The sequence below is a fragment of the Hyla sarda genome, chromosome 4 (assembly GCF_029499605.1).
Source record: "Hyla sarda isolate aHylSar1 chromosome 4, aHylSar1.hap1, whole genome shotgun sequence".
In the NCBI taxonomy this organism is placed as follows: Eukaryota; Metazoa; Chordata; class Amphibia; order Anura; family Hylidae; genus Hyla; species Hyla sarda.
Window position 1 is genome coordinate 52,654,138 of NC_079192.1, and position 105,495 is coordinate 52,759,632.

General features: G+C 43.9%; 2 protein-coding genes across 9 annotated transcripts; one reads left to right on the forward strand and one right to left on the reverse strand.

The window, feature by feature from the left end:
• Positions 1-13,937: 13,937 nt before the first annotated feature.
• LOC130367924 (olfactory receptor 1468-like) lies at positions 13,938-17,571 on the forward strand. Its single transcript, XM_056570931.1, has 2 exons — positions 13,938-14,011; positions 16,175-17,571. Exon 2 carries the CDS (start codon positions 16,197-16,199, stop codon positions 17,136-17,138), a length of 942 nt encoding a protein of 313 aa, XP_056426906.1. The 5' UTR covers positions 13,938-14,011; positions 16,175-16,196; the 3' UTR covers positions 17,139-17,571.
• Positions 17,572-24,600: 7,029 nt separating this feature from the next.
• Positions 24,601-96,848, reverse strand: DDHD2 (DDHD domain containing 2). 8 transcript variants are annotated; one of them, XM_056570924.1, is made up of 21 exons: positions 96,721-96,821; positions 93,968-94,143; positions 82,215-82,583; positions 74,007-74,202; positions 71,031-71,221; positions 69,353-69,442; positions 68,835-68,955; positions 66,434-66,523; positions 66,206-66,347; positions 56,235-56,443; positions 51,745-51,815; positions 50,215-50,337; positions 49,801-49,902; positions 48,393-48,512; positions 42,212-42,367; positions 42,001-42,103; positions 36,485-36,649; positions 35,757-35,913; positions 34,583-34,637; positions 24,738-24,801; positions 24,601-24,661 (listed from the first exon to the last, which is right to left on the reverse strand). In XM_056570924.1, the coding sequence occupies exons 2-20, from the start codon at positions 94,022-94,024 to the stop codon at positions 24,778-24,780; spliced, it is 2,541 nt and encodes an 846-aa protein (XP_056426899.1). In that variant the 5' UTR covers positions 94,025-94,143; positions 96,721-96,821; the 3' UTR covers positions 24,601-24,661; positions 24,738-24,777. The 8 variants fall into 8 exon arrangements, with proteins under 8 accessions (XP_056426899.1, XP_056426902.1, XP_056426900.1 ...); XM_056570927.1 differs by lacking the exons at positions 24,601-24,661; positions 24,738-24,801 and having other exon boundaries at positions 33,680-34,637; positions 35,757-35,910; positions 49,807-49,902; XM_056570925.1 differs by lacking the exons at positions 24,601-24,661; positions 24,738-24,801 and having other exon boundaries at positions 33,680-34,637; positions 35,757-35,910.
• Positions 96,849-105,495: the final 8,647 nt, after the last annotated feature.

Genomic DNA, 105,495 nt, shown 5'->3' on the forward strand with positions numbered 1-105,495 from the left:
ATATGTATATATATATATATATATATATATATATGTGTGTGTATATACGTGTATATATATGTATATATAGCCACAGGAAAATACAGCAGCACAATGCTAGCACAAAGATATAGATGAAACATGAGTATATAGATAAAACATGAGTATATAGATAAAACATGAAAAGCTATACGGCTATAATGCAATAAATGAAGATATGAAACTATGAAATTATGAGGTACTTAGCTTGCAAATTTGGCGCCAAATAGTGCTGGCCAATTTATTCTTTGGTTGTATTATATGTATATATACCTATATATATGTATATATATGTACGTATATATACATGTAATATATATATACACGTGTATATATATATATATATATATATATATATATATATAATATATAAGTGTGTATATATATATATATATATATATATATATATATATATTATATATATACATATTGTGGCAGTGTCGCACGGAAAGGGTGTATTTCCCTTTCTAACTCTAAAAAAAATGCTCCACCTGTGGCCTGATAAATGAGGTATCAGGAAAGGAAAGTGTGCTTAAAAAGAAAAGGAACAGAATAGTTGGGGCTCTCCCTGGGAAACAGCACATCGCTGAAGGGGGAAACACTCGGACCCTGTTGAGGAAGCACACAGCTGGAATCTGTTAGTGGTCTAAGAAGTGGTGTGAACTGTGAGTAACAGGTTGCAGGAGTCACATGTTTAACTGGCTGAGGATAGCTCACCAGCTAGTAGTCAGGGCATGCTCATATGTGTAGTCAGTGACCAGACGGTCTAGGATTTTATTTTGTTCCTGTGTTATGTTTGTTTTTCCCCCTGCAACCTGTCTAAATAAAGCTGGCAAGGTGCCAGGCTTGCATGAATAACCGCTGTCTGCAGGTTTATTGAGTGGAAACGTGTCGCGTGGCAGTGTCCAGGACGATCCCGGAGCTAATCCCCAAGGAGGAATCCTTACAATATATATTCAAAATTTGATTTTGAACTTTTGTAGAAAAATTTTAAAAATGCTTATAATAATATAAGCCTTCAAATGTCATAAACAAGTAAAAGAATGTTTAACAAATTATGCCAGCATAAAGTAGACATGTTGTGGATGTGAATTAATAACTAAATTTATTTGGCATGACTATTTCTCTTAAAAGTAGAGAGTTTCAAACATATTCAGAGTGGGTTCCTAACCTAACACTGGCATAGCGTTAGGCGACAACCACTGCCTCTGCGACACCATGCTAACAGGGGGAATGACCCAGTGGCCAGGCAGCCCCACTGCTGCCCGACTAAGACCCAACTCTGGGCCACTCCACCCCACAGACAAAGCATTACAGCAACAATGGCCGCCACGGAGCACCACACAAGTGTGAACAGCTACCTATTAAGAACCTGTTGTCAATCCTCAAAAAGAAGGTGAACCAACAAAAACACAGAAACTGTGATATGCTTCAAGAAACAAATAGACAAGAATCGGTTGTCACCGGTCACGATTTGGCCCAGAAGCTGATATCCAGCACACTAGGGTAAAGTGAAGAATACTTGAAAAAGAAGAAGTGTCAACACTGTAAATATTGATAATAAAAAGAAGAGTGCTGGTAGACGGCACTCACGGTAAAAAACTAGACGAGGAGGGATAAACAAGACTAGGAGGGATAAAGAGAAAACAGGTCACCTGGCAACAATAGGTGATCCTGCTTCTCCAGATCCTACAGGTCAGTCAAATATAATTAATTTAACAAACCATATATTATCTGAAGAATGCATATCATTGCTAAATAAGGGGTTAAACTTCTGTATCCATGCAGAGTTTGATTTTGCACAATTCATGATAGACTTACATAAGGCAGTAAGAAAAATAAATTTGCATCGTTTTTTCCTTACAAATCATTGTAGTAGGGGTGGTTGTATTCAGTTAGAGGGACAAGAACCAGTACAGATAGGCCCTTTAGGATTCATGGTTAACCCTTTATGGACAGAACAGGATAGATATGTGGTTAATGTGTTAATGCAATTGTCGGGAGAGGTGACCAGTGATGGTAGTAATACGGAGAGACCATTTATGGGAGGAGTACCCTCCACATTTTGCCCAACCTAGCCCGCGGGTTCCACTATCCATAATCTTATGGAAAACGTCATTCGGGACGAAACCCGCGGACAAGGAGGGCAACATAGTATTGTTGTCACGTGAATATTATTTGGAAGAGGCCTCCCGTCAATTGCAGGATATTACTACTTACACTGTATTGACTAAAGACCCCACTACACATTATCAAAATCAAGTTAGAACATTGCTAAGAAAGGGAGTAAAAAACAACATTTTTTCAGAAAGTTTTGCCAATAAATTATTTGTTGAACATCCCAAAAAAAAACTACTGGTATTGGACGCCCAAGGTCCACAAAAATTCTAGGTTGCCACCAGGCCGACCGATTGTTGCGGGCAGGTGCTCCATTACTGAGCCCCTGTCCCAATACTTGGATTGGGATTTGCGACCATTACTGTCTACTATTTTTACATTTGTATTCTATTTATATTATATCATTATTGTATGTTTTTAATTGAATATGTTTCTCTTAATGTATTATTTGCCTCCTTTTTGTAAACATGTCCGTAGGATAGGCGTTTTTGGTTCTTTAACAATTTATCCATAGTTATTTCAGTGCGTTCCACTCTGGAACGCATCGGGTCACCGATACATCTGGTACGCAGGCGTCGAGTATTCTATCTATCTCCGCTTGCGCATTGGTGCGCTCCATTGTGGAACGCATCTTTCCGGAAGGCCGGCGGATTATCCTCGATCACGTGGTGATTTTCATCACGTGGTCGCGGGTCCCATTGCCGAAACTTCCGGCTTTCCTCCCCTTAGGAGGAAACCATTATACCTCTGGGTATCACATGATCTATGATCACGTGACCCGGGAACACGTGACCTGCAGAACCGGATCTGCAGGCCCTCAAACTATCATTTCATTAGAACAAAAGAACCAATTAACACGCCTCTACCCCGGACATGGTATGTATATAAGGGGGCTATTATTACTTTGTTTTGTTATATGCCTGAGGAAGGAGGCGATCCTGTAAGCCCTCCGAAACGCGTCGCAATAAATCCTACCCTATCTATCCACGGACTTCCGGGCCTTTTTGTCATACTCTCCTGGAAGGGGATGATGTGAAAGGTAACTGTACCTACACATCTCCCCTAGTGAAGTAAGTTTATCTCAATGACAATCTACTATACTATGGTTTGACTGAGATCATGTTTTGTACTGCCTCCGAGCGCTGGTTTTTCTATTTGTTCTTTTCTTATACACGGACCACGGCACTGTGATTCCGGCTCACCCTGCGCCCTCCCTAAGGGATGTCTATATGACGGAGATTGTTTCAGTGTACAAGTGACAAGAGGACTCTAGGTGTTAGTGGGGGATCACTGCCCTGTGACCTCCCACATACACCGGGTGAGTACAAACCTCTTCTACTTCCAATTGCTTTTGGGATCCGAGCGCCGCCTTTTTCAGTTTTATCTATTATATTGTCTACTATACCTGCATTTTTAAAAGATACACAGCATTTATTACATATCTTTGAGGACTTTGGGTGGCAAGATGGTTGGATGCTTGCCAGCATTGACGTGGAGAGCCTCTACACACGCATCCCGCAGGATGCGGGTGTGGAGGCAGTCCGACGTCGACTAGTACACAACAACATAGTGAGAACTTTGTTAATTAAATTGGTGAAATGTTAAAATTCGTGCTGGATCATAATTCATTTCAATTTAATAATTCCTGGTACAACCAGAGGGCGGGGACTGCGATGGGGACTCCAGTGGCCCCCACTTTCGCAAATATTTTTCTAGGAGTCCTAGAGGATGAATTGATATATTCTGAAAACAATCCTTTTGTGCAATACCTGGCACTTTATGTACGTTATGTGGATGACGTTCTGGTCATCTGGTCTGGGGATCCAGACCAGTTCCACCAGTTCGTCGCCTACATGAATGGTAATTGCTATAATATGCACTTTACCAGTACACTAGGTGGGGACAGTATAGAATTTCTTAACACCAAACTAACTATCAATAATAACCAGTTAAAAATAGAGGGCCATCGAAAATCTACTGCAACTAATGCCCTGCTAAGATACGATAGTTTCCACTCTAATCACGTTAAAAAATCCCTACCCTATGGACAATTCGTTAGGTTAAAACGTATAAACACGGATAATGACATGCTTGAAGCCCAAGCGAGGGAGCTAGGGGATAGGTTAAAGGAGCAGGGTTACCCGATACCCTTAATTAATGAAGCTTTAGAACAAGTCAGAAAACAACCGAGAAAAAAACTATTACCGTATTTATCGGCGTATAACACGCACTTTTAAAACTTAAATTCAAGGCAAAAAGTCTGCCTGCGTGTTATACACCGATAAATCTTTTTGTCACTGATTTAAAGTGGCCGCAGCAGCGTCTGCTTGTTAAGGATTAGCAGCCTGGCCGCGGCCACTTTAAATCAGTGACCAGCGCGCGGTTCCCCCTTTGTTTTTTTTTACATTTTCCTTCTTTTCCCCTCTGCTTTTTATTGTATTGTTTTTGTTATCTTCGTTACCTAGCCGCGCTCGGCAGGCCAGGTCCGGTGTCGGCTGCGGTCAGTGAAGCCGGATGAGTGATGTCCTCTGCTAGCTCCGCTGCACAAGATCAGGGACGTCCCTCATTCAATGCTACTGCCGCTGTGACTATTCTAAGGTGGCTGCGGTTAGGCTGCCAGCGGCGACCACACTGACCAGCGGCGGATGCAGCGAATGATGAGTGACGTCCCTGATGCTGTGCAGCCGGCAGAGTACGTCACTCATCCAGCTTCACTGACCGCAGCCCGCAAGACCAGACACCGGACCTGGTCTGCCGAGCGCGGCTAAGTAAGGAAGATGGGAAAAATGTATATATCAAAAACGGAGGGAAAGGGGATGATGAAAAGGGGGCATGATGTAAAGGGGCATGGTGAAAAGGGGGCATGATGAGAAGGGGGCATGATGAGAAAGGGGCAAGATGAGAAAGGGGCAAGATGAGAGGGGGGCATGGTGAGAGGGGGGCATGGTGAGAGGGGGCATGGTGAGAGGGGGGCATGGTGAGAGGGGGGCATGGTGAGAGGGGGCATGGTGAGAGGGGGGCATGGTGAGAGGGGGGCATGGTGAGAGGGGGGCATGGTGAGAGGGGGCATGGTGAGAAGGGGGCATGATGAGAGGGGGCATGGTGAGAGGGGGCATGGTGAGAAGGGGGCATGGTGAGAGGGGGCATGTTGAGAAGGGGGCATGGTGAGAAGGGGGCATGTTGAGAAGGGGGCATGGTGAGAAGGGGGCATGGTGAGAAGGGGGCATGGTGAGAAGGGGGCATGGTGAGAGGGGGGCATGATGAGAGGGGGGCATGATAAGAGAGGGGTGGGGGAATGATAAGACAGTGGGGAATGATGAGAGGGTAAGGGGGGGGGTGTAAATGTGGCATACGGGCTGATAAAAGGGGAGGAATTATGTGGCACTGGAAGGGGGGGACCAAACTGAAGTTCAGGCAAAATCAAAGTTAGAGGGATGATATGGCATTTAGTCTTTCATTTATCTTATATGTATTTTTTTTTTTACTTAAATTTCCCTATTAAAAAGGGGGTGCGTGTTATACGCCAGTGCGTGTTATACGCCGATAAATACGGTATATAAAAACCGTGACATATCCAATAGAGTAGGGACAGTAAAAACTCAAACACAACCGGTAGAAAAAGAAAAAAACTTTGCCTTTTCATTTATGTATAGCCCCATGGAGGCTAAAATCAGATCCGCAATACATAAACATTGGCATATTCTACAACAGGGCAAGATTCTAAATAAATCTACTCTTAATAAACCTCTAATTTCTTTTCGCAGAACGAAAAACTTACGTGATCACATAGTGAAGGGACGACTACAAACCATCAGATCACCTAATTGGATAGAGAAAACAAAACCTCAGGGATGTTATAGATGTGGACAATGCAATTTATGCCGACATATGGTACAAACTAAATCTATACAATTGGGTATGCATAATGTGAAAATTCAGGACTTTCTAACATGTAAAACATCCTATGTGGTATATGCCCTACTATGTACGTGTGGGCTACACTACATAGGAAAAACAATTAGACCACTACATAAAAGAATACGGGAACACTTTCGTTCACTTACAACAGGAAAGGGCTGCCCGAAAATCATAAATCATATGAAAAATATACATAATAATAAAATTGAGGACCTTAGTTTCCTAGGACTTACTGTTGTTGCTCCTTTTAGTCAGGGAGGGGATCGCCATAAATATCTCCTACAAAAAGAAACAGAACTGATAATCCGCACAGACGCACAAGGACCGCTTGGTCTGAATCAGCACGAAGATTTAAATGTGTTCCCGTAAGAACACCGAGTGTGCACAGCGTCTGTTTATAGTAGGCTAAATAAATGAAGGCTATTTGAGATACATTGTAACCATTATGCATTGGCAGTACCTCTTATATATATGTTAGCAATTTGTGTTTTTAACCTCTTTTCTACCATTTTGTAACATTATACTCACTAGAGTAGTTGTGTCTTATGGTAGGTGTGAAAATACCACATGACGTCACTATATGTTTGTTGTATTTAAGGGGGAGGGGAGTTCTGAGGTCAGAGGTCACATCTAAGCGCTCTGTGAAGCGCGAAACCGGCCGCTTGACCAGACGTTGCATGTATCCAGCTTGTCCCAATAAAGAATAAGCAAGTTTTTTACCATGAGTGCCGTCTACCAGCTTCCTTCTTTCTATTATGGATACGTCTGCATTTTATGAGGACTGAGAATTATAAATATAGCAGTGAATCCACACTCCACTAAAGGTACCAGCTCGAAGTGCCGACTGATGATTTCTCCTACTGTAAATATTGAATCCATAGAGAAAGTGAATATGGCCCTGCCGCGTACCTAAAATCGCAGGAGGTAGTGTGAACACAGTCCTATACCTGAGCACACTAAGTTTGTTCTTTTCAGTGCTCAAGCCTGAACTTGAGCAAACATTAACTCGGAAAGAAGAGATTAGGAGGCACTTGCAGTTCAGCTAAGGCACTTTAACCCCTTAAGGACCCTTGACGTACGCCATGACACCCTGGTACTTAAGGACCCATGAAGTACGCGTACATCATCGAGAATTCAGGCCCCTGCCGCGCGCCGGGAGAGGATCGGACCGGGATGCCTGCTGAAATCATTCAGCAGGCATCTCATGCAAACGCCCAGGGGGGTCATCAGACCCCCCCCCCCCCCATGTCGGCGATCATGGCAAATCGCAAGTGAATTCACACTTGCGATTTGCGAGATTCTGGGTCATTACGGGTCAATGGTGACCCGGAATATAAGGGGGATTGGAGTGAGGTGGCAGGGGTGCCACCCCTCCTATCCCTGCTATTGGTCGTCAGAAGCGACGACCAATAGCAGATCAGGAGCGGTTAACTTTAGTTTTCCCCGTCCTGCCCACCCACAATAGGCGGGCAAGAACTGGGAAACGACAGAGGAGAGGACCGGGCGCCGAAGATCCACTAACCCGTCCGAAGGCAGCAGGCGACGGAGATCTGCAGGCGACAATGTCGTGCGGCTGGATCCTACGGAAGCCGGTGAATTGCCTAGCAACATCTGGAGGGTACAGTTTGAGACCACTATACAGTGGTCTCTAAACGGTATCCCTCCAGATCTTGCAAAACTACAACTCCTAGCATGCTCAAACAGCTGTTTGCTGTCTGGGCATGCTGGGATTTGTAGTTTAGCAACTTCTGGAGGACCGCAATTTGGAGATCACTGTGGCCCTTCAGATGTTGCAAAACTGCAAATCCCAGCATGCCCAAACAGCAAACAGCTGTCTTGGCATGCTGGGAGTTGTAGTTGCGTACCTCCAGTTGTTGCATAACTACATCTCCCACTGGACCCACTGTCCTCTTGATAAAGCTAGGTTGCCTAGCGAAACGTCGAGGCAGGATGTGTTGATTTTAGACAGGAGTGTGGATTGTGACACCAAAACTGGCTCGGATAAGCAATATTTAGCTACTGTATCACTGACGATAATCAGCAATACAAGCTGAAAGCAGTACAACAGCACCACCTAGGGGCTAAAACCTGAAGTGTCCCACCACACTACCTGATAATTTTAACGTTTTTTTCTTTTTGGTGTGTAATAATACATTTTAGGAAGGTTAATAAAAGTTATATTTTAGGTGGGCCTTTAGTTTAAGGGTATTTTTTCCCTGGAGGGGCAACCCACTCACTGGGACTCACTGGGACTTTTTTTTGTGATTTTACAAATTTTAGGGGGCATTTTTTCCTATTTTCCCTTTTAAAAATTTTAAATTTGAGGCAAAACTAGCATTTTAGTGAAAAAAAAAATCATTTACACATCCAACTTTAATGAAAAGTTGTCAAACACCTGTGGGGTGTTAAGGCTCACTGTACCCCTAGTTACGTTCCTTGAGGGGTGTAGTTTCCAAAATAGTATGCCATGTGTTTTTTTTTTGTTTTTTCTGCTGTCCTGGCACCATAGGGGCTTCCTAAATGGGGCATGCCCCCCAAAAACCATTTCAGCAAAGTTTGATTTGCAAAAGCCAAATGTGACTCCTTCTCTTCTGAGCATTGTAGTGCGCCAGCAGTGCACTTAATGTCCACACATGGGGTATTTCCATACTCGTAAGAGATGGGGTTACAAATTTTGGGGGGCATTTTCTTCTATTACCCCTTGTAAAAATGTAAAATTTGGGGGAAAACTAGCATTTTTGTGGAAAAAAAAATCCTTTACACATCCAACTTTATCGAAAAGTCGTGAAACACCTGTGGGGTGTTAAGGCTCACTGTACCCCTTGTTACGTTCCTTGAGGGGTGTAGTTTCCAAAATAGTATGCCATGTGTTTTTTTTTTTTGCTGTCCTGGCACCATAAGGGCTTCCTAAATTGGACATGCCCCCCGAAAACCATTTCAGCAAAATTTGCTTTGCAAAAGCCAAATGTGACTCCTTCTCTTCTGAGAATTGTAGTTGACGTCCACACATGGGGTATTTCCATACTCGAAAGAGATGGGGTTACAAATTTTGGGGGGGCATTTTCTCCTATTACCCATTGTAAAAATTTAAAATTTGGCGGAAAACTAGCATTTTAGTGAAAAAAAAAAAAATCATTTACACATCCAACTTTAATAAAAAGTCGTGAAACACCTGTGGGGTGTTAAGGCTCACTTGACCCCTTGTTACGTGCCTTGAGGGGCGTAGATTCCAAAATAGTATGCCATGTGTTGTTTTTTTTTTTGTTTTTTTTTGCTGTTCTGGCACCATAGGGGCTTCCTAAATGTTACATGCCCCCCAAAAAACATTTCAGAAAAACTCACTCTCCAAAATCCTACTGTCGCTCCTTCCCTTCTGAGCCTTCTACTGCGCCCGCCGAACACTTGACATCCACATATGAGGTATTTCCTTAATTGAGAGAAATTGGGTTACACATTTTAGGAAGATTTCGCTCCTTTTACCCCTTGTAAAAATTCAAAAACTGGGTCTACAAGAACATGCCAGTGTAAAAAATGAAGATTTTGAATTTTCTCCTTCAATTTGCTGCTATTCCTGAGAAACACCTAAAGGGTTAACAAACCTTTTCAATGTTATTTTGAATACTTTGAGGGGTGCAGTTTTTATAATGGGATCATTTGTAGGGTATTTCTAATATGAAGGCCCTTCAAATCCACTTCAAAATAGAACTGGTCCCTGAAAAATTTCGATTTAGAAAATTTTGTGAAAAATTGGAAAATTGCTGCTGAACTTTGAAGCTCTCCGGTGTCTTCCAAAAGTAAAAACATGCAAACTTTATGATGCAATCATAAAGTAGACATATTGTATATGTGAATCAATATATAATTTATTTGGAATATTCATTTTTCTTATAAGCAGAGAGCTTCAAAGTAAAAAAAAAAATGCAAAATGTTAAATTTTTTCATAAAATTTTGGAATTTGCAAGTATCGACAAAATTTTACCACTAACATAAAGTAGAATATGTCACGAAATCTCGGAATCAGAATGAAAGGTAAAAGCATCCCAGAGTTATTAATGCTTAAAGTGAAAGTGCTCAGATGTGCAAACAATGGCTGGGTCCTACAGTGACAATTGGCTGGGTCCTTAAGGGGTTAATCCGATATGGTCTATGATGCAACACTGGCCGACAGGCCGTTTCTCGCTCACATGTGCTTAATCATGGCCATTGCAATGGCATGTGAGCAAGAAACGGCCCTCGACCAGTGTTGCATCATTGACCATATCAGATTAAAGTGCATCGGCTGAACTGCAAGTGCCTCGTCGTCTCTTCTTTCCGAGTTAACTGTAAATATTGAGTCTTTGCATAAACTTGATGTATTTGCCAATATTAATTTAAAAAACTGCTAAAATGCTTAACCCCTTAAGGACCCAGCCCAAATATACCTTATGTACCCGGCCATTTTTTTAACATCTGACCACTGTCACTTCAAGCATTAATAACTCTGGGATGCTTTTACCTTTCATTCTGATTCCGAGATTGTTTTTTCGTGACATATTCTACTTTATGTTAGCGGTAAAATTTTGTCAATACTTCTATAATTTCTTGGTGAAAAATTCAAAAATTTGATGAAAAAATTGAAAATTTTGCATTTTTTTTACTTTGAAGCTCTCTGCTTATAAGGAAAATGAATATTCCAAATAAATTATACATTGATTCACATATGCAATATGTCTACATTATGTTTGCATCATAAAGTTGGCATGTTTTTACTTTTGAAAGTCATCAGAGGGCTTCAAATTTCAGCAGCAATTTTCAAAATTTTTCACAAAATTTTCAAAATCGGATTTTTTCAGGGACCAGTTAGGTTTTGAAGTGGATTTGAGGGGCCTTCTTATTAGAAATACCCCATACATGACACCATTATAAAAACTGCACCCCTCAAAGTATTCAAAATGACATTCAAAAGGTTTGTTAACCCTTTTGGTGTTTCACAGGAATAGCAGCAAGTTGAAGGAGAAAATTCAAAATCTTCATTTTTTACACTCGCATGTTCTTGCAAACCCAGTTTTTGCATTTTTACAAGGGGTAAAAAGAGAGGAATTTTTTTAAATGTGTAACCCAATTTCTCTCGAGTAAGGAAATACCTCATATGTGTATGTCAAGTGTTCGGTGGGCGCATTAGAGGGCTCATAAGGGAAGGAGCGACAGTGGGATTTTGGAGAGTGAGCTTTTCTGAAATGGTTTTTCGGGGGCATGTCAAATTTAGGAAGCCCCTATGGTGCCAGGACAGCAACAAAAAAAAAAAAAAACACATGGCATACTATTTTGGAAACTACACCCCTCAAGGAACGTAACAAGGGGTCCAGTGAGCCTTAACACCCCACAGGTGTTTGACGACTTTACGTCAAAGTTGGATGTGTAAATTATTATTATTTTTTCACTAAAACACTAGTTTTCCCCCAAATTTAAAATTTTTACAAGGAGTAATAGGAGAAAATGCCCCCCAAAATTTCTAACCCCATCTTTTCTGAGTATGAAGGTACCCCATAAGTTGACCTGAAGTGCACTAAGGGCGAACTACAATGCTCAGAAGAGAAGGAATCATATTTGGCTTTTTGAGAGCAAATTTTGCTCGGGGAGCATGTCGCATTTAGGAAGCCCCTATGGTGCCAGAACAGCAAAAAAAAAACACATGGCATTCCATTTTGGAAACTAGACCCCTTGAGGAACGTAACAAGGAATAAAGTGAGCCTTAATACCCCACAGGGGTTTCACGACTTTTGCATATGTAAAAAAAAAAAAAAGAATTCACTAAAATGTGTGTTTCCCCCCAAATTTCACATTTTTGCAAGGGTTAATAGCAGAAAATACCCCCCAAAATTTGTAAACCCATCTCTTCTGAGTATGGCGGTACCCCATAAGTGGACGTCAAATGCACTGCAGGAGCGCTACAATGCTCAGAAGAGAAGGAGTCACATTTGCATGTCGCATTTACTGCCAGAAAAGCAAAAAAAATTACATTTGTAAATACATTTCTTTGGAAAAAGGACATACCTCATATCTGGGCGTAAAACGGATCTCCGGGTGCACACTGGTCACGGAGGAACAGGAGGGCAGTCAGGGGCCTTGAGCTTCTGCCTATGGATGCCTCCCCTGCTGCCCTATAAAAAGGCTTGCAGAGGCTCCTTTGGGGTGGTGTACCTCATTGTGAGAGATTGTTGACAGCTAAACATGTATCTACAATGAACTGAAATAAAATTTGCCAGGATGACAGACTTTGAGAGAGGGCGCATCATTGGACTGAGAGAAGCAGGATGGTTGTTTTGATGACTTGCCCACCCTCTAGGCTGTTCTGCCCACGCTGTTATGAGGTGTAGGGGGCAGTGATTACGTGAAGTTCCTCTCACACTGCAAACAGATTTTGGACAACCCAGTCAGACCATCAGTACAAGCAGCTTGAACAGTTTCCTTGTCCACTATCCAGACACAGGTAGCACCTTCATTACCCTTATCTCTGGCCGCACTATTCCAAGGAGCTTAGCAGAAATTAGACCACAAAAAAGAATTTCACACCCCTCCATGGGTCTCCAGGGTTCCCCCAAATAATCAACCAGCAATCCACAGTCCCACAAAAACCTACAAGGTTCCGAGGTGCCTCACACCACTAACAATCACCCCACAAACACCCATAGGCCGCTCCACAGCACAAACAACACACCATTGGCCTTAAAGGGGTATTCTAATAAGGAACATTTATAGCATATACGCAAGATGCGGATCCCACCTGTACAGTGTCCATTTTAGGACATCATCAGTCGTCAGCCGTACCTCTGTCCTCCGTCAGGTGAAACGGGGTCCCACCTCCTCCCTCGGACCTATCGCCGCCAGTCGTCAGCCACAACTCCATCCTCCATCAGGGGAAACGGCATCCCGCCTCCTCCCTCACACCAATCGCAGTCATCCTTCAGCCACAACTCCCTCATCCGAAAGTCCCTCATCCAAAAAGCCGTCATGCCTCAGACGATTCTCCCACAGACGCAAAGCAGAGCCAATGCTGCACAGCACTGTATAGCAGAGCCGACATTGAATAGTGTGTACAGCAGAACCCGTAGAGCAGAGAGCCGACACTGACTCGGCTCTGCTACACGGCAGGAAGGTTTTTCCTGAGGGATGACAGAGTTTTGGATGAGAGACTTTAGGATGACAAAGGAGGGAGTTGCGGCTGGCGGCTGACGCCTGGCGGAGATTGGTCCGAGGGAGGAAGCGGGACGCTGTTTTGCCTGACGAAGGACGGAGGTGCGGCTGACGACTGACGATGTCCTAAAATGGACACAGTACACCTGCATTTCAGATACAGATCCTTAGTCATATGTTATAGCCTAAATGTTATTATAAAAATCTTACATCTGTCAGAATGTGGGAAGCTGAAAAAAGACACATTTCTGACCTTCCTTACAAGAAAAAAATTGTAAAAATTATTTTATTTAAAAATTGGCAACAAGCTTTATTAAAATATTTACGTTATATATTAAACAACATTTACACATGGCTGGAACCATCGAAGAAAGTCCACCAGAAAAATGTATGCAAAATATTTTCAGATATTGTAAACCATATTCAGGTGGGAAAAAAAGAGTTTATTAAAAAAATATATATATATATATTTTATTGTAAGTTTCTTATAATTTTTTTTAACTCAATTATCTCATCTATTAAAGTTAATTAAAATATTTTCTGCATTAAATATTAACAATATAATAATAATTAAATCTATCGAAAAATAATGGTAAACTAAAATCCATGAAACTTCTCTGGGGATTTCAGAATGTTATATTCTTGTATATGTAATTGCAGTCCCAGGGCTGGACTTCTGTTCCCTGCAGATAAGACTGAGAATATAAACACGGAAAATTTTCTATAAATCCCTCTCAATGTTATTCACAAGCTCCAGAACTTGAAAGTTTCATCCCAACTTAAGGTAATATTTTTTCTGTTTCTATTTCTTTTCTGGGTTTATTTTCAATGAGGAAGAAAAAAAAAATGTAACTTTTGTTTTACTTTATTAAAAAATAAATTTTTATTAAGGTACAATACAATAATAACCTAACCCCTTTCCCCCTTTCATATCTTACAACTGCAATGTTTTTTTCCCCCCAAAATATTTTTTATTGAGTTTTACAGTAGATATTGCTTTGTGCAATAAAGTAATACATCATAGAATGAGTAATTATAGTAAAAGATGAAAAATGTGATGAGTTCCAGAAGAAACTATGATGTATAATATCAATGAGTAAAGATTAAAAATAAAACAGATAACTAAATAAAATTCTATGCTGACAGAGTATATAAGTATAGTGATAAATAACAACAAAATAACTATAACAAATTATAGTAATTGCAGCGTGAGATATTAGTTAAGATCAAAATAAAGGTATAATAGGCATTTACTTTAATGTTAGGACTGCTTCCACACTCCTCCCCATATATTAAGAATAAAGGGATATCAGCTTATTATGATACAGTATCTAAAAGGGATTCAGTTGTTTCTTTTCTTTGTACCATAACTATTCTGTTGTTCTAGTTTAATTTCATATTTACAATTGGTAGTTACATTTTCTACGACTTCCTGAATTAATGGGACGTCAGAAATGTTCCATCTTCTTGTAAGTAATTGGTGGACGTTAAAAATTATGTGACAACTGGATATACGGAATCTGTCTGGAAACTCATGGATGCCCAGTAATAATAGATCAAATTCTTACGTAAGAGAGTTACGGGTTCCGGCTAAATCTTTGATAAACTTTTCAACATCTAACCAAAATGGTGCAATAAGAGAGCAATTCCATAGACGATGCTTCAATGTTCCCGTTTCATTGCAATGTCTCCAGCGTTTATTAGAAATGGTTTGGTAAAATCTTTCTAATTTATCTGGTTTTTAATACCAATTGGTTCAAATTTTCATATATTGTTCCCAATGGTTAATACACATTAAAGATTTTTTGTCCCAAATAAAGTTTTTTTTCCCATGTAGTTATAGGTATGGTATTGTTTAAAGGGGTATTCCAGGGGGGGAAAAAATTATATCAATTAGCTCCAGAAAGTTGAACAGATTTGTAAATTAATTCTATTAAAAAATCTTAATCCTTCCAATAATTATCAGCTGTTGAAGTTGAGTTGTTCTTTTCTGTCTGTCAACAGTGCTCTCTGCTGACACCTCTGTCTGTCTCGGGAACTGCACAGAGTAGAAGAGGTTTGCTATGGGTATTTGCTTCTACTCCGGACAGTTCCCGAGACAGGTGTCATCAGAGAGCAAAGAAAAGAACTACTCAACTTCAGCAGCTCATAAGTACTGGAAGGATTACTATTTTTTAATAGAAGTAATTTACAAATCTGTTTAACTTTCTGGAGCCAGTTAATATATATAAAAGTTTTTTTTTCCTGGATAACCCCTTTAATTCAGATTCCCTCTTTTTTTATGGAAAAGTGATTGTCTAGGATATTGGGATAGATTAAAGTGAGGACAAAAATGTTTAATATCACTTTTATGAAAGATTTCCGGGTCTCCCAAAACATCTCCCAAGAACCAAGGTAAAGTAACCGTTTTGTTTTGAAATTTATGAAAATAGTGTATAATTTGGTTATTTGTAGATATAGAAGTATGAGGTAAGCAATATGTTGTAGCAAGTTCTTGAAAGGACAATAATCTATTACCCATAAACATGTTAGCTAAATATTTAATTCCTTTAGCATACCATGTATTTAGCTTAATATTAGGGGAATGGATGTTAATTGAATAAAGAGGAATGCGATAGGATGAAGCATCTATGTCTAGATTGTCTTTATTACCAAAAAGAGGCCATGTCCTTAGTGTTTCTTTAACAGAAGGGGATATAGAAAAACCTTTTAAGGTAGTGATTCTACTTGCAATGTTAATGGGATGTTCATGTGATGAAGGAAACTGTGGGTTCTATATCATTTTAGACGCTATTTTAAAATAAAGCATGAAAGCTTCTATGAGGACCGCAAATGTAAAAAAGGTTTTAAAAAAAAGCTTTTAAAAAAGTGATCCGATTATCTGTTTTGTCTAAATTTTATTTTTAAAAATCAAACCAATAACCATATTTTTTTCTCTGCTTTACAGAAAGAAAGCAAATCCTAACTTCATGGATAGTAACTGGACACTTATTAGACATTTCCAAATTGCAGCATTTCCAAACATTACAGAGAACAATAATGTATTTTTCCTGTTATTTTTCTGCATCTATATGTCGGGTTTACTGGGTAATTTAATCATAATTTCGGCAGTGATCATTGATGTCCGTCTACACAAGCCTATGTATATTTTCCTCTGTAACTTGTCTTCTGTAGATATCATCTTTATATCATCTACTCTTCCAAAACTGATGGATATTTTAGTATCAGGAAACTTCTCCATACCCTTCATACAATGCTTCACCCAATTGTACTTTTTCATGTTTGCGGCAGGTACGGAGGACATCTTATTGTCTCTGATGGCCTATGACCGGTATGTGGCCATCTGTAAACCCTTACATTACCACCTGATCATGGATAAAAAGAAGTATGTTGTCCTCTTATTGGGCACCTGGATTTGTGGGTCAGTAAATTCCTTATTTATGACCATTTCCATCTACCAGATGGACTTTTGTAGTTCTAATAAAATCCAGAATTTCTTTTGTGATATCAAAGCATTGGTGAAGATCTCTTGTAACAACACCGGCTTCAACATCATACTCTATGTAGAAACAATGCTACTCGCCCTCTGTCCATTCCTCCTTAGTGTAACATCCTATATAAAGATAATAAGAAGTATTCTCATGATCAAGTCCAACAAAGGGAGGAAGAAAGCCTTCTCCACCTGCACGTCCCACCTCACTGTCCTCATTATCTTCTATGGCACTGGTCTATGTATGTATATGAATCCTCCTTCAGACCACTTAGAGGAGCAGGACGTGGTCTTTGCTGTGTTATACACAGCTGTAACCCCCATGTTGAATCCTCTAATATATAGTTTAAGAAATAAAGAGGTGAAAGTGACATTGAGGAGAATTGTTGGTAATAAAAGAAGTGTCTTTGGATCATTATAAATTATTTACATTACAAATTTTGTTTTAAGAATGACAAGATTTCTATTATATCTTCCACCCAGTTCTCCAAAACCTTTGAACAGCAAATCTGTCAATTTGTGCAGTAATTTATTCTCAATTAACTCCCACTTTTATATTGGGCATCTATACAGTTTATTTGGGCCATTTAGGACATGGTGGCCATTTCAGTTTCACCTAATAGCTAAATAGGATTTGTATTAAACCTTCAATGCAACTTCCCAAAGTGTAAGACAAGTACAAACTATTGCAAAAATAGCATCACTTTATTGAAAAATATATGCAATTTTATGTGCATTGTGTTATTGGTGACTGTTAGGGCTCTTATTTGATTCTATCTCGCATGGTCTTTTGTGCAACTATTACCATCTAATATATGTATATGTGGGATTTTCTTCTGTTCCTTTTGGGGATATATTTTAGGGTTGGGGTGAGCCTTTGTCTAGTCTTACTCTTTGAGAGGTAGATTTAGTAGTTGTATGTTTTTGTTGCCTACACCCTGTTCCAAATTATTATGCAAATTCTATTTAAGTGTCACAAAGATTAAACATTTTGTTTTTCAGTGTAACTCACGGATGGCATTGTGTCTCATGGCTCTTTTGATCACTGAAAACAATCTCGGACACCTGTGATAATTATATTGCCAGGTGAGTCCAATTTAAGGAAAAACTACTAAAGGAGGGTGTTCCACATTATTAAGCAGACACCATTTTCAAGCAATATGGGGAAGAAAAAGGATCTCTCTGCTACCGAAAAGAGTGAAATATTTCAATGCCTTGGATGAGGTATGAAAAGATTAGATATTTCACGAAAACTTAAGCGTGATCATCACACTATTAAGAGATTTGTGGCTGATTCAGAGCACAGACGGGTTTGTGCAGATAAAGGCACATTGAGGAAGATTTCTGCCAGATCCATGTATCGGATCAAGAGAGCAGCTGCTAAAATACCATTACAGAGCAGCAAACAGATATTTGAAGCTGCTGGTGCCTCTGGAGTCCCATGGACATCAAGGTGTAGAGTCCTCCAGCTGTCTTGCAACTGTGCATAAACCTTCTATTCGGCCACCACTAACCAATGCTCACAAGCAGAAATGGCTGCATTGAGCAGAAAAATACATGAAGACTAATTTTCAAACAGTCCTGTTCACTGATGAGTGGCTTGCAACTCTGGATGGTCCAGATGGATGGAGTAGTGGATGGTTGGTGGATGGCCACCCTGTTCCAACAAGGCTGCGACATCAGCAAGGTGGTGATGGTCATGTTTTGGGCCAGAATCACGTGAAGAAAGCTAGTCGGCCCCTTTAGGGTCCCCCACGGTGTAAAGATGTCCTCTATAAAGTATGTGGAGTTTCTGACTGACCACTTTCTTCCCTGGTACAGAAGGAAGAACTATGCTTTCCGTAATAAAATCATCTTCATACATGACAATCCCCCATCTCATGCTGGAAAGAATACCTCTGCATCAATGGCTGCTATGGGAATAAAAGGAGAGAAAGTCATGATGTGGCCTTCATCCTCCCCTGACCTCAATCCTATTGAGAACCTTTGTAGCATGCTCAAGCAAAATATCTATGAGGGTGGGAGGCAGTTTACATCCAAACAGCAGCTCTGGGAGGCTATTCTGACATCTTTCAAACAAATTCAAGCAGAAACTGTCGAAAAAACTCACAAGTTCAATGGATCCAAGACTTGTGAAGCTGCTATCAAAAAAGGGGTCCTATGTTAAAAGGTAACGTGACCTGTTAAAATGTATAAAAAGTTAAAATGTTGTTAAAAGTTTGATTGAAATAGCTTTTGATTTCAGTAAATATGCTGCAAACACAACAAATGACAATTTTCAGTCCTTTACAACCTATAAAGTGTTTTGAAACTTACTGTGTATAATAATTTGGAACAGTGCATTGTAACTGTTATTAGTAGTGTTGAGCGCAAATATTCGAAATGCAAATTTTTACCGCAAATATTGTCACTTTGCAATTTCCCGAATATTTAGAATATATTGATATATATTCGTAATGACGAATATTCATTTTTTGTTTTTTTTTCTTCACAGTACACATCACAACAATGATATGTACTGTGTAAAAAAAAATGATCATCCCTCCCTGCTTCCAGCTTGTGGTCCAAAGAAAGCTCCAATATTACTGTGTGAGTCAGTGTGGAGCGCAAATATTTGCGAATATCGGCACTTCCAGAGGACACTGATCCCTCTCTTCTTTTAGGTGAAAGATATAATCGCGCATGGGCACTATGCGAATTTCATTACGAATTTTCGCATGGAAAAAAAAGAACGAACATAGCGAATGTGAATTTTGTAAACATAGGACGAATATTCGTCCATATATTTGCAAAATATCGCAAATTCGAATATGACACCTGCCGCTCATCACTAAAATTTAGGAGGTTTGTTCAATAATAATTGAATTGTCCTCTTAGGGTGCGTTCCCACGGAGTAAATGAAGAGTAATTCACGCTGAAAAATTTACAGGCGTAAAAAATAAAAACATTTTGCGCGAAATTCTTGTGCAATTTGCAGGTAATTGCGTGCATAATTGCGCGCGGACATGGGGGAGAAAGAAGTGAAGGGTTTTTCAGCCATTTCTGCGTAAATTGCGCGCAAATTCAGCGCAAATTGCCCGCGAAAACGATGTCGGGTGGAATTTTTTTTTACGATTGACTTCAATTGATTTCTGCGGATTCAGCTTGAAGAATGAACATGCTCTTTCTTCAAGCGGAACGGAATTCAGCGTCGGAATTCTGCTAGCAGAATTTCCGCAGTGTGAACAGGCCAGCAGAAATAACATTAAAGTCAATGGGCAGAGGAGATGTGCATTAATTTGGAGCGGAGAATTCAAGAGGAATTACTCAAGTAAATTCCTCTTGAATTACTCCGTGTGAACGCACCCTTAATAGTTGATAACATGAGAGTTATGCTGACTGGTATTTACATCAATTATTTAGTTAAATGAGAAAAATATCATTTGCATAATAATTTGGAACAGGATGTATATTGTGCACAATAGTCTAATAAAAGAAGTGTAGGTTTTGATTTAATAGAATTTGTAACCACATTACATGCAATGTTAAATATTTTTTTTTGTAAAAAAAAAAATCTAAAAAGTGACGTCACGAGCCTCCGCATCGCCAGTCATCTGGCACAGAGCGGAGTGGATAGGGGATAAGATGTCTAGGGGCAGAGTACCCCTTTAAGATACTCTAAGCCAAAGCTATAGAACTGAGGTTTTTATTACAGATGGAAGGGCAATAGTGTAAGAGGGTATATTCAGATCGTTAAAAAAAGGCAAAATGTATGCTGCAGAAGAATATAGAATTGCTTACCTGTTTGAAACAGTTCTGAAACCATCAAAAATCCATTTGTTTTGTGTGTCTGTGATTGAGGGGTTGCTCAGTACTACAATTTCCAGAATGCAATGGTTTCCCTCAGCTCTTCATCACAGCCCACCCACCCTGCCTACTTCTCACCCACAGCACTCCTGCCCGCTCCCCACGCAAAAGCTTCTACAGAACATTGCTCTACACAGTAGACTCTGTCTCCACACAGCAGGTCTGCAAAAACTGCTGCATTCATTACCTGCCTGCTCCTCTGTCCCAATAAAAAAATTAAAAAAAAGTATGTATATGTATGTATATGGCAGGGAGATGATAGCGTAGGCTATAGAGGCTAGTCAGAGGTGATAACATCACTCATTGGGCAGGGCTTGAGCTCAAAGGCAAGATTCAGCCACACCTCCTGAGACAGGAAAGGATGATGTGTTGTATCTGGAGAGCCGAGAAGATGCTCAGACAACACAACTTCCTAACAGGCAAAAATTAATATTTGAGTCCCTTTTTAGTGTGTTGGGTGAACAAGTCAACAAGTCTCTGATGGTGTTGGGTATATAGACTATGTTTTTTTGGTAGAGGTTCTGCATTTTTTAGCTAAAAGATTCCTTTACTCATCTTCTGATTTTGATGCATTTTGATATTTCGCTAACGTTTTTGCGATGCGATATAATAAAAAAAAATCATATGAAGAAGCAGCAAGAAAAGTGCCACTCACCCCAAGAATGACTTTTGTGAACACAGGAACAAAGCTTTATTCCAAGTAGCAGCGTGCAGTTACAGGGAAAAAAAAGTCCTTATGAGGGGAGGAACAAGACCGCAGACACGGTCAGAAACGGGGGCACACTACGGAGCAACCAGTTGTTTCTGACCGTGTCTGCGGTCTTGTTCCTCCCCGCATAAGGACTTTCTTTTCCCTGTAACTGCACGCTGCTACTTGGAATAAAGCTTTGTTCCTATGTTCACAAAAGTCATTCTTGGGGTGAGTGGCACTTTTTCTTGCTTCTTCTGCATATGGTTGTCCTTCACTTATGTTTCCTAGTGTGCACCCCCAGCTACAAGAGACTTGTCAGCAGCGGTCCACATATCACAGGTGTGAACTCCGCCCGTAAGCGCTGTCATTGGCAGTGCCGCAGTGCCTGGTGGTCTTTTTTTCTTTTTACATTGTATTAAAAAAAATGGTGAAATCCCCCCATTTCATGTCCAATTGCCTCCATTTCACATCTATCCACCCATTTTATGCCCACCGCCCATTTCACATCTCCCCCTTGTCACATTCTCCTCCCCCGTCACATTCTCCTCCCGTCACATCCCCCCCTTGTCACACACCCCCTTGTCACATTCTCCTCCCCTTGTCACACACCCATCACATTCTCCTCCCCCTTGTCACATTCCCCCCCCCTTGTCACATTCTCCTCCCATTTCACATCCCCCCTTGTCACATTCCCCCCCTTGTCACATTCACCCCCCCTTGTCACATTCACCCCCCCTTGTCACAGTTCCCCTCCTTGTCACATTTCCCCCCCTATCACATTTCCCCCCTTGTCACATTTCCCCCCCTGTCACATTTCCCCCCATCTTGTCACATTCCCCCCCCTTGTCACATTTCGCCCCATCTTGACACATTTCAACCTTTCTTGTATTCTTGTACTGCAGCAAAATACACTGGGTTTCCCAGGCGGATTTCAAATCCTCCGCGGGACCCGGGAAACCTAGTTTATTACTGCAGTACAAGACCTTTCCCCATCAGCCAATCACTGGCTTGACACGTGACACCACTGCAACCAGTGATTGGCTGAAAAGGGAAAGGTCCTACAGTACTAAGAGAGGACACTTCGGAGCGCACGGAGACGAATCTACAGGGACCGGGACTAAGTGAGCAGAATTTTTATTTTTTTTCTCCCTGTGCCCTTAGCTCAGTGTTTTTCTAGCAGGGTGCCTCCAGCTGTTGTGAAACTACTACTCCCAGTATGCCCGGACAGCCTTTGCCGGTCTGGGCATGCTAAGAGTTGTAGTTTTGCAACAACTGGAGGCCCCCTGTTTGGGAAACACTGACTTTTAGTATTTAAATTAGTTTTTACCTGCTCTGGCCGTATCGCCATATCGTAAAAAGCAAAAATCCCTATTTGTTTGCTTTTGCGATATATCGTGCAGCCCTACTATATACATAAATTATCTTACAGCCAGCCGGCCGGTGCTGCCAGTGATGGCAGATTAGTGGAGGAGGCACAGGCAACCAGGCACTGGGGCCGAGTGGCGTGCCAAACACAGGGACCGCACCATCTAGAACAACAGGCAGACGGAGCCACACGGAGCATGCTGGTCGCAGGAGGTGGGAGGCAGAGGCCATGAGGCGGCGACTGTGCTCTTCTTAGCCATTAAGTCTCCTGCGCTCCTCTCTGGTGCCTATGAGCAGAAGGGGGTGGGGCCCAGCAGGGACATTAGAGACGTGTTTGCACGCACCACGCGAACAGCTACTTTTCTTAAAGTTGCAGAGGCAGCAGGGGCAGGTAGGATGCAGCGGCTAGGCACTGTTGAACTTGCGTTGAAGGCCAGAGCGAGGCCCCCAGCAGCGCGAGGCCTTAGACGACGGCCTATGTGGCCTAATGCTAGAGCCGCCTCTGCATCCTGACCACTGTCAAAAGCACCTACAATGAGACCATGAGCATCCAAACTGGCCCAAGGACCAATGGAAGAAGGTGGCCTGGTCTTAAGAATCTTTCTTTTAGACGGTGGCTCTGGGCAATGTCCTCTGGAAACCTTTGGTCCTAGCATCCATGTGGATGTTGCTGAGAAATGTACCACCTACCTTTCATTGTACAGACCCCTAAAGGGGTATTCCAGGATTTTTTTTTTTATTTGACTGTGCTACAGGGGCTGTAAAGTTAGTGTAGTTTATCATATAGTGTCTGTACCTATGCTTATTGGCTGGTCTCGCAATTCTTATGTGATCTTTGTCCCGATGTTCATTATCAGCATGCAAAATTAGTGTTGTCTTGGGCTTTACCCTGGTTGCAGTGCGACCCAAGACATTACATAACTAGTCAGGTGTGAAAGGGAGCTTGTCTCTGCTTCAATGGGTGGAGCAACTGCTCAGTGGGAGGGAGATCATTCTCCACAGGGCTGCAGGATATTGTAGTTTCAAGCACAGAACATATGAAGGGAGCTCAGCTGTGCTGTAATGAGTGGAGTAATTATTTAATGTGTGGATGGGAGATAAGTGACCTCACACTTACAAACAAGGGATCCTGGGAGGGAGGGAACTCCAACAGGAAATAGCCATTTAAAAAAAAAAAAAAAAAAAAAAGCACCTACAATGGACCAATGAGCATCCAATCTGGCCCTAGGAGCAATGGAAGGAGGCCTGATCTGAGGAATCTTGCTTTCTTTGGCATCATGTAGACGGTGGGTTGCATGTGTGGTGGTCTGGGCAATGTCCTGCTGGAAACCTTTGGTCCTAGCATCCATGTGGATGTTGCTGAGACATGTCCACCTAGCTATCATTGTACAGACCAAGTGCCCCCCCCCCCCCCCCACTCCTTACAGGAGTATTCCATTTTTTTTATTTGACTATGCTACAGGGGCTGTAAAGTTAGTGTAGTTCATCATAGTGTCTGTACCTGTGTTTGATGCCTGGTCTCGCAATTCTTATGTGATCTTTGCCCCGATGTTTATGAGCAGCATACAAAATGAGTGTTGTCTCAGGCTTTTCCTTGGTTGCAGTGCGGCCCGAGACATAACATCACTAGTCAGGTGTTGAAAGGGAGCCCATCTGTGCTTCAATGGACGGAGTGACCGCTGGGTGGGAGGGTGATCATTCTGCCCGGGGCTTCAGGGAATTGTAGTTTCAAGAGCAGCACGCATGGAAGGAAGCTCAGCTGTGCTGCAATGGGTGGGATGACTAATGGGAGGGAGATAAGTAACATCACACTTACAAACAATGGATCATGGGACTTGTAGTTGGAGGGAGGAAACACCATTTCACAAAAAGCCACTCACAACACATCCATTGAGCCCCAAGACAAGCACAGGTCCTTCCTAAGCATGTCCATTACTGTCTAGCAAATAAGTACTAAAGTCCCCTTATGTTGGATAACCCCTTTAATATCATTGGTAATCCCAGGTTGTCTAATGGCAGTGGTGTCTTCTAACAGGAGCGGTCTGAGGAACATGACAAAGAGTTCACTACATATAGCAGTAATCTATCTATGGCAGCATAAAGAAGGTTATAATTTACCTGGATGATTTCTCCATCTATAATACGGATAAGGATTCGATCAGTATCCCAGAATAAGTGATAGCTAAACAATGAGTGAGACAAGACACAAATAAGTAAAAACACATTTCCTTTAATTACAAAATACTACTTCTATCTGCTATCACATGCTGGACTGACCGAGTGTTCAGGATTTATTTTATAATATATACAATTAAAAAAACAAAAAAGGGAAAAAAAGTGCAAAAACCGCAACATAAGGCAAACAAGTAACTCTGCTATTGATCAATATACTGGGCTTTAGGAAGCGGTTACATAGGCTATTGCGGTACTTTGTGCTTGTATGGGATACATAGATGATGTAAAAGACGGTATACGGCACAACATCACATGGTGACTGGTACTAGTAAAGAGCAAAGAAAGGAATAGCAATAGCACAGGTGACAGTGCTCATGCATATACAACAGTGTTTCCTGACCATTTTGCCTCCAGCTATTGCAAAACTACAATTCCCAGCATGCCCGGACAGCCTTCGGCTGTCCGGGCATGCTGGGAGTTGTAGTTTTGCAACAGCTGGAGGCACACTGGTTGGAAAACACTGGTCTATAGCATATAACAGTGGTCTCTTTCATTCAGTTGAATTTAAAGAGGTGTAAAGAAGTCATCCATTGAAGTGCATGTAAGTGGTCCATAATGTTACATTTTATTTCCCCCTGCTAACCCCTTTCAGTCGCACTAGTTCCTGATCACTTTTTAAGTGAAAATTGCGCACAGGAAACATCCTTTTAATAAGTCCCCGTCCAAATATAATGTCATCAAAGGTTTTTTTTTTTAGAATAGGAAAAACAAAACGGCTGCCTGCTTCCAAAAAGAGCACCACTACTGTCTACAGGTTGTGTGTGGTACTGCAGCTCAGCCCTATTCACTTCAATGGAGCTGAGCTGCAATACCCCCACACACCCTGTGGACAGATTTGTGTCATTTTTTGGAGTAATGCAGCCATATGGTGTACCTGTCATATCACAGCAAAAACAATAAAGCCTATATATGTTACTCACTAGGTCATGCAGATGCTTTACATGTCTTTTATGGGTCTAGCTTCTGTATTTGGCTCACAAATATCTCAGTTCTGCTGCTCACTCACTCTGACACCCACTGCTCAGGAAGGGACGTGTCCAAGGCAAGCACTCTGCCCGCCCTCATGCACCATGCATTCTTGTCCTCCCTAAGTCTGCTGTGCTGGGTCTCCCCCACCACCGCGCCTCACCGCACCGCCCTGGCCGCTGCCCCATTGCCTCCCCCATCCCCGGTTTTATAATTACCTGTTCCCGGGACCCGGGTCCACGCTAATTCTGGCTCCTGCGCCAACCTGTGTTACGCTATGTGCTGCGCAATGACGAGCTACGTCCTCAACGCGACGTCACCATCAGTGCACACAGTGACAGCTCAGGAGGATGGCGCCGGAGCCAGAAGTAACGCAGACCCTGGGAACAGGTAATTATAAAACAGGGAATGGGGGAGGCGATGGGGCAGCGGCGGTGATCTCTGGCCGGGGCGGTGCGGTGGCGGTGATAGGACTCAGGACCCCAGGACAGGAAGGGGAGAGAAGCGGGCGGTGGAGGTGGTCTCTGGCACCGCTGCAGTTCATTGATTTAAAGCGCCCGCTTTAAATCAATGATCTGGAGTGGTGTCGCTGGGGGGGGGGGGGGGGAACAAATAGCCGTTAATTTATACCGGAATATCGGTATAAGTTATCGGCTATCAGCCCTAACCTCCACAGAGTATCAGTATCGGCCCTAAAAAAAACGATATCGGTCGATCCCTAATATATACCATGATTTTAAAAAAAAATAAACTTTAACATTTTTTTATTAAATATATTAGAAAGGTTAACGTTTCGCCAAGATGGTACAACATCTAAAACGTTTTTGATTCTGGCAGTGACCATTTAAATTGGATATATCATGGCTTAATATCTCATATAAAGCAGGATAATAAAAACTCTCATACACGTAACAGCAAAGTCAAGCAAATCCACCAATTTATTTGAGAACAGCTATATTATGTGTATGGGGGTGTGCTGACCCTACAAAAGATGATGCTGGGTAAAGGCGGATCTGAAATGTCGAATTTCAAAGCCCAATCCTTTTGTTTCCAAGAGCGATAAAGCCACTGCCAGATGTTACCCTAATCAGAACACATGCACTCTCATCTGAAGTGAGAGTACACTTACATGGGAAGAATACTCACTGAGCACTTATGCAGATAAAGCTCTGTATAGAGTTCCTACGTCACTACTTGATCTGGGTAATGACGGGTACTTTAGAGACTTTTCTAGAGACTGTGTTAGTCTAGGGACTCTTTCCTCTTCATTAAACTCCTGGGAACTGAACTTCTCAGACACTTATCCACAGGATTTGGAATAAGTGTGTGATCGCAGGGGGTTCAACTGTTGGGACCCTACACGATCTCCAGAATGGGGCCCCGTCTCTCCTTGCGCATAAAACAACTTGTTACCATGCGTTTCAAGCATTCTCTATGGGAGCACCAAAGATACACGAGCGCTGTAGTCAGGTATCTATCTCCAGTGCTCCCACAAGCCCACATACCGCTCCATGCACAAGGAAAGACTGGGCCCCTTTCTGGAGATCGGGGTTAAGTTTTAAAGTAGTGGAGTATCTGATAAGTTCAGTTTCCCGGACTACCCCTTTAAATCCCATACACTGCGGATGCCATGAAGCACACACACTGTACTGTTTCTGTAGTCAATCCCAGAAAGGTGTGCCTCCAATATGACTGTCCCCAGGGAAGTTTGTTTTTTATTTTTAAATAAATATCGATAACATAAAAAAAAAATATATATATATAAACAATAATACATACTAGGTAACATAAAATTAAATACATGATACTTCCCTTTAAAACATGTGAAGGAAGAGCAATGTAAGGTATAAAGCAAGGGGGCTTTAGATGTGAAAAGAAAAATGTTAGGATGGAAACAGGTCATGGTCCTAGATATAAACATTGAAACCTCTGTATATAAGGTCCATAGAACATTAACTTAAGCACACCATATTGGGAAAATAAATGCATACAGGTTTTTGTAAAATATATCTATTTTATATTTTATCTTGCATCCCAATCTGATCTACATATATGCAGTAACTTTAGAATGCTTCCCTTTACATCCGTTCTACTGACCTTGAACAGCGTGTATTAGGCTTGAAGGGGTACTCCTGTGCCCCAGCCTTCTGAACTTCCGATTCAGAAGACTTGGAGCAATGGTAGCAACGTCATGGCCACGCCCCCTCGTGATGTCATACCATGCCCCCTCCATTGATGTCTATTTAAGAGTTGTACTTTAGCAACAGTTGGAGGCGCACTGGATGGGGAACACTGCTCCAAAGAGGACCTGTCCTGACAACCTACTAGTTTAATTTGGCATATTGTAATGCTTTATTTTCCCCTGTGGTGGCGCTGCATGGAAATTAAGGGGGACATTTCCCCCCCCCCCTATATACGGGTGAAACTCGAAAAAATAGAATATTGCGCAAAAGTTCATTTATTTCAGAAATGCAACTCGTCTGCAGAAGGAAGCATGAAGTGCTCCAAAATCTCCTGGTAGACGGATGTGCTGACCCTGGAATTAATGAAGCACAGTGACCAACACCAGCAGATGACATGGCTCCCCAAATCCTATACTGTAATATATTGGGGATTTGGGGTTTTCCTGAGCTTTAAGCCATAATCTTAACAATTACGACAAATCCCAGCTTGAACTATTTTGCTTTGCATGTAAATGAGTCTCTCGCATATATTAGTTTCACCTTTTTTAAGTTGCATTACTGAAATAAATGAACTTTTGCAAGATATTCAAATTTTTTTAGTTTCACCCGTAACAGCTGATCATTGGGGGTTCCAGGACATTTTGTAATCAGGGGATTGCTAGTGAACATAGTGGCAGAGAACACCATTAAATGACATCTGCAGTGTATAGACACTGATCCCCTATGCACAAGATAGGGGATAAGTGTCTGATTGCGGGGGTCCAAATGCTGGGATCCCCCGCGATCTCCTGCACAGTGCCCCGGCACTGCCGCACCTCTCCAGTAGATGAGGCTTGTCGGATGCCGCATGACATTGTAGCCGACACGTCCCCTCCATGTATCTCTATGGGAGAGGCGAGGATGCAGTGTTCGTGCCTCCCCACCTCTCCCATAGAGCTGTAAGGGCAGGGGGCGTGCTGCTGACCTCAGGGAGGTTGACGACATGTGCATTAGCTCGCGCACAGAACAGCAATGCCAGGGCCCCGTTCTGGAGATTGCGGGGGATCCAAGCGGTTGGACTCCCATGGATCGGGCACTTATTCCCTATCCTGTGGATAGGGGATATGTGTCTTTACACTGCAGATGTCCTATAAATGGGTAGTCCAGGGAAATTCACTTTTTAGACACTTATCCCCTATTGACAGGATAGGGGATAAGTGTCTGAACATGGGGTGTCCAACCACTGGGACCCACCTGCCATATCCTGTACCGGACCCTTCCTTGGAGAAGCATGTCCCCCCACCTTCCTGGATGAATGCAAGTAATAGCCAATCAGCATCTAAGGTGGGGCCACTCTGCGGCCAGTGATTGGCTGAGCAGGTCGTCAGTTGCGTTTGTCCAGGAAGGAAGGGGCTGCTCCGCTCCAAGTACAGTAGATCATGGAGGGTCCCCCCAATTAAACAAGTATCCCCTATCCTGTAGTACAGCCATTGTGGTGATCCTTATCGCACACGGACAATAGCTGTGCCCGCATGATCGACATGACAAGTGTACTCCACATGATCGACACAACAAGTGTGTTCCACATGATCGACACAACAAGTGTGCTGTACAAGATCGACACAAGTGTGTGGCACATGATCGACACAACAAGTGTGCGGCACATGATCGACACAACAAGTATGTTCCACATGATCGACACGATAAGTGTGTTCCACATGATCGACACAAGTCTGTTCCACATGATCAACACAAGTGTGCGGCACATGATCAACACAACAAGTATGTTCCACATAATCGACACGATAAGTGTGTTCCACATGATCGACGCAAGTCTGTTCCACATGATCAACACAAGTGTGCTCCACATGATCGACACAACAAGTATGTTCCACATGATCGACACAACAAGTGTGCTCCACATGATCGACACAACAAGTATGTTCCACATGATCGACACAACAAGTATGTTCCACATGATCGACACAACAAGTATGTTCCACATGATCGACACAACAAGTATGTTCCGCATGATCGACACAACAAGTATGTTCCACATGATCGACACAACAAGTGTGTTCCACATGACTGACACGGCAAGTGTGTACCACATGATGCGGCAAATTTCCGGGGTATAAGATTACTGCAGCCAGTGACCCTCCATAAGACTCTCCAGAAAAATGAGATAATACAGTGGTCCCTCAAGTTACAATATTAATTGGTTCCAGGACGACCATTGTATGTTGAAACCATTGTATGTTGAGGCCATAACTCTATGGAAACCTGGCAATTGGTTCTGAAGCCACCAAAATGTCATCCAAAAATAGAAAAAAGTGAGGATTAAACAAAAATAAGTTGATAACTAATATAGATAAACCAAGTCCTTACATATAAAAGTAATAAAGATCTGCTGGGAGCTGTAATCACTGTCTATGTAGAGGACAGGAGCTTCTTCAGGGTCCTGTACAGTACACAGTGTCCTAAAAAAGTAACATGGAGCCGCCCTCACCTGGTGTCCAAAGGAGCAGCTAACCCTGGCACAGGTAAAGAGGACAGAACATGTAATACCTCCCTGTACTATAGGGAAATGCTACCCGCCAGCACATGCATTCGAGTAATGCAGAAGTTTTACCAGTGAATGCCCATTCTGATTGGTCAGTTCTTCCGGCCATTGACACGTTTCACAGATCTGGACTGTCTGTACATTGTATGTTGAGTCTGGTTTCAATTTACAATAGTCCAGAAAAGACCACTGTATGTTGAAAATATTGTATGTTGAGGCCATTGTAACTTGAGGGACCACTGTAGTTTGGTTTTATACAAATACAGTTCATGTAGAAAGAAGAATTTAGAGGTTCCGTCTTCTGTTAAGTGATCATTTTGAACCAAGCTAAAAATCTGAGACAGACTAGTTGCTATGGAAACAGTGACTGGCAACCTCCATAAAAACTGTAGTTGTTCAGAGCATCCCTAGTAACCAGACTGTCAATTGGGTTTTACCAGTTGTCTGGTACTGTCAGCTTTGATTGTATAGTCTCACCCCCCCCCCCTGCCTACTGGTAACACCCACTTGACAATTTAGTCATACATTTTTTAGCAAGAACAGAGAAACGATTCAACATAGTTCTTAGAAAAGATGTTCTAGAATTGGTATTTCATGTAGAATACAAGTATTTAGACAGGTCAGGAGAGGTAACACCCTGGACAACCCCATTAATTGCTGCAATATGATTTGATTTTTATGGTTTAACCCTGTATACCAACACTACTAGAACCCGTGAAATGCTGACTGGAATATTAGTGTACGTATAAGTGCCTTTAAGGCTCTTGAGGTTGCATCAAGAATGTGATTTGTTTAGGGCAGTGTTTCCCAACCAGGGTGCCTCCGGCTGTTGCAATACTACAACTCCCAGCATGCTGGGAGTTATAGTTTTGCAACAGCTGGAGGCACCTTGGTTGGGAAACACTGTTTAAAAAGAACTGAAAGAACGATATATGTATATTATACCCATATGCACCTGTAACACTTCATACAAAGAAACAATAAGCCAGTTATATATCCTGAGACATAGACAGATTGAGCAGAGCTGAATTTGTCATTTGGGTTAGCTCACTGTGATTCAATGCAATATGCATTATCATGATGGATAATGTTGAAAATCTGAACAACTGCACATTTGCTAATACATATATATATATATATATATATATATATATATATATATATATAAAGAAGTATGCAAAGTAAGTTTCTCATCACACCACCATATAAGGTAGCGTGCCCTCTGATCAGCTCTGGCTCTGGTTACAAAGTCTCAGAAGCTGATTGGGATTAATGCCAAGTAAGAATTCTCCCCAGAAGGGAAGAGAACCCATCTTCAGACAGCTGTTTCGGGGTGCTTGCCCCTCGTCAGTACAATGGGTTCTCTTACAGTACAGTACAATGATGGGTTCTCTTCCCTTCTGGGGAGAATTCTGACTTGGCATTAATCCCAATCAGCTTCTGAGACTTTGTAACCAGAGCCAGAGCTGATCAGAGGGCACGCTACCTTATATGGTGGTGTGATGAGAAACTTACTTTGCATACTTCTTACCCAGAAAGCCCGCGGAGTGCTAAAGGCCTTCTTGAATCTCCGTTTTACACCAGAAGCGGTGCCTCTCCCTTAGGAAAATACTCGTCCCTTTTAGCTATATATACACATATATATAATTTTTTATTTATTTACTGAGCATCAGACCATAAATATTATTTAGTAATAGAATATGCAGATGGTGAAGATCTGGTGTTGACACTTATACCAAGTTTAAGCGATGGTCATGTCTAGTCATATCCACCACCAAAACCTCCTAGGTTATAAAAGATGGTGTCCAAGAGAGGGTTAGGCGGGAGAATGTGTGCTTCCCTTTATAATTACTTTATATGGTACCATGGTATCATTTATAAAAACTTTTCATATGTCAAACAGACATATCAAAAGTTTTTTTTATCAGTCAGGGTCTGTTGAGTGTTCAGACCCAGACCAATCACGAGAACGAGCCAGGAGAAATACGCGCTTAGTGCCTTCTCTCCTGGCTCTGTGTCATGTGACCTGGACGGACTTGCAATGGATGTCTATGAGGCCGCCCAGGTCTCATATAGACAAAGCAGGGAGAGGAGCCCGCAGCAGTGCTTCTCTCTCCGACCTCGTACTTGTCATCAGTCAGGGTCTAAACACTTCAACAGATTAAAACTTTTGTCATGACACCAGGACAAGTCTAAAGGGTTGTTTTTTTTCCTCAGGTATGCATTAACTTAAGTTTCATTACACAGGCAGCCCCAAAATGAAATGCCAAATTCAGCTCTGCTACTTCTTAGTTCTAAAGTTTTAGCGTTCTGCTGTTTAACTATGGAAAATTTGGTTATCCTGGGATAACGTCTTATATCTATCATCAGTTTCACCTGCACTAACCTTTCGGTACAGAAATGGAGGGGTGCAGGCGACACTGATGATCACCATACTTATCTGATCCCCGTTCTGTGCTCCAGTCCTCCCACATTCTTGTTCTGTATGTTCCGTTCCGGGGATGACTTAGGGCATGAGCGGAGCTTTGTGTTGTCACTGCTCCTGCTTCCCTGCTAGGTCCCGCTGTTAGCAAACAGGAGCGGTAAAGTCACAAAGCTCCACCCATACTCCATGTCAGCCCCGGAACAGAACATACATAATAAGAAAGTGGGAGAACTGAGGCATGGAACAGGATCTGGTAAGCATTGTTGTCATCAGTGTCACCTGCACTACCTATCTGTACCAACAGGTTAGTGCAGATGAAACTGATGACAGATTTCCTTTAAAGGGTTACTCAGCTCATTTAAAACTTATAAGTATCGGATCATGGTGGGGAGGGGAAAGGGCCAAACTCCTATAATCTCTGGAACGGGGTATGAGGTGCAAACTTGCACCACGTGTAAAATTGCTTCTGCTCCTCCCCTCAGCTCTCCGAAGATTTCCGAAACTAGAGCTGGGGGAGAGCAGAGCGAAGAGAGATCAGGGGGGAGAGTACGTACACGCCTTCCTCATCTCCCCTCCCTCTGCTCCACCTTCTTTTGGAGAATGCAGGTTTGCACAGGCAGAGCTAAGGCAGAGCAGGGGGAGCGAGTAGGTAGTCATATGTACCTGCTATCTCCCCCTGCTCTGCCTTAGCTATGCCCGTGCAAACCTGCGTTTTCCCCAAAAACACTTATGGAAATCATCCCCAGTTCTGCACCTCCCTCCCCCGATCCAGGCAGTAGATTTTGACAGCTGTGAAAATCTATGTCCAGGGGGCTGTGGGAATCCCTCTCCTCCTGAGGGAGGTGCACAGCCCCACTCACACAGTTCCCTGGAAGTAGATTTTCACAGCTGTCAAAATCTACGTCAAGGAGCGGGGAGGGAGGTGCAGAACTGCGTCCTGGGAGGCTCCGCCTTCCCTCCACTCGCTGTATGTTCGGAAATCTCAGGACAGCTAAGGGGAGGGGCCGAGGCAGAAATGCATGGGGTGCAGTTTTGCACCTCACAGGGGCCCCTGTCACTCCTTGTGCAAGCACTGTCTATGGGAGCACTGAAGATACCAGAGTACGGGATTCATTTAGCTCCTGGCTCCCGTAAAGAATGCATGAAGTGCGTGCCAACATGTTGCTTAATGTTTAGGGAGAGACAGGGCCCCGTTCCGGAGATTTATCCTATTGGATAGGGGATACGTTTTAAAGTAGTGGAGTACCCCTTTTAATAAAAAATATATAAGTGCCTCATTTTCTTGAGGAAAATTGAATTCAAGGCGTGCGTATGGATTTTAAACATATCAGCCCCCTCCAGAACAGGGAGCCACAGTTTTTTGATAATGTCATTAGACCATCCCTTTCATACCCCAGTAGTGTAAGCTTTGAGCTGGAGATCTCAAACAACAGAAACCTTTGACTATCTATAAAGCACCACAGCTCAATATATTTAGGTTAAGGTGGAAGCCCAGGCTCATAGATACCCCTCCGATAACATCTTCCCACTACACAGGTTCAGTTCACCCAGAGTCTTTGTGAGGCCTCCTGTGCCAGTTGTACTATTACTGAAGAGGTTGATCCATGCTCACTCCCATTGTTTGATATATCTCTTTGAGAAACAGCAAGGCAGTGTCTTCTGAAGTCCTACAAGAAGAAATACAATGTAAGTATCAGAGACCACCCTGCTTACAACATACCTCAAAACTAAAAATCCAAACCATAGACTGCGATGGGAAATTATAGAGAGTACTTATATATATGTGAAAGCCAGATGACAATGTGAGAAACACTTGTGGGGATTTGGCCTCCATAAAACTGAAAAGGAGATTGTCTGGCACCTTAGACTTTGCCTATTAACCCCTCAAGGGCCAAGCTATTTTAGCCTTTAGGACCACACCAAGTTTGTGCATTCCAAAACACATTTTTTCATTACAAAAAACAAGCAGTTCCTGTTTTTTTGCATTTGTAGGTTCTATTATTTTGGGGTATGTTAGGGTAACTTTTAATATTTTTAATTTAACCCATTCCCCTCTAATCACATACATATATGCGATTGGGAGGCTGGAAAATATGGAGCAGTTGCAGAAACTGAAACAACTCCATATGTGCTGGGTGTTGGCTGTAGTATTACAGCCAACACTTGCCAGCAACTACCCAAATCGGACTTCTGTATTATTACAGCTAACACATGCTGGCAATTGGCATCATCAGACTTCTGTTCAACCCTCTATAGTGACAGCGTCATTCTAGACTGTTATATGACAGGTACAGAACCTGCCAGGGCTTCAATCAGCATCCCCGCAACACAACCGCGGGCTGCTGATAGGCTGCCATGGCAGATTTTCTAGTACAGCCTGTACTAGAAGCACCAATTTAACTGATCAATGCAATAGCATTCGACTGATTACTATAAGCATTATATAAGTTAAAAAAAAAAAAAAAAAACATTATAAAAATATAATCATCTACCCACCCAACAAGTTTGGAATTCCCACATGTTGAAATGTCAAAACAATTTAAATACAATGTTATTGATCCTTCACCGAATGGTGTAAAGTTTTTTATATTTATATATGTTTTCAGCACATCACATTCGAGAAACAAATGGAGTGATCTAAAAGTCCCATCAACCCCAAAATGGTACCATTAAAACTAATATTGCAAAAAAACAAAACGCCATTCAATTCTTTTTTTCCTATAAATAAACATGTTCCCTGATGAGGTGCTGTGAAATCAGTTCAGGGTAGTGACTGTGCTGCTTACCAGTAACATAAGTGACTCTGTAGTGCAAATAGATATTCGTTGAAGCTCTCGATTGGTTTCTCCTGGAGAACATAGTCAAATCGCTGACCGCCATTTAACATCCCCACGTCGAGCTGTATCGGATCCTCTTTCACCGAAACCTCGTCTTCTGACGCTACTGGGATAACAAAATTTGATAATATCCCCATGAAATTTCTATCAATATGAACCTGTGTCCAATGGTGGACATTCTGAGATCGAACCTTAAAGGAGTACTCCGCCCCTATACATCTTATTTGGATAGGGGATAAGATCGCGAGGTTCCTGCCGCTGGGGACCCCCGCAATCTCTGTACTGCACCCGGCGTTCATTTAGAGCGTCAGGTGCATCTCTGGAGGCTAGTGATGTCACGGCCGCACCCCGCTCGTGACGTCACGCCCACTCAATGCAAGTCTATGGGAGGGGGCATGACGGCCGCCACGCCCCCTCCCATAGACTTGCATTTAAGGGGCATGGCCATGACATCACGGCCACGCCCTGTTCGTGACATCACGGCCGCCCCGCATCGCCAGTCATCCAGCATGGAGCAAAGTTCGCTCTGTGCACTGGATGTCTGTGGTGCCGCAGCCGAGATAAGCGGGGTTCCCCAGCTGCGGGACCCCCACGATCAGACATTTTATCCCCTATCCAGTCTCCACATGTTTGCTTATTTGCATTCTCAGCACAACATAAGAAAGTTTTATTTTTACCAGGTGAGGCTTCTGCGACAGGCGGGATGTCAGAAACAGGCAACTCAGCAACTTCTGCAGTCGGCGGTGGTAAGGTAGGCACCGGGGGACGGGTGAATGTCTGCCAGGCTACCCGAAGAGACCCCAGAAGGTCTGTACCCATACGTGTTAGTCCTTCTTTCAATTCTGTAAAAGAAAAAAAAAGACTAGAGACTAGATTACATTAGAAATAAATTCCAAATATTATCTTTTAAAAGGGACTTTCCCAGAAAATACCTAAAAAAATCTTTTGCTATAGTCAGTCAAAAATAGCATATTCTAATCAAGAAAAGGCAGGAGTCTGGCACAGCTAATACTGTTCATAGAGAATATCCCCCCGAGTATATAGTATACAGCAAAAGTACCTGTTTGTGCAATGAATCAAAAATAAGGTGGGGCTCTCATCCCAAAAATAAGTAAACGGGAAATAGTGTAACACAGAAGAGGTAGATGGACGATGCGCTCAATGCTGGCTCTGTAGAAACCTACAATCTTTATTCAGCATAAAAAAGATTCAAGGATACAACATGTTTCACGCACTACAGACATGTTTCACACACTAGCGCCGTAGTGCGTGAAGCATGTTGCCACCCCTGTAAACGCCCCCAAGCCTAATCTGTTCCACCTACAGCTCCCTGCGTACCTGTATCATTGGATCTTTTTTATGATGAATAAAGATTGAAGATTTCTACAGAGCCAGCGGTGAGCGCGTCATCCATCTACCTCTTATATGTTACACTAAAAATACACGACAAAGGACATATATTTACATCCTCGGGGTATACAGTGCACGCTCAGATGCTGAGTGTGCTTTATGCCTGGTGAGCTATTATCCCTTTAGATGCCGTAATCAATGCCGATCAAGGTATCTAAAGGATAAAATGACAGTTGCCGGCAGGTTCAGGGGACTTATCGGGATTACCACAGTGCAATGCTGTGGTCCTGATAAGTTAAAATGGCAGCCAGAGTGCTTCTCTTTACCTTCATGCCCCAGATCGTTGATCCTCTTATACAGTCTGCTTCAGGCACACTGCACTGGCACTCTCACAGTAGTAATGTTCAGTGTCATGCTATGGCATAACACTGAACAGTATAAGCAATCAAATGATTGCTTATAGTAGTCCTCTATAGGGTCTTAATCACTTAACGACCAAGGACATAAATGTACGTCCTGGTGTGGCGGTACTTTGCGCACCAGGACGTACATTTACGTTCTGTACATGACCGTGAGCATCGAAGCGATGATCGGGTCATGAGTGGCAGGTCACGGTTGGCTGCTGAAAGCAGCCAACGACCCGCCGGTAATGGGCGACATCCGCAATCTCGCGGATGTCTGCCATTAACCCCTCAGATGCCGTGATCAATACAGACAACAGTTTCTGCGGCAGCGCGGCTACATTTTATGCTGATCTGATCCCCTCAACTGCCTCCGCTGCCTTCCCGGCTTGTTCATCTCTGGTCTGAGATCAAGCAGACCAGAGCAGAAGATCGACGATAACATTGATCAGTGCTATGCCCTATGCATAGCACTGAACAGTATTATCAATCAAATGATTGCTATAAGTAGTCCCCTATGGGAACATAAAAAGTGTAAAAAAAGAAGTAAAAAAAAGGGGGAAAAAAAGTGAAATCCCCTCCCCCAATAAAAATGTAAAATGTCCCTTTTTCCCATTTTACCCCCAAAAAGTGTAAAAAAAAAAAAAAAAAAAAAGTCTAAACTATTAAAATATAATGTAAATGATCCCGTACGGTGAACGTAAAAAAATAAAATAAAATATATATAAAAATTGCTGTTTTTAATTTTAAAAAAAATTTATAAAAATGTTTTTTAAAAGTTTTATATACATAAATGTGGTATCAATAAAAAGTAGAGATCATGGCGCAAAAAAATGAGCCCTCATACCGCCACTCATACAGAAAAATGAAAAAGTTATAGGTCGTCAAAATAGAGGGATTTTAAATGACTCATTTGGTTAAAAAGTTTGCGATTTTTTTAAAGCGCAACAATAATAGAAAAGTATGTAATCATTGGTATCATTTTAATTGTATTGACCCACAAAATAAAGAACACATCATTTTTACTGTAAATTGTACGGCGTGAAAACTAAACCTTCCAAAATTTGCAAGATTGCGGATTTCTTTTTAATTTCCCCACACAAATAGTATTTTTTTGGTTGCGCCATATATTTTATGGTAAAATGAGTGACGTCATTACAAAGGACAACTGGTTGCGCAAAAAAATGCCCTCATACTAGTCTGTGGATGAAAATATAAAAAAGAGTTACGATTTTTAGAAGGCGAGGAGGAAAAAACTAAAATGCAAAAATTAAATTGGCCTGATCCTTAAAGGACATCTGTGGATAGGGGATGAGTGTTTGATCGCGGGGGGGCCGACCGCTGGGACCCCCTGTGATCTTCTGTACGGGGCCGCGGCTGTCCCATGCAGGGGGCGTGCCGGCCGCAGCATGACGTTGCGGCCAGCACGCCTCCTCTATACATCTCTATGGGAGAGGCGGGGAGGCAGCGTTCGTGCCTCCCCCATAAAACTGTATGGGGGCCGGGAGGAGACGGGGCGTCACCGTCAACCTCTAGGTCGACGCTACGCGCCTTAGCGCTCACCATGAGCGCTAATGGCGGCGCCCCGTACAGGAGATCACAGGGGGTCCCAGCGGTCGGACCCCCGCAATCAAACACTTCCCCTATCCTGTGGACGCTGCAGTGGTCCTTTAAGGTCAAAATGGGCCTGGTCCTTAAGGGGTTAAAAGGTGTATCTAAAAAAATTTTTTTTAAATTTAATAAATATTTTAATATAAATAAATACCCTTACCTATTAAACATTAAAATCACCCCCCATTTTTCTAATTACAAAAATGTAAACGAAAATAAAGAAACATATTTGGAATGGCCGCATGCAGAAATATCGGAAATATTAAAATATTAAGTAAATAAACGTAAGTAATTGCTCGGTAAATCGTGTAAACGTAAAAGAAAAAAAAAAAAAAAAGTCAAGAATTGATGATTTTTAGTCACTTCATATATCAGAAAAAAATTAGGTGATACGAAAGTCCCATGTAAACAAAATTGTTACCAATTAAAACTTAATATCACAGTGCAAAAAATAAGCCATCATACAGCCGTATAGAGAAAAATTTATTCGTTATTGGGGACAGAATAGGGCAATTTTAAGCACACATTTTTTTTTTCTTTTAAAAAAAAAGTAGTAAAATAAAACAAAACCTATAAAACGAACCCCCCTCCCCCCCAAAAGTTGCAAAATCCTTTTCCCCCCAATTTCATCCTAATTTGTTTTGCCGTAGATTTTACGGTAAAATAAGTGATGTCCAGCATAAAACAAGCCTCATATGGCTCTGTGGATGGAAAAATAAAAAAGTTGTGGCTCTTAGAAGACGAAGAGGAAAAAACTAAAATGCAAAAGTCAAAACTGGCTACCCCATGAAAGTGAATTATACCAAAAATAACTTTTAAAGGGGTTATCCAGCATAAGGTGATTTTAGTACGTACCTGGCAGACAGTAATGGACATGCTTAGGAAGGATCTGCGCTTGTCTTGGTGTTGTGAGATTACCATAACACTGTGGCTAGCTTTTTGTGAACTTGTATTTTCTGTTTGAGTTTCCTTCTTTGCCTACAAATCCCATAATTCCATTTTCCTAACTCCCACACATCAGCCACCCCACCCATTGAAACATAAATGAGCTGCATCCATTGAAAAGACCTGTGTTTTTCAATCAGGGTGCCTACAGCTGTTGCAAAAATACAATTAGTTGCCAACTGATCTCTCTCCCACCATTGAAGCAGACAGGATCCGCTCATCAGCTGACTAGTGATGTCAGGTGTTACAACCTGGGAAAAATCTGAGACAACAGTCATTTTGTATGCTGTTAAAAATAAATATTGGGATGAAAAACACATAAGAATTGTGAGAAAACCGTCACACACAGGTACAGACACTATATTATGAACTACACTAACTTTACAGCCCCTGTAGCATAGTCAAATAAAATAAAAAATTCTGGAATATCCCTTTAACGGCATCTTAAACACATTGTAAGAACATATTACACTGCTCAAAAAAATAAAGGGAACACTTGAACAACACAATGTAACTTCAAGTCAATGACACTTCTGTGAAATCACATTGTCCACTCAGGAAGCAACACTGATTGACAATCAATTTCACATGCTGTTGTGCAAATGGAACAGACAACAGGTGAAAATTATAGGCAATTAGCAAGACAACCCCAATAAAGGAGTGGTTCTGCAGGTGGTGACCACAGACCACTTCTCAGTTCCTATGCTCCCTGGCTGATGTTTTGGTCACTTTTGAATGCTGCCGATGCTTTCACTCTAGTTCGCCACTGGCACCCTGTGCTCTTCACAGATGAAAGCAGGTTCACACTGAGCACATGTGACAGAGTCTGGAGACACTGTGGAGAATGTTCTGCTGCCTGCAACATCCTAAAGGATGACCGGTTTGGCGGTGGGTCAGTAATGGTGTGGGGTGGCATTTCTTTGGGGGGGGCCGCACAGCCCTCCATGTGCTTGCCAGAGGTAGCCTGACTGCCATTAGGTACCGAGATGAGATCCTCAGACCCCTTGTGAGACCATATGCTGGTGCGGTTGGCCCTGGGTTCTTCATAATACAAGACAATACTAGACCTCATGTGGATGGAGTGTGTCAGCAGTTCCTGCAAGAGGAAGGCATTGATGCTATGGACTGGCCCGCCCGCTCCCCAGACCTGAATTCGATTGAGCACATCTGGGAAATAATGTCTCGCTCCATCCACCAATGCCACGTTGCACCACAGACTGTCCAGGAGTTGGCGGCTGCTTTAGTCCAGGTCTGGGAGGACATCCCTCGGGAGACCATCCTCTACCTCATCAGGATCATGCCCAGGCATTGTAGGAAGGTCATATGGGCACGTGGAGGCCACACACACTACTGAGCCTCATTGTGACTTGTTTTAAGGACATTACATAAAGTTGGATCAGCCTGTAGTGGGGTTTTCCACTGTGATTTTGAGTGTGACTCCATATCCAGACCTCCATGGGTTGATAAATTTGATTTCCATTGATAATTTTTGTGTGATTTTGTTGTCAGCGCATTCAACTATGTAAAGACGAAAGTATTTCATACGATTAGTTCATTCATTCAGATCCAGGATGTGTTATCTTAGTGTTCCCTTTATTTTTTTGAGCAGTGAAAAAAGGAACCTAATAATTAGGGATCGACCGATTATCGGTTTGGCCGATAATCACGATTTTGGGCATTATCGGTATCGGCAATTATCGGCAATCAATGATCTGCAGCGGTGTCGCAGGGGGATAAATAGCCGATAACTTATACCGGAATATCGGTATAAGTTATCGGCTATCGGCCCTAACCTCCACCGATTATCGGTATCGGCCCTAAAAAAACGATATCGGTCGATCCCTACTAATAGTCCTCGAAACGGGACCATAACAATGAAGAAATACCTAGATGCATTCTCTTCCTGCCCTTATGGTGAGGGATCAGCATTGGTTCGAACTCCTCGTCCCTCAGAACCATGGGTTCAATCCTGTACGCCACTGGATCAAACTGCAGATATTAATAAGAACACAGATTAGATTATTTGTAACAATATAATTTTTTTTTTTACTTCTGTACTTTCACGGTGAAAACAGCAAAAAACAGGGTTATACTTACAGGATGGTAGATATTAAAGAAACGTTTACATGTAGGGAACTGGTATTTGGGGTCAATCCTCTTCAAACCCCGTACGGTAAGAAACATCCCAATGGGGGAGCCCCAGGCAAAGAAAATCTCTGGGTGGAAACTGAACTGTGGGTAATTGATCCGGACCTGAAAAAGGTAAAGAATAGTTATCGGTTTCTACTAGGGCTGCACGATATATTGCAAGAGCAATCGAATTACGATTTTTGCGAATTGCGATATAGCGATACGGCCCCCAGGGGACACTTGTAATTATCTTCTCTGTCCGCTCCCTTGTGCGGCTGCAGGCGGGGGCCAGCCAGAGCAGGAAAAAACAAATTCAAATACTAAAAGTCAGTGTTTCCCAATCAGGGTGCCTCCAGCTGTTGCAAAACTACAACTCCCAGCATGCCCAGACAGCCTTTGGCTGTCTGGGCATGCTGGGAGTTGTAGTCTTGCAACAGCTGGAGGCAGCCTGGTAAAGAAGCACTGTGCTAAGTAAGAAGTGCAGGGAGAAATCTTATGCTCACCTACCTGTGACAGGGGGTAAGATGTGATGGGGGGGGGAATGTGACCGGGGGGGGGGGGGGGGGGGGGGATAGAAATTAAATGGGGGAGATGTGAAATGGGCTGTGGACATGAAATGGGTGGATATATGTGAAATGGAGGAGATTGGACATGAAATGGGGGGGATTTCACAATTTGTTTATTATATCGCATCGCATGTTGAAAATCATAATACTTAGGCCCATAATCGCAATCGCACAGTTTCCCCATATTGTGCAGCCCTAGTTTCTACATATCTTTATTTCTGAATAAAAGGGTTCTCTGCTTTAGACTATTCCCATATGTTAGGAAAAAGTTGATCACCAAGTGCTCCCCTGCTGTGACCCTCTGCGATAAAATAAAGAATATTTTGGGAAATCACACAAGTATGGCTGGTTCACATCTTTACCACAGCAGTATGACAGGGATGCATTTAAAGGGGTACACCCGTGGAAAACTTTTTTTTTTTCAAACCAACTGATGCCAGAAAGTTAAACAGATTTGTAAATGACTTCTATTAAAAAATCTTAATCCTTCCAATACTTATTAGCCACTGTATACTACAGAAGATATTCTTTTCTTTTTAGATTTTTTTTTCAGTCTGACCACAGCGCTCTCTGCTGTCACCTCTGTCCATGTCAGGAACTGTCCAGACCAGGAGCATATGCCCATAGCAAACATATGCTGCTGGACAGTTCCTAAAATGGACAGAGGTGTCAGCAGAGAGCAATGTGGTCATGACAGAAGAGAAATCCAAAAAGAAAAGCATTTCCTCTGTAGTATACAGCCCCTAAAAAGTACTGGAAGGATTAAGATTTTTATTTTTTATTTTTTTCGAATTCAAAAAGAAGTTTATTAAGGACCAATAGTGATACAAAAACATTAGAAACGTCATCCGCCAAGATATACATTTTCTGACAGGAAAGCATATGTAAGCAATTCTGCATTAGATGGCAGCAATACATTGACAATGAGGAGATACAAATAAAGGCAGCAAATAGGCATATGAGGAGTCCCGGGAGCTACGCCTCCCAGTCATCCCGTATACAAGAAAGGGACGTGTAGCAGCCAATGCAAAAATGACAATAAGAAACATGAGAGCAAGTAAACCAGCATAATCAAGCCGGGTAAACAATAAATGATCAGTAGGCGGAATATGGGCAAGGAAAGACACTATAAGCCCGTAACATATCATCTAAATCAAACAAAAACAACACCGAGAAGGGAAGACTAAACAACACAAACCGAAGAAAAGAGAGACGGAGAGGGGAAAAAAAGGAAGAGGGGGGACAAAGAAGGACACACTGGGGGAAAGAGGGAGGGGGAACCCGGGAAAGGGAGGGAAACTCCACCGTGGAGAGGGACCACCAGGGCCAGGGGCGTCCAACCAGTTCCCAAAAAGTGCGTCCTCAGGACCCCACCTCAGGGGGACAGGTTCAGGGCACCGCAGGCGGGGGAGTCCAAAAACGCAGACCACGGCATCCAGCGCAGCAAAAACCGCTCAGATTTGGATGCCGTCTCCGCCATGCACTCCTCCATCCCATGTATATAGATTACTTCACAGACCCAGTCAGAGATTGTCGGGGGTTGGGCAGATTTCCACTTTCTAGGTATGACCCTACGTGCAGCGGAGAGAAGAATACACACCAAGCCCGCCTTCATGGATTTGATCGAGCCCGGGAGCATCGATAGCAATAGAGCCTGTGGGGAACGGGGAACAGCAATGTCCGTCACCCTCTTAATGATCTCCAGAACCCCCGACCAAAATGGGAGAAGAAGGGGGCAGTCCAGCCAAACATGAGACATGGTCCCGGGAGAAGCGCCACATCTCCAGCATACATCTGAGATGGAGGGATAAAAGCGGTGCAACAATGCAGGTACACGATACCATCTAGACAACACTTTAAAGTTGGTCTCTTGTAATTTCACCGAGACCGAGGCACCATGACAAAGGGCATAAGCCTTGGTCCAATCCTGCCGGGCAAGAGTGCAGCCCAACTCCCGAGACCATCCCCCCTGATGAGCCAAAGGTTTAGAACAGGTATGATCACGTAAGAGGGCATAGAGAACAGAGACCAAACGACCAGGGGGGTCAGTACTAAAACAAAGGGACTCAAAGGGGAGCGGGGATCTATGAAGGTCCAGTACCTGCTTCCAATTAGAGTAAAAATGGGCAAGTTGCATATATTGCCATAAGTGAGTGGGAGCTGGGGAACCACCTGGAACTATCTCCGCCAATGATTTAATGGAGCCCGAGTGTAAAACGTGGGCGCAAACAAAGACCGTCCCCCTGACCTTACCCAGAAAGGGACCTGCTACCGCACCTGGGGTGAAATCGGGGTTACCATGAAGAGGCGTGAGGGGGCCGTTGGGGCGCAGGAGACCCATCTTGTCAAAAAAGCGATGGCACACCCGGAGCACAGACCGCGCCACAAACGGGAGGCTCGCCATACGAGAGGATGTCCAATACGATACTCGCAGCCAGGGGAGCGAAGTGAGCGGGACAGGTGTCAAGAGGGTCTCCAAGCGCACCCAAAGTTTCCCCATAGAGTGGTGGAACCAATTCAGTATTCTCGTGGCTACCGCGGACAAGTAATAGAGAAAGGGGTCGGGGAGAGCCAGACCCCCCTCAGATTTAGGACGCACCAGAGCACTCCGAGCCATACGGTGGCCCACCGGACCCCACACATATTTAGTCCACATTCTATCCAGGGCAGTGAAGAATGTGCGGGGGAGGAGGGCAGGGATAGTTTGAAAGAGATAGAGAAGACGAGGCAAAAGATTCATTTTGATAATGTTGACCCTCCCAATCCAGGAAAAGTCACGTCTGTCCCATTTAGTCAGGTCAGAGGAGAAAGAGGAGAGTAAGGGGCTAAAGTTCAAGTCATATGTGCGGGTGAGATCGTTGGGGACCCGAACCCCTAGGTATGTGATAGAGGAAGTAGCCCATCTAAACTGATATCTACTTTTAAGGGCCGAGACCCCTATCGGGCCAAGGGAGACATCCAAGACTACACTTTTCGTCAGGTTCAACTTGAAGTTACTAAACCGACCATAATCAGAGATAAGCGATAGGAGGGCCGGGAGACTGGACTCAGGGGACGAGAGGTATATTAAGAGGTCATCCGCGAAAGCTGCACATTTAACCTCCTCGCCACAGACCTTGACACCCCTCACCTCCGTGCTCTGTCTAATTGCCTGGAGTAAATGTTCCATAGAGGATTAAGATTTTTTATTAGAAGTGATTTACAAATCTGTTTAACTTTCTGGCACCGAATTGATTTTAAAAAAGAAAAAGAAAAAGTTTTCCACCGGAGTACCCCTTTAAACGGTACCTAAAAACATATGCTGTGGTATACCCATAGACTTCTATTATGCCAATGTAGTCAAAAGTTATGTCCCCTGTATGATTGTCTACAATTTTTTTGTGGAATAGAAGAGTTCTGCACAATACACCTTTCTGTACAACAAAGAAATAGTATACAAACGTGTATGTTTTTCCCTATAGAATTGTATTGGTGACGTACTGTGTGGTACTGGTCTCTTTGGGTATACGTTGAGGGGTAAATTAACATCTTTACCACAGCAGTACACTGGGAGATATGTTTAGATCAGTGTCTCTGAACCAGGGTGCCTCCAGCTGTTGCAAAACTACAATTCCCAGCATGCCCGGACAGCCGTTGGCTGTCCGGGCATGCTGGGAGTTGTAGTTTTGCAACAGCTGGAGGCACCCTGATTGGGAGACACTGGTTTAGATGGTACCTAAACCTATGCTGTGGTATATACCCATAGACTTCGATTATGTAAAAGTTTCCAGAAGTCTGTCAGTTTGGACCGGTCTTTGTCCCCTGTATGTCTGTGCAGGATTTTTGTTGTGGGGTACTGCTGTTTTGTACCACACAAATTGTATGCTGAGGTATTTATTTTTCTCCATTGAAGTATAAGTGACATATGGTATATGTTTTTTATGCTTGTTTTACATAGTTTTAACATGTTAACAAAAAGTATATGGGGTAGATTTATCAAAACCAGTTGCCCATAGCAACCAATCAGATGGCTTCTTTCATTTTGCAGAGGCCTTGTTTAAAATGAAAGAAGCAAGCTGATTGGTTGCTATGGGCAACAGGGCAACTTTTCCTCTGCACAGGTTTTGATAAATCTCCCCCCTATATGTGCAAGCGAATACACACATAGGGGGAAGAGTTCTCAAAACCTGCTCAGAGGAAAAGTTGCCCAGTTGCCCATAGCAACCAATCAGATCGCTTCTTTCATTTATGACCAGGAAGAGGAGAGCAAAAAAAGGGGGTACTGGACGAGCGCTACTGCTGAAATAAAATGGATGCGGAACACCAATAAAGCACAGGACAGTTTATTATGGTTTAGAACAAACGGACAACGCGTTTCAGCACCAGCATGTGCCTTCCTCAGGTCCATAAAATGAATACTAAAAGGGTAGCACAATGGGTACAAGGATACATATCAATACCTTATCCATGGAATATATGTCAATATCTTGCACACAAACTACATGTCGATACCTTACACATGAAAGTGAGGACATTTAAGAGATTGTAATAAAATTGAGTATATACATGTGTATGCGTATTTATGTAAAAAAACGTCTACAGGGTAGTGGAAACCACAGAGGTAAATATACGGCGGCTAAAAAATAGTAAAAAATATGTGTACATATCTTATTAAAAGTGTATATGTCTATATATATGAACATACCGAAATTAAATATATAGTGTAGCATACGCCCATTATCATGGGAGTCTATGTATATGTCCAAGGGGCCCCTTGGACATATACATAGACTCCCATGATAATGGGCGTATGCTACACTATATATTTAATGATATGTATCCTTGTACCCATTGTGCTACCCTTTTAGTATTCATTTTATGGACCTGAGGAAGGCACATGCTGGTGCTGAAACGCGTTGTCCGTTTGTTCTAAACCATAATGAACTGTCCTGTGCTTTATTGGCGTTCCGCATCCATTTTATTTCAGCAGTAGCGCTCGTCCAGTACCCCCTTTTTTTACTCTCCTCTTCCTGGTCATAAATGAAAGAAGCGATCTGATTGGTTGCTATGGGCAACTGGGCAACTTTTTCCCTGGACAGGTTTTGATAAATCTTCCCCATTATACCACAAACATACCACAAAAACATATGCAAAACTGAGCAAAAACTGGTCTGGTTTTTGCACATCCGTTTGGGATATACCACTGTGTGTGTGATATAGATGTGAACCTACTCTAAACGATACCTAAAAGTATGTAGAAGTATAGTAATAGAGTTTAAAAAAAAAAAAGTGTTTACAATAAAAACGTATGCAACATTAAGCCATATTGATCTTTTTTCCCCCATAGAAGTATACTACAAACGTATGTGTGATACAGATTTTTTACAAAAAATATGCAATTGTACTAAAATGTATACAATGTTCTACAAATGTGAACATAGCGTAAGGGCAATCAATCAGCCAACGAACAAGCAAATACTCGTTCGGCCATTTTGACTTCACATGTTGCAGTAGCCAGCAGTCGCCTCACCAGGGAAACTCCTGTTCTGGAGATCAGTGTGGGTGCGGCATCTATCAGACATATATAGAAGACAGTATCTTACCTGTCCAATTCCTACATCAAAGTATTCGTAATTGACCATACTGAAAGTGGTGCCAGAGGTGAGCGGAGGTGGAGTGAGGTCATTGTTATGGGAGGATTCCGGAGCTGTGCTGTTGGTGTCCTAGAAATAGGAAATTAAAATGTATTCTACTTTTTTTGAGATGTGAGGGCAAGTGTAAAGCTTGCCCAAGAGAACAGCCCCTCCTCCTCAGTGAACTGCATGCATTAGGAGCCATAAAAAATGAAAACTAGGATTTAAGGGACAGGATCAGCACTAGTTAAAGAGTAAGCCTGGAGATTTTAATTTTTTTACCTTGTGACTGGCACACTTTAAGTTTGCCATGCATATTAGACATGCATTTGCCAAAACTACTAATTTTGGCGGGACTGGGCTACCCTGAAATGTGTATATGGGTGCCTCTCAACTCTTGCCAATGGAGATGTAGAGAGAGAGAGGGATCGGGCCTGTTGTTTTTTAACTGCCGGATCCTTTTATTTTCAGAGAGATAATTCTGGCAGGGTTTGTTTTCTAATCTAGTTATATTTTCGATTGTAATTTAAAAAATGTGTGTACATTATTGTTAGAGAGATGCTGATATGTTTACAGCAAGCCTCATTGGCCATAGACAACAACAGACAGGACATGTCCCATTCAGACGAATGGCAGATGGCACTGAGCATTCTCTGTGACCTTTTCAGAGGTCATTCTAAAGGGGGTGGGGTGATGATCTCTGCTGTCAATGGTGGAGGATCCAGTGTTATCTATATGCTCGTGTCACCTTTTACAGTACTCCTGGGAAGAAACACATTACTGGGAAATGATCTGTACAGAGCATGAAGCCTAAGCTTAGCTTTACACCTAGTGGCCAGAATGAAAACTGCAAGATTCCCGGATTATTGTAAAATACAGATAGCAATATGAACAAACAGACAAAAAAAAAAAAAAAACTATTCCCAAAAACACATGTCCCGCTTTTGAATGAAAATTTCTGTCTCTGCACCATTTTCTTGCATAGCTGGGATAAGCGAGGCTGATCATAGGCATCCGCAGGGTAGGGGGGTGGTGGAATTGGAAGAATCTGGAAGCCTGAGGGCACAGGACACTGAATGTACCACTGTCATCACATTTGTTTTTTGCTTTAATCGGTGACCAGGACCTGCTCTGTATCTGCTAGATCAGGGTTTCCAAACCAAGGTGCCTCCAGCTGTTGCAAAACTACAACTCCCAGCATGCCTGGACAGCCAAAGGCTGTCCGGGCATGCTGGGAGTTGTAGTTTTCAAACCGATGTGTGCCGAAGGGGAAGCTGCAGCCATCCAGCAATACAGAGCCGGGAGCTTCAGAAGTGACTCTACTGACTTACATGACCAAGAAAACAAAAACAACATCAAAATGACAAAAACAACTTACAGTTACCTTGCGATCTCTCCTGCATTTTATATAGTTAAGAATTTTTTTCCTTGGTCCCAAAGGAACGTCCAGATTCTTTAAGTCTTGCTCAGAGCACAAAACCTGTAGACAAATGCAGCGCACATAAGGAATCAGATATCAAATGAACAGGACGGCTCACCTCCACTGCAATCCCCACACTCCGCACGGACTGGCCGGCAGTGCCTCCGGCTTATTACTGGGAGCAAAAAGACTTGATGTCCAGCGAGGTAGGATGCAAAACAGGATTTATTTATTTAGGACACATGGTCAGCACATAAAACCAACGCGTTTCGGGTCAGGCAGGACCCTTAATCATGGCATCACATGAGGAATAAACCCAAATATAGAAAGCAGCACCTCCAATACAGTAATATAATAAATGGCTGGACTCACCAAGGCATCTATGTCCATCATTTCCCGCTCAAACACACTGATCAGCTCCTCCAGCTCCAGCTCCTTCAAGACGTCTTTCAGTGTCTGCTTGTTGGTCTGTGGTTCTGATCTCTGTACAGAAGTCTGCACAAAAAAAAATAAAAGCGTCTTAATAAATAGTATCTCCCTATACTGCCAACTGATCACCAATAACTATATAGCTAAATAGTTACCATTAACGTAAACAGAATTTGGCAAATGCCTTTAAACTGTGCTTTGACTATAAGATAAGATTATAGGATGACCATAAGATAAATCTGCATACTACTTAATCAATGTATTGGATCCTACCATTAAAGGGGTACTCCGGTGTTTAGACATCTTACCCCCTATCCAAAGGATAGGGGATAAGATGCCTGATCGCAGGAGTCCTGCCGCTGGGGACCCCCCGTGATCTTGCACGCGGCACCCCGTTTGTAATCAGTCCCCGGAGCGTGTTCGCTCCGGGTCTGATTACCGGCGACTACAGGGTGGGCGGCGTGTGACGTCACGCCTCCGCCCCCATGTGATGTCACACTCCGCCCCTCAATGCAAGTCTATGGGAGGGGGCGTGACATAGGCTTGCATTGAGGGGCGGAGCGTGACGTCACAAGGGGGCGAAGGCGTGACGTCACACTGTGGTCGCCGGTAATCAGACCCGGAGTGAACACGCTCCGGGGACTGATTATAAACGGGGTGCCGCGTGCAAGATCATGGGGGTCCCAAGCGGCGGGACTCCCGCGATCAGGCATCTTATCCCCTATCCTTTGGATAGGGGATACGATGTCTATGCACCGGAGAACCCCTTTAATGATAATGCAATCTCATATTTTGGGGGTTGGCCACAGGTCCTCTTTGAGAAGCTACCCAAATCTTACTGAACTGGGTTACCTTAAAGTAATAAATTCCCTAGCAGAACGTGAAACATTGAAATCAGTCATCTTCATAGTGTCCCCCCGTAATAACACACGGGTCAATGCTAATTTCCATTGACACAAATAGGTGCGGTTCTCAGCCCATGATGGCTGTGTCTGAATATAATCTACATCTGTAAACAGGCAACGGCAGTCAGGACATGCTGGGAGTTGTAGTTGTGCAACAGCTGAAGGTCCACAGTTTAGAGTTCACTGCCCTCCATCATAGGTCCCTTTGTGTCCGTCTTTGCTTTACAGGGAATTGTACCACAGCCCATTATCAGGATCCCATTCTTAGGAACTCCCTCAATAACAAAAAGTCATCTCTTTCTCTAAGTCAGTGTTTCCCAACCGGGTTGCTTCTAGATGTTGCAAAACTACAACTCCCAGTATGCCTGGACAGCCTTTGGCTGTCCAGGCATGCTGGGAGTTGTAGTTTTGCAAACCCTGGAGGCACCCTGGTTGGGAAACACTGCTCTAAGTAACCTTCAGACTTTATCTATCTTTACAACACAAGCCCAATCTGATGTTATTATGAAAAAAAATGTACTATCTCCAATCCATCCTTTGGTACATGGGAGAGAACGCCAAAGCTTACCTTAGTTTTGACCGGGGTGTTTCCTGTGGGATCAACCTGATTGGTGAGTAGATCAAACAGAATGAGAGATCCTAAAGAGGAGACACAACAGGACAGGGTTAATATGTGCTAATCTATTGGCCTTTGCATTTATTTATAGTCATATTCCAGTAGTAGCTTCCATTACATATTATCCTGAGCATATATGTAAACATAAAAATATATGTGAGCTTTCCAAAATCGCAGCATGTTTTTGGTTAATAAATCTTAGCGTTTTTCTCCCATAAAAGTCTATAAGGGGGTAAGAAAAAAAATCGATTTTTATGATTACTGTAAAATCTCTTTCTCAGAGGATCCATTGGGGGACACAGAGACGGTGGGTATATGCTGCTGCCACTAGGAGGCTGCCACTAGGCAACAAAAAGAAAAAGTCAGACCCTCCTAGCAGGATATACCAGCCTACAGGCTCTGAGTTATCAGTTTAGTCCCAAAGCAGTAGGAGAGGACGGACAGAGGAAGGAAAAACAGCAACTGTCCGAGGAAACCACAGACAAAAAAATTACCGAACCAACCCTCGGACAGGCAACCGAACCAAGGACACCAGCAGAACAAATGGGTGGGTGCTGTGTCCCCCAATGGCTCCTCCGAGAAAGAGATTTTACAGTAAGCATAAAAATCTACTTCTCTCGGTCGGCTCCATTGGGGGACACAGACCGTGGAACGTACCAAAGCAGTCCCCGGGGTGGGAGAGAACCCAAGCAACTCAGGTGGAAGGCTGGGCCCCAGCCACCTGCAACACCTTGCGACCCAAACCAGTGTCAGCGGATGCAAAGTTGTGCACCTGGTATAATTTTTTAAAAGTGTGCAAGGACGACCAGGTTGCCGCCTTACAGACTTGCAAGGCCGAAGCCCTGTTGCGGAGAGTCCAGGAGGCCCCAACGGAACGAGAGGAATGAGCTGAGACCCGGAAAGGTGGAGTCTTCCCTTTGCAGCGGTAAGCTTCAGAGAGGCAGAACGGATCCACCGCGAAATGGTCGCCTTCGAAGCAGGATATCCCTTACGACAACCCTCCGTAAGCACAAAGAATGAGTCCCACTGGTGAAAGGATGAAGTGACTGAAAGGCCCGCATCACGTCAAGACCATGAAGCAACCGTTCCCTGGGATTGGACGGAGCTGGGCAAAAGGACGGGAGGACGATATCCTCATTTAGGTGAAAGGCGGAGACCACCTTAGGCAAAAATGATGGGAACGGACGAAAAACAACTTTGTCCTGGTGAAAGACCAGGTAGGGGGAATTGCAGTAGAGAATCAAAAGCTCCGAAACTCTCCTAATGGAGGTGAACACAATGAGGAAGGCCACCTTCCAGGAAAGGACATGAAGAGAAATGTCCCGGAGAGGTTCGAAGGGAGTACCCTGCAAAACACTGAGAACCGGATTCAGATCCCACGAGGGAGTAGGGGATCTGTACGGCGGAGCCGCATGAGCTGCAGAAAAGTGCGGATGTGAGAATTAGACGCCAGGGGGTGCTGAAAGACAATGGAGAGAGCCCACACCTGACCCTTAAGGGAACTCAGAGCCAAGCGTTGTTCCAGCCCAGACTGCAAAAAGGAAAAAAGGTGTGGAAGGGAGAAAACAACTGGGGAGAAGGATTGAGACTCACACCATCGAAAGTAGGACCGCCAAGTAAGGTAATAAATCTTTGCAGAGGAAGGCTTGCACGCCCTGATCATTGTGTGGATCACCTGAGGAGAGAACCCTCTGACCCTTAGAACCGCGGTTTCAACCCCACACCATCAAATGCAGCAACAGTAAATTGGGGTGGCAAAGGCGAACCTGAGAGAGCAGGTCGGGATGAACTGGGAGGCGCAGTGGTATGTCGGCCACTAGGCGAACAACGACGGCGTACCACGTGTGCCTGGGCCAGTCCTGAGCCATGAGAATGGCAGGGACGCAGAGAGGGCAACGTCCGGAGTGCACCAGAGGTTGCAGATCTCCGCAAATACCTCTGGATGAAGAGACCACTCACCGAGGATGGCAGAGGAGTGACTGAGGAAGTCCGCCTCTTAATTGTCCACTCCCAGGATGTGAACTGCCAAAATGGAGGGAACTCTGAGTTTCGCCCAGAGGAAGATCCTGGAGACCTCGGTCATCACTGCAGGGCTGCAAGTGCCGCCCTGGCGATTGACATATGCCACAGCTGGACACAAACAGGATGGCCCTGGAGAAGGCGCTCCCAATAGAGGAAGCAATGGTAAACTGCCTGAAGTTCCAGGATGTTGATGGGGAGAAGAGCTTCCTGGGAGGACCAACGGCCCTGGACCATCCGATCCCTGAAAAAAAAAAAACAACCACTGAGACTGGCATCTGTCGTGATGACCTGCCAGTGGAGGGGCAGGAAAGATCGCCCCTGTCGAAGAAGAAGAGACCAAAGCCACCACAGGAGGGACTGGCGAGCCCTGGGGGGAAGAAAATCCTGCAATCGAGGGAAAGCGGAGACTTGTCTCACCGGGACAGAAGAGAAAGTTGAAGAGGGCGACAATGAAACTGGGAAAAGGGAATGGCCTTCATGGCCGCCATCATCCGACCCAGGACTTCCATGCAGAAACGAATGAAAACTGGAACAGGACAACGGAGAAGACGAAATCCTGTTGACAGAGCGGGGCGCCTGTCCGGCGGGAGCCGAACCCGGGCGGCTGCCGTGTCGAACTGGAGTCCCAAGAAGATCAGAGACTGGTTGGGAATCAGGTTGGAGCCTTGATCAGGAGGTTGACCATGTAGGGGATAATGGACACACCTCTGGCTCGCAGGATTGGAGGGAGGCACCGCACTGATAGGAGATTAGTGACCCCCCCCGTGCACGCGCTGAAAGTCAACAGGCCCCCTTCTCACCTAAAAAGAGAGAAATAAAAGGGAGCAAAAAATCTACATACACGTCCCTAAACTAAAAAAATAAGAAAGTAAAAGACCAGGTCTGGAGAACTCCAGACCTGTGTCTGCCTCCTACGGACACTAAGCTAAAACTGATAGCTCAGAGTCTCTACGCGGGTATATCATGCCAGGAGGGGCCTCCTGCCTAGTGCCAGCCTCCTAGTAGCAGCAAGATATACCCACGGTCTCTGTGTCCCCCAATGGAGCCGACCGAGAAAATGCCATTAAAAACCCTTTGTGGGCTTAGCACTGGCGTATTTTTCTGCCATTTGCCCCATTTCTTCAATAGAAATCCTTGAGTCCTGTGATGAAAGTATCACAGGATAAAAACACTGGAAGAAAAAAAGCCTTAAGGAAAAAAAAAAAAAAAAAAAGACTAAGGCTAAGGCTATGTTTGCACAACAGAATTTCTGCATGAATTTATAGCCAATACATAGCAGAATTTCTACTGCAGGAATTCCATTGAAGTGAATGGGCAATCCATTTCTGTGGAATTTACTGCAGAATTTTTATGCAGAATTCCATGCAGAAATTTTGCCATGAGACCATAGCCTTTTTTTTTTTTAAGGGGGGGGAAGAAAAACGCTACAAAAGCTGCATCTTAGGAGTGCAAATTGAAAAGGCAGTTTTTTATGTTTTTTTGGCAACCTAGGCTAGTAATGTTACCAAGAGAAGGGGGAGGTCTCTCTCCTAAAAGGTTTTCCTGACTTTTTCTGTTTGCCTGGCGTTCACATACTTCTAAGGCTATGGTCACACGGCAGAATTTCCAGGTGGAAATCAGCACTGGAATTCTGCATGAAGATTATGCAGCAGCAGAAGGGGAGGGAGTCCAAAGAGTCTCTTACTAAATATGGTCCAGTTGTTTCGGTGGTATCGCCTGGCGAAGTTACTTTTCTGTATTTAGTTAATTGTGCGCTGAAGGCGGGGCCTCGCCAGCTGACTGCCCCTGCCTCGGTCCGTCTCCTTCTACTGCCCCTCAATATACATAATCATCTTCTGTGCCCTCACATCCCAGTAACGTGGAGTTGTCGGTCACGTGAGTGCTCTGCTCTGTAGCTGGAGCGGACTATACAGCTCTCAGGTCCTAATGACGTAAAAGCTGTGCTTCCTGACAGCGCTCTGATAATCGAGCAGTGGGCATGTGCTTCAGATACAGAGCGGAACGCTTACTTGAACAGCGACTACACGTCACTTGGACATAGAGTCGCAGAAGAGGATTATGCAAATTGAGGGTCAGGCAGTTAAAGGGGACAGACAGAGGCAGGGGCGGTCAGCTGGTGGGGCCCCGCCTCCAGCGCACAATTAACTGAATACAGCAACGGAACTTCACCAGGCATTAACCACAAGAACAACTGGACCAAATTTAGTAAGTAACACCTCTTTGGACTCCTGGTCACCCAGTGTATTGGGTTTAGTGTGGGTGATCAGGGTGACAGTTTTTCTTTAAAATAATATTGTAAGCAGGAAATATCTATCAATAATTCTTTGACAACAACATTTTGATGTGAAAGTCATCAGGTCCTGCGATGTCCTCATCTACTGTACAATAAAGGTTCATATTGCAAACGTGTCTGAACCTACCCAGACTGTGACCGGTGAACGAGATCCGCCCTTTGAATGTAGGGTTCCTCTCCAGGAAAAGCCTGTGGATGCGATTCATCTCCCCGCAGACAGTATTCACTATGGTTTGGCAATAAGTTGGGCTGTTGTAGAAAAACAGGTCCAGTAACGTCTCATTGGTGAATTGACGAAGGCGACAAATACTGGGCAGTGTAATCCTCTGGATGTCACTAAGAAGAAATAGTAGAAAAGAAATTGTAACCCAATTAAATAGTTTTTCCCCCATTGCTCCGGCAGCAAAATACATTTAATCGTCCCCGGCAATCCTGTAGCTTAAAACGTACCTGACATATCACAGAAAAACAATAATGCTTATATAGGTTACTTACTAGGTCTTGCAGATTCTTTACATGTCTCTTTTATGTGTCTAGCTTCTGTATTTTGCTCTCAAATCCCTCTGTTCTGCTGCTCACTCATTCTGACATCCACTGCTCAGGAAGGGTCATATCTGAGGCAAGCACTAAGCCCACCCTCACTCACCATGCATTTACTTCCTCCCTAAGTCTGCTGTGCTGTGTCTCTTCATCCAATCCCTGCAGGCTGCTCTGTAACCCATTCCTCTCTGTTTTCATGCTGCAGTCTGATAGACAGGACAGGAGTGAGCACAGAGGAGTTCTAGTCTCACCCTCACTTTGTCCTTGACCGTGGTTAAGCTGGGACAAAGATAATGCTGCAGTCGGACAGGATTATGTTCTGGATGGTATGGGGACCCCTAGTGGTCTTTTTTTGAAAAGGTTAATGTTTGCCAAGATGTATGACATAGAAATAGTTTTTGATTCTGACAGTATCCATTTAAAGGAGTACTATGGTGCAGACTACTCCTGCTCCGTCCTGCCCGGGCTACAAAAAAATGAAAATAAACCATCACTCACCTTCCTGGGTTCCCGCAGAGCGCCACTACAGCTGATCGGTCCTCCGGTCCATCATCTTCATACTTCCGTGTGAACAAAGCATCACATGGCACTTAGCATATCACAGGCTGCCGAAATGTTCTGCCTCGGCCCATAATAGGCTGAGCGCCATGTGACGCTTCGTTCACACTGCAGTATGAAGATGATGGACCGGAGGACCAATCAGCTGTAGTGGCGCTCTGCTAGAACCCAGGAAGGTGAGTGATGGTTTATTTTCATTTTTTTTTTTTTGCAGCCCGGGCAGGACGGAGCAGGAGTATTCTGCACCAGAGTACTACTTTAAGAATCATGCAAGTATGTGTGCAGCTCACAAACCAAAAATCTGAGGATGTAATTGGTTATATGCCGAAACCCCAACGGCCGGGAATAAAATATAGGAAAAGAATATATAACCAATCCTTCTAGGATTTTACTCCGAAGGGTACACAATGAATTCCAAATTATTATTAATTGAAGCATCTCTATATTAAAGAAATATTGTGTCCTTTTTTGGTACAGCTGACGCAGAAAAGTCTTTGCAGTAACGCTTTGCAAAGACTTTCTGTATCGGCTGTACCAAAAAAGGACACAATATTTATTTCCAGACTGGAACTTCCAGTACTACTTATTATACATCATATGGTTGCCAGAATAGAAAGTCTTCCATTAAATTATTACTTTTTGGCGATTAACACCACTAGGGGCAAGTGGACTTTCACCTTTAATACATCTGTGCCAGGATTATAGTAATTTTATATAATTGTTTTATATATGTTTAATAAAAATGTTTTATTATTAATTGAAGCATCTCTATATTAATTTGGAATTCATTGTGTACCCTTCGGGGTAAAATCCTAGAAGGATTGGTTATTTTATTCTTTTCCTATACTTTAAGAATCACTCAAAGACTCACGTGATCAGATGGATTCCGGGAAGTCTGAAGCCAAAGGTCCAATGCAAGTCTATGAGACTTCCAGGAATTTGTATGATTACGCGAGTCTCAGAGCCATTCTTGGGCTACCAGATTGTTAGGGAAGTGAATCTTCCAACGAACTTTGATAATAAGTAAGATGGAATTCCTTGGGCCATGTTACATATTGGGGGCATTAATTTTATCTTCTGGCCTCTTAAAGGGGTACTCTGGTGGAAAAAAATAAAAAATTATCAACTGGTGCCAGAAAGTAAACAGATTTGTAAATGACTTCTATAAAAAAAAATCTTAATCCTTCCAGTACTTATCAGCTGCTGTATACTACAGGGGAAGTTCTTTTCTTTTTGAATTTCTTTTCTGTCTGACCACAGTGCTCTCTGCTGACACCTCTGTCCATGTCAGGAACTGTCCTGAACAGGAACAAATCCCCATAGCAAATAAATACTGGAAGGATTACAATTTTTGAATAGAAGTAATTTACAAATCTGTTTAACCTTCTGGCAACAGCTGATTTAAAAAAAAAAAACTGATCAAAAAAAACTGATGTTAGACCTGATCACCTCCTGGAATGCACAAAAGGTGTAAACCCCCACCCCTCTTACATTACTTTCTGCTCTGCAACTATTTCCTGAATAATAACAACTACACAACCAATATCACCCCAAAGTAAATCATGACAATAAATTATCAAAAATAAAAATATACATTTTATTTCATAGTATTTTATTAAAAGAAATATATATAATAATAATAAATTATTATACATATAATTACAACTAACTGAGCTGGTGGAATGTCAGTGTACCTTAGGTTTTCATTGGTTATAAATATAATAATAATAATAATAATAATAATATATATATTCCTATTCCAGGATACAGCACCAATCACAAGGTCTGGTTAAATGCAGGCTTTAAAACGTTATTGTATCAGAGCACACAATATGCGATGTTTCGGCTGGTAAGCCTTTCTCAAGCATATATATATATATATATATATATATATATATATATATATATATATATATATATATACAGTGACCCCCCGACCTATGATGGCCCCGACATATGATCAAATCGACATACGATGGCCTCTCAGAGGCCATTGCATGTCGATATCAGCATCGACATACGATGCTTTTTTATGTCGGGGCCATCGCATTAACTGCTATCCGGCAGCGCCAAATGCTTAAGCTGCTGCCGGATAGCAGCTTAATGTTCCCCTTGTGGTGCGGTAAGTATTACTTACCCCTCTACGATGCTCCGGGGTGCCCTCCGGGTCCAGCGCTGGTCTTCCGGTGTTTTCTCGGCCCTCTCCGATAACGTCAATACGCTGCTGCGCACGCCATCCAATAGGAATGGCGTACGCAGCGGCGTAATGACGTCGCTACGCAGGCCCAGTAAGGCCTTGCGGAAGACAGAAGAGGACCGGAGAAGACAGCGGAGGACCGGAGAAGACCAGGAGAGCCCAGCGGAGGCCCGGGATCACCATCGGGAGCGGCGGGGACACCATCTCGAGCGGGGACAGGGTACAGGTGAGTACAGCTTCCTATACTTTACATTGCACAAATCCCTCAACATACGATGGATTCGACAAACGATGGCTCGTTTGGAACAAATTACCATCGTATGTTGAGGGACCACTGTATAGTTATATATATATATATATATATATATATATATATATATATATACACACACACACACACACACACATAGAGTTGCAAGAAAAGCATGTGAACACTTTGGAATTGTACGGATTTCTGCACAAATTGGTCATAAAATGTGATCTGATCTTCACCTAAGTCACAACAATAGACAATCACAGTCAGCTTAAACTAATACACACAAAGAATTAAATGTTACCATGTATTTATTGAACACACCATGTAAACATTAAAAGTGCAGGTGGAAAAAGTATGTGAACCCCTAGACTTATGACATCTTCAAGAGCTAATTGGAGTGAGGTGTCATCCAACTTGAGTCCAATCAATGAGATGAGATTGGAGGTGTTGGTTACAGCTTCCCTGCCCTATAAAAAACACCCACCAGTTCTGGGTTTGCTTTTCACAAGAAGCATTGCCTGATGTGAGTGATGCCTCGCACAAAGCACAAAAGAGCTCTTAGAAGACTTAAGATTAAGAATTGTTGACTTGCATAAAGCTGGAAAGGGTTATAAAAGTATCTCCAAAAGCCTTACTGTTCATCAGTCCACGGTAAGACAAATTGTCTATAAATGGAGAAAGTTCAGCACTGCTGCTACTCTCCCTGGGAGTGGCCGTCCTGTAAAGATGACTGCAAGAGCACAGCGCAGACTGCTCAATGAAGTGAAGAAGAATCCTAGAGTGTCTGCTAAAGACTTACAAAAGTCTCTGGCAGATGCTAACATCCCTGTTAGCGAATCTACGATGCGTAAAACACGCAGAATGGATTTCATGGAAGGATATCACAGAGGAAGCCACTGCTGTCCAAAATAAACATTGCTGCACATTTACAGGTTGTACAAGAGCACCTGAATGTTCCACAACAGTACTGGCAAAATATTCTGTGGACAGATGAAACCAAAGTTGAGTTGTTTGGAAGAAAACACACAACACTTTGTGTGGAGAAAAAGAGGCACAGCACACCAACATCAAAACCTCATCCCATCTGTGAAGTATGGGGTGAGGGCATCATGGTTTGGGGCTGCTTTGCTGCGTCAGGGCCTGGACGGATTGCTATCATCGAAGGAAAAATTTATTCCCAAGTTTATCAAGACATTTTGCAGGAGAACATAAGGCCATCTGTCCACCAGCTGAAGCTCAACAGAAGATGGGTGTTACAACAGGAGAACGACCGAAAGCATAGAAGTAAATCAACAACAGAATGGCTTAAACAGAAGAAAATACGCCTTCTGGATTGGCCCAGTCAGAGTCCTGACCTCAACCCGATTGAGATGCTGTGGCACGACCTCAAGAAAGCGATTCACACCAGACATCCCAAGAATATTGCTGAACTGAAACTGTTCTGTAAAGACTAATGGTCAAAAATTACTCCTGAACGTTGTGCACATCTGATCTGCAATTACAGGAAATGTTTGGTTGAAGTTATTGCTGACAAAGGAGGTTCAACCAGTTATTAAATCCAAGGGTTCATATACTTTTTCCACCTGCACTGTGAATGTTTACATGGTGTGTTCAATAAAAACACGGTAACATTTAATTCTTTGAGTGTTATTAGTTTAATCCCTTAAGGACCAGGCCATTTTACACCTTAGGACCAGAGCGTTTTTTGCACATCTGACCACTGTCACTTTAAACATTAATAACTCTGGAATGCTTTTAGTTATCATTCTGATTCCGAGATTGTTTTTTCGTGACATATTCTACTTTAACGTAGTGGTAAAATTTTGTGGTAACTTGCATCCTTTCTTGGTGAAAAATCCCAAAATTTGATAAAAAATTTGAAAATTTTGCATTTTTCTAACTTTGAAGCTCTCTGCTTGTAAGGAAAATGGATATTCAAAAAATGTTTTTATTTTATTCACATTTCCAATATGTCTACTTTATGTTTGCATCATAAAATTGACGTGTTTTTACTTTTGGAAGACACCAGAGGGCTTCAAAGTTCAGCAGCACTTTTCCAATTTTTCACAAAATTTTGAACCTCGCTTTTTTTCAGAGACCAGTTCAGGTTTGAAGTGGATTTAAAGGGTCTTCCCATTAGAAATACCCCACAAATGACCCCATTATAAAAACTACACCCCCCAAAGTATTCAAAATTACAATCAGTAAGTGTTTTAACCCTTTAGGTGTTTCACAGGAATAGCAGCAAAGTGAAGGAGAAAATTCACAATCTTTATTTTTTACACTCGCATGTTCTTGTAAACCCAATTTTTGAATTTTTACAAGGGGTAAAAGGAGAAACTGTATACTTGTATTTGTAGCCCAATTTCTCTCGAGTAAGGACATACCTCATATGTCTATGTAAAGTGTTCGGCGGGCGCAGTAGAGGGCTCAGAAGCGAAGGAGCGACAAGGGGATTTTGGAGAGTACGTTTTTCAGAAATGGTTTTTGGGGGGCATGTTGCATTTAGGAAGCCCCTATGGTGCCAGAACAGCAAAAATAACCCACATGGCATACCATTTTGGAAACTAGACCCCTTGGGGAACGTAACAAGGAATAAAGTGAGCCTTAATACCCCACAGGTGTTTCACGACTTTTGCATATGTAAAAAAAAAAATTTTTTTTTTCACTAAAATGTGTGTTTCCCCCCAAATTTCGCATTTTTGCAAGGGTTAATAGCAGAAAATACCCCCCAAAATTTGTAACCCCATCTCTTCTGAGTATGGAGGCACCCCATAAGTTGGCATGAAGTGCATTACGGGCGAACTACAATGCTCCGAAGAGAAGGAGTGATATTTGACTTTTTGAGAGCAAATTTTGCTCGGGGGGCATGTCGCATTTAGGAAGCCCCTATGGTGCCAGAACAGCAAAAAAAAAAAACACATGTCATACCATTTTGGAAACTAGACCCCTTGAGGAGCGTAACAAGGAATAAAGTGAGCCTTAATACCCCACACGGGTTTCACGACTTTTGCATATGTAAAAAAATATATATATTTTTTTCACTAAGATGTGTGTTTCCCCCCAAATTTCAATTTTTGCAAGGGTTAATAGCAGAAAATACCCCCCAAAATTTGTAACCCCTTATCTTCTGAATATGGAGGTACCCCATAAGTGGACCTGAAGTGCACTACGGGCGAACTACAATGCTCAGAAGAGGAGGAGCACCATTGAGCTTTTGGAAAGAGAATTCGTTTGGAATGGTAGTCAGGGGCCATGTGCATTTACAAAGCCCCCCGTGGTGCCAGAACAGTGGACCCCCCCCCCCACATGTGACCCCATTTTGGAAACTACACCCCTCACAGAATTTAATAAGTGGTGCAGTGAGCATTTACACCCCACTGGCGTTTGACAGATCTTTGGGACAGTGGGCTGTGCAAATGGAAAATTACATTTTTTATTTTCACGGATCACTGTTCCAAAAATCTGTCAGACACCTGTGGGGCGTAAATGCTCACTGCGCCCCTTATTACATTACATGAGGGGTGTAGTTTCCAAAATGGGGTCACATATGGGGGGGTCCATTGTTCTGGTACCATGGGGGCTTTGTAAACACAAGTGGCCTTCAATTCCGGACAAATTTTATCTTCAAAATCCCAATGGCGCTCCCTCTCTTCTGAGCATTGTAGTGCACCCATAGAGCACTTTACATCCACATATGGGGTATGCTCTTACTCAGAAGAAATTGAGTTACAAATTTTGGGGGGCTTTTTTTTATTTTCCCTTGTGAAAATAAAAAATTTAGGGTGACACCAGCATTTTAGTGAAAAAAAAAATTTTTTTTCATTTTCCCATCCAACTTTAATGAAAATTTGTCAAACACCTGTGGGGTGTTCAGGCTCACTATACCCCTTGTTACGTTCCGTTAGGGGTGTCGTTTCCAAAATGGGGTCACATGTCTGTATTTATTGTTTTGCGCTTATGTCAGAACCGCTGTAAAATCAGCCACCCCTGTGCAAATCACCAATTTAGGCCTCAAATGTACATGGTGCGCTCTCACTCCTGAGCCTTGTTGTGCGTCCGCAGAGCATTTTACGCCCACATATGGGGTATCTCCGTACTCAGGAGAAATTGCGTTACAAATTTTGGGGGTCTTTTTTTCCTTTTACCTCCCGTGAAAATAAAAAGTAAAGGACAACGCCAGCATGTTAATGTAAAAAAAAATTTTTTTTTACACTAACAGGCTGGTGTAGACCCAACTTTTCTTTTTCATAAGGGGTAAAAGGAAAAAAAGCCCCCAAAATTAGTAACGCAATTTCTCCCGAGTACGGAAATATCCCATATGTGGCACTAAACTGTTTCCTTGAAATACGACAGGGCTCCGAAGTGAGAGAGCGCCATGCGCATTTGAGGACTAAATTAGGGATTGCACAGGGGTGGACATAGGGGTATTCTACGCCAGTGATTCCCAAACAGGGTGCCTCCAGCTGTTGCTAAACTCCCAGCATGCCTGGACAGTCAGTGGCTGTCCGGAAATGCTGGGAGTTGTTGTTTTGCAACAGCTGGAGGCTCTGTTTTGGAAACACTGCCGTACAATACATTTTTTATTTTTTATTAGGGGGACAGTGTAAGGGGGTGTATATGTTGTGTTTTACTCTTCATTATGTGTAAGTGTAGTGTAGTGTTTTTAGGGTACGTTCACACTGGCGGGTTTACAGTGAATTTACCGCTAGGAGTTTGCGCTGCGGTGAAAAATTTGCCACAGCCCAAACTTGAAGCAGAAAACTTACTGTAAACCCGCCAGTGTGAATGTACCCTGTACGTTCACATGGGGGGGCAAACCTCCAGCTGTTTCAAAACTACAACTCCCAGCATGTACTGACAGACCGTGCATGCTGGGAGTTGTACTTTTGCAACAGCTGGAGGCACACTGGTTGGAAAACCTTCAGTTAGGTTCTGTTACCTAACTCAGTATTTTCCAACCAGTGTGCCTCCAGCTGTTGCAAAACTTCAACTCCCAGCATGTACTGATCGCCGAAAGGCATGCTGGGAGATGTAGTTATGCAACAGCTGGAGGGATCGCAACTACAACTCCCAGCATGCCCAGAGAGCTGTTTAGGCTTGCTGGGAGTTGCAGTTTTGCAACATCTGTAGAGCTATAGTTTAGAGACCACTGCATAGTGGTCTCCAAACTGTGGACCTCCAGATGTTGCAAAACTACAACTCCCAGCATGTCCAGACAGCAAACTGCTGTCTGGGCATGCTGGGAGTTGTAGTTTTGCAAGATCTGGAGGTGCACAGTATAGAGATCACTTTGCAGTGGTCTCAAACTGTAGACCTCCAGCTGTTGCAAAACTGCAACTCCCAGCAAGCCTAAACAGCTCTCTGGGCATGCTGGGAGTTGTAGTTTTGCAACATCTGGAGGGTTACAGTTTAGAGACCACTATAGTGGTCTCAGACTGTAGCCCTCCAGATGTTGCTAAGTAACTCACCGGCTTCCGTTGGATCCAGGGAACTGTGTCGCGGTCCTCTTCTTCCGCCGATCGTCGCCCGCTGCCGCCGCTGATCGTCGCCCGCTGCCGTCGCCGATGGGTAAGTGGATCTTCGGCGCCGGTCCCTGTCGGTTTCCCCGTTCTGCCCCGCCTATTGTGGGAGGGCAGGACGGGGAAACCGAAAGTAAACCCCTCCGCCCCGGATCTGCTATTGGTGGTCGCGTCTAGACCACCAATAGCAGAGATAGAAGGGGTGGCAACTCTGCCACCTCACTCCTATCGCTACAGGGGGATCGTGGGTGTCTAGGACACCCGCGATCCCCCTTCTATTCCGGGTCACCGGGTCACCATAGACCCGTATGACCCGGAATCGGCGCAAATCGCAAGTGTGAATTCACTTGCGATTTGCGCCGATCGCCGACATGGGGGGGTCTAATGACCCCCCTGGGCATTTGCGCGGGGTGTCTGCTGATAGATATCAGCATTCACCCCGGCGCGATCCCCGCCCGGCGCGCGGCGGGGACCGAAATTCCCACGGGCGTACAGGTACGCCCTTGGTCCTTAAGTACCAGGGAGCAAAGGCGTACCTGTACGCCCTTGGTCCTTAAAGGGTTAAGCAGACTATGATTGTCTATTGTTGTGACTTAGATGAAGATCAGATCACATTTTATGACCAATTTGTGCAGAAATCCTTATAATTCCAAAGGGTTCACATACTTTTTCTTGCAACTGTATATATACACACATATTGGGCCGAATGGTTCTTATCTAGATGGGCCAAATACTTCTTATCTGCCAACACATTCTTTGTTCTATGTTTAGATCAGTATTTCCTAACCAGTGTGCCTTGAGCTGTTGCAAAGCTACAACTCCCAGCATGCCCGGACAGCCTTTGGCTGTCCGGGCATGCTAGAAGTTGTAGTTTTGCAACAGCAGGAGGCACACTGGTTGGGAAACACTGGTGTAAATAGATCTTTATGCTTTTAGTAAGTTTTATTTTATCCTCTCAAAGCTTATACTGTCATTGGCTTTCGAGATGACGCCCCAGTGACCATGAACTTCAGCTATACACATACTTGTCTACTCCAGTGGCATCGGCATGCAGAGCGTTGTGCCAATTCACAGGGAGGAATTCGACCCGTCCGATCTGTCCTTGTTCTAAGGATTTCTTAAAGTGTGCGTGCAGCAGATTCAAAGACACTAGACGGAAATCATTCACTGAAGAAAAGAAGAACGTTGTGGTCAGATACACAGACAACCCTTGATGCCTCCGGCACTCAGCGTACAGTAGGGTCTGCACTCACCACACTGCACAATGCTGCGAAACTGCAAGTCACAGGCAGGTCCGATACCGTGAACCATGAAGACCAAGTGGTCAATCTGGGTTGGCTCACCTAGAGCAAAAAGGGAACATGGATAAAAGACAGAGACACAGGTTACATATAGCAGAAGCTGCTGACTGTTGCTTGGTAGCCTGCTGGAAGACAAGGAGATAAAGCTGGTGAATTCATTGCCTGGATACTGAGCTGTTTATATGACTTAAAGGGGTACTCCGGTGAAAACCTTTTTTCTTTTAAATCAGCTGGTGCCAGAAAGTTAAACAGATTTGTAAATTACTTCTATTAAAAAAAATCTTAATCTTTCCAGTACTTATTAGCTGCTGAATACTACAGAGGAAATTATTTTCTTTTTGGAACACAGAGCTCTCTGCTGACATCATGACCACAGTGCTCTCTGCTGACATCTCTGACCATTTTAGGAACTGTCCAGAGCAGCATATGTTTGCTATGGGCATTTTCTCCTACTCTGGACAGTTCTTAAAATGGACAGAGGTGTCAGCAGAGAGCACTGTGCTCGTGATGTAAGCAGAGAGCTCTGTGTTCCAAAAAGAAAATAATTCCCTCTGTAGTACTCAGCAACTAATAAGTACTGGAAGAATTAAGATTTTTTAATAAAAGTAATTTACACATCTGTTTAACTTTCTCGCATCATTTAATAAAAAAAAAAAAAAGTTTTCCACCGGTGTTCCCCTTTAACCCCTTAAGGACGCAGGACGTAAATGTACGTCCTGGTGCGGTGGTACTTAACGCACCAGGACGTACATTTACATCCTATGCATAACCGCGGGCATCGGAGCGATGCCCGTGTCATGCGCGGCTGATCCCGGCTGCTAATCGCAGCCAGGGACCCGCCGGCAATGGCCGACGCCCGCGATCTCGCGGGCGTCCACCATTAACCCCTCAGGTGCCGGGATCAATACAGATCCCGGCATCTGCGGCAGTGTGCGATTCGAATGAATGATCGGATCGCCCGCAGCGCTGCTGCGGGGATCCGATCATTCATAACGCCGCACGGAGGTCCCCTCACCTTCCTCCGTCCGGCTCCCGGCGTCTCCTGCTCTGGTCTGTGATCGAGCAGACTAGAGCAGAATATCACCGAAAACACTGATCTGTTCTATGTCCTATACATAGAACAGATCAGTATTAGCAATCATGGTATTGCTATGAATAGTCCCCTATGGGGACTATTCAAGTGTAAAAAAAAATGTAAAAGTAAAAGTAAAAAAAAAGTGAAAAATCCCCTCCCCCAATAAAAAAGTAAAACGTCCGTTTTTTCCTATTTTACCCCCAAAAAGCGTAAAAAATTAATTTTATAGACATATTTGGTATCGCCGCGTGCGTAAATGTCCGAACTATTAAAATAAAATGTTAATGATCCCATACGGTGAACGGCGTGAACGAAAAAAAAAAAAGTCCAAAATTGCTACTTTTTTAATACATTTTATAAAAAAAAAATTATAAAAAATTTATTAAAAGTTTTTTTATATGCAAATGTGGTATCAAAAAAAAGTACAGATCATGGCGCAAAAAATGAGCCCCCATACCGCCATTTATACGGAAAAATAAAAAGTTAGAGGTCATCAAAATAAAGGGATTATAAACGCACTAATTTGGTTAAAAAGTTTGTGATTTTTTTTAAGCGCAACAATACTATAAAAGTATGTAATAATGGGTATCATTTTAATCGTATTGACCCTCAGAATAAAGAACACGTCATTTTTACCATAAATTGTACGGCGTGAAAACGAAACCTTCCAAAATTAGCAAAATTGCGTTTTTCGTTTTAATTTCCCCACAAAAATAGTGTTTTTTGGTTGCGCCATACATTTTATGATATAATGAGTGATGTCATTACAAAGGACAACTGGTCGCGCAAAAAACAAGCCCTCATACTAGTCTGTGGATGAAAATATAAAAGAGTTATGATTTTTAGAAGGCGAGGAGGAAAAAATGAAAACGTAAAAATTTAATTGTCCGAGTCCTTAAGGCCAAAATGGGCTGAGTCCTTAAGGGGTTAAAGGGGTATTCCAGTAATAAAAAAAACAGGCCTTTTTTCTTTCAAAGACAGCGCCCTCCAGTTAGGGTGTGGTTCTACAGCTCAGCTCCATTGAAGTGATTGGAGCCAAGTTGTAATACCGCACCCAAAGTGTAGACAAGGAGGGCGCTGTCTTTGAAAGAAAAAAGGCCTGTTTTTTTATTCCTGGAATACCCCTTTAAGCTGGGACTTCGGGGCTTCATTCACTAGTTTTACATCCAGATGCTGTGGCGCATCCAAAAAGCTGGACAATGTGGCTGCCAGGTGTCAGCACCCCCGTGGATCAGCTACTGATGGTCGCCAGCCCATAATTTGTATGTGAACTCTCACCTTGAGGTATTTCCACGGAGATATTTTCTACTCCTCTCTTTACAGTTCGAGGCCGACCCTGCTCGCTCGGTGTGGCCCCCCATTCATCTGTTATTCCTGATGGCTGGTAGTGAACCATTAGCTGGGAAAACGACAAAAGGGACTGTGAGAACACAAGGAGTTTCCTCTTTTTACATGGGTGATGGCACCATAATGCTTCAAACTATATTCTAACAGTATAAAGTCTGGAAATCTATCTATAATGATCTATGGCAGTGTTTCCCAACCAGGGTGCCTCCAGCTGTTGCAAAACTACAACTCCCAGCATGCCCGGACAGCCGAAGGCTGTCCGGGCATGCTGGGAGTTGTAGTTTTGCAACAGCTGGAGGCACCCTGGTTGGGAAACACTGCCATAAATAAAGGGGGAAAAAAATGAAATAAAAAATCTCCAGCGTAGCTTAGGTGTTAATGGTAACTGCATACACACATTTACAGCACTGAGTGGTTCGGACAGCATACAAATTCTCTTCTCCATTCACCTTGGGATTATGTAAGATAATAAGGTCTCTAGTCGGGGATTCCAGTCTCTTCTTCCACTCATTTTGTGTAACCGCCTGCATGTAGGTATCCTGGGGGGGGGGGGGGGGGGGGGAAGAAAGGAAAGAAAAGAGTTTGAATATAAAACACAAAAATACGTTTTCTAGCCTCATGAATAATTTGCCCAGAATTAAGGGATGGTAGTAAAAATAGAAGAAAAAAAAATACTCACCCTCCACTTGCTCCTGGTCCAGTGCAGCCACTGCAGAAGGCAACTGGTGACGTCACCGTGCCCCAGACTCTGCAGCCAATTATATGCGAGAGGAAGTGCGCATTACACCTGAGGCCAGTGACTGGCTGCAGTGCCCTGTGCACAGTGCAGGGTGGCCTCATAGAGGAACTTCCATTAAGGAATAAAAAGTGGTGGCAGCATTGGACTGGACTTGGAGTGAATGGAGGGTGAGTATAACACTTTATTTTATATACTTCTATTAAAAGAGGTAGGAATAGAAAAACTAAGCCAATTTCTTCCAAAAACAGCACCACACCTGTCCTTCGTAACGACCTTTACGTCTTTACATAGTTGAATGTGCTGACAACAAAATCACACAAAAATTATCAATGGAAATCAAATTTATCAACCCATGGAGGTCTGGATATGGAGTCACACTCAAAATCACAGTGGAAAACCCCACTACAGGCTGATCCAACTTTGATGTAATGTCCTTAATACAAGTCACAATGAGGCTCAGTAGTGTGTGTGGCCTCCATGTGCCCGTATGACCTCCCTACAATGCCTGGGCATGCTCCTGATGAGGTGGCGGATGGTCTCCTGAGGGATGTCCTCCCAGACCTGGACTAAAGCATCCGCCAACTCCTGGACAGTCTGTGGTGCAACGTGGCGTTGCTGGATGGAGCGAGACATGATGTCCCAGATGTGCTCAATCGGATTCAGGTCTGGGGAACGGGTGGGCCAGTCCATAGCATCAATGCCTTCCTGTAGCAGGAACTGCTGACACACTCCAGCCACATGAGGTCTAGCATTGTCTTGTATTAGGATGAACCCAGGGCCAACCGCACCAGCATATGGTCTCACAAGCGGTCTGAGGATCTCATCTCGGTACCTAATGGCATCAGGCTACCTCTGGCAAGCACATGGAGGGCTGTGCGGCCCCCCAAAGAAATGCCACCCCACACCATTACTGACCCACTGCCAAACCGGTCATGCTGGAGAATGTTGGAGGCAGCAGAACGTTCTCCATGGCGTCTCCAGACTCTGTCACGTCTCTCACATATGCTCAGTGTGAACCTGCTTTCATCTGTGAAGAGCACAGGGTGCCAGTGGTGAATTTGCCAATCTTGGTGTTCTCTGGCAAATGACAAACGTCCTGCACAGTGTTTGGCTGTAAGCCCAACCCCCACCTGTGGATGTTGGGCCCTCGTACCACCCTCATGGAGTCTGTTTCTGACCGTTTGAGTGGACACATGCACATTTGTGGCCTGCTGGAGGTCATTTTGCAGGGCTCTGGCAGTGCTCCTCCATGCAACATTGGCTGTCCGGGCATGCTGGAAATTATAGTTTTGCAACAGCTGGAGGCACAATAGTTGGGAAACACTGCTTTAAGAAATATCAGGTTATGGTGGGAAACTTAATGATTACTAATAATTATAGGAAATGACCTCTAATATTTCACTGAAGTTCTCCGGATAGGGAACATATCTACTGTCCTTGTCCCCTTTGTAGAACCAGGTGCATCTCTGGACTATGGAGTCCTCCTCATCCCAGTAGACAGACAGGCGCCTGCGACTTCCCAGATAAACGTCATACCGCCCGCCACAAACGGGTACAACAATGCTGTTTGGATTGGTACCTGAAAAATGAGAGAACAAAACAAAAACATTTTTATAAAACTACGGATGATCTAAATTATGACAGCAAAGAGCGTCAAGCCGACAGGTTCTGAAGATGGCTACTCAGAGATGACAGGATGCCCCAAAAAGTCTGACAAAGCTGCTTTATATTGTTGGCAAATTTCTGCTTTGTATCTTTTATAGAGTACCTGTCACCAAACTAAACTTTTAATATATTGTTCCTTATGTAATTATAAGACACTTTGCTATTTACTTGCTGTTAAAATTCTCAACCTTTGTATGTTTTTAATGTGATTAAAAAAACGGCCACTAGGTGGCTCTGTTCTGTTCCCTGCCACAAGTCAATCAGTTAGTTTGGTCTCCTCCCGGCCTGGCAGGAGACCAAACTCAGGAAGTGTGTGTGGGGCATGGTGAGGCACAGCTCTCGCAGGCTCCATTGACATCGCGCCTGCTGGGGAACACCCACTTTCTCCTGCCGGGAGCTCAGACAATGTTAGCAAGGGAAAGGTATGAGACACAGCTTTTTATAGCTTGGACATTTTTTTTAAAGGGGAGGAGGGGTGTTAGGAAGAGTCAGGGAATATAATCTGAGTTAGTTTAGAAAATATGTAAGGTACTCTTTAAAGGGGTATTCCGGTGCTGAAGATCTTATCTCCTATCCACAGGATGTGCGATAAGTGTCTGATCGTGGGGGTCCGACCGCTGGGACCCTCTGTGATCTCCTGCCTGGGACCCCAACTCTCCTCATTCACAGAACGATCTCCTCTCTGCGCACGGATTACTGTCGACCACAGTGGACAGCCGACATGCCCCTTCATGTATCTCTTTGGGAGAGTCGGAGATACACGAACGCTGTATCTCCGGCTCTCCCATAGAGAAACATGAGGCTTCATGCTGTGGTCGACTGTAATCCAGAGGTCGCTACGTGCATGGAATGAGCTGGGGTGCCGGTCAGGAGAACGCTGGGACTCCCCGTGTTCAGACACTTATCCCCTATCCCGTGAGTAGGGGATAAGATGTTTGGCATCGGGGTACCTCGAAATGTAAAAATGTATGTTCTCTGACGTTCCTGCTTGTGGAGCTGCACGTTCTGAGCTCAGCAGGCCTTCCCTGTACAGCTGCACTTTCTCCCCAACCTCCTCCTCAAACTGGGATTTCTGGGATCAGACCACACACTGGGCACATATAGTAATGCTGAGCAGTGGATAAATGCTGAGCAGTGGATAAGTCCATTTATTCTAGGGTAAAACAATATTACGATAAAATCCATCCCACCTCATCCAACATCTCACCAATCTGGCCGCACCTGCCACCAAACATCACCTGTCTATGTGCAGATTAACTTCTAGAAGATTAAAGGCTTGAATCCTGCTTTAACTTTAGTCTTAATAGGATTCGTTGTTAAATACATAAATCCGATTACTTCTATGTTGCTACGAAAACACTGCTGCATACCTAATCTGAATATATCCCGAATATATCTACAAGCAAAGATAACTATAACCAAAACAATGACTTTCCATTAGCCAAAACCTTCCCATCCTTTTTCATGTCATGTTGTCAGATTTTCAAAGGTCACAACAAACGGTTTTATTACCTAAAATATAATAAATATCAGATTTTTTTTCCATAGTTTTTTTGTTAATAGGTAAAATAAATAAGATTTATAATTAACTCCCTGTAAAAAAAAAAGATTTTTATGTGACTTTCATGGCCTTATAAATCTGTCCACTAGGGGGTCTCCCTTCTGGTCCAGACTGCATTCTGTCTGCTCAAAAACACAGACTTTGGTCTCCTGGCAGGAGACCAACCTCAGGAAGTGCGGTCTGGCCATAGGCAGTGAATTGTATGAGACAGGGAGAGTGAGTGCTATTCACTGCCTATGGCCAGACCGCGCTTCCTGAATTTGGTCTCCTGCCAGTCCAGCAGGAGACCAAAGTCTGTGCTTTTGAGCAGACGGAATGGGGTCTGGACCAGAAGGGAGACCCCTAGTGGCCAGATTTATAAGGCCATGAAGGTGAAATAAAAAATAAATTTTTTAACTGGGAATAAATTATAAATCTTATTTAATTTACCTGCTGTACCATGTGCAAAAAAATAATAATTTTAATGACAGTGCCCATTTAAACAACAACCAAACAAAAAAACTATACTTACCTCTCATCCCATCCCTATAGCCTCTGGTATCTCTGCTCTGGGTCTTTGCTGTGCTTCACTTCCTAGTGCTGGGGTCCAATATGTCAAGGTGTCATTTAGCCAATCACTGGCTGAGGCGGGACACCGCTATAGCCTGTGATTGGCTGAGCGGCAATGTGATCAAGTGAGCCATGACACCAGGCAGTGAAGTTCACCGGAGACCAGGTGCTGGAGTGGGTGCGAGACATTGATGCTCAGCCAATCACTGTCCGGAGTGGTGTCCCAACACAACCAGTGATGAGCTGGGGGTCACTCCAGGTATCAGGTGTCAATATCACGAAGTGGAGCGCGGCGGAGACCAGAAGCAGTGATACAGGAGGCTACAAGGGACCGAGTGACAGGTAAGTATTGTATTATTGACAGCCTGGGCATGTTTTGTTTTTTTAAAACCCTTTTTGCTGCACAACCCCTTTAAGGCTGTGTTCACAGGTTGCAGTTTCCTTACAGTACTGTAGCATTTTACTGATTACACAGTACAGCGACAGTCCTGCAGCAAAACTGCAACATGTGAAGCCTGAATTCTACTCATATTGGTGATGTCATCGGTCATGGAGGAGGTCTTCCCTTCTAGTCAGTTCACATACTTACCAGAGCAGAACGCTGCCTCTAGCATGTCAGAGTCCTCTTTGCTGAAGGGGTTCCAGGAGCTTCTGCCCTCCTCTGCCCTGGCATAGAACCAGTGAGGGACCACAGCCTCATAGGACATTGTAGCCTCCATTGTCTGAGTGGACATTGGGTAGAGGACAGGTGGAGAGGTCTCCAGTTTATCATCGGATGCCATGTACTATAGTAATAAAGTAAAGAAATTGGTCAGCTGAGGCCACGACACACAGTTACATACAAGAGAGTGAGCCGTGCTTTCCCTGACTAACACAGTTCAGAAGACTTTGTCCCCTCCTTACGAGGATCTAGATAAGATCAGCTGGGAGACCTCTATGGAGGAGGAGCTTGGCGATGAGAGAGTTTGGGTCATGACTAATATATTGACAATGGGAGTTTTGGAGTAACTTAAAATGTGTACAGAAGCCTATAAAACCAGAATGACAAGTTATGGACAATCCCTACTTGCTAGAAGCGTCAATAAGCTGATCACAAACTGATTACCTGCTGGGATTTCCAGTGATCAGGTGTAATCTGTAAGGAAACCAGACCACAAGGGTTCATATACCCTGCAGCGCCATCACAGGGGAAACTAAGCATGACAGTGTCCATTCATTTCAATGGGCTGTTTAATGGAGGGCAGATGACTGAAAAGAAGCACTCTAGGTTTCTTTGCCCATGTCATGTACACTCACCATCACCGCCATCTGCTTTATTTCAGACAGCTGCATTCATGCACTACATCACTGTAACTGGGTCATGTGATCACCAGTCTGACCCACACAAAAAAAAATCAGTGTTAAAGGGGTATTCCAGCTTTATAGCTTTATCCATCTTATGCCCTATCCAAAGGATAGGGAATAAGATGTATGATCGCAGGGGTCCCGCCACAGAGGACCCCCGCAATCTCGGTGCAGCCCCGAGACGGGGCACTGCCTCCGAGACGGGGATGTGACGTCACAGCCATGTCACGCCCCCTCCCATAGACATGAATGGAGGGGGCGTGGCGTGACATCATAAAACACCTTAGCTGTGCTTATAGGTCAGATTGCTTTCTCATGGCAATATTTCTCTAAGATAATGTATTTTTAATAAGAAAACACATCAAAACTGTACATAGTGTTAAATGACCCCGACCCACTTATGAGTCTAATCAGTACCATTGTGTAAACTCCAGCACTATCAGCTTAGTTAGATGACCAGGTGCAGTGATGAGACTCCACACCCTCTGCAAAGCCAGAGGATTCATAGGAAATTTAGGCAGCATTAGGAAATCAATACAGTGATGGGACTGCATCATGTATGGCTGAAAACCCACGCCTGCCACATCAGCTAGAACAGGGAAGCACAAAGCATACACAAGAACCTCTACATTATTTTATAATAATAGCCTATGCTGCACTATATAAAGCAAAAAAAAAAATATATATATATATATATATATATATGATGGAGTGCTTCTTTAACTCAGAATTCACTAATACAGTATAAGAGAATGTACAGACATATATACGTGTAAATATCCAGGCAGTTATGTCTCAGCTCCTAGGGAATGAATTTTGGTTGATTGTATATTACGAAATTTTAAATATACACAAAAATGCTGTGGTCTTTTTTCCAGCAGAAGAGTTTTTTTTTTATTTTTTTTTTACAACAAACTTTTACTCACCTATTGCAGGGGCGCCTCCAGTGTCCCACTTCAGTCCCCGACTGTGCTCCTCTTAAAGGGGTACTCCTGTTAAATCAACTGGTGCCAGAAAGTGAAACAGATTTGTAAATTACTTCTATAAAAAAAAATCTTAATCCTTCCTGTACTTATTAGCTGCTGAATACTACAGTGGAAATTATTTTCCATTTGAAACACAGAGTTCTCTGCTGACATCATGAGCACAGTGCTCTCTGCGGACATCTCTGTCCATTTTAGGAACTGTCCAGGGTAAAAGGAAATCCCCATAGCAAACATATGCTGTTCTGGACAGTTCACAAAATGGACAGAGATGTCAGCAGAGAGCACTGTGATCGTGATGTCAGCAGAGAGCTCTGTGTTCCAAAAAGAAACGAATTTCTGCTGTAGTATTCAGCAGCTAATAAGTACAGGAAGGATTAAGATATTTTAATAGAAGTAATTTACAAATCGGTTTAACTTTCTGGCTCCAGTTGATTTAAAAAAAAAAAAAGTTTTTCACCGGAGTACCCCTTTAATGCCAGAATTCATGATGTCGGGGCCCAGTGTGTCACACTGCCCCTCAGCCAATCACTGGCTGCAGAGATGCCCCGCCTTTGCCAGTGATTAACTGAGGGGCAGGATTGCTGCCGGGGAATGGAGCAGACACCAGAGGCACCGTTGTAGCTCAGGAGGTGAGTAAGTATATGCCAAGTTGTAAAATTAAAAAATTTAAAAACCTACAGCTGGATAACCCCTCTAAATGTGGTCAGAAAGTGTTTTTACATGTCTAATATATATTTTTTATTAATATAGTTTGCTTAAACCTGATTACAGGGCCAATGCGCCAATTAGTATATTTGGTGAAAAAAAAGTCTGATAAAATCTAAATACAGTGGTCCCTCAACATATGCTATTAATTGGTTCAAGGAGAACCATCATATGTTGAAACCATCATATGTCGAGTACATATGTCTATGTAAAAATGGTAATTGGTTCTGGGGCCTTGGAACCATTGTATGTTGAATACATATCTCTATGGGAAACTGCCAATTGGTTCTGGGATGACCATTGTATGTGGAGTGTATGGGGAGTGTTTAACAAACCAGGGTGCCTCCAGCTGTTGCACAACTACAACTCCCAGCATGCATGTACAGCCATTGACTGTCTGGGCATGCTGGGAGTTATAGTTTTGCAACAGCTGGAGGCACACTGATAGGGAAACATTGATGTATGGGGTGTATTGTGTGTATATGTGATGTGTGACATCGGATACAGTACTGTACAGTTCTTTAAATACCTTCAGGGGGGACAGAATGTCCTCCATTACCATCCTGCCGACTACAGCTCTATAGGAAAGGAAGGGGAGGGCAGCCAGTAGCTCATTGGATGCCTGCAGCAAGATGCTGCAGGCTATTGGCTATGGCTGCACTGGGGGGGGGCGGGGCTTACACAGAGCTCACAGTGGAAGCCTGTATGAGTTAGCAGGACAGCATGTGAGTAACAGGGGGCAGAACGGGGCACACGGGGACATTAAACAACTATCTGTCAGTTGCTGAAGTTGTCAGCGCTGTCAGATAGCTGTTTGTACGATGGCCCCGACACACAGCAGCATCATATGTCGAGGCAGCCTTCAACATACGATGGGCTCTGAGAGGCCATCATATGTTGAAATGATCATATGTCGGGGCCATCATAAGTCGGGGGTCACTGTATAGAAAAAAAAAAAAAACTACAGCAATGGTAAACCTGGACCACTGTGTTATACCTAGTGCAGGGTCTGAGGAGGCGGAGCATAACACAGATTTAAAAAATATGAAAGAGAGAATCCCTGTGTCAGGCTTAATCTACCCTGACCCCCTTAGGCCTTATGCATTAGACATAACACGGTATCAGTGTTGCCTGAAGTGCTTCTCAAATTAAAAACATTTAGTCTTGGTTGTCTTGGCTAAAAATGCTGACGGTCAAGACAATACAAATTTTCCAAAAATTTTTTCAGAAAATAATTTTTTTTTCAGAAAATATTATGGTGGCCAAGCATACTAGACTTAGGTCAGTGAAAACACATAGATTTCAGCAGGACCTGCCACACCAATTTCTGCAGGACCTGCTGACCATCTATTGTGTCTGAGATGTTAAGTCAACACTCATTCATGTATATGTCTATGGAAAAAAACATATTTGGGAAGGTTTCATTTTAACATGACTAAGAAGAGTCTTTGGCAGATGCTTACTTACGGTCTATAGCAGTGTTTCCCAACCAGGGTGCCTCCAGCTGTTGCAAAACTACAACTTCCAGCATGCACGGACAGCCGAAGGCTGTCCGGGCATGCTGGGAGTTGTAGTTTTGCAACAGCTGGAGGCACCCTGGTTGGGAAACACTGCCATAGATCATTATAGATAGATTTGCCATCACCCATGAGAAGTAAAAAGAGGAAACTCCTTGTGATCTCACAGTCCCTTTTGTCGTTTTCCCAGCTAATGGTTCACTTGTAGTTAAAGGGGTACTCCCGTGGAAAACTTTTTTTTTTTTAATCAACTGGTGCCAAAAAGTTAAACAGATTTGTAAATTACTTCTATTAAAAAATCTTAATCCTTCCAGTACTTTTTAATGGCTGTATACTACAGAGGAAATGTTTTTCTTTTTGGATTTCTCTGATGTCAAGACCACAGTGCTCTCTGCTGACCTCTGCTGTCCATTTTAAGAACTGTTCAAAGCAGCATATGTTTGCTATGGGGATTTTCTCCTGCTCTGGACAGTTCCAAAACTGGACAGCAGAGGTCAGCAGAGAGCACTGTGGTCGTGACATCAGAGAAATCCAAAAAGATAAGCATTTCTTCTGTAGTATATAGCCCCTAAAAAGTACTGGAAGGATTAAGATTTTTTTAATAGAAGTCATTTACAAATCTGTTTAACTTTCTGGCACCAGTTGATTAAAAAAAAAAATAAGTTTTTCACGGGAGTACCCCTTTAATGGTTTGTAGTTTTGGAACAGCTGGAGGCACCCTGGTTGGGAAACACTGGTCTATAGGGAGATTGGTGGAAAAAGCTGTCACTTAAATATTGCCTAATAGCTTTTAAAAGTTATGGCCAGCTTTAGAGAGTAACAAATGCAATTTTTAGGGTACGTTCACGTACGTATTTTGCTGCAGATTTTCTGCGGTAAGTCAATGATAAAATCTGTAGCAGAAAACCTGAAGCAGAAAATCTGCAGCAAAATACACGCATATGGACGTGTATATAAATGAAAAGTCCACTATCTGCCTACGTGTGCTTAAAAAAAAAAAAAAAAAATATGTCGGCATACTTACCTTCCCCAGTCCACCCGATGTTGTAGCGGTCCGATCTTCCGGTTGCCACTTCTGTGATGTTCTTCCTTCTTCTGATAATGTCTCACTCCTCCTGTGATTGGCTAAGGGGCATATATTCGGAAGGAAGAAGAACAGCACAGGAGCAGAGGATCTGACAGCTGCAGCACCGGGCAGAGCGGAGGATGTGAGTATGCGGACATTTGGTTTAATGTGCAGAGAGGCAGATAGTGAACTACTAGGTTATCCTGGCTGTCAGCTTTTTCTCCGTAATAGGCTGTAATAGTTTGTAAATAAAATAGTGACCATTTTTTTTTTCTATAGGAAGAAATGTCCAGCACAGGATGAGGTCAAACAGGAACTTTATTGACGCGTTTCGGGTCAAGCTGGACCCTTAATCATTACCATGATTAAGGGTCCAGCTTGACCCGAAACGCGTTGGTGTTTCTATGTGTTCCATGTGATCGCCAATAAAGTTCCTGTTTGACCTCATCCAGCGCTGGACATTTCTTCCTTTAGTTCTGTCTATTGGACCGGTGGCACAGCCGGTTAGTCCGGAAGCGGATGGGAAAGTCAGGCTGAGGTGAGCCGCCAACTTTTGTTGTTATTGGATTTTTTTTTTCTATGGTGTGTGAACATGGCTTTACCAACAGAAATGATCTGGCTGTAGGGATAATCAAGAGATCTGAATTCTGGTGGCACTGCTATGTAGTGCAGCCCATTACGTGTGCAAGATCACTAGACAATAACGCGATATGTACCCTGCAGGTGCCCTATTTTATACATCTGGTTAGTTTACGATCTTATCTTAACATAGACGCCTTATTATAATATTTCCAGTCTTAGTTATACACAAGTTAGGGTAAGGTCACAAGCATGACTAATATCAGCACGTACAATTATTTAGTAATTGTGTACTAGAGGACTGCAATGTGATCTCGCAGGACCCGATATAAAACATACGGGCGAAGGTGTTTTTTAGTCTTGAGCGGGCGGTCACAGACCTCTGAAATGGCACAAGGGGGGCATGAAATGTCATAAGCAGATGATGAAATGTCATGAGGGGTCATGAAATGGTACAAGAGGGTGATAAAATGCCATGGAGGGTAATGAGATGTGACAAAATGTTGCAGGAGTGGCATCTTGGGGGAGCGGGCGGTATTGGTCAGAAATCCAGCGGCAGTGGGAATAAGAATACAGTCCTGCAAACCGCGCCTTAAAGGGGTACTCGGCTGCTCAGCATTTGGAACAAACTGTTCCAAACGCTGGAGCCGGGAGCTCGTGACGTCATAGCCCCGCCCTCTCTTGACGTCACACCCCGCCCCCTCAATGCAAGTCTATAGGAGGGGGCGTGGCGGTTGCCACGCCCCCTCCCATAGACTTGCATTGAGGGGGCGGGGCTATGACGTCACAAGCTCCCGGCGCCGGCTCCAGAGTTCAGAACAGTTTGTTCCAAACGCTGAGCAGCGGAGTACCCCTTTAAGTATATTACACTTGGTACAATAGTAAAGCTAAACTGACAGCAGGTTCACCTACACTTGACCCAATATACGGTACAGGTATAACTTACCTGGATCTGCGGTCCGGTTCCTGAGATAGACCTGTTATTAGCAGACATTGCTAATCTGTTAATCGCTGGCTTTGCGTAAATGGAGGTCGGACCAGGCAAGGAGGCAGGAAAGCTGGGTATGCCAGGTCCCCGCCTCCATTGCGCAAGCCGGCAAGTAAAATATTAACAAATATATATTAAAATATTAACAGGTCTATCTCCAGAAACGGAGCTCTGAAAGTTATCATTTTAATCCGGTTCACCAGCACTATAACCCCCGTGTATTGGGTTTACTGTGAGTAAACTGGCTGTCAGTTTTCCTTTTTAGGGGATGATGCAAGACTAGAAAAAAATCAACAACATATTTTTAGTTTCTTTTTTTTCCCATAAACAGCGCCACTTTTGTCCTCAGTTTGTGTGTGGTACTGCAGCTTAGTACCATTGTAGCGAATAGAGCCAAGTTGTAATGCCACACACAACCTAGGGACAAGTGTGGTGCTGTTATGCTTCCTTTCAACCCCTTTAAAATGTAATTTTTTTAAAATGTAACAGTAATTGTAGCAGCATTTATAATCATTGGTCTGTGTGCGTAACGCATGTCAGACACTCTTTGTAGCTGCTCTCAGAATCTTATCTCAGAATTAACTTAAAGGGGTACTCCGCTGCCCAGCGTTTGGAACAAATTGTTCCGAATGCTGTAGTTGGGGGCCCCGCCCCCTCATGATGTCATGCCCCCTCAATGCAAGTCTATGGGAGGGGGCGTGACGGCTGTCACGCCCCCTCCCATAGACTTGCATTGAGGGGGCGGGGCGTGACATCATGGGGGTGGGGCCATGACGTCAAGAGCTCCCGATGCCGGCTCCAGCGTTCGGAACAATTTGTTCCAAACTCTGAGCAGCGGAGTACCCCTTTAAAAGGTATTTTAAAATAGGTTCCCTAAGCCTTTCATATAACCACAGAGAAACATAAAAAAACATGGAAAGATTTTGACATTTATGCTTATTTTTTGGACATCAAAAGCCCAAGAAAATATCAAAAGTTGCCATAAACTAACGTATACCTAATTATAACTGTACTCAAACTGGTTGTTTCTCTATAGGAGTGAGGAACAGACCATACTCAGGCATCTTCAGCACTCCCATAGAAATTAATGGAGCGTGTTCTGTCAGGAGTTTAGGAGACCACAGGGGGTCCCATCGGTTGAACCCCCCACAATCAGACACCTATGCCCTATCCTGTGTATAGGGGATAAGTTGTTTTCCGCTAGATCACCCCTTTAACTCATAGACAAAGGTAAGATGGTCCAATGGTAAAATATTGTACGATCTTACTGGCAAGCTGGTGAATGGTCCTTATACCTTCAAAAGGGGTTATCTTGTGAATACAACTTGTTTATAGCCCTATTAAGGCCCGTAGACATAGTGGAGGTTCTTATAAGGCAGAACAGACGACCACTGGCAAAATCATCTGTTAAAAGGTGATGAAAGGAGCAGAACCCAGACCAATGGTGGGATTGACCCAGAGGCCGTGTTCTGAAAGGGATTGCCTCAGGTAAGCAAACCCTTTAAGGACTGTCAGAAGCAGAGTATGGAATAGGAAAGAAAGAAAAAGCAAAAATACAAAGCTAAAAATTTCATAGAAAATAAAAAAGGAAAAAATAGTAATAACAACCCACACAAGTACGGCCTTTGTGTAAGGAACGACTTATAGTTGATGTGTGAACATGGACTCCCATCTCAGAAGCTGAATTCTGAAGGTCTCTCAGAGTCGTCAATGGCTGCTGTACAATATCCTCAACTAACTTTCTGCGTACTTGGTTGCACAGTTTAGGAGGGCGACCTGATCTGGGAAGAGTCTCGGTAGTCTGGTGGGTCTTCCATTTTATAACGATACTGCGCACTGTGCTGACGTGGAGAGTCAGTGCCTTTGAAATTTTTTTATACCCTTCTCCAGCTTTGTGGAGCGCTACAACTCTTTGCCGCACGTCTTGAGAAAGATGCTTGGTCTTCATGTTGCTTTGGCGGATCACCACGGGGGAGCTCATCTACAAGTTAAAGAAACTTGAATTACTCAACGATGGGGACTAATCTAATGATCAAAAGCAAGCTTTTTACACAAAACCATCTCACCTGATCCTTCAGAGGCACAGGGGTCGATTTCGAGAAAAAAAAAAAAAAAGAAAAGAGAGAGAGAGAATGGTTTCTCTTTCATAGTTTGAGATACTGGAGCCAGAATGTAATGACTGCCCCAATATAATGGCTTAATATGACCCCCCTGCCTGGGAAGAATGCTATAAAATCAATGTTATGAAGGTTGGTCGTTCCAGTCTGCCATTGTCCATGTACAGTGTCAACATAGCTGGCACTTCAATCCATTCGTATTGAATGAGGGCACAGCCTTATGTCCATTAGGCAAGAATTTCAGCCATGTCAGTACCCTGAAAAACCCATAGTAAACTGCATAAAAACCACTGCTGGACATGTTACTAACACAGAGCTGAATGATGGAAAGCCAAAATCTACTGAATATGGGCAGGTGTTTCTCAACAGGTGGGACCTTGGTTCAGCCATGGACTCCATCAATGCACTGGGAGTCTTTACTTTTCTACGAGGATCACGTGTTTGGAAATTGTGCACTGACAAGCACCGATATGATCGATATTGGCCTTATACCTCACTTCTCTGAACTAGTCATCATAGGGATTGGGAATCTATCTGCTAAATATGTTACCCTATCATCTTATTTTCTAATACCAAAGCGACAAAGGTTTGTGAAAATGTAAAAATGGAGATAGTAATGGACATCATAGACATATAAGGTGTCACAGACCATCTACAACAAACAGGGTTGGATGGAAGTTCTACTGGTCATACACCTAGTCATATTGTGAGGCTGTCGAGCTTTCGTGGAAAAACATGTGACCACAAAAACATATATCATCCAGTCTATGCTAAATGAAGACTCTTCAACTCTGTGCTGAAAATCCCTAATGAGAACTTAGCTTTACAGGAAACCAAGATCCTAAAAGAGTCCCCCCTGAATAGAATAGGCCTCCAATCACGACCCAGACTTAAGTAAGGATGTAGTTCAGAGCAAGAGAAGGGTATGAGAAAATTCCAAAGTTTTTGTCCGCCACCAAAGAATAGTGTGGGTAAACAGTAAAACCATAATCGTACACGATCATAACGGGAAACTTTTGGACCAACTAATTCTTCTTCAGCATTGGATCTTTCTTGTTTCTCACTTTTTTATTGGATTGTGTTATGGGCACTGCATCCTTAAAGTGCTTGTCTGGTTTAGAAATACCCTACTGAGGAATGGTTAGTAGAGCAGAGTGGCCCATTCAGGATCCTCATTGCTTAGCAAGTGTGCCAACAAGGAGTCACTTTTGATCTGGAGAACATGACACGTTAGGCACTGTGTAATTGTTCAATTTACCTGGGGGGCACTGCAAAAAACACAATCATTGGTACTTCTACAAAGTACCACTTATTGCTGAAGAATCCAGCAGAGGGACACCCTGTCCTGGATCAGCTATTCATCAGGAAATTCTGCTGCATATCATACTAGTCAGCCTTAAAGGGGTACTCCGCCCCTAGACCTCTTATTCCCTATCCAAAGGGCCTTATTGACTTTGAAAGGGGTCTGTTGGACTTTAGTCTGGTGTTGTTTTTCAGGAGTTAAAGTGGTACTGCACTGACCCCTTCCCATAGACTTGCATTGAGGGTGCGGTGCGTGACGTCAGGAGGGGGTGGGGCCGACCCCCGCAGCGCGCACTCAGTGTTCGGAGCTAAATGTTCCGAACGCTGGCCAGTGGAGTACCACTTTAAGCTGAGAAAAAAACAGACCTGCAGTATTTTTTTCTCCACTAACTCGCATCATTTGAATGGATTCAGGGAATGGAGCTCAATGCAGATGTGAACCCAACATTTTATAATGTATGGTGTACTGCTAGGCCACTTGTCTATGAAATACAGGTTCAGGTCCATTCATCTGCAATAGCCACCACCACCTGGCCTTCTCTAATGCATCTCTGCCGATAGACCGCAATGAGTTCTGATTGTGACCATGATTGACTAGTGAAATAGGATCAATAGGATAATGGCAAGAGGTTCACTATGTAGAGGTTTGGGTGTGAATGACCTATTTATACCCAGGACTGTATCCATAACAAGGGGGCATCCTCTACATTTAGAGAAAAGAAGGTTTCTACACCTGCACAGACGGGGGTTCTTTACTGTAAGAGCAGTGAGACTGTGGAACTCTCGCCCGGAGGAGGTGGTCATGGGGAACTCTGTGAAAGAGTTCAAAAAGGGTTCAGATGCATTTTTGGAGAATAATAACATCGCTGGTCATGTATACTAGATTTATAGGGGCAGAACGTTGATTCAGGGATTTATTCTGACTGCCATATTTGGAGTCGGGAAGGAATTTTTACCTCTAGTATGAGGTTTTTTTTTCTCTTCCTCTGAATCAACTCAGCAGGAACTCAATAGGGATATAGGTTGAACTTGATGGACTCTGGTCTTTTTTTCAACCTTATAAATTATATAACTATGAGACATAAGAGCAGCAGTGTTAATAGGGACCTGGTATTGGACAGATCCATAAGACATTGCTTGTACATCAGACAAGTGGACAATGAACATGCGGAGAAAATAGAGAGCAGTGCCCTGTGCGACTTGTAGACTAGAACCAGTGTCACTGTCCAGCACAAGTAGTAGAAGAAAAAGCTCAGGCTCCATTGCACAATCTTGGTAAAAAGATGACCTGTTTCTCAGGCTTAGCCAATGCCAATGTTTCCCAACTAGAAGCTCAAACGTTATGAGGATCTTGGGATTCTTGGAAGTGGCTCCACACATTATGAATATTACCATATACAGTGTGATTCAAAAGGGATTCATGAAAATACACACTATGTATCCAGGTCTTATCCTTACATTACAAACGTTCAATGTGATTTGCATTGATGACACGGCAGATGTCTAGGTGGTAGTCCAGTTCTGGCTAGACGTGGCCAGCAGATCCTTGAATATGGACTCCAATGTTTTAGTGACGCATTGCCTCAGGTCCAGGGACATGCACACATAGGGCTTTTGGATGTTGTCAATCACAACCCCCCTGTCTGCACTGCCCCCCGTCACTCAGATTTTGGGTGCATCCGTTTCTACACAGTGCACTTTTCAGTATAAATGACACATTATCTTTATTCTGATGATCCATATGATTACAATGACACCCAATATATATCGTTTTTATTTTACTACTTTTAAAAATAACTTCTTGTAAGAAAATAAGTGCGCTTGAAATTGTTCTCTTCTGACGCCAATAACGTTTTTATTTTTCTGTATACGGGTATGTATGAGGCTCATCTTTTTTGCTATCATTTGTAGTTTTTATCATTTTTGTTTTCATTGGACTTTTTGATTATTTGTTATTAATTTTTTATATTATATACCGGTATGAAGTGACAAAAATCAGCAATTCAGGACTTGCTGATATACTTTGATAGTTCAGACATTTACACACGCAGTGATACTACATATGTTCATGTTTTCTTTTTACATAATTTAATTTTTTTGAAGGGAAAAGAGGGAGATTCAATACTTTATTACATAAGGGGCTTATTTACATTAATTACTCCCCCCCCCCCTTTTATTCACTATTTTTTAGTCCATAGGAGACCATTACATGTGATCTTCAGATTGAAAACACTGAACAATGCTGTGCGATAGAACAGCATTGATCACTGTTGTAGGTGCTGCACTATTACAGGCTGCCTGCACTATTGGAGCGCTGATGAAACAGATGGAGGCAGGTAAGGGCCCTCCCGCCTTCCTCTTAGCTCTCACTCTAGTTTCATTGTGGTGGTCCCAATCAACCCACTAAGTTAGCCATGAGGTTTTTCCCATTTTAGATGCCGCAATCAACTTCGATTGCGGTGTCTAAAGGGTCTAAAGCATCAGCTGCCTTATTGGTTGATGATGCTGAGCTGCCTGTCGCCAACGCGCATGGGGGCCCCATGATCCTCTATTGCCGGGGGCGCCATGAGTTGTCAGTCCACCCCTGACTCCTGCCTTCCTTTAGTGCCTGTCAGACCTGGTAAAACAACATATTTCATGTGGGTGGAAAGTAATCCAATCTGCAAAGGAACAACAGTTGAATTGCTTTGTCCCTCTGCATACTGGGGGTTGTAGTGTTTTGTCCCTTTGCATATTAGTACAGACTCTAATATGCAAAGATGCAAACTAGGGCTGCATGATATGGGGAAAATGTGCGATTGCGATTATGGGCCTAAATATTGCGATTTCGATATGCAATGCCATATAATAAATAAATTGTGAAATCCCGCCATTTCATGTCCAATCTCCTCCATTTTACAACTATCCACCCATTTTATGCCCACCGCCCATTTCACATCTCCCCCACGTCACATTCTCCCCTCATGGTCACATCTTCTCCCCATGTCCCCATGTCACACATTCCCCCCCCCCCATGTCACATCCCCCCCCTGTCACACACCCCACCCCCCTGTAGGTAGCTTTTTGTACTGCAGCAATACACTGGGTTTTCCCGGGCGGTTTTCAAATCTCCCACCGGATCCGGGAAACCTAGTGTGTTTGCTGCCGAAAAAGACCTTTCCCCATCAGCCAATCACTGGCTTGACAGGTGACACTACTGCGGCCAGTGATTGGCTGAAAAGGGAAAGGTCCTACTTGTTGTATGGAGAAGAGAGGAGACACCGGACCGCACGGAGGGGAACGGCATCTGCAGGGACCGGGAGTAGGTGAGCAGAAGGTTTTTATTATTTTTCTCCCTGTGTCCTTTTACTTAGCTCAGTGTTTTTCTACCAGGGTGCCTTCAGCTGTTGTGAAACTACAACTACCAGCATGCCCAGACACCCTTTGCCAGTCCAGGCATGCTGGGAGTTGTAGTTTTGCAACAGCTGGAGGCACCCTGGTTGGGAAGCACTGGCTTTTAGTATTTAAATTTGTTTTTACCTGCTCTGGCCGGCCCCTGCCTGCAGCAGCGCACGTGAGCCGGCCCGAGCTGATAATTGCAAGTTTTCCTGGGGGGGTCGTATCGCTATATCGCAAAAAGCAAAAATAGCGATTCAATTGCTTTTGCGATATATTGTGCAGCCCTACTGCAAAGGGACAAAGCACTACAACCCCCAGGATGTACAGTGATAATTAGAGTCTGTAGTCAAGACACTAATATGGAAAGGGACAAAGCACTACAACCCCCAGGATGTAAAGATACAATGCATTACAAGCTTACAGTGTCTGTAGTGCCTTGTGTGCTGGAGGTTGTGTGCTTGTAGTGCATTGTATCTTTACATACTGGGGGTTGTAGTGCTTTGTCCCTTTCCACAGACTATAATTATCACTGTACATCCTGGGGGTTGTAGTGCTTTGTCCCTTTCCATATTAGAGTCTTGACCACAGACTATAATTATCACTGTACATCCTGGGGGTTGTAGTGCTTTGTCCCTTTGGATACTGCATACTGGGTTGTAGTACAAAATAGTGAATAAAATATTTTTTTTTTAAGTTAATAAATGTGAATAAGCCCATTCCTTAAAGGGGTATTCCGGGCAAAAATATGTTATCTCCTATCCAAAGGATAGGGGATAAGGTGTCTGATCGTGGGGGGCCCGCTGCTGAGACCCCCGCGATCTCCCCGCAGCACCCGCATTCTATGCAGGGACTGCATCTCTAGTTTCGGAAACCTCCGGGTTTCCGGGACTGGGGACGTGACGTAACGTAACGTCACGCCATGCCCCCTCCATTCATGTCTAGGGGAGGGGGCGTGACGCCCCCTCCCATAGACATGAATGAAGGGGGCGTGGTGTGATGTCACGACCCCTTTAACATCATGGCTAAGGCGGGCCATCACAATAGAGCACTATGAGGGAGATTTATCAAAACCTGTGCAGAAGAAAAGTTGCCCAGAGCAACCAATCAGATCGCTTCTTTCATTTCTGAAAAGGTTTCTGAAAAATGAAAGAAGTGATCTGATTGGTTGCTATGTTCAACTTTTCTTCTGCACAGGTTTTGATAGATCTCCCCCTATTATAGATCTCCCTCTATCATAGACATGAATGGAGGGGCATGCCGTGACGTCACGTCCCCAGTCCCGGAAACCTGGAGAATGCGGGTGCTGCTGGGAGATCGTGGGCGATCAGACACCTTATCCCCTATCCTTTGGATAGGGGACAAAATATTTTTGGCCGGAATACCCCTTTAATAAAAGTTTTAATCACCCCTCCTGCTTTTCTTTTTTTCAAATAAACAAATGTAAATGAAAACAAAAATAAACAAATGTGTTATCGCCCCATACAGAAGAGTCCAAACTAGTAAAATATAACATTAATTAAATGGCGTAAATGTAAGAAAACATCAAAGTCCAGAATTGCAGATTTTTGGTCACTTCATACATTAGAATATTTTTTTTTTAATAAAAAGTCCAATTTAAAGAAAAATGGTACCGATAAAAGCTACAGATCACATCGCAAAAAGTGTCATCATATGGGTAATAAAAGAGCTATAGGGGTCAGAAGAGGACAATTTTAAGCATACTTATGTTTTTAGCAAAATCTATAGAGGGACATTTATCTTTGGAGGTAGAGCTTTTTTAAAATGTATTTATTTTTAGCTTTGGCGCATTAATTGCTGCAGGTGCGCCTAAGAATAGATTCATGAGGTCCAGAGGTTAAAGGGGTATTCCATGATTTTTTTTATTTGACTATGCTACAGGGGCTGTAAAGTTAGTGTAGTCCCTAATATAGTGTCTGTACCTGCGTGTGATGGTTTTTTCACAATTCTTTTGTGGTTATCGCCCCAATATTTATTATTTTTAACAGCATAAATTAGGCTGGGTTCACACCACGTTTTTGCAATACAGTTTTTTATCAGGTTTTTGATAAAAAAAAAAAACGGATTCCTCAAAACCTGACTAAACTGTATGAAAACGTGTGTACAAAGTTTTATCTGTATACAGTTGAAAACCGTATACAATTTGAAAAATGATGTCCAGTTGCATCCGTTTTTTAAGAAAAAAGACCTATACGTTTTGAACTTTTCACTCCATTATGAATAAAGTTTCACTTGTTTGATTGAAATTCCAAGAAAAAAAAAGTAAAAAACCGTATGGTGAAAACTGGATGGAACCATATGCACATACAGTTCTGTACTGTTCCCATTGACTCCCATGTTAAAAAAAAAACATATACGGTTTAATAAGTTTTTTCACCCGGACCAAAAACCGTGGTAGGCCACGGTTTTCTGTCCAGAAAAAAAAAAAGTAAAAAACTGTGTGGTTTGAAAAACGGAGACAACCATATACAATATGGAGCATACGGTTTTGAATGGAAAGTCTATGGCCACGGTTTGCTGTACGGTTGCATACGATTTTTTTTTTTTTTTTTTAACGTATCCAAAAACTGTATAGAAAAATCGTGGTGTGAACCCACCCTTATTCAGGTTTCGGGTTTCCCAGGTTGCAGTGCGTCGTGACTTGACATCACTAGTCAGGTGATCAGAGGGAGCCTGTCCTGCTTCAATGCGTGGAGCGACCGCTGGGTGGGAGAGAGATCATTTTACAACAGCTGGAGGCACCACTGGTCTATTCATGAAGAACAAGGTAGAAAAGTAAGCTTGGCGGTACAAACTTTTTTAATATTATGAGAAGTGCCCCTTTAACTCGAGCCCCTGCCCTTCCAAAAGTCTGCGCACGTCCCGTCTGTGCACGTAATCTGTACGGCTTACAACGCAGACGTCTTCATAAGTTTTTTTGGGTTTGTCAGCCTAATAGGCTTTCCAGGACTGCGCTCGTATACTACTCGAATAGCGATCACTGGGGGAGATTTATCAAAACCCGTGTAGAGGAAGAGTGGTGCAGTTGCCCATAGCAACCAATCAGATCGCTTCTTTCATTTTTCACAGGCCTCTTTCAAAATGAAAGAAGCGATCTGATTGGTTGCTATGGGCAACTGCACCACTCTTCCTCTACACAGGTTTGGATAAATCTTCCCCCCACTGTCTCTTCCGAAGTGTTTGGGAAGCGTAGACTTTTCTCATGAACCCCAATGTGAAATGCAGCTTCTACGCAGAGCACATTTACCAAATTTATTCTGGAGGCTTCCACTGTGCCAACAGGCCCCGTTTTTGCAAATTCCAACACACAAAAAGCTTTTTCTTGCTTTAAAGGGGTACTCCGCTGCTCAGCGTTTGGAGCAAATCGTTCCAAACGCTGGAGCCGGCGCCGGGAGCTCATGACGTCACACCCTGCCCCTCAATGCAAGTCTATGGGAGGGGGCGTGACGGATGTCACGCCCCCTCCCATAGACTTGCATTGAGGGGGCGGGGTGTGACGTCATGAGGGGGTGGGGTTATGACGTCACGAGCTCCTGGCCCCGGCTCTAGCATTCGGGTACTCCAGCGGAATACCCCTTTAAAGGGGTACTCCAGTGAAAATCTTTTTTCTTTTAAATCAACTGGTGGCAGAAAGTTAAACCTATTTGTAAATTACTTCTATTAAAAAATCTTAATCCTTCCAGTACTTATTAGCTGCTGAATGCTACAGAGTAAATTCCTTTCTTTTTGGAACACTGATGACATCACGAGCACAGTGCTCTCTGCTGACATCTCTGTCCATTTTAGCAACCGTGCATAGCAGATGTATGCTAAGGGCAGCATGGGGGCTCAGTGGTTAGCACTGTTGCCTTGCAGTGCTGGGGACTTGGGTTCAAATCCCACTAAGGACAACAATAAATAAAGTGTTATTATTATTATAATAACGTCAGCAGAGAGAACTGTGCTCGTGATGTCATCAGAGAGCATTCCAAAAAGAAAAGAATTCCCTCTGTAGTATTCAGCAGCTAATAAGTACAGGAAGGTTTAAGATTTTTTTAATAGAAGTAATTTACAAATAGGTTTAACTTTCTGCCACCAGTTTATTTAAAAGAAAAAAGGTTTTCACCGGAGTACCCCTTTAATGTCGCCATCTTATGTCACACTAACATTACAAATTTGGGTCTACAAAGTAAAAGCTGTGCTGGTTGCTGGTTGGTTGCCATGGGCCACTAAGCCAGTTTAATTATTTGCAGAACTCTACATCATGGCCTACTGTGCAGACTATATAAGGCCCGCCACAGTATATGTCGGAATACCTTTTTTGCTGGTGTGCCGACATACAGCACAGACATATGTTCCTTTTTCTAACGGGAAACTGGCGGAAGAATTACTGAAGCAAAACATGGGTAAAGAAAATAAACAAAAAATGAGAAATAAGACACAACGTAGACATGTCTGGGCTTAATAATGGACAAGTAATGAGAATTGAATTCTGGAAGAAGAAAACCTGAAGACTGTTTGGGCTGAGGAAATTCAGGTAGAATTCCATTGCAGCAGAGTCCCATAGATTTAAGTTGGATTTTGCTGCACCCTGCACATGGTGGAATTTCGGAGGCAGAAACACCAGCCATGAAAATTCCTATTCCGGTGAAGTGAAAAAAAAACTGTGACCTGTAGCCGAATGTGACCTGAGCTCAGCCCTTTTCAGTACTGATTGCTGTTAGGGGTTAGGATTAGGGTTAAAATTAGGGTTAGGGGTAAGGGTTATGATCGGCTGTTAGGATTAGGGGTAAGGGTTATGATCGGCTGTAAGGGTTAGGATTAGGGGTAAGGGTTAGGGGTTAGGATTAGAAGTTAGGATTAGGGTTATGATTAGGGTTTATGGTTACAATTAGGGTTAAGGGTAAAGGTTAGGATTAGCGGGTATAGAATTAGGGGTTAGGATTAAGGGTTAGGATCTGTTGCAAATGTTAGGATTAGGGGTAAACAATAGGATTAGGATTAGGGGTTAGGATTAGTTGTAAGTGTTAGGATTAGGGGTAAACAATAGGATAAGGATTAGGGGGTAAGCGTTAGGATTAGGTTTAGGGGTTAGGTAGGGATTAGGGGTAAGGGTTAGGATTTGTTGTGTTAGGATTAGGGGTAAACAATAGGATTAGGGGTTAGGATTAGGGGCAAGCATTAGGATTAGGTTTAGGGGTTAGGATTAGGGGTAAGGGTTAGGATTAGGGGTTAGGATTTGTTGTGTTGGGATTAGGGGTTAGGATTTGTTGTGTTAGGATTAGGGGTAAACAATAGGATTAGGTTTAGGGGCTAAAATTAGGTGTTAGGATTTGTTGTGTTAGGATTAGGGGTTAGGATTTGTTGTGTTAGGATTAGGGGTAAACAATAGGATTAGGTTTAGGGGCTAAGATTAGGGGTTAGGATTTGTTGTAAATGTTAGGATTAGGGGGTAAACAATAGGATAAGGATTAGGGGTTAGGATTAGGGGTAAGGGTTAGGATTAGGGGTTAGGATTTGTTGTGTTAGGATTAGGGGTAAACAATAGGATTAGGTTTAGGGGCTAAGATTAGGGGTTAGGATTTGTTGTAAATGTTAGGATTAGGGGGTAAACAATAGGATAAGGATTAGGGGTTAGGATTAGGGGTAAGGGTTAGGATTAGGGGTTAGGATTTGTTGTGTTAGGATTAGGGGTAAACAATAGGATTAGGGGCTAAGATTAGGGGTTAGGATTTGTTGTGTTAGGATTAGGGGGTAAACAATAGGATAAGTATTAGGGGTTAGGATTTGTTGTAAATGTTAGGATTAGGGGGTAAACAATAGGATAAGGATTAGGGGTTAGGATTAGGGGTAAGCATTAGAATTAGGTTTATGGGTTAGGATTAGGGGTTAGGGAGTGAGAGGGAGACGGCTATAAAGCAGAAATGTGTGTCCCTGTGTAGAGGGTCACATTCCGTTACAGCGACACAGTTTTCTGCATTACTCTGGCCACCGCAGACAGAATTGACATGTTAATCCTTTCTGCAAAAACCGCATGGAAATTCATTACTGTCTATGCAGACTGCAACGTTTCTGAGCGTTCCCATTCCTGCAGAATGTCCGCTCAGGAATTTTCCGGACAGGTGTCCCGCCATGTAAACATACCCGAAGGGTCAAAGTCCCATTGGAACATGTCCATTCTTTAGGTGGAACACAGATCCACAACGGACATTTTTGCCATGTGAACTTACCATGAAAAGCAATGGGAGGCTGCTGTCTGCGGAATCTGCACTGAATTTCCATGTGGAAAAACTGCACAGAATGTCTGTAGTGTGAACTAGCTCTAAAGGTTATCCCATCAGGAGAGGTCCTGCACTTGGACACCCCATATCTATGAGACAGAGTGGAGATCCAATACAAGCACCAGACCATGCCGCCTCCCCCAACAATACCAGCCAAGGTAGAAGGACCCTCGCACGCATTCACTGCCGGGGGGCACTACAAATGAAAACGGGGCTGACCATATAGGCAAAGTCTTCAAGTGTAGGACCGAGACATAGCATTCCAATGCACAGCAGATATCATTACATACCTGGGTGATTTGACATTCAGGAGCCTGAGAAAGCTGGAATGGATCACTGGATAACATGCACTCAGGAAAGCTGGGTGGTAACTGGGTCTGGGTGTCGCTCAATAGATAGAACTCGAAAACAGCTTAATGAACAACCAGATGGCAGAGGACTTTTTTTTTCTGTCACACGGTCATTGCTACATATTGAGAAACTATTACTACGATTACATTGTAAATCACAAACGTATTTAAAGGGGTACTCCGGTGGAGAAATGTTTTTTGTTTTTTAAATCAACTGATGCCAGAAAATTATACAGATTTGTAGATGACTTCCATTTAAAAAATCTTAATCCTTTCAGTACTTATCAGCTGCTGTATACTACAGAGAAAGTTGTGTAGTTCTTTCCAGTCTGACCACAGTGCTCTCTGCTGACATCTCTGTCCATTTTAGGAACTGTCGGGAGCAGGAGAGGGAATTTGCTTCCAATCTGGACAGTTCCTGACATGGACAGAGTTGTCAGCACAGAGCACTGTGGTCAGACTGGAAAGAACTACACAACTTCCTCTGTAGTATACAGCAGCTAAGTACTGGAAGGATTAAGATTTTTAAATAGAAATAATTTAGAAGTCTGTTTAACTTTCCGGCACCAGTTGATTTGAAGACATTTGTTTCCCACTTGCTTTCCACCGGAGTTCCCCTTTAACTCCCCTAACCAAAAAAACAAACAAACAAAAAAAAAGCAGTTGTTTTGTCTGGATTATAAATGGCGCACAGGAAATCTTATCAGCAGGTAAAGGCTACATGCATTCAAGTGTTCAACCATATTAGGGAGGATGGATGTAAAATGCGGGATAGACAAATAGGTGGGGGTGTAAAATGGGGGAGGGGGAGCATGAAGGACTTCGCCATTTGTTTATTATATCGGAATCGCAACATTTACCTCCATAATCCCAATATGACGCCGCCCTAATGTTCAATGAATTCGGCTCTGGTCTAGGCTATAAATATGCGCCCATCCTTCTGATAGGGAAGAATGTGCTTACATAAGGGTTAATCTATTGACTTGCTGTAACCAGAGGTCTGGTGGCATTAACCCTTGCACTACCACACTCTCCAGTGTCTCAGCCGGAGCGATATGGGTTTATCGCGACGACCAATATAACCGCACGTTTTCCATCTCCATTGCGGTCACCAGCGCCCCACAGGATAAGGGTGCACGCACACCACGTTCTTGTTATACAGTTCCCGTATACGGTTTAAGGTAAAAAAAACTGTACGGAACCGTATAGAAAACCGTATGCATTGACGTAACATTGTAAACCGTATGTCAAACGCATCATCCGGTTTAGACCGTTTTGCGTCTCATACAATTTTGTCTGTTTTTCTTACCCACCCGTACCCAAAACCGTAGACTACAACATTTTTCGGTCCGGGTGAAAAACTGTATTAAACCGTATACGTTTTTTTTTTTTATCACGGGAGTCAATGGGAACCGTACAGAACTGTATGTGCGTACGGTTCCATCCGGTTTCCACCATACGGTTTTTGACTTTTTTTTCTTGGAATTTCAATCTAACAAGTGAAACTTTATTCAAAACGGAGTGAAAAGTTAAAAACGTATACGCTTTTTTTCTTAAACAAACGGATGCAAACGGACATCACTTTTCAAACCGTATACGGGTTATAATTTGTACACACGTTTTGATACAGTTTAGTCAGGTTTTGAGGAATCAGTTTTTCATCAAAAACCTGATACGGGAACTGTATTGCCAAAACGTGGTGTGAACCCAGCCCTAAAGGGGGATGAATACTTATGCAAGCTGCAGATAATGGATTATTATCCTGTCATTTATAATCCAGTTGTTTTCTTGATTTAGTTTTTTTTTTATTATTATTATTTTATTTTAGGGGGGTTAAATACTTTTGCAATGCAATATTATATATATATATATATATATATATATATATATACACACACATACATATATAGATGCAAATCATAAAATGTTGCATCTGCATCACTGGACTAATACAGCTACTCAAATTTACTATATATATATACATACACACGTACACACACACATAATATATATATATACATACACGTACACACACACATAATATATATATATATATATATACACACGTACACACACACATAATATATATATATATATATATACACGTACACACACACAATATATATATATACACGTACACACACACATAATATATATATATATATATACACGTACACACACACAATATATATATATACACGTACACACACACATAATATATATATATATATATATATATATATATATATATACACACATACATATATAGATGCAAATCATAAAATGTTGCATCTGCATCACTGGACTAATACAGCTACTCAAATTTACTATATATAAATATATATATATATATATATATATATATATATATATATATATATATATAGTTAATTATTTATTTCTATATTTTCTAATAATAACAGGATATCATAAATCCTCCAAATATCATGACATGAATATTGTTGCCATATTTGTATAAATCTCAGTATATAACAGTATTCTATAGATAATAATTATTATTATTAATAATAATAATAATAATATAACATAATGTGGATTGGAGGTCATTTTAACCCCCAGCGGGCGCTATCTGTAATTGTGCGCCGCTACATAGTCTCCACCACCCCCTACCCATAGAGGGCGCCCTCTCCCTCCGCAGGACAGGTATATAATGGTACAGTATATACACTTACCACTAACAGGCCGCCATGTTCACAGCCAGACCCCTCTTTCTCCAAGCCCCGCCCCAGCCGCGATCACGTGGCAACTTGCTGGGTTCAGGTCTGCGAAAGGCGCCGTCACGTGATTTGCAACCGTGATCTCGTGTGATAAGGAAACGAATAGTTTTTAGTCAGATCTCGCGATACTTCATTTAAAGCCAGTGTTTCCCAACCAGGATGCCTCCAGCTGTTGCAAAACTACAACTCCCTGCATGTCCGGAAAGCCGAAGGCTTTCCGGGCATGCTGGGAGTTGTAGTTTTGCAACCCTGGTGTGGCAACACTTCCCCATGCTGTTGCAAAACTACAACTCCCATCATGCACAGACAGACAGCTGTCAAGGCATGATGGGAGTTGTAGTTTTTGCAGTAATTCGGTATGATGTTATCAAATTGTGAGTGGCAGCCATATTTACCCACTATATAACTAGAAGATGAGCCATTCAAGTCCCCAGAAAAGCTGGGTAACAACCACTGTGCAAACAATAATGGCGGCCATATTGGTTGTCATCCAGCTTCCCCGCCCCTGGAAACACTGATGAAGTTTCTGATCCCAACTGAAGAGACTGGCTTTCAGCGATTGTTCTTTTTTAACCCCTTTCTGTCCCCCATTTTTTTTTTCTGTGACGACTGTGCTTTTTCCTTTTTTTGTTCATTGTTCCCTGTCCTCTTTCCAACAGCCATAACTTTTTTTATTTTATTTCCGCTCTCTACTTCGCGGGACGAGTCGTTGTTTTTTTCAATGGCACTGTACAACGTGCGGGAAAATGTAAACAAAAAAAAATAAAATAAAAGCACATCACCATTATTTTTTTTTGTTAGGATTCGCGGTTAAAATAACATGTTATTTAGTTACTTTCCTTCACAGTACCGGTAGATGGAAACCAAATTTTTATAGCTTAAAAAAATCTTTAGCCCTGCTTGTCCTCAGTGTACAGAGCCCCGCTTGTCCTCAGTGTACAGAGCCCCGCTTGTCCTCAGTGTACAGAGCCCCGCTTGTCCCCGTGTACAGAGCCCTGCTTGTACTCGGTGCACAGAGCCCTGCTTGTACTCGGTGCACAGAGCCCTGCTTGTCCTCAGTGTACAGAGCCCCGCTTGTCTTCAGTGTACAGAGCCCCGCTTGTCCTCAGTGTACAGAGCCCCGCTTGTCCTCAATGTGCAGAGCCCCGCTTGTCCCCGTGTACAGAGCCCTGCTTGTCCCCGGTGTACAGAGCCCTGCTTGTACTCGGTGCACAGAGCCCTGCTTGTCTTCAGTGTACAGAGCCCCGCTTGTCCTCAGTGTACAGAGCCCTGCTTGTCCTCAGTGTACAGAGCCGCGCTTGTCCTCAGTGTACAGAGCCCCGCTTGTCCTCGGTGTACAGAGCCCCGCTTGTCCCCGTGTACAGAGCCCTGCTTGTCCCCGGTGTACAGAGCCCTGCTTGTACTCGGTGCACAGAGCCCTGCTTGTCCTCAGTGTACGGATCCCTGCTTGTCCTCAGTGCACAGAGCCCTGCTTGTCTTCAGCGTACAGAGCCCCGCTTGTCCTCAGTGTACAAAGCCCCGCTTGTCCTCAGTGTACAGAGCCCCGCTTGTCCTCGGTGTACAGAGCCCCGCCTGTCCTCAGTGTACAGAGCCCCGTCTGTCCTCGGTGTACAGAGCCCCGCTTGTCCTCGGTGTACAGAGCCCCGCTTGTCCTCGGTGTACGGAGCCCTGCTTGTCCTCAGTGCACGGAACCCTGCTTGTCCTCAGTGTAAAGAGCCCTGCTTGTCCTCGGTGTACAGAGCCCTCCTTGTCCTCGGTGTACAGAGCCCTGCTTGTCCTTGGTGTACAGAGCCCTGCTTGTCCTCGGTGTTCAGATCCCTGCTTGTCCTCAGTGTACAGATCCCTGCTTGTTCTCAGTGTAAAGAGCCCGGCTTGTTCTCAGTGTACAGAGCCCCGCCTGTCCTCAGTGTACAGAGCCCCGCTTGTCCCCGGTGTACAGCGCCCTGCTTGTCCCCGGTGTACACAGCCCTTCTTGTCCTCGGTGCAAAGAGCCCCGCTTGTCCTCAGTGTACAGAGCCCTGCTTATTCTCAGTGTACAGAGCCCTGCTATCCTAAGTGTACTGATCCCTGCTTGTTCTCAGTGTAAAGAGCCCGGCTTGTTCGCAGTGTACAGAGCTCCGCCTGTCCTCAGTGTACAGAGCCCCGCTTGTCCCCGGTGTACAGCGCCCTGCTTGTCCCCGGTGTACAGTGCCCTGCTTGTCCTCGGTGCAAAGAGCCCCGCTTGTCCTCAGTGTACAGAGCCCTACTTATTCTCAGTGTACAGGGCCCTGCTTGTCCTCAGTGTACAGAGCCCTGCTTGTTCTCGGTGTACAGAGCCCTGCTTGTCCTCGGTGTACAGAGCCCTGCTTGTCCTCGGTGTACAGAGCCCTGCATGTCCTCGGTGTACAGAGCCCTGCTTGTCCTCGGTATACAGAGCCCCGCTTGTCCTCAGTGTACAGAGCCCGGCTTGTCCTCAGTACACAGAGCCCTGCTTGTTCTCAGTGTACAGAGCCCTGCTTGTCCTCAGTGTACAGAGTCCTGCTTCTTCTCAGCGTGCAGAGTCCTGCATGTCTTCAGTGTACAGATCCCAGCTTGTCCTCAGTGTACAGAGCCCCGCTTGTCCTGGGTGTACAGAGCCCTGCTTGTCCTCGGTGTACAGAGCCCGCTTGTCCTCGTGTACAGAGCCCCGCTTGTCCTCGTTGTACAGAGCCCCGCTTGTCCTCTGTGTACAGAGCCCCGCTTGTACTCAGTGTACAGAGCCCCGCTTGTCCTCAGTGTACAGAGCCTCGCTTGTCCTCGGTATACAGAGCCCTGCTTGTCCTCGGTGTACAGAGCCCTGCTTGTCCACCCACACTTCCTGTATTTAGTCTCCTCACAGAGACGCACAGAAAATAGTTGCAGGGACAAAATTATACACATTTTTAACCCATGTATATTACAAATATACATATAATGGTATTATCTACTGTGGTACCCGGGTGGTGTAGTGCAGGTAGTAGTAGGGGCAGGTGGTAATGGCCCAGGGACAGATGGTAGTATAATCCCTTGTAGTGTTCGTGAAGCCAGGATGTGGTTGTATGGTGTAGGGCACCGCCGACAAACAACCCAGAAACGGCATATATTAAATGAGAGTACAAAGCAAGTTTTAATGCAACTGGAACATTACTGAAGAAGGCAGTGTAACACTTCTTACTGAGGTGACTGGGACACAGGGAACCTCTCAGGCTTGCTTGGACTTGTAGTGATAATAATGATGATGCGGCCACTGTACTACTGTTATGACTTTGGTAGGGACAGTAGGGACTTGACTTGTAAACATAGACGACTTACAGATTATATGTGGCTGCAGACAGTTTAAACATCCTAATAACCTTTGCACATAGCTTATATTCACTGTACAATATCTAAAATAACCATACAGAATTAATGTACAATAATAATCATAATAATGACCTGGGGGGATCCTGCAGAAGAGCTCTGTGCACTTGAGGGACTCTACCTGAGGTGACTTTAGGACTGTACAGAACCATGTTCTGTACCCGAACATGACACTACAATTCTACATGATATTAAAAAAAAATGTAGTTTCTTTTAACGACAATGTATAAGGGAGTATAAATATATTGATATAAATATTGTATACTATTCCTCCTGCCTTCTTTCCTTTTCCAAATGTTAACAACCTTCTCTAGTTTCCCTATGTAAATTGTACGGTTTAAGTAATTCCCAACACAGTGTTAATAATACAAAGGTTTATTCACTAATACACTATGGGGGACATGTATCAATGTTGGTGTAGGTAGACGTCTTTTTTAGATCATTTTGGTTGGTCTCAATGTGGTGCAATTGCACCAAATTTACCATTTCTCTATCGGCTCCATTGGAGGACACAGACCGTGGGTGTATGCTGCTGTCTCTAGGAGGTGTGACACTATGGCAACAAAAACAGTCGGCTCCTCCCAGCAGGATACACCCGCCTTCAGGCTCTGAGCTAGTCAGTTTAAGCTTAGTGTCTGAAGGAGGTGGACATGGGCTGGCTTTTCCACACCAGGTCTTCTGTTTTTTATTTTCCTAGTTAGGGACGTGTTAGTTTTTTTTATTCCTTTTCTTTTCTGTTTTCAGGTGGGGACTCAGGGACTGCGGTTCCCTGTTTCCCCATTGCGAGTGAGGGGGCACAGACATTGCATATATGCGCTGTTAACCCCCCCTCGCCAACGGTCAGCGCCTGGGTGGTACCTCATGGGTCCGGGACCATTAGCTGGCTGAAGACTTCAGTGAAGACTCCATTAGGTAAGTTCTTCTGACTGAGGTAAGTACTTTCCCCCCTTTTTTCTCCATAGGTACGGACTCGCAACCTCTGGAGACCCCCTGTTTTTGGCCCACCTTCAGTTTTATGGGGCTGCATTTTACAGGGGCTGCATCTTTTTATTGGGGGAGCAGTGGCACCTAAGGGGGCATATATTACAGGGCACTTTACTTCTGGGGGCACTTTATTTTATTATGTGTGTGCTTGGTGCAACTACTTCAGCGCCTTATATGCGGCTCTCTGCCGCGGCGCTGTTCGGGCCAGGCGCTTCCAGCGCCAGCTTAATTTTGCTTTACTTCAGCGCCTTATCCGCGGCTTCCAGCCGCGCGCTTCTGCGACGGCTTACTTTCACTTTTGCCGTGCCAGCCGGCGTTTAGGCCGCCTGCTCTATTCCCCCGAGCGGGCGCCATTACAGTCTCGGCCGGTCTTAGCTCCACCCACAGGGCTGGGAGCTTACAGGGGTGCGAAGCAGCCTCCAATCAGCGCCGTGGGCGCGATTTTCACAATGTTGGGGCCTTACTTCGGGCACGCCCCTCCCATTCTATTGGCTGTTTTTTTTGTTTGTTTTTTTGTCTCCTTAGCTGCACGGAGTGAGTTCTCACTGCAGCTGACAGGGGACACAGACCAGGGTGAGAAGGCTAGTCTCTCTATCTCTTTTTCCACCATTATGTCCGCTCTCAGAGCTGTTCCTCCCTCTAGTCAGAAACCTGGAACTTCAGTGACTTATTATTTTTGTAAGCACTGCAATACCAAGATGTCTGGCTCTGCTGAGCCCACTTGCCCTGCCTGCTCCACTGCTCCCCCGGACCCCCTGATGCCCTTTCGGTCCCGGTGGGTTCAGCCGCTCCACCACCCTGGGTTTCTCCCTGACCCAGTATATGGCTGACTTGATCCAAGTCTCCCGTTCGGTGGCTGAGGCCTCCTGGGTAGTGGTGTCCGCCTTGAAGGGGTCTTCCCTGCGCAGGACCTCTGAGAGGGCCCGCTCCTCGTCTCCTCATGCTTCACGCTCTCACAAGCATACTAGGGGTGCCTCGTCTGACTCTTCCATTGAGTCCTCAGATAGACGTGGGCGTTCCCCTCGTGGGTCCCGCCCCCCTGTCATCTGGGCACGAATGTCGCTCCTCCAGAGGACGTTCTCGGAATCGCCGCTCTGCCACGCCAGAGCTGCGTACCCGGTCAGGGTCGCCCCCCTCCAGGACTGCCTCTACTCATTCACTTCCCCTGGTGAACTGGTGGACGAGGCTTCCGAGCTGGCATCTGACTCAGAGGACCGCTCAGACTCAATTGCAACGGTTAACTCATTGGTGACAGCCATAAGAGACACCTTTCATCTAGAGGATGGATCTGAGGGAGGATCTTCGTATGTCACTCCAGGAGTATCCTTTCATCGTGCTAAGCCAGCACCTCAAAGGTTCAGCTCTCACGCTGACTTTGACGACATTCTGGAATCGGCATGGAAACATCCAGACAAGAGGTTCCCGGGAATCAAGACGATTCAAGAACGTTATCCATTTGACAAGGACTTTGTCACTAAGGTGGTTTCCACTCAGTGGATCCACCAATCTCCCGGATCTCTAGGGCGACTACACTGCCTCTGGCAGTCGCCGCTGCCTTCAAGCATCCCAAGGACAAGAAGGTAGAATCCTTAGCGAAGTTTGCTTCTGAAGCAGCTGGCTCTTCTCTTCTTCCCATCTTCGCCTCGACATGGGTGTCCAAGGCCCTGTCGGAGTGGTGCCAAAAGCTCCATCAGGATATCTTAACGGGATCCCCCCCACAGAGGATCAATCTGCTCTGGCTCTCCAATGCTCTAAAGCTGGGGACTTTCTGTGCGCAGCTTCCATGTGGTCAGCCCGTTGTTCTGTCTTTGCTGTGGGTCACCTAGCGGCTCTCCACCGCTTTATGTGGCTTAAAGCTTGGAATGCGGATGTCGCTTCCAAAAGGTCTCTCACTGAGCTTCCCTTTACGGGTGGCCGTCTTTTTGCCGAACGCCTCGATGATATTATCTCCTAGGCAACGGGAGGTAAGAGTTCCTTCTTACCTCAAAATAAGGCTTGCCCTTCTTCCCAATGGAAGTCCTTTTTCCTTTCAGTCATTTCGGACCTCTGGTTCAAGCTAAGGGTCCGGGCAGGCGCCCTCGTGGGACAAGAAGGCTCCCTTGTGCCGGGCACGCCCGGCTTGGAAGTCGGACTCCAACCGGTTTGGCCATTTTGCGCCCAAATCGGGCAACCGCAAGCCCACTTCTGCTTGAAGTGAGGCCCCCACCCACGATTTCTTTCGGGTGGGAGGTCGTCTCTTGTTTTCCGAGACATCTGGACTTCACACATTCAGGACTCTGGGGTCAGGCATGTGGTGTCCAACAGTTACTGGATCGAATTCGCCTCCCTTACGAGGGATCACGTTTTTCGATCCCGGGCCCCCCGGTCTCCTCCTCTGGCGAAGCAATTTCGAGCGGCTCTCCAGTCTCTGCTTCTCCAGGGGGTTATCGTTCCCCTTCCTCCAGGGGAACATTTTCGGGGTTTCTATTCAAATTTTTTTGTAGTCCCCCAGATGGACGGTTCTGTGCGATCAATCCAACCGTCACCTTCTCATCCACCACTTCAGAATGGAATCTCTCCGTTCGGTGGTGGCTACCCTGGAATAAGGGGAGTTCCCTTCATTGGTGGACATCAAGGATGCCTACCTCCATGCGCCAATATTTCCGGCCCATCATCGGTACCTCCGCTTGCGGTTCCGGAGGGGCACTTTCAATTTGCAGCCCTCCCCTTTGGTTTGGCCACGGCTCCTCGGGTCCTTACAAAGATCCTTGCGCCAGTGTTGGGCCTGTTTGGTCGAGTGGAATCTCGGTGATATCCTATCTGGACGACCCTCTCATCAAGGCTCCGACCAGAGCCCAGACTCTGGAGAATCTGGATGTCACTCTCCACTCTCTGACTTGCTTCGGGGTCCGCTCCCTTCGGACCCAGGTATCAGTCTCCATCTGCACAGTATGGACGTCCTGGGTCGGGTAGTGGCAACTATGGAGGCCGTACCCTTTGCCCAGTTTCATTACCGCCCCCTTCAACTGGCGATTCTCTCTCTATGGAACAGGTCTCCTCTGTCCCTCGATCGTCAGATGGTTCTCCCTCGCAGGGTCCTTCAGTCTCTGCTCTGGTGGCTTCGCTCCCCCCTTCTTCTCCAAGGGCGGTCATTTCTTCCCCTTCTCTGGCAGTTTGTTACAACGGTTGCCAGCCTGTCGGGCTGGGGCGGCGTGTTCAGGGATTGGACAGTCCAGGGGCTCTGGTCTCCCCTAGAGATCCTTTTTCCGATATACATATTGGAATTACGGGCGATTCTTCTTTGTCTTCTTAATTGGGAGTCCCGTCTTCAGTCTCGTCCTGTCCGCGCTCAGTCGGACAACGCCACGGCTTGGCGTACATAATCCACAGTGCGGCGCTTGCAGCTCGGCAGCCATGGCCGAGGTGACCAAGATTCTCACCTGGGCGGAGAGTAAGGTTCCGCCAATTTCAGCGTTTCACATTCCGGGAGTGTTCAACTGGGAAGCAGGCTTCCTCAGTCGGTCCCCACCCGACCCCGGCAAGTGGTCTCTTCATCCGAAGGTCTTCGCGCAGCTCTGCGACCTCTTCGCGTTCCGGCACAATCGGAAGATCCTTCCGTTTGTGTCCAAGTTTCGGGACCTTCAGGCTCTGGCCGTGGACGCCCTAGTGATTCCTTGGGCGGGGTTCGCCCTACCTTATCTGTTCCCTCCTCTTCCTCTCGTTCCTAGGGTGCTGAGGAAGCTCAAGGCATAGGACGTCCTCGCCTTTCTGGTAGCTCCAGATTGTCCCCGAAAGTCGTAGTACGCTGACGTAGTCAGGCTCCTGGACGACGCTCCTCTGCGCCTTCCGCTCCGCCCGATCCTACTCTCTCGGGGTCCTCTTGCCACCCCAATTTACAGTCGCTGCATTTGTTGGCGTAGCGGTTGAGACCGTGGTTTTGAGGGCCTGCGGGTTCTCTTCCCATGTCATTCACACCAAGCTCTAGGTGCGTAAGCCCTCCTCTGCACGAATTTACCACCATACTTGGCGGTTTTATTTTCGTTCAGCAACAGCCTGACGTTACCAGGATGGGCGAGGACCATTGTTACTGGCCCTCTCCAGCCTAAATAACGCTAGCCTGTCACCACCTAGGCCCAGGAGCGCCATATTTGATGCTCCAGGCCTGTTGGCTCTGGCTCTTCCCGGCACCCCTGTGGCAGTGGGTACCGGGGTAATAATTGGGGGTTAGCGCTAGCTGGTTTGTGGCTAACACTAAGCCCTGGCTTAATAATGGATTCTGTCTACAAGATGGCTTCCACTGCTAACCCTGAAAATGGCGGTGGGTACCAGGGTAATAATTGGGGGGTTAGTGCTGTTTTTGGTGCTAACACTAAGCCCCGGCTTAGTAATGGATTCTGTCTACAAGATGGC

Coding starts and splice junctions, on each gene's coding strand:
- LOC130367924 (XM_056570931.1), top strand. CDS start 16,197: ATGGATAGTAACTGGACACTTATTAGACATTTCCAAATTGCAGCATTT.
- DDHD2 (XM_056570923.1), bottom strand. CDS start 94,024: ATGTTATCCAGTGATCCATTCCAGCTTTCTCAGGCTCCTGAATGTCAA. Junction 66,348..66,433: donor TCGCAGCATTGTGCAGTGTG/GTGAGTGCAGAC, acceptor TCTTTTCTTCAG/TGAATGATTTCCGTCTAGTG. Junction 35,914..36,484: donor TGTCGCAGAAGCCTCACCTG/GTAAAAATAAAA, acceptor TTGTTATCCCAG/TAGCGTCAGAAGACGAGGTT.